At 32.1% G+C, this 135,193-nt stretch overlaps 5 protein-coding genes across 7 annotated transcripts; 2 read left to right on the top strand and 3 right to left on the bottom strand.

The window, feature by feature from the left end:
• Nucleotides 1-43,588: 43,588 nt before the first annotated feature.
• LOC127704640 (uncharacterized) lies at nucleotides 43,589-45,152 on the bottom strand. The gene has a single exon (XM_052208778.1). It carries the CDS (start codon nucleotides 44,518-44,520, stop codon nucleotides 43,708-43,710), a length of 813 nt encoding a protein of 270 aa, XP_052064738.1. The 5' UTR covers nucleotides 44,521-45,152; the 3' UTR covers nucleotides 43,589-43,707.
• Nucleotides 45,153-66,716: 21,564 nt separating this feature from the next.
• LOC127704634 (uncharacterized) lies at nucleotides 66,717-77,186 on the top strand. Of its 3 annotated transcripts, none has more exons than XR_007983426.1 (2): nucleotides 66,717-66,871; nucleotides 67,469-68,320. XR_007983426.1 is itself a non-coding variant. In XM_052208763.1 (2 exons), the coding sequence occupies exon 2, from the start codon at nucleotides 74,941-74,943 to the stop codon at nucleotides 77,089-77,091; it is 2,151 nt and encodes a 716-aa protein (XP_052064723.1). In that variant the 5' UTR covers nucleotides 66,717-66,871; nucleotides 74,939-74,940; the 3' UTR covers nucleotides 77,092-77,186. The 3 variants fall into 3 exon arrangements, 2 of the variants coding, with proteins under 2 accessions (XP_052064723.1, XP_052064722.1); XM_052208763.1 differs by lacking the exon at nucleotides 67,469-68,320 and adding an exon at nucleotides 74,939-77,186; XM_052208762.1 differs by lacking the exons at nucleotides 66,717-66,871; nucleotides 67,469-68,320 and adding exons at nucleotides 73,194-73,332; nucleotides 74,939-77,186.
• Nucleotides 77,187-87,708: 10,522 nt separating this feature from the next.
• LOC127706722 (uncharacterized) lies at nucleotides 87,709-106,335 on the bottom strand. Its single transcript, XM_052211380.1, has 6 exons — nucleotides 106,204-106,335; nucleotides 102,163-102,273; nucleotides 89,869-89,947; nucleotides 88,935-89,102; nucleotides 88,376-88,461; nucleotides 87,709-87,805 (listed from the first exon to the last, which is right to left on the bottom strand). Exons 1-6 carry the CDS (start codon nucleotides 106,333-106,335, stop codon nucleotides 87,797-87,799), a joined length of 585 nt encoding a protein of 194 aa, XP_052067340.1. The 3' UTR covers nucleotides 87,709-87,796.
• LOC127704642 (uncharacterized) lies at nucleotides 95,987-97,807 on the bottom strand. Its single transcript, XM_052208779.1, has 2 exons — nucleotides 97,762-97,807; nucleotides 95,987-96,399 (listed from the first exon to the last, which is right to left on the bottom strand). The coding sequence occupies exons 1-2, from the start codon at nucleotides 97,805-97,807 to the stop codon at nucleotides 95,987-95,989; spliced, it is 459 nt and encodes a 152-aa protein (XP_052064739.1).
• Nucleotides 106,336-113,029: 6,694 nt separating the features above from the next.
• Nucleotides 113,030-133,636, top strand: LOC127704636 (uncharacterized). The gene is made up of 9 exons (XM_052208768.1): nucleotides 113,030-113,541; nucleotides 118,310-118,502; nucleotides 119,431-119,628; nucleotides 123,054-123,161; nucleotides 124,102-124,302; nucleotides 126,909-127,050; nucleotides 129,133-129,296; nucleotides 129,855-129,980; nucleotides 131,267-133,636. Exons 1-8 carry the CDS (start codon nucleotides 113,257-113,259, stop codon nucleotides 129,959-129,961), a joined length of 1,398 nt encoding a protein of 465 aa, XP_052064728.1. The 5' UTR covers nucleotides 113,030-113,256; the 3' UTR covers nucleotides 129,962-129,980; nucleotides 131,267-133,636.
• The last annotated feature ends 1,557 nt before the right edge of the window (nucleotides 133,637-135,193 follow it).

Genomic DNA, 135,193 nt, shown 5'->3' with positions numbered 1-135,193 from the left:
ATGAGTTGCTGTTCTCTTCACCAGATGGTCTAAATTATGTAAGATGCATCGTTGCTATTACGAAGGCACAAACAACTCCCAAAATAAAAGATGCAACAATCAAACCAATAGCCGTATGATTATAGGGGTAAATTCAGTAAAAAATCTCCCATTGACTGTAATGCTAATCTATGTCTTGAATTAAATTTATACCTGATTTACCTTTAGAAATTAGAAAATTTCATATATCATTCATGAAAGTACAAATGTAGCCCTATCATTTGCAACAATAAAAACATAGGGTCATGCGGCATTTTTGGGCATTCACATGGCCTTGTTTACAAACACTGTAGATTCGCACTTAATTCCTTCACTGACCCCCATTACTTTTCAACTCTGTAGTAAAAAAATTTAGTACATTCAGCATTTATTTTTTATTTTTTTTCAACTCTAGTTTTTATCCATCTATCAAAAAATATTTATTACAAACATTATCTACCAATCAGAAGAGCACATGACTTCAGTTTTATACAGAAAGCTCTCCCCCAAATGGGCGGTCCCTGATGACGTATATTTATTTACTGAATTTACCCCTATAAGGGACTTTTTAGTAGCTTTTCTCTCTTTTTTTGTAATAATCATGTAATGTATCCAATTTTCAAGTTCCAGTTTCAATACAACATTCATAAATGCTGAACTTGTAAAGATAGAGGAAAATTTATACTACAGCCCATACTGCGGCCAATGTATATTTGGTATATAAAGTTGCATATTGACTGTTTGTAAAAGAATGGTGTAAAATACTATGCTTAATAAATATGAATTGTTTTCTGTGTTTGCTTTGACCAGTATTGCAAGTACATCTAGAAACTAAAGTCTTGATGTACTCTTAGTTAAATTTTGCCTTATATGGAAGTTTTTGATTAAATACCCTGAAAAGACCACAAAAACACTTTTCAAAGGCTTTTTAAAGCAGTTTCATACAAAAAAAACCCAACAATTATGTTTCATTTAACTAAATTTGTGTTTTAATTACTTGTAAAGTTCACAAAATGTCATTGACAATCACTCTGCAGAAATTCATGTTACCCCAACATCAGGATGGTTTCTTCGCCAAAACTAGACAGACAAAACTGAAGTAGAAAAAAGTGCCAAATATGAACAAATAAGACTGGGTATGACCAAACTTTGCATTTGGAAGATTAAAGTAACAATTTAAAATATTTAAAAGCAATTATTTAACATAGTAATCCAATTACAAACATTTCAACACTAGTTTCATAGATGAAGGGCATGTAATCATAAAAAGTTATCTACAATTTTTTTTAAATAAAGAAACGCAATGCGTTATGTAAAAATAAATGAATATCTTCATGCGGTCAGATTATTCAAGTGTTAAAATACTTGAAAAGTGCTTATTTACAACTTGTTCTACAACTTAACATGGTGAAACACAGCTAAAAAAAATACACTGTCAAAGGGAGGTAATTCTGATTTTCCATAAGATTTTACACATAATGAGGAGAAATATGTGCAAAATGTGTTGTAAAATGGGGGGAATATTTATGCCTTTCATTGATATCATAACTCTCAAGTGTAATTTCTATTGTTTCTTTCAATCTGGACACAAAAACTGATTTTTACCATATACCCCATGCTTCCTCTCACAGTACACTCAGTGCATCTTGGATAGCCGAGTTAAACATAGAAATTTGTGTAAAAAACAACTTCAAATGGTTCCAAAATGCTTCCATTACATTAATATACACAGGAAATAAGTTTTGTGATTATTGTGTGGCCTTGGACAAGTACAGTGACAGAATGCATATTTTCCTATAGGGGTAAATTCAGTAAAAAATCTCCCATTGACTGTAATGCTAATCTATGTCTTGAATTAAATTTATACCTGATTTACCTTTAGAAATTAGAAAATTTCATATATCATTCATGAAAGTACAAATGTAGCCCTATCATTTGCAACAATAAAAACATAGGGTCATGCGGCATTTTTGGGCATTCACATGGCCTTGTTTACAAACACTGTAGATTCGCACTTAATTCCTTCACTGACCCCCATTACTTTTCAACTCTGTAGTAAAAAAATTTAGTACATTCAGCATTTATTTTTTATTTTTTTTCAACTCTAGTTTTTATCCATCTATCAAAAAATATTTATTACAAACATTATCTACCAATCAGAAGAGCACATGACTTCAGTTTTATACAGAAAGCTCTCCCCCAAATGGGCGGTCCCTGATGACGTATATTTATTTACTGAATTTACCCCTATTCTCCCTAGCGTCTTCATAATTTCCTCTTTTTCTGGCAATGTTTGCCTGTAAATAATTGTTTACTTCAATTAAAATTTCATATTATTATCATATCACCTTTACCTTTACCTTGTTCTACCTTTACCCTTTGCATACAGGGACTTTTTCATCTGTTGTTGGTTTATGAATGAAGTAATAGGACTTCTCATGACAAAAAACAAAAGAAGCTAGCCTTATTATTAAAATGTTTGTTTCGTAATGTAAATCCTGTGATCTCAAAATTAAGTGACATTGGTGATAAAAACCATTACAATGAACTGGAAATATATAGTTATGTATACTTTATATTTATATTTTCATTAAAGAAATCATATTGAGGGTTGGTAACTTTACTTTACGACTCTAGAAATGACTACATTTTTCATATTGTGAATTTTCCATTTTAAAGCAGCAATATTCCTGTATCACCTGCATATGCAGTATTTATGACATTATTGACACGATATTCCAAAATTTGTGTTTTCTAACATGAAGTATATGATAGAAGATTACTGTCGACATGGTTACCAGTTATGGAAAACATGTGTCATATCTGACCACATAATATGTTTTGCTGTCGTAACAATGATCTTTTGACGATGGTTTGGTATGTCTATATTATGGTTTTTGCTCTAAAACGTGCAGGCATATTAGGAAAAGGGGAGGGGGATATGTTTAGAAAATGGAAGTTATATAACAAAATGGGACAAATGAATATATCATTAATTCGAAAGTCAACTTGGCTGAAGGGTTTTGTAACAATAGATTTTGTAGGTTAAGATAATATTTAACTTGGAATGTTGCACATAGTCCTAACGGAAAACAACAGAACATTGCAGCAAACGCAAGACATATGTAATCAGTTTGCTCTTGTTCCTATTGAATCATCTGGAAAGAAAATCATTTTTGAATATTAAATATAATCATAAGGAGATTTTGGTAAAACATTTAGTCATTATTACTTAACCACCTTTCTGATACAGAAGTACAAAGCAACTATACTCGTTTTGATTCAGGACTATATGGACTATTACATAGACCCTTCATTAAAGATCAGGAGTGAAAGTAATTACATAAGTCTTTAGCAACCATTTATTTATAGTAATAATGTGCCTATGAACCATTTATTGATTTCGGAAAAGTACATAGCAACCATGTATTTATATTGATTTTTTTAAGACACAGGTCATTTGAATCTAAAAGCACAAGACGAAACGAAAGGGTAATAACTCGTTTAAGGAGTCGACGGACTGATTTTGATCATGATTGTCAAGTTACATATCTTTAGTACTAATATAGCTGATTGACTTGGACTGTATTTATGTCCATTCAGACGTTCTTAATCTATATATCATACGAATGATAAGTTTTGGTTCCAATTTTCCCAAATTTTTATCTTGAATAGTTTTCAAGTAAAATAACTGCAAAATTTGCTAAAAAGCTGACATTTAATGTTGTCTAATTTTTCTTAAAATCTTAAGATAGATCAACACCTAATGACCACAATATGCCGGTTTTGCTCTAACTTCTTTATTTTTTTGTAAATTAAGCCAAGAGCTATTGTTTTAATTTCAGTGTTTTATTTTTACCTGTGCCAGCAATAATTTTTATCAGGGTAGTAACAGAATAAGGGCAGTTTACAGAATATTTGCTATGCTTTATTACTGCTAAGTTTAATAACATTTGATAATGCAGTTTCAAAGGGAAATATTTATACGGACAATGTAAAAAATGATGACAAGTGTTTGTATTACCTGACAAAGCTTTAAAGAACCTATTGAGTTAAAGGGAAAATTATTTGAATCATGACCAAAACTATTTGTCGTACATTTTGTCCTCGGCATTACAAAAACTAATGGTTGCTATCCATTTTCCACAACATGAGAATGCCAGCTAAAGACTTTTGTGACGATATTGACCACTTATCCCCTGGTAGTAAGTCTATTTACATGTCTGGGAAAAACAGCCACATTCTGTATGTGCCTGTCCCAAGTCAGGATCCTGTATTTCAGTGGTTGTCGTTTGTTGCTGTATATCATATTTGTTTTTCGTTCCTGATTTTGTACATAGATCAGGCCGTGAGTTTTCTCGTTTGAATTGTTTTAGTAATACATGTGTCATTTCGGGGCCTTTTATAGCTGACTATGCGGTATGGGTTTTTTTACTCATTGTTGAAGGCTGTACGGTGACATAACGTTGTTAATTTCTGTGTCATTTGGTTTCTTGTGGAGAGTTGTCTCATTTGCAACCATGCCACATCTTCTTATTTTTATATTTAGTATTTCGAATCATTTAAAATTTTATGAACTCTTAACACACACAAAAATATTTATGATGTTTCAAGTCAGAACAGGAGACAACATTAACTGAAATACGCAGGAGTAAAATCATGTCAGTGAATTATTTCCGTCAAGAAACACAATTGATGTTTTTCAAAGGAATTTGAAATTCTAATTGAAAAAAAAATTACATTTTCATTTTCAAAATTACGATTTTTTCCCCAAGGGACCAAAACATTGACAGTTGCTAGCCATTTTTCAACTATATGAGAGTGGCTACTAAATTCATTAGTGACGATATTGACCCCTTACCTTTCAATAAGGATCTATATAATAGTTCATTTTAGTCTGAACCAAAATATGCATGGTTGTTAGGTACTTTTATTTCAAGTAAGGGTCGTTGCATAGAACTTTTGATATGAACTTGACCTCTGGTATTTTACTTTGTTACCAAATAAAAGCAATAACCGTTCTGAAAATTCTTTCTATTTAATTTATGTGTCTGTTTGCTACCATTTCTGACAAAATCTAATAAATAAACTCAAGGTCAAAGTTCAAGGTCATCAATTACCTTTGACCTTTGTGACAAACTAAAAGTCATTGAATGCACAACATTTTTCAATTGATGTTCATCTTTTTATCTGTCACAGCTTATGAGATATTTTAATATCAAGGTCAAAATTCTTTTACAAAATAACAAAAATTACACTATTAGATTTCCATAGCAACCACCATAGCAACCTGAATCGCAAACCTTTAGTTATAATTCATTACTATGTAACAATAATAGTTTACATTAATGAACTCAATATAAGTGGGTGTGGATGCAAAAGTGTGTAATATGTTAATGCAAAATGTCAGTAATTTGCCTTTAATATAATGAAAACTCCCTTATGTTAATCAGTGTTTCAACCTTCTTCTATTTTTTTTAGAATACATTTTTTATCTTTGATCTTACTTATGAAATGTTATATTTTAATGAACAAATGTTATTCAGTATTCATCAAAATTGAAATGTGTGCATAATAAATGCTTGAAGTTGATCCTTTCTCTATGTCAAAATACGCAATTTTGAGACCAAATCCAAGGGGTCCCGTTACCATGGTAACAGGGACATCAACACAGTTTTCGTCAACATATTTCTGATATGTTTATCAATAGCTTCCAACATAAAAATTCTAAACAATCTGAGACTATGCGTGCCGCAACTTGGTTGGTGGGTAAAGAGAATTGCAATTAACCCTTCACATTCCTATCGGTACTCTCAGACCGATGGGCTAAGTTTTCAGGCAACTAGTTTGCGTAAGGTCTTGAATCTTTGACATTTTTTTACGTACAGCAGTGGTTGAGGGCTCAAATCAATACTCTATAAAACTTTTATCAAGTATCAAGTACTGTTTGATATCAAATTGCCTCTTATCGACAAAATTTTTTTTTAATGATTTTAACACATTATTTCGTAATAGTAAATATAAAAATAAGAAGATGTAGTATGATTGCCAATGAGACAACTCTCCACACGAGACCAAATGACACAGAAATTAACAACTATAGGTTACCGTACGGCCTTCAGCAATGAGCAAAGCCCATACCGCATAGTCAGCTATAAAATGCCCCGAAATGACAAATGTTAAACAATTAAACGAGAAAGCTAACTACCTAATTTATGTACAACATAATGAACGAAAAGTGTACCAATAATTCCGGGGGTAATATGACCTTTTTTATTAACTGTGCCGGTTATCCTGGAAGAATACTATTTAAATTATGATTTAAACTTATACACAAGTTAAATAAGTGATTCAAAGTGCACCAACGCAATCATAAACGCAATCATAAACTTGAAATGCACTCCAATTTTGTGGTCATTTCTTACAAAATTAATTGAAAAAGAGACAGAACCCCCAAAATATCATGATTATTTTAGCAAAGTTGAATAATAAAGGCAACAGTAGTATACCGCTGTTCGAAACTCATAAATCGATAGAGATAAAAAAAAATCCGGGTTACAAACTAAAACTGAGGGAAACGCATCAAATATAAGAGGAGAACAACGACATAACAAAAACACAACATTAAAATGTAACACACACAGAAACGAACTATAATATAACAATGGCCATTTTACTGACTTGGTACAGGACATTTTAAGAAACAAATGGTGGGTTGAACCTGTTTTTGTGGCATGGCAAACCTCCCGCTTTTATGGCAACGTCAAACACAACACTAAAATGACAACATCACATGACAGGACCACAATACAAATAAATTGGAGAACATATAGGACAAAGAAACACACGAATAATAGCTAGCAGAAGGTACTAGGCTTAAAATTCAATACGCCAGACGTGCGTCTCGTCCACACAAGACTAACCAGTGACGCTAAGATAAAAAATGTTTGAAAGCCAAAACAAGTACAAAGCTGAAGAGCACCGAGGACCAAAACTTCCAAAAATAGATGCAAAAACATTGTTTCTTAAGTGCTTGCTTATGGTAATGTCGAACACACATTTGTTTAAATAAACGAACAGGCACTCCTATTATTGTTTGAAATGGTGGAATTGGCAACAATTATATATTATCTCAACAATTAATTTCTAAACGAAAACAGTTCGAATTTTTTTCTCTCACTTCGTAAAGGGTAGAGTTAACTGCTAAACATTTTTTCAAGTATTCATGTGGTGCAGTGAAAAGCAAGATATCTTAACTTAGCTTTACTTTCAATTTCAAAAAGAGTCCTCAATAAGTGCAAAAGTCAAATTAAGAACGATTTATTTTTGTTTTAAAAAGAATTTGTGTGCCTAAATGCAACACCCTCATTTTCCATTTCTATTATCCAATATAGGCCACAACACCAAGTTATTATTGGTTATTCATTGAATCTTTCCTTGTAAAATCTAAATTTTGTTTGCTGCTTGAATGAACATGTTTTAGCCAGAACCCTGTGTCAGGGATTACATTTGGACGAAAAAAAACTTATCAAGTCCGTTATTTTCTATGTTACGGTCATCAACATGTCGAGGCATATAGCACGTATTTCGACTGTCTATACCATTATTGCAACTTTTCTGTTTCTATCAGATTTGGGTCAATGCTTTGACACCACAACTATACCCTATTGTCGCATAAAAATGTCTCTACACGACTTTTCCTGCAAGAATTTTGAATTTTTTACATTTTTCCCGCAAGTCACGTGACTTTTGGAAAGATACCACGTGATCTAAAAAGACACATTTTCTTCAAATTAAATTTTCTGAAATATTCAATCAAGTAAATTATCCTTCATATGGATCCAAGATGACCTTTGTATGAGCTTTGGTGCGAATGCTATATAACTTGGATAGTGTCTTTTCCATAATTTTAGGTCCAACTTGGTGGAACATGAAAGAGTTAGTGAAAGAAAAATACCGGTCTAATACAGTACATTTCCAGGCCTTATGTTCAGGAAATTAAAAAAGTTTGGCAGTAAGTGCTAAACTTTATTAATTAACTATCTGTAAATGTCAGTCTTTAGGCTCAATCTGCAGAGAAATTATGATAATTACAGACGGGAAAAGTTTAGTGTGAAACACAATCACTAAATGGTGTTGATTCAAAGATGCCACATTTCTTGAGTTATTGGAGAGACATACTGTTTTACGTGTTTTTGCAAGCTTCAATAAAAATTGTCCTTACCCTCCATGTTTTGAATTCTTTAGCAAAGCATCCATTGCTACCGGAAGTGATCCAGTGCTGCCGTTGTAGTTTATCTAATTCTACTAAAATTTCATTGCCGGTATAAATAAAGGCAACAGTAGTATACCGCTATTCGAAATTTATAAATCGATTGAGAAAAAAACAAATCCGGGTTACAAATTAAAACTGAGGGAACACATTAAATATAAAAGGAGAACAACGACACAACAGAAACACAACACTAAAATGCAACACACACAGAAACGAACTTTAATATAACACTAGCCATTTTCCTGACTTGGCACAGGACATTTTAAAAAAAAATGGTGGGTTGAACCTGGTTTTGTGGCTAGCCATACCTCCCGCTTTTATGGCAATGTTAAATATAACATTAAAATGACAATATTAATCTGGATATATCTGGAAAGGCTATAACACGTAAAAACATCATACAGCAATACATCGTCTATGAACTCCATTTCTATTTAAATGCCACATGAGAGAACCGCAATTTTTATATGATGATACTAGATCTTCGCCTTGGTCTATTATATACAACTAAGTCAGAGACAGAGACGGTTTAATTTTCCAATACACCAAAGTTTTCCGTCTTTTCTTTGAGTGTAACTTGTTTGTTTTTCTACTTTTTTCATTTAATGCTTGTATCAAACTTTATACCATTAATGTTCATCTATTTGTTGGTTTACTGTTGTCTCGTGGACATTTATCCGATATCTAACTACTAGTAGTTAAATCAAAGCTGTTTGTGAGGGGTGTGTGTGTGTTAATTGTCCCCCTCCCCATGGAATTGACATTGGATTCCACATGTTCGCTCGTGTTTACATCTTCTGTTAATGCTAAATGCACAACCGATTGGTCTACTATCAATTATTAGTTGATTAAAACAAATTAACGACGTGTAAAAGAATGATCCCAAATCAGTTGCGTATCAAGCATTAACGGAAGATATCACTAGTTGAAAAACATACCATGAAAATCATCTGTGGAATACTAATGCAACGACCATTAACTTTCAAGGGGTATAGTATTTGCTCCGTTTTACATTTGTTTCCTGCAACCACAAGAGTCAAATTACTTTTTTTTTCACATTTGGTATACTACTGTTGCCTTTATTTAACCTTAACATTGATAGAAAAAAACTTCATCGCAAAATCATTTTTTTCTCCTCCGATTTATTTCACATTACTTTTTCAAAACATTGCAGCATCCTTGTCTTGCAAATCTCGATGATCTACGTTGACAATTGGGTGATAGCATACTCATTAAAAAAAAATTGTGAATCTTGTCGTTAAATTTAGAGTATCATACTCAGTAATTTCATTGACATGTTAATGGTGAAACGCATGCTTAAACAATTCCCGCGCAAATGTGTGTAATCGTGGTAAACATAAGTAAAGTATCGGACGTTAGTGTATTTGAATCTATTTTTCTTTATTTTCAGATATTAAAAGCGTGTTTTATTTGCGATACGCTTAAATTTTTAAAGATACGTTTGATTCAGAAAAGAAAGCCGTTTTACCGGATAAAACAAAGACTCAAACTGTTATCGTGGAAATGTAATATGTGCTCCCTTTACGTTCGTTCGTACCTTTCGTCAATATGTAAGAAAGCTCTAATAGGTGTAATACTACCAAATTATAGTATGTCACATCCGGTTGCATACGAAAATTGGTCGATGAAAAAATATTCTCTTGAATTTGACAGTTGTAGGAAATAATCCTACATTTCATTGCAGTAAAAAAAATTCTGAGTCAAAAACATATATCTTGGGTGTTTCAAATCACCATTCTTTTTTTATTTGGTGTTTCTATAGAATATTTTGGCAACTTGAGGTTACATGGTTACTAAAGCTTGTTCATTGGAAAAAAAAGGGTGAAAATTTGATTGGTTAACTTCTAGTGATGGTTATTTTCTTATATGCAATGAAATGTTATGTGAAATTTTGTCTGTAGTACTTGACAGGATAAAACTTTACTAAAGCCAAGTATTTCTTTATTTGAAACAAAGATAAATTCTGCACAAGTTTTTGAAAAGTGCAAATTTAACAAAGACAAATAGGGGAAAACAATGGTGGTATTACACCTATTATGGGAAGCTGCACATGCACCTTTGACCTTGTAGGTACTCTTATTTGTTAAAATTTCATGCTATTTAAGTGAAATATTACAAAAATGAAATATTCTGAGTGGATTGAGACTCAAAAACACATTTTAAGAGAAAATATACTTGAAATAGGACTCTACCATGAATATTAGTAGACAGAGCAAGCCCTACTTAGTGTTTTGGGAGCTTTTTCCGACTTTTTCTCCTTATTTCTTATATTCTGTTATTAAAGAAAACGTTTTGTTAAGTAATACTTTAATAACTATACAGTTATAAGTAAATGAAATAATTTTTGAAGCAGTAACAACAAATTATTCACTTAACGGGAAGCTTTTTCCGTCCCTCTCTGATGCGCGGCGTAAACTTAAGTTTTACGGAAGGACTTATTGAAACCTCCATGGAGTCACTAAGTTTGTATATGGATAGCTAATTAAGCTTGAATACTTCAATTACTCATTCATTATCACATTTCTTGCATAAATGTGTGAAAGTTACCCCAAAACTTTGATTTATTGGCCTTAAAAGTTGAAATTTTGAGGAAATTAGCGGTATAAATGGACAAAAGGGACCTTATAATGAAGACAAAGAGGTCCATTAGTGGTATTTATCACAATAAGGTCACCTTTTGTGTCATATTCAACTGTTTGTAGGCAGATGAGATAAATATTTGATTATTTATCGGTCCACACTACAGTACAACCTGTGACTTCCTCTTAGTCATGTCCACCCTCTTGTATGGTCACCATTGAATGGTGGCCATTTATTGGGGTATTCAATCTTGAGATGTTGGCCATTTATTGGGGTCATAAAACATAGGATGATGTTTTATCTAATTATGTTTGAAATCAATCAGGGTTGAAGTTTTCAGCTTGTATGTTTCATTAAAATTTACCTGTACAGGTAACTCCGGTTTCCTCTCAAATTTACATTTCACCATTTCTTGAAAATGTAGAATAGAATGTTTGTTTTAGTCTTTGTTAATTCATATCATTTGTTGATTTTTCTGTCTTTAAATTTACATATTTTCCTTTTTTCTTATGTTTTTTTTTTTAAGTTATTATAATTTTATTTGCTTCTTATTCTTAATTTTTCTTGGAAAGAATCTTAAGTAGAAATGACAAAAATTTAGATATAAGTTATTGACTAGCATTTGAAAACAAAAAAGAGAATCCTTTAAATATATCATTTTTTTGGTGTAAAAAAACGTTATTGTACTATGGCATGGTATTGGTTGCAAACATTTGATATTTTTTATTTAAATGCAATATTTCTTATTTAATTGGTATATTTCTTCATTTAAATGCAATATTTTTTTATTTGAATGGTATATTTTTTTATTTAAATGCAATATTTTTTATTCAGATGGTATAATTTTTCATTCAAATGGTATAATTTTTCATTCAAATGGTATAATTTTCATGGTATAAAATGTCATTTGAATGCAATATTTTTTATTCAATTGGTATAGTAGTTTTTTATTTATATGCAATAATTGCATTATAGGAAATTCTTTGACGTCATAAGGTCAAATTTACAACAACATTTGTGATTGGTCGGACATTGTTTGGATTTCTCCCCTTTCTTTCTAAACATGGATGACCAAGAATTAAAAAAAGCGTCAGAATATCGCCCGTTCGTCTAACGTTCGTGCGAGTCCTGCACTGGCTGTTAAAATATTGTGGTCATAACTAGTATTTCTATTGCAAAATTTCGATGGTCAAAACGTTCGGTCCACTTTTCAAAAACCGTTTCATTGTATATGGATTCATATGCAAGTATATCGTTTTTTTTTTTAAATAGATTAGACACCGTTGGTGTTCCCATTTGATTGGTTTTACACTACTAAATTTTTGGGGCCCTTTATAGCTTGCTGTTCGGTTTGAGCCAAGGCTCCGTGTTGAAGACCGTACGTTGATCTTTAATGGTTTACATTTACAAATTATGACTTGGATGGAGAGTTGTCTCATCGACACTCATACCACATCTTCTTATATCTATATACAACGTTAACCAGACGTTTCTCAGACTGTTTTCTTTTTTAAATAAATCCTTTGCCGCGCGTTGTGTACTGATTGATAACTCAGTCTGGGAGAACAAGATTCATTTCAGTACCAGTTGTAATTATAGGTTTTAGCAAACTTCTAATAATTGCAAATACTCTTATGTCGGTGCTTTGTGTCTATTGTCTTAATGTTAGTTTGTTTGTGTGTCTCGTACCGATCGTTTGAGTTAATTTGCTGATTTGTGCAGGTTGTTATTTTTATTGTACTGTTACACCACTGTCCCAGCTTCGGGATTGGTTGCTCACAAACATGTTGTTGTACTGTTACACCGCTGTCCCAGATTAGGGGGAGGATTGCGATACCGCTAACATGTTTAACCCAGCCACATTCTGTATGTATGTGCTTGTCCAAAGTCAGGAGCCTGTAATTCAGTGGTTGCCGTTTGTTGCTTTGTTATACATATTTGTGTTTCGTTTCTTTTTTTTGTACATTAATTCGGCCGTTAGTTTCCTCGATTGAATTGTTTTACATTTTTGATTTCGGGGCCTTTTATATAGCTGACTATGCGGTGTAGGCTTTGCTTATTGTCGAAGGCCGTACGCTGACTTATAGCTGTTGATTTATGTGTCATTTGATCTCTTGTGGAGAGTTGTCTCATTTGCAATCATACCACATCTTTGTTTTTATATCCAGGGGGTCAGTGAAAAAAACTATATGAATTAAGTTTTTTTTATCCTACATTGAACTTTTGATGTCGTCCCTAATGTGCAAAAAAATAGATAAGGAGCGGGACCAAACCTATAGATAACATAATAAAGAAATGATGAAATATAAAGAATACGTTGATTGACTTTTGGTTGCCTTATGTCTAGTGGCAAATATGTCACGCATGTTTAGGACAAATATAATAGAGATCAAATGATAAAAAACAGAGTGAGATGGAAAAAACTAAAAGATATAGAATTATAGAAACGATCTTTGATCTGAAACCCCTACCCTTACACACACACCATAACCATTACTGCCAATACTCGGATATATATATCTCTATACAAATATCTAAATTTGAACCTTCTCCCCCCACCCCCTCTAGACACCGAGGTTTTGGATCCGCCCCTGTTAAATGTGTCTAATTATATACATTTTGTACAGGTCTAGATAATAGATAAACATACAATCGTATAATATGTTGGATACCTAATTATATTATATAATGTGTCACAAAATAAACTTGTATACCCCCCTTCCCAAAGCAGTATTGAAAAGTAAATCATTTAAAAAACCTGAAGATAAAATATGTTTTGAAATATGCCCTGCATACTTATTTATGCATAGACATATAGTAATTATTGAACTACTGTGGGGCTTGAAAAAATCTATTTAAGGGATTCGGAGACGAGAACAGTAAAAAAAAGCTCAGCAACGAATCCTAAATGTAAAATGATTTGCAGCATAAGACATGAGAGCACATATTATAGATAGTATTAAATATGAAGTTCACGCCTCATATAGTGAAGTCCTATGTCATAGGACTATTGTTGTAACATGGGTTAGTAACTGGTTCCAATATCTCCTGAATTGTCTTTATTAAAGAATTAGTTCCGGAGTATAACAGCTTATGTCTCTAATTGTGGGTTTCTGGTTCTGCTGTCGTAATTAGGTGATTGTTTTTTCTACATGTAGTAAAAAAGAGGGGGCTTAGTCCAAATAATTGTAACGTCCTGGATGCTTTTTATTCTTTTTTCATGTGTGCCTTCCTGCAATGTCTCTGAGGATCAAGAAAAGTAAAAAATGATATAGCACTAAAGAACGTCATGATTACATGTATCTGGACTTAGAAGGGGGAGGGGCTAGCGATGTATTTTTTTTTATTTCAATGTGTAGACTGTAGGACAGTTTCTTTAGAAAAGGTTTTCATTGGAGGTGTTTTTGCCATGCACGCAGGCATCTGTTTCTATCCATGAACAAGTTGTGTGTCAAATTAATTATTATTACTTGTCACTCGCATTTTTTGCTCGTCGGCCTGGCCATTATTGGCATTAACAGCCAGTGCACGAAATCGCACGAACGCCAAATTTAGTTAGAGGGGCAATATTCTGACGCGTTTTTTAATTCTTGGTCACTCAAGTTTAGAAAGAAAGGGGAGAAATCCAAACAATTACCGACCAATCACAAACGTTGTTGCAAATTTGACCTTATGACGTCAAAGATTTCCCATAATGCAATTATTGCATATAAATAAAAAACTACTATACCAATTGTATAAAAAAATATTGCATTCAAATGACATTTTATACCAATTGAATAAAATATTGCATTTGAACGAAAATTATACCATTTGAATGAAAAATTATACCATTTGAATGAAAATTTAAACCATTTGAATGAAAAATTATACCACCTGAATAAAATATATTGCATTTAAATGAAAAAATATACCATTCAAATAAAAAAAATATTGCATTTAAATAAAGAAATATACCAATTAAATAAGAAATATTGCATTTAAATAAAAAATATCAAATTTTTGCAACCAATACCATGCCATATTGTACATGATGTACATGGTATTCTATTGTTCGTTTGCATTATTAAATGAATTATTATCAATTATAACTTGTAATCATGCAAATGATATGTTTAAAGGAACCATAAAGCAAGTAATTTAACAAGCCAGTTTATTCGCAAATTTAGATTATCAATATCTTGAATATCAATCCTTTTATAATAAATTTTTTTAACAAAGTTGTACAATCTATTATCCTGATTATTATTCAGGAAAACTACAAATATCATTATATGGTATAGGAATAAACTATTTTTGTTTATCAAAGAAATTATTTAAAGAATAAATTGTCTTGCCTTTTTGAAACAATTGTAAACTTATCAGTTTGGCTAATTTTGTCAGTTAACAGGCAAATTTTGTCTCCAGAAAAAATAAAGTACACTTCTATATAGATTGTGACATTTTTATGGTCTATTAATTGAATCACTTTTTGTTCTGTGTATTATATTGTCGAAATTGCAGGACTGGCATATGCATGATACATATTCTTGGTATACATTTGCAAAGAATATTTCACTCAACTCAGGCCTTTTAGATAAAGTTAATAATTGCAGGGACTTGAATGCATTAGATTCTTTAAAGCCCTTGATTAAAAATGAATTTTAAGAAAAAAATAAGAATATTTTTGAAAATAGAATAAAAACTTATGATGAAACCAGTAAACTCAAATGCTTCACTAATTAAAGAATTAGTGGTCATAATTTAGAAATAGAAAATGGTGAATAAAAATTCCTATAAAGGATAGAATTGTTTGTAAAATTAACATAACAACTTAGAGATATTCTATTTGAAAATTGTTTACCTTCTCATGATAATGTCTCTGACCAGTTTAAGAATAAAATCTTAAATCTTATGAATAAAATCTTAACAAAGAACAAAAAGTAAAAGAAATGCTAAACCTCTATAACCTGGAACATGTTTAAAATATTGGCTCCTTTATAAAAGAAAGTCATTAGAACTGAGGGCAGAAACCTAATAACTTTTTTCATGTGTTTTGATTTCTTATAGAATTGTTATTTCTTTGCATTATAATGTTTGTTTTGGGGTTTTTCTTGTCAGAAACTCGATTAAATTGTAATATGTTTATATGACAATAAAAGAATTATCAAATTTTTCTTTAATGAATATTTTGAATATACATGTATTTATTCAATAGAGAAATAATGAATTGCCTAAATTTTGTTTAGAATAAGTCCTAAAGATAATCTTAAACATTTGTTAAACAATGTTAAATGCAGTAAGTATAAACAATTTTGATTTAAGAAAATTAATTTGGGAAACACCTTTTCAATGGAAAAAGGCAGGCGTTGTGAAAGTTTGCATTATATTAGAAGATGATATTCATTTATTATTCACTTGCCAAAAATACATGTAAAAATAACTTAAATTGATAGAATTATTTAAAAGTTATATCATCAAAACAAACATTTGCAAACAGTCATGAGAAAATTTTTACAAAAAAAAGTTAGGAAGCTCTATGTTCAACTAGTTTTATTATTTCATTTTATTTTAGAATTTTCTTGTCATAACCACAGCTATAAAATTTGACAAACACAAAAAGTAATATATTTTCCCTGAGACACTTTACCTGTAAGTTATGTAATTTTAACACTTCAATGCAGTCATGATTTCTCTTTATCCTTGACTAGTTTTTGATACCTTGTGTATTAATTAAGCAGCAGGGGGTATAATGATAGACATTAAGGGCCATGATGGTGACCATATTTTTTATGGTCACCATTTATAAGATAATGTCACAGGTAGTACTGTATTTTCTATCATAATGCGACTTGATTTGGATTTTTCGAAGAAATTTTGCTCGAATCGCTGTAGATGTCGTCCTACATTATACTGGATTTACCTCAAACTATTGAACTGATTATAGCAAAACTTGATAGTAATGCTTCAAATAACCAGTATTACAAAGGGAAAAAAAATTCATTAAGTTTATTCAACAAAAAATTCTTCTTTAGGTGTAATACCACCAAATCATAGTACGTCACATCCGGTTGCATACGAAAAAGGGTCGAGAAAAATATTCCCTTGAATTTGACAGTTGTAGGAAATTAATCCTACATTTCATTGCAGTAAAATATTTCTGAGTCATAAACATATATCTTTCCTTTCTTTTTTTATTTAGTATTTCAATAGAATAATTGGGAAACTTGAGGTTACATGGTTACCAAAGCTTGTACACAGGAAAAAAGGGGAGAAAAAATTTGATTGGTTAACTTCCACTGATGGCTATTTTCTTACATGCAATGAAATGCTATATGAAATCTTGTCTGTAGGACTGGACAGGATAAAACTTTACTCATGCCAAGTATTTCTTTATTTGAAACAAAGATAAATTCTGCACAATTTTTTGAAAAGTGCAAATTAAAGACTAATGGGGGAAAAACAATAGTGGTATTACGCCTATTAAACAACAACAACAACAACACAGTTACAAGTAAATCAATAAGGCATATTATGATAAGCAATCAAATATTTCCCACATAACGTGTTATTCTATGATTTTGTACCTTGCAAATATAGCTTCAAATTGTCAACGTTATCAGTGACAAAAATGTGCTTTAAACAGTTTTCAAGCTTTGCCACATATTTCTCAATTGTGACATTACATGTACCGAATGCGACTTATCCGCGTATTTTTATTAACAATAAGTAAAAGTACGGGCGCAACTTGTTGGACAGGAACTCTTCCGAAGCACCTGCATTCACCCCCTTCTTTTTGGTGAGGGTCCTTTTACTCAATCATTAGTTTTCTGTGACGTGCTTTGTTTTTGTTTCTTTTATCTTTTTCGTCTTTTATCTTTATGACCTTAGTGTTGTCTGTAAAATAATCTCAACGTGTTGATTGACAAATGCTTGGACTTGTCCTGAACGTTTTGGACTTTTGCACTTAAAATGCACTGATCTGCTGCTTTAAACAAACTCACGAATTCTCTAATATTTTCTTCTGACAGTGAGATCCAGCCATGAACCGTTTCGTTTCTGAAAGTGCTACCGATAGTTCCATTTCATTCAGTTAATAGCTAAGGGAAGTCATGATTTATGAAAACATCACAACGTGACTTACGGCCGTCTACAGGATTTCTCTTCCATAAGATTACCATCATTTGTAGGCAGAAGTTTGAAAACAAATCCATACAACTGCTTGATGTCAAGATGACGAACGGATAAAAGGAGGGACATGGGTAACACTTAATACACCGGTCTAGAAAAAAAATACAAAAAACAAAAAAGCCGAATGATGATGTACGAGAGATATTTATATGTTTAATTGGTATAAAAGTTTCAACCATATATGACTTTATTTTGAAAGAATTAGACATTTGTACTTTATCAAAATTAATTTAGAAATGGATTGATATTTTTTTACCTTTTGAACTTTATGACAATTTCTTATCTGATGATTTACATTTTATGTTACTAGTTCTCTTTCATTTTTCTGTTCTGCATTATTTGCTTTTATATACTTGTAGTAAATGTTCAATCATTATTCTACAACATCATTTGTGTAAACATGATATGTGAAGCATCCTTCAACAATTTATCGCGTGATATTCACGTGTTTTATATCTCGTTAGTTCTACCAAAGCGATATTAGTCATACTGTCAACACGTTTTGTTCTTTTAGATCTCACAAATAACAAACTATATTAATTTGATCAGCCTTTTAGTTATATTTTATTGGAGATATTCTTTACACAATATATTATGTATTCCAGTAAACAAATAGCTAAATGTCATATCTAAAAAGCTACCTTTAGGTAATTTGAACTCTACTTTGTATAATTAAGCATTTAATTATACTATGCATTTAGTGATACCCACTTTGTATTAAATATATATTGCCAACATGAATAAAGAACATGAAATTTGTTTAGGTAGTCCCGCTGTAAAACAAACAAAAAATTGAGAGTAAAATTAACCGGCGATATAGGACCTCAAAATGTACTGAAACAAGATTATACGACAGGGTAAGCATCTCTTGGTGATCATGCATCGGCTATCATACGATACCAAAGTTACATCAGGTAACAAATCTAATGTAAAGATACACGATTAAACAAAATATGCTTAGCCTTTCGACGCACCCGGTGCTGCCCTTTTGGAGTTCACACGGTGCACACGGGATGTTTTTAGTTGATTTGTATATGAATTTAGACAATAGTAGTTAACCGATGTTCAAATCTTATAAATTGATTAGAAGATAAATCAAGGCTACAAACAAAAGGTGAGGGAATCGCATTGATTCTGATAAAAAGTAAAATAACAAAGATAACGAACTCCAAGGACAATTCAAAACGGAAAGTCCATTAACAAATGGCAAAGTCAGAAGCTGAAACACATGGAAAACAACTGTCACATTCCTGACTTGGTACAGGTATTTCCATATGTAGAAAATGGTGGATTAAACTTGGTTTTATAGCTAGCTAACCCTTTCACTTGTAGAGACCGGGTGCGTCTCCTGCTAATCTGCTGAATTGAAAAAATCATTCAGGAGATTTGAACGTCGGTATACTACTTTTACCTCTTATTAGAATTTAACTAACGGACATATGGATAAAAGGGTCACTGCTGATTGGGAAAACGTAGACAGTAAACGATCAAACAATCCATAATGACGACCTGACAAATGTGAGATGATTTTAAGTATTTTCCCGCTAATCACATAATAAAATAAGCATTTAGATGTATCTTTAGACCTTACGAAAACCACAGGTCAAAGTGAAGAAATAAAGAAACCCAATTAATCCATAGTATAGTGACCATTTAATCTTGATACCTCATTACAGGCCTATTCTTAAGATTTATTAGAAGTGGCAATTAATGACAACAGCAGTTACAGTAACTTGGAAAAATTATAGTTGCGAACATCCTTAACTTATCATTTATCATAAATAGATTCTAGTATTGGCGTTTATCGAATATGTAAATGCAGTTGATCTTAACACATAAAACAATAAAACTGAACATGCTACTATGATTAAATAACCCTCTTGATATTTAAAAATTACAATACAAAAGATAGACCTTGTGCAGATAATTAGAAAGTATTGAACATTTCTTATGTGTTTGCTTCCATAGCAAGGTAATTGTAACCATATGTGAGAAGGATAAAAAGTAATCAGTACATTCATTCTATTAATGAACATTAAGACACATTTGAGAAATTAATGCTCTTAAAGTATTTCAAAATTGACAAACATTTGGTTAAATGTATTACATCACTGTTTTCATGGAATAATTTAATTCATTTTGTTGTTGATAATTGCTTGAAATTGAAAAAAATTATGAGGTAAAAATCAATTTAACAGAAATCCTAAGACACACCAGAAAAGCCATCTTGTTTAGACATGGAGCGATTGAGCGCTAAACATACTGTCACTTGTTGATTGCCGAAGATCGTTCGTTGATCTCTAGATATCGTTTTTGGTTCTTGTCGTTTGGTTGCTGTACCTTGAGGTATATCCTTTTATATTGCCGTTTGGTTGCTGTACCTTTAGGTATATCCTTTTATATTGTCGTTTGGTTGCTGTACCTTGAGGTAAATCCTTTTATATTGTCGTTTGGTTGCTGTAACTTGAGGTATATCCTTTTATACTGTCGTTTGGTTGCTGTACCTTGAGGTTTATCCTTTTATATTGTCGTTTGGTTGCTGTACCTTGAAGTTTATCCTTTTATTCGCATCTAGGAAATAAAATAGTCATCAACAATAGACACATGTCTATATTGTCGGTGATTATTTTGTCCTTAATTTTTATCAAAATTGTTTTTGTACAATGAAAACTCATCACAGAAAGGTACGATAAGGGTCTCATTTATTGCAGTATGTAAGTTAGGACAAAATATTATAATAACTTTATTTTACTTTGTCAATATGTAGTTTGTTTAATGGTATTTTCAAAAATATAATAAATAGTATGTGTAACCTTGGTTGTTATCAAACATGATTATGCGACAACAATAATCATAAGATGTTCTGATAATTATACACAGGAAACCCCTTTTATGGAACTATAAATACAACTAAATGATAGACATTTGCAATACGATACGTTCTTGTTACATTTTGACATTTTAAGGAAACTAAGGTATCAACTCCCAACGGCAAAGACGACCTTATGAGGATTTGACTATTGCTTTGATGGCCCTTTTCGTCGCATACCTTCTCCAGTGTTTAAGTATTTAAACATCCTTGGCTTTAAAATTGTTTTCGTTTTGAGTGTTTTTTGAGGGCATATCCAAAATGTGCTTGAAACGCACCGAATATATATGTGGTGTTACTTTCATTTTTAGTACTGGGTCGATACCACTGCTGGCAGACTACTAGTCTCCGAGGATATCATCAGCTCAGCAGTCAGTACTTCATTACTGACATGATTTACAACTTAAAAAAAGAGGCGAAAGATACCAAAAGGACATTCAATCTCATAAGTCGAAAATAAACTGACAACGCCATGGCTAAAAACGAAAAAGACAAACAGACAAACAATAGTACACAAAACACAACATAATTTTTTTTTAATTATCCGTTCTTGTCTAACACTGTTTACTATAGAAATTATAAGGAAACAAAAGTTCCTACTCCCTAAGTCAAAGTTAATCTAATGTGAATAAGCATTTTTGGTCCCTTGCTTTCAAATGTTTAGGGTTCGAGCTATCCTGGTGCAGGTTAATCCAAAAAAGCCCGTCATACGCACCAAATTGGTAAATTATTATTTTAATTAATATATGAAACGAAAGCTCTGATGAAATGCATTCCGAAAATTAAAAAAATGAAGTCTCCTATATATGAGCTTTAACGCTCACCCGGCAAAACATTCCTTTCCGTGATTATTATTTCCTTAGAAACAAGGTTTATTCATTTCAAATATAAAGCTTTTCTTATCGTTGCAGGTGAAATCAAGGGCAGTTATGTATTTTTTCAGTGCCGTGATTACTTTGTCTCTTTCTGAAAAAAATTGGATATGAAATTTTAAAACCCCTCCTCCCAGAATCAAATGACTCTCTCCGAAAAAGAGTCATAATATTATAAACCAACGAATAATTTGTAAATCACCAATTTGAATTTTTATCAGTTTTACTGTCTCCGTTTTTCTCTATCCATTATTTGTTTTCACGATAAAATTAAAAGAACTCCAAAGTTTAAGAAACATCAGCACTTACGGGCAAAATTGAATTTAAATGATAGTGAATTGACATTTTCAGTCTGATATTGTTTGCTCATGTTTGCTGTTACTGTGTGAAGACCCGATATATTTTCAAGATGATGAGTTAAAACCTCTAAAATTGATCAGAAATCATCACTTAAAAGCATTAACTCTTTTAAGAATTCAAATAATGGTTTCAGTTTGCTTTGTCAACTAATTCACATAAAATCAAACGTATTGTAGATAGTATGTTGATATTTACTCAAACGACCTAAAGTTATTATATGAGTTAATGATGTAAGACATTAACGATTTGTTTCTTTCTAACTAGTTTTTCATACGTGCTTTTAAAGTTAATTTGTATTTGTATTGTGTCTATTAAGCACATTATCTCATAATATTTATGTATTTAATATCTCATCAAGAATGACATATTGGTATTGATTGAACTGTCAGCATATCTGTTGGTCATAATATGTTGTCTAGAAGAAGAGGGAAGATATTGATATGCATATTACAATATAGTGTTGTGTTAACTACAGCGAACCTTTATAATGGAAACGACTAATTCGAATATTTATAAAGATCCCCTTACTGACAGTGTAATTATCATCATCATCAAACTCATAGACATCGTTTACCAACGCGTCAAAACATTTTAAGAACATTAAAATTAATGCATCACTGCTTGAATGCATTAATGTATTGTTGCTATGCTATTCTATTATTCTCAAATCATACGATATTCAAGAGCTAGCATCTGCTACTCATACTTTGTAAAACGTCATTAGTGTCTGATCAAAGTATTAATGATCCAGGGTTTTTTAAAGAACGTCTCGTCATTTTTCTCAAAAAGTTCGTCGGAAAGTACCAGCACCTAAAAGATAAATGTTCGGTGTCTACTTCACAAATAATACTGAATGGTCTTGGGTTATATATTCTAGGTGCTGAGGTTGTGCATCTTTTTATTTACTTTACAGTTTTCCCTATTTGTCTTCGTCCTATTATGTTTCCTTTGGTCGTATGACTTTTGGTGTGACTCGTATTTATACATCCCGCTATTTGGTATCAAACTTTGGGCGTTTCTGGTTCAGGTATGTGCTGATGTGCGAAACGGACGCAAGAGGTTTTTAGTGTTGTTTCAATTTTGTTTACCTTTGTATTTATATTTTACATAATTTGTAATTAATCGAGAAAGTGTATACTGTATACGGTATGTACTTTAAAATTCAAAAACGTTTTTGGTGGCGTCTTTGTCAAATTTAAATTTACTATCGACTACAACATCTTTTTATTGTTGGCGTCTTTGTTACATTTATTTGTATGTATGTTTGAATTTTTTAGTCAGTTGTGTTGCATATCTGTGATGCATATTTTACAAAACTGTTGGCTTATGGGTTCCAATTATTGTCACATTAGCCTATTTGTCTGTTTGGGGAACATATCTTTGCTGCCATTTGCTGGCATTCCATACCGTCTACCTTTTACCTTTCTCCAGTGATAACATACATCACATATAAGTGATGGTGTAATGAACATCATTATGTCTACCTTTTATCTTTCTCCAGTGAGAACTAGAATCACATATACGTGATGATGTAATGAACATCATAATGTGTACTTTTTATCTGTCTCCAGTGAGAACTTGCACCACATATGAGTGATGGTGTAATGAACACCATTATATGTACCTTTTATCTTTCTCCAGTGAGAACTTGAATCACATATGAGTGATGGTGTAATGAACATCATTATGTCTACCTTGTATCTTTCTCTAGTGAGAACTTGCATCACTTAAAAGTGATGGTGTAATAAACATCATTTTGTCCACCATTTATCTTTCTCCAGTGAGAACTTGAATCACATATGAGTGATGGCTGAATGAACATCATAATGTCATAATGTCTACCTTTTATCTTTCTCTAGTGAGAACTTGCATCGCTTATGAGTGATTGTGTAATAAACATCAATATGTCTACCTTTTATCTTTCTCCAGTGAGAACTTGCATAACATATGAGGGATGGTGTAATGAACATCATAATGTACACCTTTTATCTTTATTCAGCGTGAAATTGCATCACACATGAGAGATGTTGCATGAACAACATATTATCTACTTTTTATTTTAAATTATTTTTAAAATTGCAGTACATATGCGGGATAGTGCAAGAACAGCATACTGTCTACCTTTCATCTTACTTCAGAGAGAACTTGCATGGCATATGAGAGATGGTGAATGAACAGCAATCTGTCTTATTCTATTTTGAATATTAAGATTCAATTCAGATTGTGTGTATTTCCATATTTTTCTATGTTAGTGTTTGGCACAGACTACAGCGTCAATATCTGCCTTATTAAAAAAGGATAAAAAACTGTACACACGGAATGACCTCAGTTGTTCTACATGCAACTTCCAATTCAAGATATAGTAACATGTGATTTGCCTAAACTTATGGGTTTTGCATATATCAGATGATATGAAATGTTAAAACATCAGACTTTTGTTCACAATATAGGGACATAACTAGGAGAGATATATTCAATAACTTAAAAAGAACTCTATCATATTATAATGAATATTACTTGCATTATTACTTCATGAATTCCTTGGTGTCAACTTCACGAATTAGTGGATCGTTACAGTGTCGTATTTCCTAATTTTACTAAAGATCTAATTATCGCAACTGTCCACTGTCATCCAGCTACAATATGTTCGGATTTTTTATCATCTTCATGGCTTTTGACCGAAATAAATGTGACTTTTGATGTATTACATAATTGGATATGTTACTTCTGTCGTCGCACCTAATCTCATACTTACTAGTATCTATTGTCAGCTATTTCCAATTTCAAGTTATGGTAAAGAATTTCGAATCTTGAAAATCTTCCTTTCGATTAAGAATTTAGCATTCCGAACTTTCCTTTCAAGTTTTAGTTCCAAAACCTGTATCAACTCAATGCATTTAATCGCCTTATTCAAATCCTTTTTCTCATTTGTAAATATTTTCAAACACTAGAAGAAGTCCATGTAATCGCGGGCGAGATGAGAGTTTAACGTTATTTTTAAAAAAATGTTCATGGTCAGCTAATTCATTGAACATGTGGTAATAACTGTAGGCTAAAACAAGTATATATTTTATAACTCTATCATGTTTTGTAATTTAAATTGTGTGTCTAGTAAAGACTCATCAGTTTAAAAAGACCTAAACCGCTTGATAAAAAACAGTGTAAACAGATTCACATGGCATAAAAAGAAATGGATTACATTGAATAACCAGATCCTTAATTTGTTCACAACAGTTTCCTGAAATCAAACTGTCAGGAAAATCTCCAAGGAGAGCATAAAATTACAGAAAAAGCCATGTGTCTGACAGCTGGGCAATTAAATAGGCAGTTGATATAATTCATCTGGTAAAACAGATCATTTCATGTCATCAGAACATCTTTTCTTTCGTAAGAACCTAAATTTGTTTTTGATAGAAACTAATGTGTTTGATTTCAATGTAAAGCATTCTCTTTTTTTTATTCATCTAACAACCGGTTCTTGTATATCAGAATAGTATATCAATGATTAATTCGGTGGCTATAGTAGACCTCATTTAATGTTTGTTTATGTTTTTTTTTACAGAGTTTACTAAGTACGTGTACGTTTATCAGATACAGTTAAGACGATGGACACATCAAACCAATCAAAGCCGTTAATTCTGACAGAACATCGTTGGCTCAATTCATTAGTCAGTCTGCGTATGTAACAGTTATAGGATAAGTCAGCAGGAAACCTTTCGTTGTTATCAGTCTAATATATATATTTAGCTGCCTCTTTCAAAAACAGAATCCGTCCTCAACTTTAGAGACAATATCAGTTACAGTAATTATAAGACATAGTGATAATGAGATGTATCTGCCCCCAACAAATGACCGATGGCCTAAACCATGGGTACTTATTTGCCTTTTTTTAAAGGACTATGTTCATTTAATACAAAAGTAAAAATATAAAATTTCATTTTGACATGGGTGGGTTATCACATTATGAAAATCTGTTGGCAGAGTTCTGTAATTAGTAAGTAGAAAGTAGTTGAATTGTTTTAATGACATTTCAAAATTATGTTTATTATTTATAAACAGAAAGAGTATTAAAAATGCCTGGGTCAAGTCGATGTTTGTTAACATTTGTAATATTAAAGAAGAAAAACACTGACAGGATAGGCTTTTGCGCAGTCGTAATGTTAAACTAAATGTCTTTTTGACTAAATAATAATAGAACACAGATCCACCTTGAATAACATTTAGTAAATTAAGGCGACAGTTGTTTACCGATGTTCAGACTATAGAAGTATTGTTTAATGAACACAAAAGAGCCAAAAATGTATCTTGTATATGCTTTCATATACCATATATACCTTCAGGTTCATACCATCGTTGGAGGTATACAGTTTACAGAAGCAGGAAGCATTGTTCTTCGTTTACAAAAAGAAATAAGTGTCCTAGTATCAATAACGTTTTGAAATCATGAGGACGACAGATAACATTTTAAAATTAAAGCATTGATCGGAGATGAAAATGTATGAGATTGTATTGACTATAAAATGTCAGCTGTCTTTTCCTTTGTTATGTAAACCGTCCTGTTATTTGAATCTATAAGGTTTTTTATATACATTTCACAGAAATCATTCGGGGTTTTAATGCATTTTCATCAACAATAATAAAAAACAAGAATGTATTGGTACTTCCTATTTGTTTGTCAAAAAATATCTGTACAGATTCTCAAACATTTCATCTGTAGTAAGTTCAATAAGAGATTCGTAATTTACAGCGACCCAAGATTAAACAAAACAAAAAAGAAAACCAAAGGTCAACATAATTCAACAATAAACAAGCTTCCAGATCATATATATCTGCCTCTATATCACCACAGATATGTTCTATTTATCTGAGTAAAATATTAAAATAATGATACATTTGGCCTATGCAGCAATACTGTGGAAAGAAGAGGTTATTGGAAAGTTGTTGTGATGCTATTTACCAACTTTAATGGTACAAAATCATTCAATTTATATAATAGAATTGTCTCTGTAGTTAGTTCAATACGGAAGAATTGATTTTCTTTTATGTCATTTAGACGTCTCAAGAATAGCACAACACAGTGAATGTAACCATTTAATCGATGCTTAGACGTATTAGTAACAATTGTGTAAGGGTTCTTGGTGATAAAATGATGTTATCCTCCCTCAGATGTATACAGGTCTTTCAATATAACAGTAGATCTGCTATCAAGTGGCTTATGGCTTGAATCTAGGTAAATAATATTGCATTATTTCAGAGTTCAAATTTCTCAGTAATCTGACCCTATTCAGATGCAATACACATTTCAAACAATAACAATAATAAAAATATATCAGTAATTTACTGAATCAACATGACCATCATATTCTTTTCGAATGTTATGTCCTTTAATGACCTGATCTGAACATCTTCTACTACTGCATGTTAATAAATTAAATCTTTCAAGCTTTGGTTTCATCTTGGGAAAAAATCAAAAACATTTTTATTAATTGATGAATTAATCCACCCTGTTGTACCTTTCCGCTTTGCATACTTTCGTGTATAAATCAGAGAAGATACTGGATGTTAAATTGAGTTACCAAAGAATTAAAAGAACATTCAGGAATTTATGTGGTAGATTTTTGTATCTGTCAGATTCTACTTACGGCTTATTTGAAGCACTGAACTACATTGTCAGTCCTCATGAGAATCATATCCTTATACAATTGCATATACGCTAGTTAAATTTTGACGGATAATTAAAATAATTCTTTGAAAACTATGGTTAATACTCCTTTGACATAGACTACACCATTCATTTCCTTATAACCTTGGATAGCGTTTTTTTTTTTTTCGCTAACCTTAATTGTTAAAATTTGGTCATGTAAAGATACAGCATCTGTTAAGCATATGAATTGGGTTTTTTCCTCAGAATTTGAAATTATTTTCGTACCAGTTAATAAAAAAGAGAGATAAAACGATCAGTATCATTAAAATAAGTTCATATTGTTTACCCTCAGTGTTTACGATTTAGTCTTTGTTTATTACATGTACCTTGATTTATCTATTCTTAAATTATTTACAAGATTTGAACATCAGTAAACTATGTTCGCCTTAATTAACAATTGATGTGAAAACATCACATATTTCTTGAATAAGCTTCATTAGGAACCTTTTCAATGTTTCATTAGCACAAAAGGGATAGAAATTCTAACATGGTTCCGTTCATAAATTAAGAAATTATTATGAAACTAAGGTTCAAACTTCCTCAAGCAAAGTTGAACTTGGATTAATTTTGCAATTTTTATTGGTCATATAGCTCTTCAACTGTTTCAGTTTTATACATCCCTGGCTTTCAAATCTTCGGATTTGGGCTTTCTTGATGAAGATTAATCCAGAAAAGCTCCCTGGAGACATAAAATTTATAAAATGTTGTTTTCATGTTTTAGATAAATATTCTTTGTGTCTGATATCGATTTTTTTTAAATCAAAAATCGTATTCAAGGGTGTGAGTATTTATAAAGTGTATTACTTAAATATATTTTCCATCACGAAGGTTGTTTGATCTAAAGGATATGCTTCTCATGCATAGATTTTCAAGGATTTCATTGATTTTAGAAATCTTCTTCAGAATAAAGAAATGTTTCACCAGCATGTTTAAACCCACCAGATTCTATATGTTTTTGTACCCAGTTCGGAGCCTGTAAGTCAGTTGTCGTTGATAGGGTGCTGTCTGTCATATTTGATTTTGGTTGTTTGGTTTTTGCCAAATGCAGGCCGTTTGTTATCTCTTTTAAATTGTTTTAAATTTTGTTATGCCGGGTCCTTTTGAAGCTTACTATACGGTATGGGCTTTTTTGGTCTCTGATGAATAGTCGTCTCATTGGCAATTATAACACATCTCCTCATTTTTATATGTAGCAGGTAAATAATTTAGCAGAAAAAGCGAAGGCAATGTAGAATTTTCCAGGGAATTTAACAGTATTTAAGAACCTGTAACATGTGTAATGACAACAAAAAGCTACCAATAGAAAAACGGAATTCATTATCCATCACGATGATATCGACATGATTATAGTAGGGTAATAAGGCACTAGGGACTGATACAATTATATATAAATCTATCACAAAAAGTTAACAATTGGATCTTATATATCAGGACGTGCCTCAGAATCGTTAAAGTAAAATCATTGTTATCTTTATCTTCTTATGTGTATTAAAGATAGATTTATTAAATTACAGAAAAGAATAATCTACGTTAAATGAGAGTTTTCTGCCTACCCACAGAATATAAATTGAAGCTAAAATATCTTTAAAACATATTTTGAAACAAAACGTGTTGAGCAATTGGCCCAATTTTGTTTATATATGCAGTCAAATCCAAAAGTTGATGAAACTTATTTGGATGTATCTTTTTAGGGTCTAAATAATAACTTCTTTATACTGATTTGGATGTACCAATAAACTGGAAATATTATCCAATGCTATATAATGCCAATGAAGACAGTTTCTAAACAATATTTTACATGTTTTTGAAAGCTTGTATTGGCGAACATCAAAGCTCCAAAGTAAATTGATAACTAGAATAAAAAATATATCTTAACTTCCGATAGAATTTGTTTTTTGTCTTTTGGAATAAACGTCATTCTTATCTATTTTCAAACTTTTTTAGATAGATTTTATTTGTTTTCAAAATTTCGCTCTCAAGAGTACCTGATGAACTCTTTAAATCAATACATGAATGAATTTAATTGTGTTCTGGTTTCCAACAATATTTATTTCTTTCTATTTCTGTTAATAAAGATAACAAATTAGCTTTATGATAAAATGGGTTATAGTTGAACAAATGTTGTGGTCTATTTTGGAAGAACTATATTTTACTTAGATAATAGCATATAAATCAGTTTGGCATTTCGAATATGGATATGCCATGTCTCGTCCAACGACTGACACGATTAAATCTAAATAATAATTATTTTGTTCTTTATTTAGTCTCAACAGGGGTCATGTCTTTTTTTTCAAAACTGGATGAGTGCTAATGCAAACATATCACCAAGGGAAAAACATAAGATAACTCGTGTTCGACATGTTTTACATTTCGACAAAATAATTCAAGTAACATGTAAAAGTTATAGACGCTTGGTGATTCTCAACACCCTCATTACATGTACCAAACAGGACAGTCAATCAGCAGTGTAGCGTGCAGAACAAGTGGTTTCTGTTAATTTGTTAGACTAACTAAATTAGTTGCATAATTCTAATAGTTTTTCTTACGTTAATTAATAATTTCGAGTCTACAGATAATTCGATATGGAATCGCTGGTTAACCAAAAGTATTTCAAGAAATTAGAAAAATAAAAGTGTGTTATTGGTATATTGAACACACACATAATACATGAGAGGAAACAACATGTTAATTGTCAATTTCCAAACGTTATCCATTACAACGACTCTAAGACGTATTCACATTCTATTTTTTTGTTATGACAAGTCTGAAGACAATAGGCCGCTAAACAATGAACAATGTAATCACTGTAGAAGGTGCCAACCAATCGTACTGTAATTGATACTCATTTCTTGCTCGGAAATAGTTAAAGCAACAAATTTGGGGAGCCAATAATATTTAAATACATGAAAATTGCCATTTTAAAAACAATGCCGATTAAAACTTTTACGTTGTTCTTACTTTCAACTTTATATCATGTTGTACAATCCAACGCAATTGTTTGTCTTAATTTGAAATGAGCCTTCCAGAGCAACAAAGAATGTTAAACTTTGAAGGGATTATTCCTCAGTTTAGTTAACACTTATGTTTAACCCCGCTACATTCGTTATGTGCCTGTCCCAAGTCAGAAAATTAACAACTATATGTCATCGTACGTACGGCCTTCAACAATGAGCAAACCCCATAACGCATAGTCAGCTATAATAGGCCCCGAACAAACGACAACATCTGAATAGAAGGCTCCTGACTTGGGACAGGCACATACAGAATGTGGCGGGGTTAAACATGTGAGGGGGCGCCCAACCCTCCCCATCACCTCGGACAGTGGTGTAACAGAACAACATAAGAACAAACTATAAAAATCAGTTGAAAAAGGATACAAACAAAAATACATATAACAGAGTGGACGTTGCAGGGTACATGTACTTATCCATCCCCACAACAAAAAGACGGTAAGTACATATCTGAGAGTACTCGCAGTTACTGACAGCTAGTTCAAAGCCAATTACAACTTATAAAAAAATCATGCATCTAAGACTAAAATATCAATCAGTACACATCCAACATCCAATGGATTTAGTGTAAAGACGTCATTAACAGTCAGAGAAAAACATGATCTTCTGCAATGCTAAGATACAGGTATCGACAGATTGTAGAGCCATGAATGTGCAAATATATATATATATATATAAATAAATATTTAGTGTGATTTTAATTTACTGATTACAAAATAAATATTAATACCAATGAAAACAATATTCAAAGATCTAATTACAGTGTTGAATTGGTAACCTTTTAGAAAAAGTTTATTTGAAGGATCGATAAGTTTACCCGGATCTTATCTAAATTTCCGGGCTCGGTAAACAACATCTCCGTAAAAATTAGGATGTGCTATCCCGTTTGAAATGTTTTCTACAGGTACAACCAAACTTCAAAACCAAATTTTTATATCTATGGAAGAATTCAGTAAAGTTTTGAAGTAATTTGTGGTAACGAAATCCTTGAGTTAATAATTTACCAGTAATACATAGATTACATTCATTGAAATTCAAAACGTCACAACTGACACGGGCATAGCGAACGAGTTGTGATACATAATCATCGTAAGATGGTGCCATGTCTGTCATATTTGTTTTTCGTTAATTGTTTTGTTATAAATTAGGCTGTTAGTTTTCTCCATTGAATTGTTTCATATCTTTTATGTCGGGGCCTTTTATAGTCGACTATACGGTATGGATTTTTTTCTCAATGTTTAAGGCCGTACGGTTGCCTATAATTGCTTACATCCACTTTATTTGAACTTTGTTGGATAGTTGTCTTATTGGCAATCATACCTCATCTCCTTATTTTTATACTTAATGGATTGCTCCTAAAATGTCCTCAAAGAGATGAGTAGAACTTATCGATTAGTATTAAAGAAAACCTAGCAAGTCAGGTTGAACGGTAAATGCCATACTAATATTGCTGAAATGTCTCAGATATTTATTACATAATAATAAACTTTCTATGAAATGTCACGATAAAGACTACACCCGCGACCGCCTATGAACATTTCAGGTAGCAGGCAGAACAAATTTTTCCCTGCTTCATCACGAATCAACGCTTAGGACTGTTTTAATACTGTTGTAGGTTCTAAACTTTTGAATTCATCATAATAGACTTTCTATAAACTGCCACGACAAAGAATACCTCACAAGTCAACGTTAAGGGTCGTCTAAATCAATCATGCTGTAAGGTCTTAACTGTTGAATTCATTCCAATAGCCTTTTTATATTAAATGGCACGATAACGAATACATCACAAGTCGACGCAAATGACTGTTTTTATATTGCTGTAAGGTCTGATCTGTTAAACTGTCAATGAACTACCAAAATAAACGATATTTCGCAAGTCAACGTTAAGGATTATCTTAATCTTGATATAAGGTCTGAACTGTTTAATTCGTTATACTCGTGATGAACTTTCTATGAACTGCCACGATAAACAATATATCGCAAGTTAACGATAAAGACTTTCTTAATATTGCTGAAAGGCCTGAACGGTTAAATTCATAACTGTTTATGATTGTTTCAAAACGTAACAAATATGTTGTCTATCAAGAAATCAAGCATCTTGATAATGTCACTTTCAGAGTGTTTTTTGTTTGAATCAGATTGTTTTTTACAAAGTATGATTTGTCCCTCCCCTAAAACAAAGTATGATTTGTCCCTCTCCTAACACAAAGTATGATTTGTCCCTCCCCTTACACAAGGTATTTGTATCTGCATTAACTATTAGTTTTTACGAAACAAAATAAGACCAATTGTTTCAATTTTTCTTTCGGTTTGGAAAAGGGAATACTTGTGTAAAGGATAGGGAGGTCATATCTGTTTTATACAATTGCAAAAGGAAAGAAACTTAGATTCTGTGTGTTTCGTATTTTCAAATATTTACATCTGATTCATACCGCCTCTAGAGTAGTTAGATTCACCATAACTCTGAAGCCCGGATTTGATTGTTGATAATATCAATTTAAAAAGTTAAGAAAAAAGTTTCGTGGAAAGACCAAACAATGTAGCGTTGGTAGTAATAACACTTCTGTAATTAAAGTTTCGAATAAAGTGAATAAAGATCCAGTTTTTCGTCTGTGTTGAAATTCCAAAGGAACATAAAACAGTCCTATGATTATTCGGGATTTCCTCTTTGGTTAGTGTCGTGGGGGTATATATTGAGTTTCAAAGTGAATTGTTAATACTTAATTCCTTTATCAAGCAGTTGACGTAATGCGATTTACAACAAAAAAACTATGTTGTTTGTGCCTCATTTGTCGTAATATTGCTAAATGGTCTAAACTGTTAATTTCATAACAATAGACTATCTATAAGCTCCAACGGTAATGAAAACCTCGCAAGTCAACGCTAAAGGTCATATTAATCTTGCTGCAAGGTCCGAACAGTTAATTTCCACATGTAAACCACATAATAACAACGAACACCTTTTTTTAAAATTCATAATGATAAACGTTCTATGAACAATGACAAGTAAGTCAACGCTAACATTGGTCTTAATATTACTGTACGGTATGAGCTGGCATATTCATCATAACATCATTTCTAGGAACTTCCATAATAAAAAGTACCATAAAACCTACTTCTTTAATGTTGTTTTCTAACATTTCATGAGAATGTTGTCTCCTATGCGTTCAGCTAATATCCATCCTTTCTCTCCTAGTTAACAAGTTTTTCGTTTGTTTTTTTTGTTGTTGCTATAATAATGTAGCAAATATATCCTATATTTTTGATTTTTGCAATTATGGATTCACAGTGCTTGTTTATATGTTTCTTTCTGAAGGCTATTTTACCATTATACTGCATCAAGCCATGTGTTTAATTATCCATTGTTTAAGTTAATTTCACCAATGTCTTTGTGATACTATTTAATGTTCTGTCTATTTGAAGCTGTTTTAATTACAAAATATTTGCAGATAACGAAAGATGTAATTTCTTCAAAGGCTTCACTAGTTGTTATGCCATTTATTGGTTGCAGCTGATGCATACAGTATATTTCATTTCAAAGATATCATTGAGTATCAAGGAATACGATTCAAGTTTATGCTAGAAGCTGTCTTTATCTACCAACAAAAACAGTGACAAAATCACATTGATATACTGGTTGTTTAAAAGCACTTCCTAGAATTATTGACTCAGTTCTATGTGTAATGCATCCATTATTTTTCCTTTTCTGTCTCGTGTGAGAAAAAAAATCAAACGTGTCTGTCTTTTTGAATTTTAAAGACTTATGATCAACAATCACCGTTTAGAGTGAAATAATGTTTATTGTAAAAATATTATTTTACTCAATTTCACATTTATCCCCAGCCCAGTAGTCAACACTTCGGTGTTGACATGAATATCAATTATATGGTCATTTTTATAAATTTCCTGTTACAAAAATTTGAATTTCTCGAAAAACTAAGAATTTTCTTATCCCAGGAATAGATTACCTTAGCCGTATTTGGCACAACTTTTTGGAATTTTGGGTCCTCAATGCTCTTCAACTTTGTACTTGTTTGGCTTTATAACTATTTTGATCTGAGCGTCACTGATGAGTCTTATGTAGACGAAACGCGCGTCTGGCGTAAAAAAATATAATCTTGGTACCTGTGATAACTATTATGTATTAAACTAACTGGTCGGTAGTTATAGCGACGTGAACAATAGATTTCTGTATTCTGGGGTACGATATTTCTCAATACTAAATTTTGCTAGTTTAAATGAAGGGAATTGTCTACTGAAGGAATTTGTAAGATATTGATCTCCAGTAATGTAACGTCTGATGCTCACACAACATTGTTCATGGGTGTGCCTTGTGTCAACAAGCACGGTCTCCTTTTGGTTATTTTTGTTGTTTTGTTGTTGACTCATTGTCGTAGACTCCACGTCTCAATATACGTATTTAATCAAAATCTCCCAAATGAAGGTAAATAACAAAACATTTTAAAAGCGATGAGTATTTGTCAATGAGATTAACCAAACGACAAAAATAACTAAATAGCATTCAAAAGTCACCATAGTTTTTAACAACATACATTTCTTTAAAAATCCCCGAATCTCAAAAGAGTTAAACACATTAAACATGGACTACCAAAGATCGATCATGAACACCAAGTTTTAAAATCTCCGAATAACAAAAAATAGTAACATTAACATTAAGATATGACATGTCTGTCCTGTTGTAAGTTTCTTTCTATTGTGTTATACAATATATACATATGCCACGCTTATACATTTAGAATAAACATTTTTGTACTAGAAATTTTGATGATGATTTTTATTTTGTTATATAATTAAAGGGACAAACATTGTTTTGTATTCACCTTTATTTGAAAATCTATCAAGAATGGATTATTATTTGACTTTGGAAAACGATTTTATGTCATAAGATTCGAATAAAAAAAAAATTAAGTGTATTTCCATAAACGGCAGACTTTATTTGGTTTTAAATCTTCCCAGCTAAGTCTATATGGGATGATTAATCTCAAAAGGAAATGGAATGAACACATTTTCACCAACTAACTATTAACACGTGATAAAACGATAAGCAGACTAGATTTAAAACACATTAAAACGTTCCAGATGACATTTCTAGCGGCAGAAAATTACGTAAATGTATTGCATTTATTATACGTCAAACACAATTCTGGAATACTATAAAATGAAGAAAAGATAGTAATGTACAATTTACATTGTCCAAAATAAATTTAGCATGTTTTTATTTTTGTACACATAGGCGCATAGATAGCCTTAGTCAGATTTGGCACACATTTTGGAATTTTGGTTTTAAGTGCTCTTCAACTTCCTAATTGTTTTGGCCTTATAGATGTTTGATTCCATTGGCACTGATAAGTCTTGTGTAGATAAAACACTTATCTGGCGTACATATATATAAGCCTGGTATCTTAAATGAGTTTTACAACTACTTGTTCGATGCCCCAATTTGTGAAGTATCAACGTCCTTGTTATCAGCACTCATTTGCTGACATGAAATATCATTGATACGCCATTTTTGTAAATAACTGTTCATGAAACTTTAAAATTATTCGAAATATTTATCAAACCAGTTGTTGGACAACACATTTATTCATAGTATTTCAAACTTGATATCAAATTCTAAGTATATGCTTTCAACGGAATATATATATATATATATATATATATATATATATATATAGAAAATTAACAGAAGTGATAAAAAACCATAACAAACAAAATAAAGCCAGAAAAAATATTCAATAGTTGAACATAGGGTTGCACCTCTTTCAAAAAAAAAATTTTCGATTGACTCTCACGTCTAGGTACACCCTGGATGAAGAACATACAACAAAAACATTCCATCGAACGCTATAAAGCAGGACGTCATTAATAACAAACACTGATTTAACATGTTTTATATTATACACATGAGATGTAAAAAGTACTGTTGGTGTTTTAACTAAAGTGCCTTCAATTATAATCGTTCAATTAGCTGACGAATTAATATCCCACGTTATCTCATAAAACATATAGATACGTCTTCACTTTTTTAAGAGCCACAACGTGACAACAGAATTGATTTTAACCATAGGAAATCTGAGCTAATAAAGAGCTGTAATAAAGACTATTATTTCTATGAATATTTTACAGTATTCTTGGTAGCTGTGGTGATGGTAAAATGTAGTTGAAAACAAGAAAGAATCCATAGTTATTCAAGCTTAAACAGACTCGTAATACATGTTTGATGAAAACTATGAAATCTTCACAATAAAACAAGGTATCAGTTTTTAACCCGTATCATACATTATTGTAATATCAAATCAATAATTATGCAATCTCAAACAAGACTTTAGAAATTGTTTTGAGGGCTACCACTATCATAAAAAAACATTAAATGTAAAATATCTTAAACCAAAAGGCAAACATTATAATCCCTAACATTTTTCAGTCGTAAGCTTGTTTATTGTGCCATGTTAGCACTTTCAACATTTGTAGTGCAAAATCTGTTTTCAAAATTTCAAAGTGTGTTTGAATTTTCTAAATTAAGAGACAGTGAAATTTCTATTAAAATTAATGAGAGAGAGAGAGAGAGTGTGTATATCTTAAAATTTTTTTTTGGTTATCTGTGTGTCCTTCGTGAAAATGATTACATATTTCCGAAAACGTATTCTGTAAACTTAAAACTAAAAACTTATAAAAAAAATGTGGTAAAATTACCAAGTCACCGTACAGCCTTTATAAATGAGCAAATCCCATACCGCATAGCAAGCAATAAGATGCCTCAAATGACAAATGTAAAACAATTCAAACGAGAAAAATAACGACCTGATTTAAGTACAAAACAATCAAGGAACAACAAATATGATATACAGCAACAAACGATAAACACTTAATTACACTCTCGAATTGGGACATGCACGTATATAATGTGGCGAGGTTAAAAAGACACAAAGTAATGATCTGAGGGTACTTGCAGTTACTGACAGCTATGTCAAAGCCTATTACAACTAACACAAGAAATCGTGTATATCAAGACTAAAATAGCAATCAGTACACATCCAACAACCAATGGACTTAGTGTAAAGACTTCAGTAACAGTCAGAGAAAAAACATGACCTTTTGCAATGCCAAACGATAGGTATCGAAATAATGTAGGACCGTGAATGTTGTATAACAATAAAAATATCAAGTTGGGTATGTAATCATACGAATTATGATTTATGTCTAAAATACCAAGATATAATAGAGTAGTTTTGGTCGAAACCCAAAAGAATTGTAGTCTGCATTTTTTTTTTTTTTTTTATTAAATGGGATTGGGAGTCAGAGATTTGTGAGACAACGGACTGTATTTCTCAATTCGGATTTGTCAATGCTATATTCCAGATATTAAAGAAAAACAGCATTTTCAGAAAATGTACATATAAGACAATGTTTGTTGTTAAGCTACACATTTCTGTCTTTTATGTAATTTTGTTTTCTGACTGTACATAGTTTAATATTTAAGCTGCTTTCTTTTAAACTGCGCTATATTACTTACTTAAACTCCACCAGTAGTCACTACCGGATGCAAGTCCGGATAGAATAACCGGGCCGGAGTTCTTGTTGTAATTATATAAGAATTAACGTAGTCGTATACTTAATGCTATGGCCCTAATGATATAATATTTTTGAAAAAAATAGTGGGAAAAGATATCAATTGCACAAAACAGTTGTTATGCAAAAAGACACATATTTGGTGTAAACGAAAATCGCCCGATATTACATTATGAGGATATGCACATTGAAAACTAATTTCAGATTTTTTAAATATTGGCTGAATTCCAAATATTATGGCAACGTTCCAAAACTGCATAATTGTTTTATATTTTGCTAATCAACAAATGATTGTTAGTTGGGTTTCTTTCAAAATGTTGACATTATTTATTCATTATCTTATGTAATATGACGTCATAAATGCTCTTTTGTCCTCAAAATGATAAATTTCGGAGGGTGCATTTTTGAATACTCTACGAACAACAACAAAATGATTAAGATCCAATGTACAGTATATGGAATTACAAATGAAACCAGATACATTATCGGTTTATTACTTATCTAAAATTATGTATAGGATTCACAATATACCAGTGAGGGAAAGAAACCATTTCTGATTCAGCTTACAAAATCAATAGCTTCTCGAATAGCGTAACGAATTAAATCTGTGATCAAACCTTCAAAACAAAGAATGAATAATGTCAAATAATTAAATTACTATCTGGAATCTTGATGGGCTATAATGACTATAAATGTCCAATAAAATATATCAGACATTCATATATAACTGAATCTACGTCAAAACTACAAACGTTAAGCTATTTGTTTATGATGTATCATGTCTAAATTTATGTTTTTATTCTTCAAAATTAATTCTTGTCCGTTCCATATGAAAAAATGAAATTAAAAGAAATACGTCAATACAGATGAATACGTATGGTTGTATAATGATGACCAATTATGGTTCTACGCATTCAAATTCTATGAAAGAGGATGTGGATGGAGCTTTACAGAGTAGAGAATAACGGGCAAAAAATATAAAGAATAGAGAAAAATGGACCAAAAACATAAAGAATAGAAAATAATTGGGTGCTAAAATATAAAGAATAGAGAATAATGGGTAAAAAGTATAAAGAGTAGAGAAAATTGGCCTAAAAAGTTAAAGAATACATGAATGAAGGACCCCCCTTCCCCAATCCAAACCCTCATGACAATATCGATAAATAGGATATAAAAAGTCAGCTTTCTGCACTTCTTTGATCTGACACAGACTGAAGCTTCCGTTTTGCTATGCTAAATGTATTGATACAAAATCACGCTAGGTCTAATTGAGGACATAAACATTCAATATAACTGTATCATAAATTATGGTATGTGATATTAAAGAAAATTTGAGTCAACGCCTATAAGAGATAAAGATTCCTAGATTGGAAATTTACACGTATATTTGATTTTTTCATAATATATTATTGTATTGAAACCCTTGCTGTCTGTATGGGTGTGTTGAATGTATAAATATGCAGCCACGTCCGGTAAACCCGCTACCCTATGTTGGGTGAGTGTACTCTATCTACACGTTAAACAACCCCTCCAACATTTTTATATTTATGAATGCAAAATATATCATTAAACATTGTAACATGTGTTATTGTACTGTTTTATCACATTAATGAGTTAGGGAAAGGATTGAGGGCTTTAACTTAAACATGTTTAACCCCGCCACTATCTTTACATGACTGTCCAAAGCTATGAAACTGAAATCAAGTGGTTGTCGTTAGTTGCTTTCTGTCATAATTTTTTCATTTATCGTTTCAGTTTATATCAGACCGTTGGTTTTTTTCTCTTTTTAACCTCCAGGGTTTACTGGATTATAGAAATATTGTCATTTCTGGTCTTCTCCCGTCCGTCATTGAAACCTTGCAATCTGTTTGGCTGTTTCGGATGTATAAATACGCAATCACGTATTTTGTGTTAGGTGAGTACCACTCTATATACACATTAAAGAACCCTTGCAACAATTATCTGAGGGATCCGTAGGCCTATTACAAGGCAAAATTTCTTCCCTATCCAAAATACCCTTATTTTCAAGTTGCAGTCCAAATTTCCCGCCATTCATTCCGACAGATCTTTTAGAACCTACCTATTGTATTAACTCGTAAGTTGTTGTCGTCCTGAATAAGGATGAAATATTAACCACTGCGTATTAAGCAGCAATAATTATAAATTATGTTTTGAATTGTGTCACATTTCTTCCTTCTTGTTGATAAAGTCCAACGTTTGGTTTTGTTAGGTTTTATAGACTTCCTCTTTTTGAATTTACCTTCGGAATTGTTTTTATTACATTTTTTATTTCTACGTTATATTTTTTGTTATTCATTGATAATTAATTTAATCAGTTTCGTCCTAAACTCTTGTGTTTCAGATAATCTTGGAATATTCATTGTTTTGTATAAACTAAATGTTTATAGAGCATACTGATAGGAAACCGGTAAACTGTACTTTTTGACTAGATGCAACAGGAATACACCAGCCATAATAGCGATGGATACTGCTATTTCATCCACTAAAACTAATAAAGAATCAGATCTGGTTACACTTCAGATGCATTTTAGGCTAGATTAATTAAAATTCTATAAATTATATTAATGTATTCATAAAACTTTCTTGGTATTTCTTTATAAAAATTTTTAAAAATAACAAGTTTGACTCAAACTTGATTCGTCTAGTGTTTTTAGAGAAGTTAAAAGAGGACGTAGACAGATGATGGCAATATTGTAACTTAAAGACAACTGTTTCAAATTTAAACAAATGATTAAAATTTGTATTCATTGTCACAGCTTTGTATCTTCAGCATTTAAGTTTTTGCTAAATGGCAAAGATTCCAGTACAATATGAAAGTAAATAAATCAATCATTAATCATAATGTTCATTTGTTTGTCCTTGACAATAAGACTTAGTGACCAATTACATGTACCACAGTAACGTATTCAACACAAGTTTATACATTTATGCCGGTAGGAACAAGTTCAACTATATCAAAGTTTTGTGTGGTTTCGGAGACTATCCTTATCAATGCTCCCCCTGTTAAATAAATGACAGTATTTTAAAATTTAATCCCTGATCATAACATTTGATTTGAATTGTATACTCTATTCGAGATTTCAATCATAAGGATTTCAGGATATATGAAGTTGCAACATTACCTGATACAGTATATATATATATATATGATAGTGGTGAAATGCACAAACGATTCGATAACTTTTTAAGGCAAAACAGTGCATAAAACAATGAATTTCACATCAAACTATATTGAATCATATTGCCTTCCCAAAAAATATTTATTCTGATTTGACTAAAACATCAAGATGTCTTGCATCTTCACGTCAGCCGAAACATAAATTGCTTTGACCTCAAAATCTCAACAGGGATTACCACTCGATAATCTTTCACGTTCTGAAACGATGCTGAATATTTGATCTACAATGCGACTTTTTATACCTTCGGCATGAAAACTGGCAATCTTAGTCAATTAAGATTGGAGTCCAACACACCTGCCACATGCGGAACTCGAACTCACAACCTCATTGTTGACAGGCTAGTGATACAGTAGTTAAACTATTTAGATCATTTGGCAACATATTCCTCTTAGTCCTATCAACGTTTCTTAATTATTGTTTAAAAACTAATAAACATATACATGAACAAAAGACAGATATATATAGATGTATGTATGGCACCCAAAACTAACATCGACTTGACAATCTTGCATGCCATAAGGTCTTGCTTATCTCAGACTGGTCATTGCGTCTTTGCTCTGTAAATAAGATAGGGTTTCCCTCATGGTAATATATATTTTCTGCCTGTTAGCTCATAGTACCCTGCAAATGATCTCTAGTTATCTACAGGAAATCCTTTATTACATTTTGTTATATTATATATAAACAATACTTGCTAGCAAATTTTATATCCTACATTTCCTCGAGTATTAATTTCCCATCGCAATCGCTCAATGTTTTTAAAGATATAGATTTGTATCTTTAATGGACATTGACGTCTGGACTTTTATTAAACACTTACATAAAAATCTTTTTTCACAAAAGAAGATCTCAAAATATTATTTTCTGTCAGAAGAAATTCCTGTTCACACGTACGTCAAGCAGAGAATTTTGCATATTAGCCAAATCAATCATTTCTCATTCATTATCCAATAAAGAATGTCAATATATTCAATGAATAAAAATCTAACATGTAAGAGGTTTTATTAGTATTCGTTTCAACCAAAAGGTCAAACTCCAGAGGTGAAGAAACATAGTGAAGTCCTTCATAGACATTAAATGTATGTTACTCTCCCCTCAGCTAGGATAAATGACATGGCAAAAATACATGTAAACTTTTTTTCTAAATTTATTTATCAAATAGTCGAATATTGAAAATTCAGTTTATCAATATTTGATTTACTAATAATGATGAGATAAGACCAAATGACTATGGACAGATGTTGCTTACTTCGATAAATGAGTTATTGGTCTTTTGAGGGTCTCGATGAAGACCCAGTAATATAAAACGACATTTCCCTGGAAAATGATCAGATTACATCGAAATGTGCTTTTTATTCAAATATAAAAGATTATATTTGTATCAAGGAATATACACGAAGTTGGCATTATAAATTGTAAATTTGATAATCGTACCGTTGGCCAGATTTCAGAGTAGAATTCATGCAGCAACCTCAGAATAGTATGAGAGGACATGATATTTTATTTTCTGTAAATTGAGGGACATGCGATGTTTTTTTTTCTAGAAATGCCTATGTATGGCGAATGACAACATTTCAGTCCATCTAACTACATTTTTTTTTAAATTATAGGACAAATATTATCGGTATTTCGTTGCTGGTATTTAAAATATCTTAAATGTGTTTTTAGTGATTACAAAATACTACTGTGACTTATATTCCAGGTTTAAATCAATAAATGTATTTTTGAAGTTCAGTTTTAAAGAATTTTCTCAATGAATATCCATCAAATGTAATATTATTGATTTTATGTATTGATTTTGAAAAATTAAACAAAACTTAAGTAGCATGCCTCATCTACAAAGGTATTCTGCACTAAGAGCTTAGCTAAAACGATGTGATCGAATAGATTTTTTTCGCAAAATAAAGAAGAAAAGCTATAAAAATCAACGTTTAATTATTATAGCATCTCAAACAAATCAATTATATTGATTGCTATACCATGGAAAACTGAAGCCACCGGAAGGATCACATGATTGCCTTGTCAACCATTTGTGTTCTACTCTTGGTTTCCTATTGAAGTTAGCCATTGTCTTATCCTACCTTCTTTTACATGTATATCATCGGTAATCATAGTTACCAGATGAGAATTATTGTCTGAATCATTTTCATATCTCTGGCGCCTTAATTCACTCGCTTCATTCGGTATACTGTCCGAACCGGAAGTAGGAACAGGGTCTGCCATGCTATCGTCACTTATAGATTCCTCAAAATGTTCTGTTTTGTTGTGAAGATTGTTAACTGATTGTGTGCTTCTTTGAACTGTGTTTTCCTTGTCTTCTGCAGGTTTTTCGGGATTTGATAAATATCGACGTAAAAGACTTTGTTTTTGTTTTATTTGTTCAATTTTGTCGGTGAACTGTGTACTGTCAGACGATGAATCATTTGAAATCAGTCCAATACTTCTAGAAGTATATTCACTTGTTAAAGAAAGGGCGCTCCCTAACCTACTTCCTACACCAAGAGCATTTTGTGAATTTGACGGATCGGTAGTTTCTAACCACGAAAAGTCCTCGTCTTGGTACCCGTTGTTTATATTGAAAGTTTTCCGGTGCATTCGTGGTGAGCAATATATATCAATTTGATTTCTTGATTCCATACTGAGACCACTGCTTGATTGGTATTGTCGGGATAAACCACTTTCTGGTGGAAAATCAAGGCACATAGCTAGCTCTCCTGCTGATCGTGAATGTGGCATTTGAGAGCCAATTCCATCAGTTTCAGAACCATCAAGAATTATTTTCGGCACAGTTTTTATGAATAAAGATTTTACTCCACGTCTGTCAATTGAAGTTTTCCTCGGAATACTCATGATTTTATTATGAGCCACTTTATTCAAAATTAGAACATTTGTTGTGGATATTTTAAATCTCCAATTTTTCACCTTGGATATAGATAACAACGTTTATTTCAATCTCCGATCTAATTCACCCTTTACATTGATCAGTTGATGAAACAAATTCCAAGTGCTGTTCAGTGTAGATATTGGTTGACATTTAAAACGTGTTGCTAATTATGAACAAGTGTAAACAAAGCACATTTAACTATTTCACATTTATTGAAGGAAGAGAAGTGAATCAATATTTCTCATTTTCCTATAATTCAATTATTTGATCGTTTTCTTAACCCATTGATCTACGTATTTCCCATGTTAATTACTTACTATCTATAATTTCCGAAATCTACTTTCCAATGTCGTCAAAATCCATTTGAATAAGTAAAAATTTCCAGAGTGTATTATACGATTTTGATAACTTTTATTGTTACTCCGAACGATTTACAGTAAATGCATTTCTTTTTCTGTCAGACGATTGATAATCCTGGTAAATCTGTGTAAAAGAGTTCTATAGTTTCCTCTGGGAAGAAGTTCCGCCGTTGTATTGATTGACTGTTCTGTTTTCACGCGAAATAGATATGACCGACTATTGATCTTAGGCAAAGGATATTATTTTTTGTTCTTGTGTGATTGAATTCAAAGTAAAATGTTTTATATCGGCTTTCATATATGACAAATTTAATCTTTAATGAATTCTACACGTAGGCGAGAGATTATATATACAGATCCGTCTACTAAATATTACATATCTTTTATCAGGCTTAATGAGAGAGATAGACATAATTGACATATTTAATAATGCCTTTCTTAGTAAGGAAACCTATTCTTTAATTTTTCATGATCTTTTTTGTTTTGTTTATTTTTTTACGTAACAAGTAGAGGTAAACTTATACAAAATTACAAGCTTCGAGATTAATTTGCAAGATATGTGCATTTTTATTAAATAAATATACATGTATCTATGTATCTGTTTAGTGGCGCTTAAAATAAAAACATTAGAAAGTGCAAAAGCATCGAGTAGACCTAAAATTACACAAAAGACGCCACCAAATCCGTCTACCTTGAAGATTCTGAATATAAACTTAGGCTAAGCATACTTCCTTTTTAGTGCTTTTTTGTTTATCAAAAGCTAAATATTACATATCTTTCTCTTCTCTCTTATAATCATAATGTTTAGTTATCGTGACATAATAGGATATGGTAAATGTTTCATTAGAAAGTGTTTGCAATTCCATATTTAGTAAGTGAAAACATCTCTATGTAAATTGATAAGGTGCGTGATTAGGAATGAAATCCTCACCTGTTACTGTAACAGAAACCTCTAAAGGCAGCATTAATTATTTTCATTTTCGATTTAACCTCACATCTAATTTGGTTGTCTTAAATACGCCAATATTGTAACATTTTTTCAGCCAGATTCATTTAAAAAATAGATAACATAATATTACTGGACAGGTGCAAAACAATATTTGCCTCCAATATCATTGATTATTTAACAAAGTAGATTATTCTCAATGTTATATACAATATATAAACATTTTTAAGAACGTTTACTTAGTTTAGCCTTACATTTAGTATACACAATACACTTCCGGGTTCATATCACGTTTAACAGGAAACAATACTAAGTGACAGGAAAACATGTATCCCGTCGCTTACCAGAGAGGGAAAGGAAAGTTTTCTAATGATTAGCTTGTTTATAAATGTACATCTAATATCGAGATATCTCAGACTTCCTTGTTTGTCTGTGGTGTATATTTAGTATCGCTTTTGTTACATAACTTTAATGATATCTATTCATGATTAATCAAGGCACGTCACTTCTACATATACGACAAACCATGGTACAGAAATTAAAGTATGTATCACATCTTCAATTCCCAATTTGTGGAAAAAAATGTCTCTCAAAAGGCTACGTACATTGCAAACGCATATTAATGAAATTTGTGATAAATGTCGTTGTAATAATAATGGTATTCATTTTGCTTTTATTAAATTGCCAGCTTCACAAACTGGTCACGAGCATCATTGATAAAATACATATTTTCTTGATTGTTTTATAAATTGAAACGAAATTCAAACTAAAAACAACTAGAAAAATTGTTATAACCAGGTTTCCATTTTCTACTGAAACTGGTCATCAAAGTTTTGTCTCGAGCTAGATTTTAACCAACACAGATAAAAGTCAGCTTGCAGCTTACATGAACCCCCCCAAAAAAATCATATTTCAATACGTTTTCGAAAAATACAAATTTGAAACGTAAAGAAATATTTTCATCCGTTTTTCTTTTGTGTTTTTTTTTTTGTAAAGTGTTCTTCGCTTAATATGCCTTTATTATTAAAGTAAGTTACAAAGTTGAAAGTTATTAAACGTTTCAAAATAAAAATAAGGAAATGTGGTATGATTGCTAATGAGACAAATATCCACCTTAGTTCAAATGAAGTGGATGTAAGCAATTATAGGCAACCGTACGGCCTTCAACAATGAGAAAACCCCATACCGTATGGTCGGCTATACAAGGCCTTGATACGAGAATAACGGAGAGACCAATCAGTGTGAAATAGGCGAAGGAAGGTACTATAAAATAATGATTTCATGTCATTATATTTAGGTCTATACCGATTTGTGAAAATATTTGCAACAAATAGAGCAATGTGTGGTCGACATGGGATGATTATTCCGATGTCACACGTTTGGAGATAGCAACGGTCTCTGCATATGAAGACCATTGGTGATATCTCTTTAAGTTACATTTAGCAAACGGCATTTCTAAAACATCTCGTCTTCATCCAATTGTCCCACTTTGCAGAACCTACCAAATGGATTTGTGGAGTTTGTTATAGGCGTGAATGTGCATGAAATATTTGCTATTAAACGTTAAACAAAAAATAATCAATCTTTGTGAAATGCACATTTGATCCATGTATTTTATTAAACAGTATGAAGCTCTTTAAAGTCTTACAAAATAAGATTAAAATACAAGTATTTGTTTTCACACCAGAAACGTGTAAATCATTGCGTATTGACACAACATGACATTGACGCAAAAAAAATGGCATATATGGGAAATTTTGCCATGTTGTTTTCAACAGTTTTGTAGGTGGTTAAATAAAATTCGAGGTTGTTGCCCCAGGAAAGAATAAGTCATAATGAGGAATAAATTTTAGCCTCATGTCATTTATAAATTCACCATTAATCTCAATTTATACAATAGTCAATTATTTATTGACATCAAGAGTAGTCGTTGACCAGCAGATGATGTTTTTTGTCTAACTCATTGTCTGAAGATATAAATAGGATTTGTTCATTAATAAATTAAAATATAATAATACATAGATATTGGTATACGCATCTACCTCATTGAACTTGAAATAAAGGATACTATACATACAGTCTGCTTCATATCTTGAAATAAGACATTAACAGTGAGTGACTGAATTCTTAGATAGCTACATTCCTGCAAACACCTGCCTCTTAACGTATACATCTGCCATTAACACAGTTGCCACAGGGCTTGAGTTTCATAACAGAACTTACTTGATAGACAAGGAAGCTATTGAACCAATGGTGTATTAAAGGTTTAGTTGTAGTCATATTTCTTCGCAAAATAATTTTGGACTCTATCTTGATTTGGCCATCCTTTTCTCGTGTATGACATCGACGAATCTGTACATGACATTAGCAGCACGATGAATGCCATTGAAGGGCAGTCACGGAAATGTGTACCATTCCGTACTTGAGTTAATCCCCTATTTGTTGAGGAATTAGTATTGCTCAGCTTTTTTGTTTTGTGTGAAGTGTTTTCTGGACTGTTGGTCGTCTTTTCGTCATTAGTTTTTGGCTAAGGTGTTGTTTGTTAAGTTTTTGATGTATGATTTCAGATTGTTCCCTTGGTATGTTTTTACTTTTCTTTTTTTTATAAATAAAAAAAATCCGTTCAAGCTGCACGACTGTATTTTGATTTCTATAAAAATAAATGGAAAATGTGTCCATGGGACACAAATGATGGCCCGCTTGCATATAACGCTATAAAGGATATATAACTCAAGAACATTAAAAGTGACGCCAATCAAATTCGAAATGGATCTGAATTTTGTGGTAATAAACATTGTGTATAAGTTTCATAACATTTGGTTGAGGCAAACTTAAGTTAGAGAACGGAAGTAAACGAAAAAATCAGCATTTTTTTCCATTTGTAATGTGACGCCACCCAAATTCGAAATTGATCTGGGTTTTGTTGTAATAAGCATTGTGTATACGTTTCATAACATTTGGTTGAGGCAAACTAAAGATAGAGAACGGAAACCAATTTCGAGACTTACGTATGGACGGACGTACAGACGTATTAGGTAACACTTAATGTCCTCTCCGCTGCGGAGGGGGCATAAAAATTACCTGTGGTTGTTGCCTCGTGTAAAGACATATCATATCATTTCTTTTCCAAAACATCTATACATGATGATACCAAATATCGTCGTAATTTTGAATAGAGAGTTAACGTCTTTGTGACAGCAACCCATCATATTACAATGAAATATAAAGAACTAAAGTTTCTGATTTGGTAGAGCTCACTTTTTTTATCATAACTGAGATTTCTTGACTAAGAAGTTTTTTAGAAACGCATCTCTAAATGCCTATGTAAGGAAGAAACACAGGACAATAATTGGTTTATCAAATACTGAAAATACAATACTTCAAAGCAAACTTGAAAATAGCAATAATAACATTTGCAAGAATAAGTCAATTTGGGAGAAGAAAGCATTGTATTGTATGTATGTTTTTTAATCAATTCAACTTTCTACAAGGCTATTCTGTTTTAATTTGCATAATCCAGTTAGCGATCATGTCGTATTATAACATTAGAGAGATCATAATGTATAGACTGTCTGTTACTATTCATGAGAAATGCTTAATTAAAGTCACATAGGGCAAAACAGATAAAGAAACCAAATTAACTTACACCTACAACGTTATACTCTCAAAGTTAGAATTAAGGATTGTCTAATTCTTATAGTATATAAAATGGGTGTATTAAAAAAAGTCACGGTTATACCTCTAATACGTTATCCTATTCTATTTAAAAAAAAATAAATAAAATGCTGACAATACTGTAAAGGTCCGTGTTTACATGTATTCTTGTCAAAAAAAAAAAGAAATTATGTTTTCATCTAAGATCTGTTCTCTCCCAATTATAGCGGAGATGAAATACATATTGGTTTACCACGTTGACTTAGGGTTTTGTTCAGCAAAAAATTATATTCTAATATGACGTTCTTTATTTTTCTCAATTGAATTGATTCATAATTTTCATGTCGAGGCCTTTTATAGCCGACTATACGGTATGGGTTTTTCTCATTGTTGAGGACCGTACGGTTGCCTGTAATTGCTTACATCCACTTTAGTTAAACTTTGGTGAATATTTGTCTCATTGCAATATAGCATCAATGTTTTTGTTTACTGTCTACCTAAATTTGACCCAATTGATCAGAGACAATGTTTTTGTTTACTGTCTACCTAAATTTGACCCAATTGATCAGAGACAATGTTTTTGTTTATTGCATACTAATGTAATTTTCCATTTCTTTCGGTAAGTCTTATCGATGTAATAGTTGAAACATATATAAATGGTCAATTTACAGGCTGACGTAGATCATGTGATGGTCGTCAACGATTAGTTTACATTTACTTTGAAGTTACATATTTATACGTTAATTACATTAGCAAATTTCATCTGAGACGGCTCATCAATGCACATTTATGAATATTCCTCTTCTACTGCGTTATTAGATGTCATGAAATCTAAAATATACAACAGTACTTTATTGGATGGTTTTTTAAATAGTTAACTAAAATTCTATAAATAGAGGAACTGTGACAACATCAAAAAACCACAGTACATGGTACGCATGATTTTTATTGAGCCGAAATAACGTTTTGCTTGTTGAAACTAGTCAGTTGTTTCGAAACTTCCATCAATAGAACTTCTTTTGTCTAAACCTATGGTGATGAATTCCAAAACAAACAAAAAGTAGTAGCGACGTTTCATATATTCCGTTCCCTTTTAGTGATAGGTACACCTTTTATGATTCATAATTGATCAATAAAAAGGTAATTATCCATTTCAGAAGTGCAATGTGAATATTACAATAAGTATAGTTTACTGCAAAGCATGCCTTTAGAGTTATATGCGCGTATTGATCTAGGGAAAATCTACTTTTGTAATGGATTTGAAAAACTAATTAGCGGAAAAGAGAATTTGGGGATGCTGTTCATTTTTACTTTCAAAGCAATTGATAAATTTAGAAATCTGTATGTACAATTTTAATTTCGTGTTCTATTCGGTATATATTCAAATCTGTAAACAAAGTTGTTACTTTTTAAAAAATGAGAATGACACATTTAACCAAAAAATTATAATTATGCAACTTTGTTAATTCAAAAACTATAACAAGAATTTCCTCGGGTTAAGTTAACCATGGACAGTTTTGGCTGTCATGTTTAGCCTATTTTGGTTCGAAGTGAATCAATATTATATGTTTTCAAAATTTTTGGCCTTGCTCATATTTGATGAAGATTTTTTTTCACGTGTCGTGTGTACTGAGGTTATACGTATAATGAAAATAACACTTTAAAAATTTCTTGCTCTAAGCTCTTTTCTGAATTACCTTCACCAGGAACGCTCAAATCCATTGACAACCATAGATTTATAAACGCGTAGAAATGTTAGGAGCTGTATGACCAAAAGGGACATAACAAGAATAGACAAATTCGCCAAAGGTTAACTTTGCATGAGGGTGTTGGAAACTTATAAACATTGCATAAGAAAAACTTATTGTTTTCATCCCTTGCTTCGTGCAATGTACCCATTATATCAACTCAACTTGTACAGTATCATTACTGGAGCTTCGTACCTTTAAATATTTAACTTTCACTTATAACAGTGAATAACTAAGCTTACGGCCAGTATCATTACTGGAGCTTCGTACCTTTAAATATTTAACATTCACTTATAACAGTGAATAACTAAGCTTAAGGATATCTTATTAAAATTTCTTTAAACTCGGGCGATTAAGAGCTTGGAATGTTACGTAAAACCTATTCTAATGATGACTTCTATGATTTTTGTCGTTGGGTTGCTGTTTCTCTAACGAAAACTGCACGTCCTCTTTTTGTTTATATACATTGAAAATATATATGAAAAAAGATGCAGGGTACACGACAATGAGAAAAAAATGCGAATAAATTTTACAGATATTACAAAATTTCTAAAGTCAGCTGATTACTTAAATGTAAAGAAAGCTTGACATAAAACCCTTCGTCTGATAAATATAAACTTAGTAAAACTTACACAACTTGAAGGAATTGAAAAAAAAAAATGCTAGATTCTGAATACCTGGTTTTACACCAAAATATTACTATCAACATTTCTTCACCTACAAAAAATGCAACATTTAACGTACAGAGTCGAGAATTACGGAATAATTATACAGAATATACTGAGGTGATGAAAATATACCAACATTTCGAACATGTGTATGCATGTGTTCTTTATTCCCTTATAACCTAATATTATATTTGTCACACAAAACACACTATGCAATTTGAGATCAATTTTATACCAGAATTATCAATTATGGTATCATTATCATCAAGGAAATGTCATTATGAAATATTAAATGCCAATAACTTTTTAACATTTACTAAAGTAGTTTTTGGTATTTAGATTCGAGTGACACTCTCACAAGAAGAACTATTTGTTCTCAACAGAGATAATAAATGTCTCTGTTCTCACCGACATCTGTGTGGCAAAATATCTTTTGAGCTATGCTGTAAGTAATTAGAAATTTTAAAAGATTAAAAGTAATACGATTTTTGTCAATTGTCATTTTTGTTCGTTCAATACGAGAAGTAAATGGCCTTATCATAGATGTATATTCTTCTCATACATTGTATGTGTTTCCTTATACTAACACCTTTAACATAAGAAAACGTTGGTTCAAATTTAACTTTTTTTTATTTTTTGGGACTCTGTGTATGTTAAATTGATGTCAAAATGGTTTTAAAAAAGATCAAATGGTTTATTTAGTTACTTCACAGACAGACAGTTATTTCAACGATGACTAATAAATCTATTTGACTTGTCCGATATATATAAATACCTCCACTGACGTTCGGTCCAAAAGCTTTATAAGTTATAGGCAGACACACATCATCAGCTACAGACAGATAGACAGTTTGAAGCCCATCTGGATACGTATACAATGTAGACTTTATTTTGGATGAACCAGCACCTATATAGTATCGTCTAACCACTTTGGCGTCACCTTAAACACCCAAGCAAGTTTGAAGTAGTTGACAATATATATAAGAAGTTGTGGTATGAGTGCCAATGAGACAACTCTCCATCCAAGTCAAAATTTATAAAAGTAAACCATTATAGGTCAAAGTACGGTCTTCAACACGGAGCCTTGGCTCACACCGAACAGCAAGCTATAAAGGGCCCGAAAAAATTACTAGTGTAAAACCATTCAAACGGGAAAACCAACGGTCTAATCTATATAAAAAACGAGAAACGAGAAAAACTTATGAACCACATCAACAAACGACAACTACTGAACATCAGATTCATGACTTCGGACAGGTGCAAACAATTGCAGCGGGTTTTAACGTTTTAATGGCACCAAACCTTTACCCTTTTTCTGAAACACAACATAGAAAGACACACTATAAAATATCAACTGAAATGGCTTAACTCAATCAAAGGACATATTAACACCAGTGAACATATACTGAACAAATAAATTTGATCTATGATACAATGTAAATACAAAATAAATAAGCTAAGGGAAGAATAATAAAAGTAACATGTTGTACCGCTATGAAATGTTAAACAATCTAAGAAAAACAATATGCTCGAACAAAAATATCAGCCATTTGCAATTACTTTAAACACAGGTAAATGAAAATAATTTTATTGTTAGGACAAGCACGTTTTTTACGAAACAACATTAAAAGATGTTTACCCTTTTGGAGCACCTGAGACAATCGGATTTTCTTATAGCGGTGTTCATGTTTGAGACAATCAGATTTTCTTATAGCGGTGTTCATGTTTGAGACAATCGGATTTTCTTACGGCGGTGTTCGTAATTGAGACAATCGGATTTTTTTTTACGGCGGTGTTCGTATTTGAGACAATCGGATTTTTTTTACGGTTGTGTTCGTGTTTTAGACAATCGGATTTTCTTACGGCGGTGTTCGTGTTTGAGACAATCGGATTTTCTTACGGTGGTGTTCGTATTGTTCAATTTAGTTTATGTGTAGTATTTTATGGACTCTTGTTTTGTCTTTTTCTTTTACCCCTAATGTTGTGGTTGTTCTTGAACTTTTGTATTGTTTTCTTGTATTGTCTCTTTTAATTATATTTATATATATATATACAAGTAACGTAGATTGCCGCAGTGACTACCTACTGAATCATGTAAGGCCGAGCAATACAACAATTGGGTTATCTTTCTTTTAACGAAATTCTCCCGTATTATTAGGCATTGGGTAATTGGGTGTTGTTATTCACTGTGTAGCATCACCACTGGATATAGGTACACCCGAAGCGGTGGGAATAAAAATGTGAAGTCAGGTAAGATCAAATTCTTCTTATTTTCATTATATTCTACGTTTTGCTGACAAGGTAAGTTTTGTGATACTGATTCCTAATAATGTAGCTACTATTGAGGCTGATTATGATCCTTACTTGACTTTCTCTCTCTTCAAATCGTATGAATCCCCACTGAACAACACTGTATTTCGAAGTTAACTATTGTTTACACAGAGAAATTCATGTTAACAAAGCGGATAAATTGTACGGCGAATAGCGGCGAAAAATTGTTTACTGTACGGGGATTAGAATAGATACTTTTTGCTTTCATTGTTTCTTTGCTTCGGGAGTGCCTTTATCCGGTGGTGATGCTACACAGTGTTATTATTATTGAAGTATCAAACACAGCTATCGAGTCGGTAATCTTGAAACCTCCATTAGGACGACTCCATAAATGGACGTGAGTATAGAAATATGGTCAACCCCGGACTTTTCTATCCGGCAGTAAAACTCATGCTAAAGTAGGGCGTCCGTTTGGATATGTGTGATGAATAAATACGCACCCACGTTCATGCCAGGTCGGAATGTTAACTTCTTCTTTTTTTAAATCAAATGCATGTTATAGAAAGAGTGACTCGATCCTTACGTACGTAATAGAACTATGTCATCAACTCTTTGAGGGGTCCGTAGATATCCTGTTGTAAGGCAATATATCTGATCTTATTAAAAATACTCTGTCAAGTAGCAGTCAAAATTTCCAACTCTTTATCACGGTCGATCAATTGTTCACAACATACTAACTGGATATATTGCTAATACGTTCTTATCGTGAATACGCATGAAATATTTTCAACTTGACTTTAAACAAACAACAATCAATCGTTGAGGGCGTATTAGTCAACTGTAATTTAGTTCATTAAAAAGTTATATGTCTATCAATAAAAAATGCCTGTAAGAGGTTATAATTAACATTGAGATCAGTTAGAAGAAAAACGATACGTCAACTTTGATTTGTTTGATTGTTATTTAGAAAATACAATATATATTTAGTGGAAGTTGAAAGCAAAAAATTTGGACCATCGTTTTTCTCTTTTCTGTAACAACCTTTTGATTAAATTTTGTTCATACAGAACGAAATATGTAGGAAGCGGTGCACAATTTGTACCTATATTGAGATGCAAGCTTTCGATTGAGTTCAAAGACATGGTTGCCGAATTCTTCAAATGTTTTTTTTTTTTTTTATATATATATACTAGGAAACTTCACTTTACTAACAATGTCTGTGTCAGTACCTTTTTCCATAATGTTTCATGCTGTTTCTACTAAAATATAAACGTTCCTTATACAAAAAAAGAAACAATGCACCCCTTTCACGTATTCACACGTTCGACAGTCAGTACAATTTATTATGAAGTGATGTCATACGTTAACAGTTCATATAGCTGTTTGTCCATAATTGTTATTATTTTCCCCGCGAATTAAAAATATTTTTATATTAAAACAAACAAACACAAGCTCACACATAGAAAATAATTAGATACACAGATCTGCACATACTTACTTTGCAGACACCAAGGAGGAGAGTCCGTCAGGTTTTGTATCTCACATCTTCCGTTCAACACGAAATACCTTTATTCCAAAAATCAGAATAACAAAAACTGTAATTGGTCCCAATTTGTTTTTTTTTTTTTTGGTAATATAACAACTAATTTATTCTTTAGATAGGAATTATGAGAGTAAATTTACAAATACAAAAGTTCAGATTTATAATTAATATGTAAATGTAACATATAGTTTTAACCAAATATAGAAAATAATTCTCGAGATTCTGCATGCACTCGCACACGAAAGTTAATTATGGCGTATTTTGAAATGGAAAGATTATACCATTTGACTTTTTGTGTTGTTATACTACTGTCCGGGTAGTGTAGATATTAGATTGTGTCCAATGAACAACGGTCTCTTTCATCGGGCTTGTATATATTCCTTTTAATTCTTTGTTATAATACTTTTTACTGTTGCTTTGATATTCTTCTACTTATTTACTACATTTTTTTCGAAATAAAAAAAAATATTGCGAAAGAGAGTCTTACCTTATTGTAATCCTGAAGTATAACTTGCAATAGATCTATACCACAACTACTTATTTACTTGGGACGATTAGGTATTAGTCTGGATAGATAGGTATGCCTACATATATAACAAACTTACCTCATAGTGATGTATTGTGCCATCAACGTCTTTTGAGCTGTAAGAAATAAATGACGACGCTTCCTATTGTTTCGGTGAGCAGCAAGCGGATATAAAAGACGGTAACACAGCAATTAGGAGAGCACGACACATAATCAGATATACATATGTGTGTGTGGTCACCAAACAAAAATTAAGATCGTTTTATAACTGCGATTTGTTGATGTTAAAGAAATTCATTTCCGAAGATTTCCAAATAAACAAAAAAAATAAAGTAGGATTCGACTTAAACATTTCCCAGTTAATTTACATTGATGCTTAATTAAAAAGAAAATGCATTTATGCATATGTGTATTTATCAAAATCAATATTATCAAGCCATCGACTATGCTTGATCCATCTTCCGCAATCTTTCATAACATTCGAAAGATTTCGTGAAAAAAAGAAATCCCAGTAATCTATGTTGAATATCAAAGGTATAAACGATACATTTATATTACAACTGACAAAGGAGGGGGTCATTTTGGTCTGTCGCCTGACGCCATATTAATTGATTGTTAAATACCTCCTTCGTGCATAGTTCTTCATGCCTGATAAATCATGTACTGTGTTACAACTCTAGATTCTACTGACGAGGAAAGGTAACACTAGACCACCGAAAGCGGAATTTTTAGTTCAGTCTAGGTGGCCGAGTGGTCTAGAGCGCTGGACACAGTGCAGGCGGTGTTGTCTCGATATCCCAATAGCATGAGTTCGAATCTCGGCGAGGGAAGAACAAAAATTTGCTTCCGCAAATTTGCAGATTTAACATTGCTGTGCTGATATTTAGAATAATTATGTATATATATATATGTGTGTGTGTTTTCAGCCGTGTATCATCTTCACTAGTGATCTAATGGATTGATCTGTCGTAAAGTTGTCACTTTTTTAGACGTACTCATCATATAATTATTTCTGTGACTGCATCTTACGATCCTTTACGATAGATGATTTAGCTAATCTGCAATCAATTCCATCTTCATGCCTAATATATCATGTACTGTGTTACAACTCTAAATTCTAATGACGAGAAAAGGTAACACTAGGCCACCGAAAGCTGAATTTTTAGTTCAGTCTAGGTGGCCGAGTTGTCTAGAGCGCTGGACACAGTACAGGCGGTGTTGTCTCGATATCCCAATAGCATGAGTTCGAATCCCGGCGAGGGAAGAACAAAAATTTGCTTCCGCAAATTTGCAGATTTAACATTGTTGTGCTGATATTTAGAGTAATTATGTATATATATATATATAGAGAGAGAGAGAGAGAGAGAGAGAGAGAGAGAGAGAGAGAGAAAGAGAAAGAGAGAGAGAGAGAGAGAGAGAGATTGGCCTGGTCAAGAAGAAAGAAACACTTCTCCTTGTTAAACCGTGCACGGATTAATGCAAATCACATGAACATGATACGTAAATCGTCGGTGAATATTAGGAGTTATCTACCCTTAACAATTTAATTTATAGTGCATATGGTGTTGCCATAATGTCACAGAGGCATCAGTTTACATCCCACTGAGAGAAGAACCACAATTTGCTTTTGTAAATTTGCAGATCTCATAATGTTGGGCTTATTTCAAGACAGAGTTATTACTTTTTCGTATCTTAGTTTTCTGTTCAGTGTTTACTTTTGTTTGTCTTTTCGTCGTTTTTCAAAGGCGTGTTTCGTTTATTTTTTTTTTAAATTGGTATCATTCTTCTCCCTCAAAGCTAAATATAATTCAATACTGGCATCAACTATGTCTGGAGTGAGTCTCTTCGTAAGTCTTGGATAAGGCAAGTTCGTTTAAACGTTATTTTGTCTCCTTCGTTGATAGTTATGATTCCTCTTCTTTGTATACTACAACATAATCGGTCTATTAGTTATCAAAAGAACACCCATACACTTATTAGACACGAGATGACTAAAGAAGAAGACCAAACTGATTAGTATTTTGTAGATTTTTATATAAGTTCGTTTCAAACTGAATAAAGTATTGGTATGCTGAAGGAAACAAACTGTATCTCTATCATTTGAACATTGAACTTCTTTCAAAGTTTTCCGAACCTCCACCACCTCTATTTGACCGCCGTTACCGATAACCTAGAAGTCTGTTCAGTTTCTAGAATCGGGACCATCACTCTTGCTTTTGTATGGAGTAGACCAAACCAAAATCCGCCTGGGTCAAATGGAGTCACGATCCGAGTTAACACTTCTTTTAACTTCGTCCCGAGTTAACGTATAGTTAAAATTGTGAGACATTAACGTGTTCGGAAATCTTAGAAAAATAGTCCTTAGACTGATTCTGCTTATCAAAAGGGAAATCACACAATTGTTTCTACACATCGCTCTTCGCTATAGTGTCGTAACCGTATTATGACATCGTAAGAGTCGCTTATTTCTAAAATGACTTCCCGCTTAAAGTGACGTTTCATATTAATATTATTTATTTCACATTTGACGAATGAAATGTTCCAAGTGTCTTCCACTTCTCCTCACATGTAACACCACCGATTGAAATTTATCAACAAACATGACTGTACCCGTACATGAACAATACGACGGTACGTGCTACATGTACATGTAGAGCAGAAGATTCTGCTTACTCTTCCAGAGAACCTGAGATCATCCCGGTTTTTGGTGGGGTTCGTGTTGCTCACTTTGTTGTTTTTAATATTGTGATTTATTATTTTTCATTTCGTCGTTCTGCTGTTTTTCTTTCACGGCTTTGTCAGTTTCTTCGACTTATGGGTGTAAATGTCCCTTTGGTACCATCCGCCTCTCTTTTTTGGGACATGCACACGACTAATTCGCAGGGTAATACTATATGTTGTAATATAAAAACCCTACAGTCCTGTCAATGGAAATCCAATAACAAAAGGTATTTGAAAAGAACACCCGATAAAATCACTCAAGTTGCTATTGAAATCAAAGAAACTGTCATTCAGCACCGTCATATATAGTACATTTTACTCGACCTTTCTTTAATGCCTAGTACAGGCTTACTTAATTTATATAATTAGGCACAGAAAAAAAAAACTCTTTTTTATCATATTTTGTAGTATTCCTTCAAACTGAATAGTGAACTTAAAAAAAAAAATACCATAGCAATTTAATAATCCTGAAGTCGTGTAAGTAAAACCTTAATGAATAATACTTCAGAAAAGCTATATCAGAGACAATTTCTAGATATACCATACATATGGCAGATGCGAGATATCAAAACAATTAGTCCGAGATTGCTCTGACGTCTGACGGCCTTTTTTTTTAAAACTCATTGGGGCCGTGGGACCAGCAAATTCTAAAAAAATAAGACCATCATCTTAAACTTTAAAAGTCTGCAATAAGTCGAATATTTAACACATATATTTGTGTAGAATAACATGTCTTCCGGAATACTACTACAATGTAACCAAACATTAAAAGTCCGTCTTGTGAAAGAGTATTCAAATCACAGGAAACTGTTTTCGTGCTGATATTCATGTTATATTTGCCATTGGAAGTTTAGCAAAAAAAAATCAACGAGAAAACAAAATAAAAAGCTTAGATGTAGGTACACCCACTGTGATCACTTGTCCGTCAACAATGAAATTGCGATCTTAAATTTTAACTCGAACTCGAATTTTAACTCTAACTCGAACTCTAACTCGATGATTAGCCTCCCTCTCGTATGTCAGCTGATAAAAAAAAAGGATAGATGAAAAGACTTTTTAATATGGCGATGTACCTTATTACACACACATGTATACATGTTTATCAGATGCATTACATTCCTAATGATATACCAAAATTGATCGATTGATCGAGCGGTATTAACATTTAAGTAACAAATAAAGGTTTTATATTCAGGCCATGAACATGAAACATATTATGTCCAATGATCATGAAAAGATGTATGCAAAATGGGTTTTGGATAACAACAAATGTGGTTGCAACTGTTCGTATAAATTATGGAGCGTTGTGTAAGTACGGAGACTTTAACCAATTTTAAGGTTCATTTGAAAATAGTTGCTGCAAGGGTTTTTTTACAAGTGGTGAGAGTGTGGCATTTTCTAACACGGAGTTTAATGTTTTACCTTTCTCTCGCAAAGGGACGTTGCTGGTGAAATTATTTTGCCTGCAGTCAAAAAGGAAAGTGCTACGTACTTTTCAGCCTGGATACACTCGGACTTCCGAGTAGAGGGCTCTTAATCTGCAAGCCGTGAATTATTTCTATAATAAATCGGCATGTGATCAACGTTTGTAATTCCGATACAATCAATGCAACTTCTAAAAAAAATTGCCGTCTTTATGATGAATTCGTCAATGACACTTGCTTTAATGAGTCATACTGTGTGCAGCTTAATTTCTTTGCAAGACCAATCCCAGCCCGGTATGCTGAAGTCACCAGCTGAGATGTTAAAAGTATTTCTTATTTTACTAGCTCTTTCAATGCTGATTCCATATTCAGTATATCCCTTGTCATTTGATGTTTTAGGTTTGTAATAACGGAAGAGATAGACCGTTTTATGTCCATCAATCTCTATCTTGCACCAAACAATTTCACAGTCGGTTTGCAGTTCTGGTACTGATGATGTAATGTATGCGCTTTTGAAGGCTTTGAGTACTCCCCCTCATCTTTAGTTCCAGTCATTTCTGTATATATTATATCCGTCTAGAAAGTATTGTCTTTTATTGATGAATCTAACCAGGTTTCAGTTCCTTAAATTATGTCTGGCTTTGTGCAGCCTTCAACAATGAACAAATCCACTACCGTATAGTGATCTATAAAATGGCCCCGACATTACAACATGTTTAACAATTCAAACGAGACACATAACGTTCCATAAAAAGCGGTATCTTTCAAGCCAAAACTCTGTCACGTAGTCGGTAAATATTGTTGTACCGGTGTACTTTATCAGCTTCATCGATACCTTCCTGAGTTGTAAGCCAAACATCTCACAGCTTAGACAAACTACTAAAAAAACTGACTTTAAAAAAATAGCTCTCGTAATTATTGATTGAAACAAGAGAATGTAACTTGGATGCAAATTATTGTTTACATTATATCAATTGTAATGCTTTGCTACTTAACAGTTGTATTTATCTATTAGAATTTATTGGTTTACTATATATCAAAATTTCAAAAAAAAGTGTTAACAAAAATTAAACAATAAATAAGGTGAATAGATAATAAAATTGTACTTATTATATTCATAAGTTTCACCATTATATTTTTTACATATTTTAGAATTTTACTAACAATTTATTATTAATCAAAATTGTTGATGTTTTGTCAAAACGATAAACCTTCCTATATATTTTTTTCAAATAATTCTCAAATTCAATGCATTTTGTCTGATAAATTTATAAGATATTTCCACAAGATTGCACATATTTTTTTTACAAGTATTTTTGCAATTTCCCTTAATCTAATAGTAAAACTCAGTATCCTTTCCCGTGAAAATTTAACAGGTAAAATAAAGGTAAAAAATATGACTATACAATTTGGAAATAAACTATGATTGTTAAAATAACAAAACGCGTGTTTTTTTTTATAAACCTGAATTAAATGTAGGCAAACCAGGATATAAAAAAATGAAAACAACACTTTATAAATTTCATGCGTCTGAAGCACTTTTCTGGATTTACCTTCATCAGGAATGCTCAAAACCGAATATTTGAATGCCAATTATGCAGTTAGAGAGAGATATATGACCAAAAAGGACCTAAAATGATAGACATCAACTTAATTTACCTGAGGGAGTTTAAACCTATATTTCTTAAAAAATTATGAATTTATAAACATACCGTTTCAGAAAGGTTCGTTATACATCATTTCAGTACCGAAGTACTGACTACTGAGCTGGTGATATAATCAGGGGCTAATAGTTCACCAGCAGCGGTATCAACCCAGTTCTGTAAAAAATGAAAACAACACTTTATACATTTCGTTTGTCTGAAGCGCTTTTCTTGATTTACCTTCATCACGAAAGCGCATAGCCGAATATTTGTATGTCAATTGTGTATAAGAACCGAAAGAATTGGGGAGCTATATGACCTAAAAAGGACCTAGAATAAATTATAGCCGAATCCATCTAAGGCAAACTTGGCCTGAGGGAGTTGAAATCTTAGTTTTTTTATTTATAAATTGATGAATGGAGAATTTTAGAAAGTTTTGTTATATGTTATGGCAGTACTGAAGTACTGATTATTGTGCGAATGATACTCTCGCGGACAGATAGTCAGCCGTCAGCGATATCGACCCAGTGCTTTAAAATATTAAAACAACACTTTATAAACTTCGTGCGTCCGAAGCGCTTTCCTGGATTCGTGTCATATAAAAATTGATAAAGTACTTAATACAGGCATTTCCTTATGTAGAAAATGATGGATTAAAACTAGTTTTATAGCTAGCTAAACCTCTCACTTGTATGACAGTCGCATAAAATTCCATTATATTGACAACAATGTGTGAACAATACAAACATCCATTTTATTTGAACTTTGTTGGATAGTTGTCTCATTGGCAATCATACTTCAACTCCTTATTTTTATAATACAATGTAATAGGTAAAAATGTCAAAAATTAGGGTACAGCAGTCAACATTGTGTTATAATCTCAATCACTACAAAAACAAACAACTATGTCAACAAAGAAAAATAAAATGGTATATAGACACTCTATAGACAAAGCACATAAGCAAAAATGAAAGACAAGAATACAAAAAATGACCATTGCACAATAACACAATGGCGGGATGTATAAATACCGACGTACGCCAAAAGGATATTACCAAAAATGGACTAAAGGTTAATAATATAGAGACGTCGCAAGATAACTAGTTAGTGGCGTCACTTACCGTAACACTCTTACGCCGTTTTATGTTTAAGGATGAATTCTTCTGATGTTTCAGTCTCGTTGAAATCTCTTTCGGGAATTATTTCGAAAACATGTGATACAAGTAGACGATATTAACGTTTATAGATGCAAGTCAATGCAGAAGGTTCCGTCGTGTTTCTGGCGGTCGACGACACAAAAATAACGTTTTATTTTTAGTAAACATTATTTATTTTCATTGTAATTTAGCATAGATACCGAGTGCCTAGAACTTTGATGCAAAACATTATTTGACTTTAATTGCTTCGTTGTCTTCCTCCCCTTCTTCTTATTCTATTTACTTTTTACTTTTTCTATTTCTATTGATAAAAAGTAAAATAACAAAAATACCGAACTTCAAGGGAAATTCAAAACGAAAAGTCCTTTATAAAAATGGCAAAATAAAAAGTTCAAACACATCTGACGAATGGAAAACAACTGTCATATTCCTGACTTGGTACAGGCATTTCCTTATGTAGAAAATGGTGGATTAAACCTGGTTTTATAGCTAGCTAAACCTCTCACTTGTATGGCAGTCGCATTTGGACGATTGATTTGTGCGCATAAGTAAGCATTTGTACGAATGATCTATATATGCTATTATGCAGACCGAGATGTTTTGTTTGTTTGTTTTTTGCTTGCAATACATTTCTTTTTTTTTATGCATGGCTGTTTCCGATGAAATTATATTTTAAAAGTAGAAATCCAAATTATAGAAATTCGGGATAATTTGTGAACATACGGAGAATTGTACTACTATTACTGGCAATTTTGTTAAACGTCATTCGTTTTAGAAATATCGCCAAAACGCTGCTAGCAAAATAGGATAAAAATTTCTTTGGAAAAGAATTCAGCAATAACAAAAAAACGCTCCGTATAAGCCAACGTGGAAACTCGGACAGAAAATGATTTGTTGGCATTGAACGTTCAAGAAGAAAGATGGTATTTGGCCGAACTTAACAAAGCCATGAAAATATGGCATGTCAACACTAAATGTGCACTCAGTTAGGACGAAATAAAATTAAATCAGTGGAATGTAATATTGAATTAGTAGGAAATTTACAAAACACTACAGAGGAAACACTATTCAGATCTCGTTACATTTTTTTTTGTCAATTTCATTCTGAAATAAATTATTTTCATTAACCTATATTATACAATCGACAAAAGAAACTGACCTTCTTACGTTTCAGTCTCGTTGAAATCTCATTCTGGAATTATTTCCAAAACATGTGATACAAGTGGAAAATATCAATGCATTTAAAAAACATTATAATCAAAATTAACTCTGTGAAAAAATTGTGTATTTACAATAGGTAGTATTTGAGTAATAAAATTTTCACATTTTATAACCAATCAAGTCAGTCTCTTTAGCCAAAATGTTGAGAAAATGGGTGAAGAGTATAAGAAATAATTTTACCAGAAATATGTACATCCCATATCAATTTTTTCTTCTCAAATTTCTTAGATATGTATTTTTTCAATCATTTATAACAAAGAAGTTGAAATAATATGCTGTCTGTTCTAAAAAAAATTTAGAAAAATCCCAAATTTACAAAATTGACAGCATAGCAAATTTGACACGAAAAAGCAACAAAATTTTATAAAACTTTCTTATATTAACACCTACCTATAGTTTTTTTTTAAGTAAAATTTATTCAGATTGGTCCACTTCATCTTTAGTGAAAGTATGAAAAAAGTTTAATTGTGAAATTGTGATTTTTTTCATAATATTAGCCTCAAAATGGGTAAAAATTGATGAAAAATGGGAAAATCTTCAAAATTGGGTACTTTCAAATGGCCGTAGCAAAAAAAGAAGTGCACCATCATATGATTTTTTCTTCACCAATTATTTTTTTACAGTCATATAAACCCAAAAATCAGGTTAAGAAAAAGAGTTTAATTCTAGAAATTGTTGGCTCCTCAGAGGTGTACATCCTTAACATGTTTATTTTAGATTCATGTTAATTTACGTTTGGGTCTTCAGGGATGGATTTGTTTTTGATGTGTTGAGTTGGACATAATGTACAAGTAAAGATGACTAAAAACGCACCATTTTACAAAGTGGGGAACAAAACGACTCACAGACGATTGAAAAAGGTGCCTGTATAAGCAACGAAAAAGGCCCAAGGGCATTCGCAGTCTTATAAGGAGTTTTATTTAACAAGTATACAAGTAATGTTAAAAAAAAATAAAGCGTTCAACTTGGTAAATTCCTTTTTTGGAATAAAGGGAGATGTGGGATATATACAATAAGCCAGCAACTGATCAAATAACGACACACAAAATCAAAGACATTTAGATAACACATGATTAATGCAAGATGGACAAGTATGTATTTATTGCTCATTTGTAGTTTTAGTAAATATTCATTGGCCCCTTGAATTGGAAAGTTAATAAGTATATGACTACAGTTTTCAAGATACAACTTTTAAATTATGTACCTGGTGTTAATACATGTACTAATGGTTTGCATTTTGTCAAAATTTTGGTTTGAATTTTAAAAAATGACAGGTTGCTGCATGAGCTTTGGCATTTTGGTAATTAAGGCAATTGAGGTCTGGAGCTGGAATGTCAGTAACTGCTAGTAGCCATTTGTTAATTTATTTTTGTCATTGTCATTTTGCTTAGTTTCTTTAATTACCCATATATTCTAACATCGGACTCGGACTACTTTTGAACTGTGTTTTACTACATGCGTGTGTATGTTTATTTCACATTGGCTTAAGTTATAGCAAGACAGTTGAAATCCGGTTTTTGTTTTTATTTTTTTCTCCTGTGATCGTTTAAGTGTCACCAAATATGTATATGTATGTGTGCTCGTAGAAATACTTTGTAAAATGCAACTTATACAGAATATAAATGTATGATATTTTTGCTAAGAGTTGAGATCTCACAAAACATGTTTAACCCCGTCACATGTTTGCACCTGTCCCAAGACAGGAACCTCTGACCTTTGTTAGTCTTGTATATTTTTTTTCAATTTTGGATCATGTATATGTCTCGGAGTTTAGCGTGACTTCCATTTTCGCTGAACTAGTATTCATTATTGCTTAAGGGCCAGCTAAAGCCCGCCTCCGGGTGCGGAATTTTCTCGCTGTGTTAAAGACCCATTTGGTGGCCTTGTGCTGTTTTCTGCTCTTTTGGTCGGGTTGTTGTCTCATTGACACATTCCCCGTTTCCATTCTCAATTATATGATAATATAAGGCATGCAGAGTAGTCCAGCTTACTCCTACATTTATGTAAAGTTTTTAAGCTTAAACTTTTATATTGCACTGAGCGTTTTTACATATAAAGAGGGTGCATATTCTCAGTTTTGTTTTGTGTATAGTTTGTTTTCCACGAATAACAAAGTTTTCAGTTTGAATCGGCCAGAAATTGAATCCGTGACCTCCTGCACGATACAACGAGACCACCGAAGCGGTTACATAGTTCTTTTATTTTTAAGGAAGAATTAACTAAAAAACACTAATTTTTAGACAACTTCCTTGTAAATGAAATAATTTCTTTTACAATATAACTAATATGAATATCTATAAAGTAAAACAATGAAAAAACAAATTTTGGGAACGTTATGAACAACACGGAAGGTGCATGAGTATATAAAAACAGAATCGTTCATGTTCTACAGTCAACATATTACCATATAAAAGTTGCGTGCATATCATTATTGAAGTAAGTTACCGTTTCATTTTAAATATTTTTTTTGATCTATTTTGTGCATAGAATTTCATTTTCCTCATTACTGTAACCATGTTATATTTTATGTTAAAACCAAAAAAATATATAGATAGTAAGCAGCAAGGACAGACAATAAGAAAATGAACATCTAGAGACAAATATTCGTTAATTAATTCAATATACGTTGTATGCAATATCTTATCCACCTAGCTTTACAGATTTATGTTGGTGTCTTCTATCTAAAACACAACAACAAAATTTTTCAAAATATATTTAAAAATAATTGATTTTAGGCCGAATTGATACCATGGACCTACCTCCACACTATACTGAACTTGTCACTGAACTGAAAGCAGTTTCTTTTCGATAATATATTGTTTAAAATGTTTAAACAAACAACTATTTTGATTGTAGCACATGCTTGCCATTTCGAAGCATGAATTATATGGTTTCTATCATTCTTTATGATTTTTAAAACTGAGAACATAATTGAAAGGTCTTAACTTTTTGTTTTCAATTTCAAGGCTTGACCTAAACATATTTTACGTTTTTCATTATTCAGTGATCATGCTATAACTCTTTTAATTGTAGCTATGGAATTTCCAGCCGCGATGCTAGAGTCAAATTTCTCACTTGAACTTTTTGATTTTCTTTGCAAAATTGTTGGCTCTGAAAAAGACGTCCGAGCACGAAGGATATTCTTTAAAGTGCTAGATCATGCTTTACAGTACAGTCCTAATTGGCGAGTAGTGACCAGTGGAAGTAAATCAGAAGGCTTAGACTTACCAGGGAGTGACTTAGATATTATGTATATCAACCAGGTGGACACAGTATACAATACAAAATCTGAAATACCAAGTGACTTGCAATATGGACTTTTTTTAGATTTCGAAAATACACCACCGGGATATGTTCATATTGAGCTACATATGAAAAAAAGAAATGGGATACAACCGAACCATGTGTACTCTGGAAACCACATTATATTATCAAATGAACACTACAAATAGTTAATACAAAACATAAATATGCCAAATGCTACAGGCACATTTTTGGAGAATTTTTCAGAGATACATGGTCCTTGTTCTTCTACCATTTGTGGATCGTATGATTTCTTGTCTACTTACAAATGTCATTCGTGGCCAACAATAGCTGCAGAGTGGATAACAAGACCTCGCAATTATGAATGGCCCCCAACAGAACTGATTGAAGATATAATACGAGATAATGTCTTACTGGCACCTATTGGAAGTAAATTTAACAACAAGAAGGAAAATCCTTACGAATGGAGAATGTCTTTCTCAATTGCGGAAAAAATGCTTGTTCATTCGTTTAATCATACACAAATTGTGTGTTATGCGTTACTAAAATATACATTAAAAGAAGAACTAGTAGTTCACCAAAAAATAAAAGATACCATGTGTTCATACTTTATGAAAACAGTATTATTCAGTATTGTAAACCTGCATTAAATGTAGGCAAACCAGGATATAAAAAAATGAAAACAACACTTTATAAATTTCATGCGTCTGAAGCACTTTTCTGGATTTACCTTCATCAGGAATGCTCAAAACCGAATATTTGAATGCCAATTATGCAGTTAGAGAGAGATATATGACCAAAAAGGACCTAAAATGATAGACATCAACTTAATTTACCTGAGGGAGTTTAAACCTATATTTCTTAAAAAATTATGAATTTATAAACATACCGTTTCAGAAAGGTTCGTTATACATCATTTCAGTACCGAAGTACTGACTACTGAGCTGGTGATATAATCAGGGGCTAATAGTTCACCAGCAGCGGTATCAACCCAGTTCTGTAAAAAATGAAAACAACACTTTATACATTTCGTTTGTCTGAAGCGCTTTTCTTGATTTACCTTCATCACGAAAGCGCATAGCCGAATATTTGTATGTCAATTGTGTATAAGAACCGAAAGAATTGGGGAGCTATATGACCTAAAAAGGACCTAGAATAAATTATAGCCGAATCCATCTAACGCAAACTTGGCCTGAGGGAGTTGAAATCTTAGTTTTTTTATTTATAAATTGATGAATGGAGAATTTTAGAAAGATTTGTTATATGTTATGGCAGTACTGAAGTACTGATTATTGTGCGAATGATACTCTCGCGGACAGATAGTCAGCCGTCAGCGATATCGACCCAGTGCTTTAAAATATTAAAACAACACTTTATAAACTTCGTGCGTCCGAAGCGCTTTCCTGGATTCGTGTCATATAAAAATTGATAAAGTACTTAATACAGGCATTTCCTTATGTAGAAAATGATGGATTAAAACTAGTTTTATAGCTAGCTAAACCTCTCACTTGTATGACAGTCGCATAAAATTCCATTATATTGACAACAATGTGTGAACAATACAAACATCCACTTTATTTGAACTTTGTTGGATAGTTGTCTCATTGGCAATCATACTTCAACTCCTTATTTTTATAATACAATGTAATAGGTAAAAATGTCAAAAATTAGGGTACAGCAGTCAACATTGTGTTATTATCTCAATCACTACAAAAACAAACAACTATGTCAACAAAGAAAAATAAAATGGTATATAGACACTCTATAGACAAAGCACATTAGCAAAAATGAAAGACAAGAATACAAAAAATGACCATTGCACAATAACACAATGGCGGGATGTATAAATACCGACGTACGCCAAAAGGATATTACCAAAAATGGACTAAAGGTTAATAATATAGAGACGTCGCAAGATAACTAGTTAGTGGCGTCACTTACCGTAACACTCTTACGCCGTTTTATGTTTAAGGATGAATTCTTCTGATGTTTCAGTCTCGTTGAAATCTCTTTCGGGAATTATTTCGAAAACATGTGATACAAGTAGACGATATTAACGTTTATAGATGCAAGTCAATGCAGAAGGTTCCGTCGTGTTTCTGGCGGTCGACGACACAAAAATAACGTTTTATTTTTAGTAAACATGATTTATTTTCATTGTAATTTAGCATAGATACCGAGTGCCTAGAACTTTGATGCAAAACATTATTTGACTTTAATTGCTTCGTTGTCTTCCTCCCCTTCTTCTTATTCTATTTACTTTTTACTTTTTCTATTTCTATTGATAAAAAGTAAAATAACAAAAATACCGAACTTCAAGGGAAATTCAAAACGAAAAGTCCTTTATAAAAATGGCAAAATAAAAAGTTCAAACACATCTGACGAATGGAAAACAACTGTCATATTCCTGACTTGGTACAGGCATTTCCTTATGTAGAAAATGGTGGATTAAACCTGGTTTTATAGCTAGCTAAACCTCTCACTTGTATGGCAGTCGCATTTGGACGATTGATTTGTGCGCATAAGTAAGCATTTGTACGAATGATCTATATATGCTATTATGCAGACCGAGATGTTTTGTTTGTTTGTTTTTTGCTTGCAATAAATTCTTTTTTTTTCATGCATGGCTGTTTCCGATGAAATTATATTTTAAAAGTAGAAATCCAAATTATAGAAATTCGGGATAATTTGTGAACATACGGAGAATTGTACTACTATTACTGGCAATTTTGTTAAACGTCATTCGTTTTAGAAATATCGCCAAAACGCTGCTAGCAAAATAGGATAAAAATTTCTTTGGAAAAGAATTCAGCAATAACAAAAAAACGCTCCGTATAAGCCAACGTGGAAACTCGGACAGAAAATGATTTGTTGGCATTGAACGTTCAAGAAGAAAGATGGTATTTGGCCGAACTTAACAAAGCCATGAAAATATGGCATGTCAACACTAAATGTGCACTCAGTTAGGACGAAATAAAATTAAATCAGTGGAATGTAATATTGAATTAGTAGGAAATTTACAAAACACTACAGAGGAAACACTATTCAGATCTCGTTACATTTTTTTTGTCAATTTCATTCTGAAATAAATTATTTTCATTAACCTATATTATACAATCGACAAAAGAAACTGACCTTCTTACGTTTCAGTCTCGTTGAAATCTCATTCTGGAATTATTTCCAAAACATGTGATACAAGTGGAAAATATCAATGCATTTAAAAAACATTATAATCAAAATTAACTCTGTGAAAAAATTGTGTATTTACAATAGGTAGTATTTGAGTAATAAAATTTTCACATTTTATAACCAATCAAGTCAGTCTCTTTAGCCAAAATGTTGAGAAAATGGGTGAAGGGTATAAGAAATAATTTTACCAGAAATATGTACATCCCATATCAATTTTTTTCTTTTCAGATTCTTAGATATGTATTTTTTCAATCATTTATAACAAAGAAGTTGAAATAATATGCTGTCTGTTCTAAAAAAAATTAGAAAAATCCCAAATTTACAAAATTGACAGCATAGCAAATTTGACACGAAAAAGCAACAAAATTTTATAAAACTTTCTTATATTAACACCTACCTATAGTTTTTTTTTAAGTAAAATTTATTCAGATTGGTCCACTTCATCTTTAGTGAAAGTATGAAAAAAGTTTAATTGTGAAATTGTGATTTTTTTCATAATATTAGCCTCAAAATGGGTAAAAGTTGATGAAAAATGGGAAAATCTTCAAAATTGTGTACTTTCAAATGGCCGTAGCAAAAAAAGAAGTGCACCATCATATGATTTTTTCTTCACCAATTATTTTTTTACAGTCATATAAACCCAAAAATCAGGTTAAGAAAAAGAGTTTAATTCTAGAAATTGTTGGCTCCTCAGAGGTGTACATCCTTAACATGTTTATTTTAGATTCATGTTAATTTACGTTTGGGTCTTCAGGGATGGATTTGTTTTTGATGTGTTGAGTTGGACATACTGTACAAGTAAAGATGACTAAAAACGCACCATTTTACAAAGTGGGGAACAAAACGACTCACAGACGATTGAAAAAGGTGCCTGTATAAGCAACGAAAAAGGCCCAAGGGCATTCGCAGTCTTATAAGGAGTTTTATTTAACAAGTATACAAGTAATGTTAAAAAAAAATAAAGCGTTCAACTTGGTAAATTCCTTTTTTGGAATAAAGGGAGATGTGGGATATATACAATAAGCCAGCAACTGATCAAATAACGACACACAAAATCAAAGACATTTAGATAACACATGATTAATGCAAGATGGACAAGTATGTATTTATTGCTCATTTGTAGTTTTAGTAAATATTCATTGGCCCCTTGAATTGGAAAGTTAATAAGTATATGACTACAGTTTTCAAGATACAACTTTTAAATTATGTACCTGGTGTTAATACATGTACTAATGGTTTGCATTTTGTCAAAATTTTGGTTTGAATTTTAAAAAATGACAGGTTGCTGCATGAGCTTTGGCATTTTGGTAATTAAGGCAATTGAGGTCTGGAGCTGGAATGTCAGTAACTGCTAGTAGCCATTTGTTAATTTATTTTTGTCATTGTCATTTTGCTGAGTTTCTTTAATTACCCATATATTCTAACATCGGACTCGGACTACTTTTGAACTGTGTTTTACTACATGCGTGTGTTTGTTTATTCCACATTGGCTAAAGTTATAGCAAGACAGTTGAAATCCGGTTTTTGTTTTTATTTTTTTTCTCCTGTGATCGTTTAAGTGTCACCAAATATGTATATGTATGTGTGCTCGTAGAAATACTTTGTAAAATGCAACTTATACAGAATATAAATGTATGATATTTTTGCTAAGAGTTGAGATCTCACAAAACATGTTTAACCCCGTCACATTTTTGCACCTGTCCCAAGACAGGAACCTCTGACCTTTGTTAGTCTTGTATATTTTTTTTCAATTTTGGATCATGTATATGTCTCGGAGTTTAGCGTGACTTCCATTTTCGCTGAACTAGTATTCATTATTGCTTAAGGGCCAGCTAAAGCCCGCCTCCGGGTGCGGAATTTTCTCGCTGTGTTAAAGACCCATTTGGTGGCCTTGTGCTGTTTTCTGCTCTTTTGGTCGGGTTGTTGTCTCATTGACACATTCCCCGTTTCCATTCTCAATTATATGATAATATAAGGCATGCAGAGTAGTCCGGCTTACTCCTACATTTATGTAAAGTTTTTAAACTTGAACTTTTATATTGCACTGAGCGTTTTTACATATAAAGAGGGTGCATATTCTCAGTTTTGTTTTGTGTATAGTTTGTTTTCCACGAATAACAAAGTTTTCAGTTTGTATCGGCCAGAAATTGAATCCGTGACCTCCCGCACGATACCACGAGACCAACGAAGCGGTTACATAGTTCTTTTATTTTTAAGGAAGAATTAACTAAAAAACACTAATTTTTAGACAACTTCCTTGTAAATGAAATAATTTCTTTTACAATATAACTAATATGAATATCTATAAAGTAAAACAATGAAAAAACAAATTTTGGGAACGTTATGAACAACACGGAAGGTGCATGAGTATATAAAAACAGAATCGTTCATGTTCTACAGTCAACATATTACCATATAAAAGTTGCGTGCATATCATTATTGAAGTAAGTTACCGTTTCATTTTAAATTTTTTTTTTGATCTATTTTGTGCATAGAATTTCATTTTCCTCATTACTGTAACCATGTTATATTTTATGTTAAAACCAAAAAAAAATATAGATAGTAAGCAGCAAGGACAGACAATAAGAAAATGAACATCTAGAGACAAATATTAGTTAATTAATTCAATATACGTTGTATGCAATTTCAGTGATCGGGAAGGACGTGCGCCTTGCGCCAATTGCGCTTATCGACCAGAAATGGCGGATAGAGTGACAAATGTAAGCGCCCGCGTGGCGCATGATATTTTTCACTTCGTTTTGAAACGTTGAGATATCGTCAAATGGATTTCCGATTGTATTTCGTGCCGCCATGTGTGAGTACACAACTGTGTAGTGTTTACTCCAATTATAGGAGCACCTATATATTTTTGGGACGTCTCGGGTGTTTTCCTATGGTAATAATAGCAACATGCGATATGACTGATTACCCAAAAAACGTAATTAACCATCATTCATGATATATTTTTTTATAAACAACTTTAAATTTGTGAAAATTGGCTAGTACAGGCGAGAATTCTTCTCTAATTATAATCTTTTAAGTAAGCTTGCTATTATTTCGATTGAAAAACCCAAAAGCCTTTTTATGAATAGCATAGTATTTGTCTCAATAAACGGGCTTAACTGTCCTTGTCTATTTGTTTGGTCTTTGGCTCGTTTTGACATTTTATAAACATGCCTTCAGTGAATTGTTGTTGTGTCTTATTAATTAACGTTGCTCTCTACTGTTATTCTTGTTATCGTGATGAAGTAATAATAATACAAGTGCAGAGGAAATGCCATAAACGTCCTCTAATAAGTATGGTATCGACGAAGACACAAATTTAATTTACAAAAACCATGAACATGAACAAGGGAACAGTACCAGTTTTAACATTGTAAATAAAGGTTATCGTGAATATTGCCCGGTTTGGAAGAAGTTATTGTATATTCATTGAAATTGAAATTACAAAACCACAGGAACAATATCCATGATATTAATTAGAATCATACTTGTAAGTAAAGTGAAATATACACTTTTTTTATTTTTTTATTGTAAACGAATGGCCCACTCATTTGACAACATGGCCCATTAATTCTAAAAATGGCCCATTGAATTTATTTTTGGGGGGTCCTGGGCCCATAGAGAAAAAATCCTTCCAGATCACTGTGCAATATCTTATCCACCTAGCTTTACAGATTTATGTTGGTGTCTTCTATCTAAAACACAACAACAAAATTTTTCAAAATATATTTAAAAATAATTGATTTTAGGCCGAATTGATACCATGGACCTACCTCCACACTATACTGAACTTGTCACTGAATTGAAAGCAGTTTCTTTTAGATAATATATTGTTTAAAATGTTTAAACAAACAACTATTTTGATTCTAGCACATGCTTGCCATTCCGAAGCATGAATTATATGGTTTCTATCATTCTTTATGATTTTTAAAACTGAGAACATAATTGAAAGGTCTTAACTTTTTGTTTTCAATTTCAAGGCTTGACCTAAACATATTTTACGTTTTTCATTATTCAGTGATCATGCTATAACTCTTTTAATTGTAGCTATGGAATTTCCAGCCGCGATGCTAGAGTCAAATTTCTCACTTGAACTTTTTGATTTTCTTTGCAAAATTGTTGGCTCTGAAAAAGACGTCCGAGCACGAAGGATATTCTTTAAAGTGCTAGATCATGCTTTACAGTACAGTCCTAATTGGCGAGTAGTGACCAGTGGAAGTAAATCAGAAGGCTTAGACTTACCAGGGAGTGACTTAGATATTATGTATATCAACCAGGTGGACACAGTATACAATACAAAATCTGAAATACCAAGTGACTTGCAATATGGACTTTTTTTAGATTTCGAAAATACACCACCGGGATATGTTCATATTGAGCTACATATGAAAAAAAGAAATGGGATACAACCGAACCATGTGTACTCTGGAAACCACATTATATTATCAAATGAACACTACAAACAGTTAATACAAAACATAAATATGCCAAATGCTACAAGCACATTTTTGGAGAATTTTTCAGAGATACATGGTCCTTGTTCTTCTACCATTTGTGGATCGTATGATTTCTTGTCTACTTACAAATGTCATTCGTGGCCAACAATAGCTGCAGAGTGGATAACAAGACCTCGCAATTATGAATGGCCCCCAACAGAACTGATTGAAGATATAATACGAGATAATGTCTTACTGGCACCTATTGGAAGTAAATTTAACAACAAGAAGGAAAATCCTTACGAATGGAGAATGTCTTTCTCAATTGCGGAAAAAATGCTTGTTCATTCGTTTAATCATACACAAATTGTGTGTTATGCGTTACTAAAATATACATTAAAAGAATTACTAGTAGTTCACCAAAAAATAAAAGATACCATGTGTTCATACTTTATGAAAACAGTATTATTCTGGATGATTGAAGAATCTCAGATTTCTGAATGGCAACCTTGCAAATTGTTTGAATGCTTTCAAGCATGCATAAAAAGACTAGTATTTTTTATACAGTACAATATCCTTCCAAACTACTTTCTACCAAAGAACAATTTGATAAAAGGAAAAATTGATGTACCTAAAAAGAAGTTATTACTATCACTTTTGCGTAATTTTTTCACTAGTGAAAATAATTCCTTAAAACAAATACAAACTCTTTCATATTTGTTTGACCATATTAAAACACCTTTAACTTCTGAATTGTTCAGAAAAAACTATTCTAACATAGACTCAATCATCTATCCGCTTTTACATTATATGCATGGGATAGGATATGGCGGTAGTAATGCCATATATCAGCCTATTTATTGTATTATGTCTCATAGAAAATGTAAGCTTTTAAAACACGTATGCTTCATTTGGTTTTCAAAACTGTGCGGATCTTTGGCGAAGCATTATCCATTTATGATATCACATGATGGATATACAAATTTACAAAATCGAAAATGTAATAAAACATTCTATCCAGACTACAAGAAATGCATTTGGTATACCATACTAGGTACGTTTTCTGATTCATATACCGGTTGGCTTCTACTGGCCGAATTCTTTTTTCAACGCAAACAACTAGGGAAAACTTTAGAGATAATTCAACTATGTCAATTTAAAAGTTCGACCGATCATCAGATGATAACTCCTGGTTTGAAGCCTCACCCCAGTAGTAAAATGTTAGAAAATATTGGATTACATTTTGTGCAGCGATATAAGCATTCGTGTTCTGATTTATTTTACCTTACTCCAAAAGCAAAGCCACATATAATGTTTTATCAAGAAGAATTTCAAACTGCAAATTTGGAGAAGGACATGCTTATTGTTCATCCGCAGATACGAATGTATTATTTACTGTTTCTATGCCATCATTATCTAGGAAACAATATTGAAAAATGGAAGGCTCTTCGTTTACTAAAAGACTTTAATCTACAAAGTACAACTTCGGCGGAATACCTGAATTCGATCATCCATTTAGGTCTAGCACTTCGAGAAGCTGAGACAATACCTGATTTTATATTAACGGATTTTTATCTTTTCTACTGCAGACTTCCTCTTATATACAAAGATTTGTTTGTCAAACATTTTAATCCTGGTAAACGTATTGCAAAAAATATTGCCATTGAGATTCTGCAGCCTTTGGTTGAGCGTGATTCGGTGCCGCCTGTTTTGAAAAAAGGTTTAAGCTTAGTATCTGATTTCTTAGATATTGAATTAAAATAACGTTTACTAATATTTCTAACGTTACATTTCTAATGTCATGTTTTCTACGAACCTTTTTATATCCAAGCAAAATGTATGTAAAATCTTGCTCAGAAAAAAAAATACATGTTAACTTAGATTTTAAGTAATGTGAATTTTATATATTTTTGGCGACTACTTCTAACTTTTCCACAATACACATTTTATAATATAATGGCTTCGGTGTAATTGTATATGCACATATTTTACAATATGTATGTAATGGATCGGGTTCTGCTTACCCTTCCAGAGCACCTGCGATCACCCTTAGTTTTTGGTGGAGTTTGTGTTGCTCAGTCATTATTTTTCTATGTGTGGACTTATGTGTGTTTTCTTTGTCTTTCGTTTTTTTGCCATAAAGTTATCAGTTTATCTCGACTTATGAGCTTTAAATGTCCCCATGATATCTTCCACTTCTTTTTACAATAATCTCATGGACAATTAGATAAATTTCATCATCTTTTTTCTAACAGTTTTAATACATTTTGCTATAATTCTTGGGTTTCTAGACAGGACAAATTGTCACATTATTTAAATTGGATTGAGGGGTGATGTAACGTTTGATAAAAAAATAACAAGAGTGCATAGGCTGATATGTCTCGCGTGCTTTCCTTATCATGATTGAATTTTAAGCTGGAAGTCTTTAAGATCACGGTAATACTTCCGTATTGGCATGTGTACATGGTGTACCTAACCATATTCCATACGCTAAATATAGTTTAGGATCTGAGAAAGACCAAATCATGAAACCACAAAATGACAAATGATCCCAAACGGACGTGCACACTTTACAGTCATGCCATTCACTAAAAAAGGCTGATCTTTTGCATATAGTATCTGAGAAATAGACATTAAACAAAAACATGAAAAACCTATGAACGATGAAAATAAGCTAAAAGTGGAACGAACCTGACATGTACACCTTACAATAATCATTAGGGCAACTATAGTATAGTTAAATTACAACTACAAGGGCAGCTGAACGCTGGCAGACGAACATATACAACTCAAAAGCATTCCATACAAATATAGTTGAACTATTACGTTTAATATCTAAGAAACGGATTTGACCACGAAACTTAACGTTCATCCTTATGAACACTGTCTGACGGATCCTTTATCTTAAATATAGTTACCATCTTGCTTATACAAAGTAAAAAAATACGTGATAAAAATTATAGTTTTTAAGCAGTCACTTCTGAAATATAATGCTTTATATACATAGTTTACGCTGCCACCGCCGGATAAACAGCCCTATGTCTTGCCTTTTTTCGTGATATATAATAATTAATGTTCGTAGCTAAATCAAATGGACAAATTAGTCTTAGAAAAACCCGTTACAAACCCCCAATTCTTATCATTAAACTTTTCAGCTATCATCTCGAATATTGCCTATACCTGTGGATTTGAAGAAGATTGCACATACAAACGCTCCTTTTCGACAATAAAGTTCTTGCTGAAGCTATTAACTTAGGCTATATCCTATATCAGATAATAAATATTAACATACCTCCCTTCTTTCAAGATAATTTGTTCAAATCATCACTTGTATCTACTCCAAGCCTATTTCAACTAAAATGTTCGACTTCAACACGAGTTGTAGGATCGTATGTCGACAAATGCAACTTTTCAACGTCCTGATTGGACCTCTACAAGTTTCTAATTTACACATCATCCGACTGACCACGTTATAACCTGTGATTTTAACATTGTCAACCACAATTCTCTATCAAATGTGATAGCCTAAAACTTTCAAATACTGATAGATTGTTTCGTTGATTGTGCCAAACAATGGGCAAAATCTGCAAAAAAAGATATTTCAAACTCTAACTGGACGACCTAAAGGTGTGAGGTCGTTGATACAAAAAGAAAACTGAAAGAGCCTTTGAGACTTCGTGTTTTGAATCTATATTCAAAGGCAAAAATAGTGCTTAACATCTGTTGCAACTAAAATAAATATATATAATGTGATCCTAAGTGATATCGTTTGTGTAGGCAAATTACATTATTTTACAGTTCACTTTGATATCAAATGTCTTCTTTAACGACGGACCCAACATTTGTCAGTATGAAACCTACTATAGAGGAAATCCTGATCAATAATTTACCTGTTGTATTTTTCTTTCTAAAATCAGCCAAATACGATCCTTTACCCTGTTAGATACACAAATTACGTAGGTGTTCTTACAAACGTTTTATTGCTTGGTCTGCTAAATGCCTCAAGAAACCGCGTTCATATAACTAACATCTAATTTATTATCATTAAAAACCGGGGTTCAGAATTTATTTTAATGAATTAATCTTCTCTTGGAGCGATCTGGATTGGATATGGATAAAATAAAATAAAAAAATATGCAGGAGTACTTTCTATCTTAGTCCCTCTCCCCTAGATATAATATAAAATATTTGACTTATTTACTTTGTGTACAATTTATCGTTATTCTAAACTAAAAGACAGATTGCAAAACTGCATGCCTTATTTTGTGTCATAAAAAGGACCAACTAGACATAAATAGGTTGTTTTTGGAAGGAACAAGTCTTGCACTGGAAATTTTTCTAACTCTATCGACAAATCATAAATAGATTTATCATTTTTGAGAGGGGGATTTACGACAAATATCAGTCAAGAGACCGTAACATTTGCTGAGCCGTCAGGCAAAGGAAATTTCTACTCAGGACTGTTATAGAAACAATTATATCATTTGAAATTAAATTCATTTATTCTTTCGCTTTAAGACGTTAGCAAAGACAACCACATTTAAAAAGTGCACAAATGATCAAAAGACTCCGTGAAGGGTAAAACATGCATATACTACTGACAAGAGTAACTAAGGCATACACTTGTGCATATTTATCCCGGCGATAGGCATGCATGAACAAATCTCATTAACGAAGATACATGACAAATACAATAGCTATCAACCAATCAAAATATTTTATATAAGGTGTAATTGTACGATATACACGGTTACTTTTAATTGGTATTATATTCTTTACTTTTGGTGTACGTATTTTTCAACAGAAAGTGGTCATTTATGCGGGAACCATCTGTACCCCTCTTCTTGCCGACTTTTTGTTTATTCATATGAGGCAGACTTCGTATGGGAGCTTCTCAAAAACAATTATAAGAAGCTAGTATTATCTTTTATCTTCACGTTCTTATTGGTAAAATTTGATGCCTATGTCATGTATGTTGATCTAATACATTCCAATTGAACTCCAAAAAAATAAAAAAATAACGAAATCCACACGTGCTTCATATCTAGACTTAAATCTTGAAATTAGCAGTGTGAGTTGGTTTAGATCCAAACTATACGATACATAAAATCATTTCAATTTATAATTGAGATCTTTCCATTTATATTTAGTGCAATTAAAGTAGTTACTACCTGTGGAGGGTGTATACTTTCAAGTTAATATGATAGTTAAGGAATTGCGTTTCCTATCGTGATTTCCTTGGACAGAGGGTTACTGATTGCAAAGAAGTTTTACATCGGGTGGAAAAAGGTAAAGGTAAAGTAAACATTTATCGGACGCCAGGATTCTATTCTTGACCTTGATGAAATATATGGGTCACAAATGACCATGGATATATTCCACATGTTGCTGCCACAGTCTCGTCCTTTTCTAATTGACATCACTGAATGCGACTTACACCGAATCTTTAACTTCCCATGACATGCACGGTGGATATGTGAAACTAGTAGAGCAGCATGTGTTAACTCTTCCGGGACACCTATTTAATTTATTTTGGAAAAAGGGTGAAGGATAGTGTTGGATAATTAATGTGTAGTATTTTGTTGACTATCGTTTGTTGTTCTCTTTTTATTTTCGTTATACAGCTGTCTATTATCAACTTATAGCTTTTTTCCTTTTACAAAGTGGTGATAGGAAGTAAAATAATCAGTGTAATACCTCTCTACAAACCTTTTCGGTTACGTTATCTGATTGCATGTAGATGTAAAATTATATAAGGAACATAAGTCTACCATTGTTTGGACCAAATGCAACAATCGGGTTAAATATCTACTGTACTGCGCTTCTCTTTGTTCGAATCAGGTCGGATTTTCTTTACAAAGCGTGGTTTTACCTCCCACAAACAAGATATATTAATCTGTGTTGGTCATTCTGTTTAAGAGGCAAAAGCGGACACAATTTCAGCCAAAATGTTCAATATCTGATTACTACTATGACAACAAGGAAGCATTACAAACTATTATATTCGACGAAAAATTATCTTAACGAGGTGAAAGTACAACCATTAGAGCAAAAAAATCATGTTAGACAATGGGATGGGGTGTATATCTCAATCGTTTGTGTTTTTAAACATTTGACACTTAATACTTTTTCCTTTAAATTTTAATCTTCCGTATTCTCGGTAAAATGAACGAAATTGATACAATGTAACACGATTGGAAAGAAATATTCTTATAGTATATAGTTTTGGTTGTGAAAGATTATTTTCTGAAAGACATGATGAAAACGTTATGATATTCCCTTGCCATTACAAAAGAACATATAACGCTATAATATTTTGCTGGTAACTTGTTCGAAGTAAGTAGTAAATATGAGATATCCAACAAAAAGAAAGAAGACAACAAGGGGTCAATCAAAAATGATAAGTCCCATCAAAACAGACATCATGAAGGTCAAAAGAAGAACGATGAAAACAACAATGACAAAACATTACACAGAAAACCAAAGACTAGCAACACGAACCCAAAGAACTGGAGTGAGCTCATGTGTACCGGGAGGGAAAGAAGTTCCTGATCAACACGTAGAACCACCGTGTTGCTCGTGCAAATACATTTCATTCGGTAATGTCACAATCAAAAACGAGGAGGGAAATAAACTCATCATAGATACCAGGACTGGTACTATAGTATAGGACGTTTGAATTGGTGGTAGATATTTACCAGCAAAATTTGCAACTGTTAACGTATCTAGCCTCCGTCTGGGGGGAAACCTATATAAAGAAATCTTAGTTGAACTGGCCCGACTTTAGGAAATCTATTTTCTTGACTGTAGTTCTATCCCTTTAAGTAAAAGAGAGGCGGAAGATACCAGAGGAACATTCAAACTCATTAGTCAAAAATAAACTGACAACGCCATGGCTAAAAACAAAAGACCAGCCGACAAACAATAGTACAAAAAACACAACATAAAAAACCAAAGGCTGAGCAATACGAACCCCACCAAAAACTGGGGGTGATCTCAGGTGCTCCGGAAGGGTAAGCAGATCCTGCTTCACATGTGGCACCCGTCGTGTTGCTCATGTTAGTACAGACCCGGTATTAAGTCTAATTGGGTAGGTCACATTCGGGACGGGATTGTAGTTACGACATTAGTAACATGTGCGCTATCATCTGTGAAACGGATATTCCATAACGGTCAACCAGCTCGTGATGGCGTCCATAAAACTTGCGAAGGTATGATTTCAACTTCACCACTTGGAACTCTTGGTTTAATAGCTTCCTTGTAAGCAGCAACCCTCCATCAAGGTAATCATGATAGGAAATACTAGCCCTGGAGGGAGATATATACTCCGTATGTAGGCGTTGCTGGAATGTTGCTACATAGAATTGGAAAGTTCACAATTGGGAAGCTGAAATCATATCTTTTGTAGTAAAGTTTTTTTTTTTAACCGACCCTCATTGTCAATTTCTAGATGTAAGTCAAGATATGAGGCAGACTTAACTGTATCTGTTGTATCCTTTATCTCAAGTTCGATGGGATAGATTCGTTCAACATAGTCACCAAATTTTGAATTATTTCGGGAGAGAACATCATCTACATAGCGGAAAGTAAAGTTAAAGGATACTGCTAACTTCTTTTTTTTTTTCTTCCTAGGAAGTTCCTGTATGAAATCAGCCTCATATGAATAAAGGAACAAGTCGGCAAGAAGAGGGCACAGTTTGTTCCATGGGAATGCCTTTTAAACAATTGTATATACATCTATATACATGTAAAAAAATATAAACTTCGCGATAAACAAGAACCATGCGATATTATGTTTAAACACTATAATTTTTGCTGAGTACTTTAAAACCGTCATTAATACAGTTTCTATTTTATATACACAATTTTTGTGAATACGACAAGTTGTACATATCCTTGGTAATCTGTGACACAGATATTCCATAACATTTTAAACCCTTGGTGTAATAGCTTCCTTTTAAGCAGTAACTCTCAAATAGAAAAAGCAAGCCATTAATACCGTACCAATTGGGATGTGTATACTCCAAATGCAAGCGCTAATGGGATGTTGCTACACGGAAATAGAAAATTACATTAGGAATACTGAAATCATTTCTTTTGTCGTAAACTTTAGTTCTCAGCCGACCTGCTTTGTCAATTTCTAGATGTGAGTCAAGATATTAGGCAGACTTAATTGTATCCTTAGTTTACTTTATCTCTTATTCATGTTCAGCTTGGGTCAACATAGTCACCAAACTTTGTATTATCTATAATCATTGAAAGGACATTATCTATATAACGAAAAGTAAAGTTAAAGGACAAAACCAATTTCATTTCATTTTTCCTGAGAAGCTACTGTATGAAAGCTGAATCATTAAAATAAAGAAACACAGGACACACAGTTGAAATGCAGATTGTCTGTTAAAAAAAAGTCTAATGACACAGTACATTATGGATGCAACTCACATTACTTGGTAGAGTAACTACATTTAGAATTTTTCAAAATTGAAGCATGGCAATTTAGTCGCAAATTGTTGTAACAACAATCCCGTCCTCTTTTCCTCTAACATCACCGAATTAGACTTTTACCTAATCAGTACTAACCTTGAGCAACATAGTGGGTGCCAATAGTGGAACAGGATATGCTTACTATTCTGGGGCATCTAAGCTCAACCTCAAATTTTGGTGGTGTTTGTGTTGCTCAATCTTTAGTTTTTTATGTTGTGTTTTAGCCATGGTTTTTCAGTTTCTATTCGACTTATCAGTTTTGATTGTCCCCTTGGTATTTTTCTACCTTATATATTAGTTTCACTATTGCCGAGAAGGCTTGTCCGTAAGGTGCATGGAAAGGGGGGTTTCTTCCATCTTGGATTTTAAAACAGCAGAACATAATCCGTCTAGACATTTATTAAAATATGCAAATATTGCGACAGGAATGAAATTATTTGAAAGATTTTCATCTTAATAAAGACAAATTTTAAAGTACCTGGCCAGATTTTGTGAGATATACCAATCCGGCCTTATAATGAAAAAAAATGACTTTTTATGTTAAAATAAGCAGATTGGTATTATTTTGACTGTATTAATTCACTGCTTTTGTTTGGGTTATATTGAAATGATTACATCTAAATAAGACTGAAAAATAATTCTATATTCTGCGAAGACATACAAGCTTTTTACCTTGCGATGATATATATTTCAATATTTATCTTAAAAAAAATCACCTTTTCAAAGAATGAAAACGGATGATCTGTAATGTTTCACAAATTTCTGAAGAATTAGCTATTTTGATATTGTAAAAATTCTCTTCATTAAGAGAATTTTGAAAAAAAAGTAAGAGCTGGCAAATCGAACCTTTCATATCTTTTATTTCATTCCTCAAAATAACACGTACTTGCGCAGTGTCCACTTTAATGGTCAACTGAATTCCAGTACATGTGTGAGTAAGTTTGGTCATGAAAACAAAACAGGACACTTTTGTAAAATGAAAGATAACCCAAAATGCTGCATTACTCGTTCTTATGTGTTAATGCAATATATGTATAGTTTCTTGCAGGATATTATTTCAACGAAAAGGAGCAGTATTTTATTAGTTGATGATGCATAAACATTGTATATAAAAGTAGAAAACTGTATTAATGACGGTTTAAATTCTGGAAAACATCTCCTTTAGACTTCAATGCAAACCTATTTTAAATATTAAATTTATACCTGGTTTACCTTTTAATTTAAAAGAAATCAGAAGCTTTTATACATCATTCATTAAAGTACAAATGTAGCTTTATCTTTTCAACAATAAAGACAGTTAGGGTCATGCGGCATTTTGGGCCATTTTACACTGCTTTGTTTACAAACACTAGATTCCATTTAATTACTACACTGATCCCCATTACTTTCAATCGTGTAGTAGTATAAAAATTAAGTCCAATCAGCATCCATTTTTCATTATTCTTAACCCTAGTTTTGATCCATCTATAAAAAGGATTTGTTTCAAACATTATATATCAATTAGAGGAGCACAGGACTTCAGTGGTACCCAGAAAGCTCTCCCCATAATGAGCGGTCCTTAATGACGTACATATTTAGTGAATTTAACCTTTTACAACTTTGTGATTGTGACTGCGAAATCTATAAGAATATTACGAAGGTGTATAGTCATTGGTTTTACTCCTTATGGTATTTATATAGCCGAATAATGAAAAATATATTAAATAAACCATGTCAAGAGAAAAAATGAAAACTTGAAAGATGATTCCTACTATAACTTCTAATCAATCATATCAGGCATTACAAAAGAATCAAACAGCAATATCAACATCAATTATCATGATACTAGCCATATAAGCATATTTTTGATTATTATAAGTTCCATTTTGATATTGTTTTCCTCACATGAACTTTTGGATAATTATACTGTTGATTGTCAAATAATGACTTTTTCTAACTTTCTGATTTTTTGGGTTATGATTTTGATTTTTATCTTACAACAGGCAACTATCACCCACCTTAGTATGTTCCAACTTTTTAACTGCCTAGGTACATTTTTACCGAGCTGTCGTGTATTGTATATGTATTTAGAATCAAATAAATGTTCGACAATAATTAATATCCGAAGCACGGGTGTTGGCTCTCCGAACTTTCCAGAAGTTCTGTGTAGACACCAAATTTCCGAGCTTCGTTCTAGGTTTGGTAGTTGCGACAATAATATATATCATATGTTTAATTTAAAGGTAATTTCAATTTGCTGTATTTGACAAAACCTTTCGCAATTTTGTGTCTTCAATACTCTTCAACTTTTTACTTTATTTGGCCTTTTAACCTTATTTATTCGAGCGTCACTGATGAGTCTTTTATAGACGAAAAGCGCGTCTGGCCTACGAAATTTTAATCCTGGTATCTTTGATGAGTTTATTTTGTAGTGTTATAATGTTTAAAAGATTGAATCCCGTCCTCTTTTCTCGATTTTGTCATTACGAAATAGTGAAAAGCGTACCCGGATTTTTGCTTGCTTCAGTAACATAACGGGTACCACATGTGGAACAGGAACTTCTTGCCCTTCCGGAGCACACGAGCCTACCCCCGGTTTTTTGGTGGGGTTTGTGTTGCTAAGTCTTTGGTTTTCTGTCCTTTTTGGTTTTATCTGGTTTTCAACGTCTGTTTTATTTTTTTGGATTTTAATACATTTTGGCTTCGAGCATCACTGAAGAGACATTAATTGTCGAAATACGTATTTGTGCAGTAAAATGTTATTAAAATTAATTTGATTGGGCAATAAAAGGTTGTTGATGCAGAGAATTCCATTAGTCAGTAATGGGGGTGACATTTTTTCGAATTATATACTTTCCCTAGAGGAACGCAAACCACGTTATCGTTTAAGTTGAAACGCGTTGCTCTAGCGTACGCGAATACAGTGTATCGTTTTGCTCTAGAGTAGTAGGACTAAATATTTACGCGCTACTTTTATGATACGCAAACAAACTGTTTGGCGTTGGTCTTGCGTATGCAAACAGCTGATTTTGCCCTAGCAAACGTACACGTGCGTAATCCAAAAGTACTTTCACCTTTCTACATGTAAATATGTGTTTTAAATTCGGAATTTTTGTCAGTTTTTATCTCCAGCTTTTAATATCTAAGTACGTTTGTTCTTTCAAGAATTTGTTGTTGCCAAATCATTGGTAGTCTCTGCCAAAATGTATCCACGACTAGCCTAATTTCCAGACGATTTAGCCGAATGGCTTGACATATTCATGATATTTAATAGAAACTTGTCTATTGTTGAACGCTGTATATATATTCACTTCTATATGTCATTTCTAGTCTTTTGTGCCTTTTGGGTTGCTGTTGTTTCCAATAGATGTATTCCCAATATTTTTTCAGACATACTCAAACAAAAGAATACAAGACAAAGAAAAAAAAGACAAGGTTAAAAACTATTATCAAAAATACTTAATTCGAAATAGAAATAGCTCCAACACTGACAGGTACAATACGATTTCATTAAGAAATATCACAGTGAAATATTTGGAAGGCCATATACACATATTTTCAGGAACATCACAAACAAGGTTAACTGGACATAACAATCAAACCCGTATAAGGACACCTTAGCTACGCTTTTCAATAGTCAGAACTATATATTTGCAGTAGAGGCATAAAATTATTCATGTCAAGTACCGACATACGGTTAGATTTTAAATATATGGAAAGAATTGCTTTCAAGTAATTTATAATGGTCAGTGACATGTATTCCTAAACGAAATACCCAAGTTCTTACTTATTTAGCCAAAATATAACTTAACATTCTGTAGACGTCTTTTGATTTTGTGTCGATTGGATGCTGTCTAACTTGTGTATACCCTGCATCGCCTTTTCCGTATGATAAGGTGTGTTCAAAAGTTTACATGATATTTTGCTGTCTTTTAATTGTAAGGTTTTACATTAATCTTTTTTCTTCCAAAATTCGATCCTATACAGGATCAACTCTTGTCTTTCATTTCATCTGAAATGAAAAAAAAATGCAACTCGTCGAATAGAATATTTAATTTAAAGGATATCGTATGAAACATTCGAAAGTAACATATACAAAATCGTCTTTGGAATTCGACATCATGACTGACGCACAAATTCAATACTCTCGGAAAGTATTTCGTGTTTGCACAAGCTGACAAGTACCCAACAGTGTTATTTCCTACATTTAGATATTCGCAAATGAGTAGGACCAGGAAGACCTATAATATTTTGCCCTTAAACTTGAATTTTGTCATATCCATCTAAAAGCCAATCTGTACAATTTAAAGTAAACTAACATTTTTTTCTGTGTGGTGCTTGCATTAGACAACGTATAATATATAAATTCAGGTGTCGGACAGATTAGGCTGTTTAAACAAAAACTACTAAAATGTATACAAAAACTGTGCTGGTCAGCATCAAGATACATATTAATAACGAGAACAATATAAATCAATTCTGATGAAATGCGCAAAAACATATTGATTTCGATTTTTTTTGTTGTTCTTCATCTTATCAACATTATAGATATTAACATGTTTAACACAACTCAAATGCTTACACAAATTGCTGGTACGTTGAATACGGAAGGGTTCTGGATTCCTTTGCTGATTCCCATGTAAGTTACTGTTGTTTTCTTACTTCCCTCTGTAAAATAACAGGATACAATGTCAAACAAATCTGTGTGACAGTTTTAAAACGATCAATTTTCAGATTCAGGTTTTCGTTCGATTTTTAATATAAAACTTTTATCACACCCTATTACCGTCTATCTCTACGGCAGGTAACATATGATCTGTGTTTCCAACTGCTTATTAAAACAGTTGTTGTGGCTATCGTGTACAGCTGAGTCTTGTCTGATTGTCATTGCAATACAATGGATTTTGCAATTGCGTACAGCATATTTTGATCTGTATTACCTATTGCATTTGATGTAACGATTTCCGGATTTTTCTTTAATGTTGATCAACATCTACAGTTAACTTGTTGAAAATGTTATGGAAATATTACTCTGCAAATAATCTTGATACACATACTAGTATTACAAACTAAACATTTACTCGATTACTAAATTTATTTCGAAAAGTGAAAAGAATCTTTTTTAAATGTAATTCCTCTACCTCCGAGCCAGTTTGGACTTGCTGTATCTGTCATTAAAGGAATACAGCCATCGTCAACAACTTCAAAGTAAAACCTTGTTCCTGTTATATCCATATACTTGTAAAGTGTTGCATTAAGTTTTGTCATTCCAGCGCCAACATATGACCTTGACAGTATCTTAGATCCCACTGAAATTAAATTGAGGAAGGCCAAAATAAATTTGAACTTATAATAATAATGGTTTGAACAGTTCTGTTTATATCCTTTTGGTTTTGTGCTCTTCATCTTTTTTATTTAAGGAGGCCAACGTTTGGTCTGGCGCGAACATTAGAGTTATTTCAGTAACAGGTGCACACGGAAATCATACCATACGGCTTTTTGTTTATTATTTTGTATTACTATTCTCGCTTTTTATGATTACTGAATATTTACTTCAGGAAGGATTGAGACAGACAAAAACAATAAGACATCTAGAAGCCAACATACGGTCTTCAAAAATAGTCAATTATTTATACAATATGACAAGCTCTGAATAGCCACGGGTCTAGGAAAGTTAAGTGAATAAATTTAACAGAAACAATCAAATACCTACCAGCAACAACAGTAATTTCACCATACACATTTTCGTATTTTAAATCATTTGAGTGAATGAGCTTAAACGGACAGTATTTGATTTTTTAATGAATGTATCCTGGTTTATAAAACCCTATGATGATGAATAGAGAATATTACTACTACGAAAGGAAAACTGCAGGGATGTAATGAACTATCGAATCTACTCTGAAAGAGAACGGCCTATTGGAAAGAGAATATGTTACTATACTCATTCTGATAAACACTTTGGGGGAAATGGAAAGCATCGTATAGTTTTGTGTTCAAAATATCTGTTGTCAACTGAATGCGAATAATCTTTATTGCGTCAACGATATATTTAATTTCTAGTAATCTACTTACTTGGTATACAGGCTAATTCAACAGATGTTGTGTAGTTCAGTGTCGTGCATTTATTATTTTGTATAACATACTCTTTATTCTACAAAATAAAATACCTTTATTGTAAACACAAATAAAGTGTTTTGCTTATTAATGTTCAAACGGGCAATACTTTTGTTCAGTAACGAATTCTTGTTGGAAAATTTATAAAAATCTGTAATAGAAATTAAGACATTAATAATAACAGTGTGCATTTGAGTAAACAAAACATTCGTCAGATTATATTACAATTTAACAAATTCGGAGGTATCGCTGTAGTGCTTGTCTGGTGTGCATGAGATCGTGAGTTCGATCATAAGTCAGATTAAACCAATGACTTTTAAACGTCTTCGCTGCATTGTAAGCATGTGGCATTAAGGAGTAAAAGCAAAGACTGATCGCCTCGGAGTCAAAAGTATGTACTGTGCCCTGGTACGGTAATTTTATTCCGGTCCAAAACAACACTCCTACCAGGTTTCGTAAAGTTTCATCATAAGATTAAATTGAAATCGGCAGTATCATTAAAAGGCCAGGAAGTGATTAAAATTGTCAGATCATCAGAACAAAGAACATTTTGTTATATGAATTATTGAGTATATCACGTCTGTAGGAAGATGTTAGAAATTCTGTGCTTGAATATATATCATTTCCAGTGTTTTGTTCTATTAACAAAATTCCAATGAAAGACGCAATGAAAAAATAAATTTATAATATATTTTTTACGAGAAACATTATATTTACAGAAAAGATTCTGATAACCACTGTAAACAACATAGAAACTAAAGCGGTAAATTGTTGAGGAGCAAGCAGAGCGTTAAACATGCAAATATCAAAATGATACCTTAAATCAAATATAGAGTCTGTAAGAATCTACGTAAGAAATACTATAAAAATGAACTTGAACAATGATATAAAGAAGTATATGAAAATAAAGTATCTTCACTTGATAAAAATACTAGCAGTAAACTTCTATTATTTATACAGTCATATAAAACTGAATCTAAACAAAATTAAAGTATTATTTGACATACCGAAATCTTGATATAAGAAAACTTGTATGCAAATTTAGAATGAGTGATCAATCTCCTCGCTTTTGAAACTTGAAGATATAAGAATATGCCATGCCACCAAAGACTTTGTAATAGGTGCAAAGTTCTGGATGATGAATCCCATTTCTTTTCATTTTGTAAAATAATATTGATTTAAGACTTGTCGTTTATAATGATTTAAACAACCAATATTTTTTTCCTGACAACAAACTGAAATACATTCTAAATCCAAATTATAGCAAGTAAAATTATTCATTTTTAGACTGCTTTATGAAACAGTCTATAAAACTGAGGACATGGGACACATGTTGTCATTTTTTGCGTTGTGTGTTGTGTGTTTAATGTTTTTATTTTATTTCAGGTTCTAGAAAATGTCATGATGATGGTATTGTTTAAATTGTAACTTAGAAACTATGCTTTTGACCCCCTTATTGGGGTAATTTGAGCTTAATAAAGTATTATTATTATTATTTGAATTTTCAGCTTTAAAATATCTTTTAAATCATTAATTATTCATTGGTTGTTAAATACGATCAATGACTGTTCGTTTTTTCCCAAAAATTAATAAATTGGCCAACAAAATGATTTAGGATTTTACTAATTTTACTAAACGATTCATATTTTCTTTGAAAGTTTGTATTGCATTTAATTGTCACACACTTTTTGTGAATAGAGATAATTCCGATTACATCGAAAATAGTTAATCCTTTCCAAAGAGGTGTAATACCACAAACATTTTAAATCCGGTTCCAAGATAAAAAAGGGTAAAACAAATTTTCTCTTCAATTTGACTGTTGTAGAAAACTAACCCTGTTTTTCACTAGAGAACATTTTTTTAACCTTAAAATATATCACTGGTGTTTTAAAGCAGCAATTATTTTTTTATTTGGTGTTCCTGTTAAATATTTTGGAAACTTGAGGTGACATGGTTACTTAAGCTTGTATGATGCGGCGTGATTTGGATTTTTCGATGATATTTTGCTCAATTCGCTATATGTATCGTATACTTTATAATGATAATCTCTAAAACTATTGAACTGATGATGACAAAACTTGACGGTAATACTTGAAATTACCAGTATTTCACGGGTAAAAATCACATTCAGCTTATTCAACAATATGGTCTTCTTTAGGTGTAATACCACCATACCAATGAACGTCAAATACGGTCTTGTCCTCAAAAGGGCAAACAAAAATATACCGTTCAATTCGAAAATTGTAGGAAATGAACCCTGCATTTCATTTCAGAATTTTTTTTCTGTGTCATGATGATGAACATGTATCTTTGGAGTTTCAAAGCACCATTCTTTTTAAATTTGGTGTTGCCATAAAATATTTTGGAAACTTGGTGACATGGTAACTAAAGCTTGCAAACAGTAAAAGAGGATGAAACATAACTTTGTTTTCTTTCGGTGGTGGTTATTTTCTTATATGCAATGAAATGTTATGTGACATTTCATTGTAGAAAAGAACAGTATAAAACTTTACTCATGCCAAGTATTTCTTTATTTGAAACAAAGATAAATTATACACACTTTTTTGGAAAAATGTCTATTTAGCAAAGACTAACAGGGGAAACCAATGATCGTATTACCCCTAGATTGACTTTACCAAGGCAACATGTTTGTTCTTCGTGTGAATTGCCTCATTTTATAATCGCAGTCTATTTATTACCGCAACGAAAAGAACGGATACATTCACATGTTATGTGTTACAGTTATTTTTTCAAGAAACTAAATGCTATTAACATGATATTTAAGTATGTAAAACTGCGGGCAAATTTGTATTTAGTTGAACCTACAAGTATTATTTCCTTTATATAGTAAGAAAGACAATTTGATCCAAATATCCAACATTTCAAGCTGAAGGTCCATTCTGACTTAAACCATCAACTCACTCCTTATTATTGTTATATCCATTAAATTACAAATTTGAAGGGTAAACGCCAAAATTCATAACACAAAACAATAAAAGCTAAAAGACAGAAGAGGGCGACCCCATATTTCGACCTAAAAGGTCACTGTTAGAGTTGTTGAAAACAAATACATCAGATCACATATTTTGATTTTAATGTATTTACCTTTTATATAAAAAGAGTTTGTACCGTCTTTGTCTATGTATTTCATTCTTGGGACGACTTTGCAACATTTATTTTATCATTTAAATGAAAAGAGGCTTGAATAGAATTTCAAATTTTGTTACGCCTTCTTTTCTGATCATCAAATTTTAAATGACATATTATATTTGGCCGACTATTTTATGAGTTAATTTATACATATGCTGCAAAAAGTAAAATCACAAAAATACTGAACTCCGAGGAAAATTCAAAAGCTTAAACAATCAAACAAATGGATAACAACTGTCATATTCCTGATTTGGTACAGGCATTTTCTTATGTAGAAAATGGTGGCTGTATTTCGTGTGCCTCTGTATTCTGACAATTTATTTCCTCAATTTGTCGTTTCAATTCAATGGTTTTCATTTTCCCCACCCCACAGAGATGTGCCCAAAGATAAAAACTCCTCCAGCAGGCTAATGAAGAAGTGGTTGAAAATACATGCCTAGCAGGAGAGTGAGGCTTCTTACGTACCATGATAATGCATCTGGTTTCGTTTTACTTGGAGTCCATGGTTTTTTGTTTTCACTCTTGATTAGTATATTCAAAATTAATGAACGACTTATATATGAACATCTTTAAGTTATCATGAGAAAATCTACAGATTGTCTTTTGAATTACAAGAATAATTTACGTCTTCAACCTATCCGATAAAAATTCCCATGTCATCATTTTAAATAATATTTGTTGTTCAATCAACTCATTTTGTTTCCTTTATCAACGATACATCGTTCTTTTATCCACCAATTTTGTTCAACTTATTACCGACACATCGTTCCTTTATCCACACATTGTGTTCCCCTTATTACCAACACATCGTTCCTTTATCCACCCATTTTGTTCACCTTATTACCGAAACATTGTTCCTTTATCCACCCGTTTTGTTCATCTTACTAACGACACATCGTTCCTCTGTCCACCCATTTCGTTCACCTTATTTCCGACACATAGTTCCTTTATCCACCTATTTTATTCCCCTTATTAACGATACATCGTTCCTTTATCCACCTATTTTGTTCACATTATTAACGATACATCGTTCCTTTGTTCATCCTTTTCGTTCCCCTTATAAACCATACATCTTTCCTTTATCCACCCATTTTGGTCCCCTTATTACCGACACATCGTTCCTTTATCCATCCACTTTGTTCCCCTTATTACCGACAGGTCGTTCCTTTATCCACCCATTTCGTTCACCTTATTACCGACACATCGTTTCTTTATCCGCCTATTGTGTACCCCTTATCAACTTCACATCGTTCCTTTATCCACCCATTTTGTTCGCACTATCAACGATTCATCATTCTTTTACCCTTTTCGTTCCCCTTATTAACAACACATCGTTCCCTTAAACAACTCATCATAACAGTTGTATTAATTTATGGACATATTTACCACTGGACGTTAAACAAACATTAATCAATCAATCACCAATGTATCAGCATAAAATAAAAACTATATTTTCAAAAAAAACCAATAAAACTGTTATATGTTGAGTTGTTCAAAGGAACGATGCATCTAGTTTATTATCATTCCGTTAAAGAATATTTAAACCAAAAAGGAATCAAAATACATGTACAAGATAAACAAACATGCAAACATGAGTTATGTCCTTTAAATAAGTTGGTTTTGCCATCTTAATATTTTTCTCTGTTGTCTTGAAAACTATAATAAATGCATCAAAATGATCAGCAATACAAGATCTAAAAAATGCCATTCTGATAAAATAAAAAACATCAATTTACTCCTGATATGAGTTATTACCCTTAAATTACAAACAACTCATTTAATTAAGATTGTAGATAATATGTCAGAAACAACTAAAATCAACTTCTTAAAATACAGTAGCCCAGAATTATAAACATTTCAAGTTTTAAAAATATTATACACAGAATCTTGTGGCCAGGTTAACAACGAATCAACTAAACATACATTCACCTCAAGTTATCAAAACTAATCAAAACAAATCAAAATGTTCTGCCTCTTACAAAAAACACTTGACCTGAGCAACAAGAAGCCCACCTAATTTCAACATTAAACCCAAATACTCCATAAACTGATAATTTCTCATCTGAAACTACTATCTTCTTAACAGAGATTCGTTCTATTACACCATACTGAGACAACATTTACTTCCAATACAACTTTGGTGTCCTGAACTTTGGCAGAATTAATTTTTTTGCCTATCGTACCGATTGAAATACTTTTCCTGATATACTTTAATGGTTTTAATGTATATAAAAATATACGTTAGTTGGTATTCTTGCCAATTAGACGACCACGACGACTCTTCATCGGAGATCTACTGGATGCTTGTTTGTTCATGATTTCAAGAAACATGGATTGATTGATTCATATATTGTCGGTGTTAAACGCCACTTTTGGGACACTTGACTATATAATGGTTGTTAGCTTTTTTTGGTGGAAGAAACCGGAATACATTGAGTGAACTGAATGATAACAGTAATGTATTATTTTAGAAATAATTATAATAATTATAATGAAAATCATATGAATTTTATATATAAATATTATAAATATTATGTACATCAATTTTCCACAGAGAGGTCGTCAATCATTTTTATAGGACGATCATGCATACATGAACATTTGTATGGGTGGGGTGAAGTGGGTAGGGTTTAAACCAAACCAAAAATTGTGGAATATGCATCTAAGTGTTTGAACAATTCTTTATAAAAGGATCGAATTTTAGCTTTAAAAAACGCTGAACCTATATATTTTAATTCGAAAAAATACCTTGAATGCCTTAATATCAACTGTCGAAAAAAAAACAGTTCTGGGCAAGCCATTGTTTTTTGGGGAAGAATACTTTGTAACAATCATAACAAGTATTGATAGAATACATTTATTTAAATCAAACTGTTTAGTTCAGTAGCCATCAAGAAAATGTTGTTCTACCATATGCATTTGTGTACTAGTATATATTACCCATTCCTTTGTATGTAGAGTGAGTACGAACGTATGCAGTATCGCCCTTCGACACATTTGCAACAACAGCACTACTGACAGTGCTGTCCGCTTTTTTGGCGTTAAGAAAGGTGATTCCATATACAGAATTATTAATCATTAACTGAATTGAATGTAATGCAGAGTACAATCTAACAACCAACACAAAAACGTACGTTCCTGTCTTTGGACTGGTAAAAACACCAGTATGGCTGTTATATCCACTATCCTGTTTTGTCGTTAGTACATCAAATATCAGTCGTCGACCACTGGACGGGTTTGTTATCGGTTTTGACATAAAGGCGTAAAATGCAATTATTGTCGATTTAGGAGTTTCTTGACCATTTTTACCACGGAAATTTACAGTGACATCATACTGACCTCAAATTGTTTCAAAAGTCTTTTATTTTATTATTTTATTAATTCAAATGAAATGAATACTGCAAACATGATAATTTTTCTTCAATAGTTAATGTATCACGTTCGCCACTCAAGACTTTCATATAAAAATAAATGCAGATATTAATAGTAAGTTTACTAAAGCCTAACATTGTATTTTTTCATTCTCAACTGTCATCTACTCAAGTGACGGAACCATTGAAGTTGATACGCAATTGACCCCGGTAAAAGTAGAATGATTTATCGGTGTTCCAACTGTCTGTATCACTCTCCTCATCTCTTCATAAAATTGCATATCACGGTTTTGTGACATCAACTAACTTTGACCCGGACATATCGTCGACGTCATAATGAACGAACCGACGTTAATAAGTCTGACTCGAACTTATCAAGTCATTTTCCGGTTTGCTGGTGAAACAAAGAAAACAATTGTTTCTATCCTGCAATATACACAAATACTATCCGATATATCGATTATCAGATTTTCATCATATTTACATTGTAAAATATCAGCTGCTCGACACAATATGAAGCCTTTTTGAACTCGTTTGCAGCGTTCACTCGAAAAAAGCTTCATATTGTGACTTGCAACTAATGTTTACAATATCAATATGCAGACAACCTGGTAACCGGTACGAAGCGGAGCGAACGAGTTCAAAAAGTCTTTAAAGTATTTTGTCGAGCAGCTGATATTTCACAGTATCAATATGATGAAAATAAATAATCGATCGTATTGATTGAATTTGATTGTGTTTTTTCATGATAGAAACATTTTTTCACCAGCAAATTGGAAGCGAAGTTGATAATTTTAGGTCAAACTTATTAAAGTGGGTTAAAGTTATCAATACCAGATCAACGTATTTGACGTCCCAAGGCCTAGAAATGCAGAGCGATAGAGGAAGAGGGAACATAAATAAATTGGATTATCGTGTAGTTTCTTGTGAGATAAACTCTTGGCTCGCAATTTGTCGGTATAACAACAATAATCAATGATCATTATTATCTAGATAATTTTCAATCTTACATTATTATACAAAGTTGAAGGTCACGCTCCTGTTCATTTATGTTGTTTTGATTTCATCTTAAATAAACTAAACATGGATACCAGAAATAAAATTTTGTACGCGTAAATTTGATTTCACTACCAGGAAGCTTAAGAGTGGTGTTACATATGAAGAGAGCCATACTAGTTCAGAAGCACGTGATATGATTTTATTAGATGGCGGGTTGTAAAACTTTAGATAACCAATTTATTTCGCTGCTTTTCTTACCTGATTCCTACTGGTATCTGCTTGGAATTATTATTTGTGGTAATAATCTAGACTTAAAAGTTTACCTACTTACCGTCTTCTGTTTGGCACGAACTTGTCGCGCCTGCAAAGGTTACCATATAAAAGGCCGCAATCTAAGAAATCAACATGCCTGTTAGAGACAGAACGACTGAAATATTCTATCGTGATCTATAATGGAACAGCTTTTTATATGTATTATATTCAAAAAATTCATGTCACTTTTGCGTGTTTATGCTATAAAATTTGATACAGAGAAGAAAAGAAGAAAATATAGATTTCCGACTTGGTTTAATACAAGCAGCCTATTGTATATTTCATTTGCATGTTGTCCCCCTGACTATTCTTGAAATATTTGCCACTTGAATTGAAACTGTCATCAACTTATTAAATTCAAAGGGCCAAAAGTGGACTTATTATCTGTTCATCATTAGTAAAAAAACATTAAGGTCATGAGGTATGATTGTCAATGAGACAATCATCTACCAAAGACCAAATAGCAAATTATCCAATTAAAATATAAAGCCTCAGCGTTCCCTAAAAGCTAAATTCGATCCTGTTTAAAGATTGTTTCAATCATGCATGCATAACTTTTTCACCCCCTCCATGCAAACACATATGCTAATGCGTGATCGTCTTATAAAAACGACCAACGACGTCTCTATGGAAAATTGATGACCCCTAGATCATGATCTCGTCAATAAATCAGGACATTCATCTCTTGTAAACTAATCACAAATCAATAATTATGATATATATTCATATTATGTTTATCATATTCATTATGATTATTATAATTATTTCTAAAACCATTATAAAAATAATATTTGCAATTATTTCTGGAAGTCCAGATAATATGATTATCGATTATTGTTAGCATTCAGAAGCAAGTCTTGCTGAAGGTCGGTAAATCTCTCCGGGTATTACGGCTTCCTCCACCAATAAAGAATAACCGCCGTGATATATGCAAGTGTACTGAAAGTGGTGTTTAACACCAACAATCAATCACTAAATCAATCAAACAATCAATCAATGCATGTTTCTTTACATCATGAACAAACAAACAAACATGATGAACCAGGGTTATGTCAAAGAACGTCTCGTCTTTTTCTAAAAGAATTCATCGGAAGATACCAAGACCTTGTTGATACATATTCCGTATCAACTTCACAAATAATATATGATGGTCTTGAAGTATACATTCTAGGTACTGACGTTGTTTATCATCTTAATTTCGTGTAATAGTACTGTTCTTTTTATTTGTTTTTGTATATTTTTAACCTTTACTGTTTAGTCCATTGTTGGTAATATACTTTTGGCGTGGCTCGGTATTTATACCTCCCGCCATTGTGTTATTGTGCTATGGTCTTTTTGTATTCTTGTCTTTCATTTTTGCTTATGTACTTTGTCTAAAGAGTGTCTATATGCCATTTTGTTTTTCTTTGTTGAAATAGTAATCTGTTGTTACATTGATTAAGATTATAACACAAAGTTGACTGCTGTGCCCCAATTTTTGACATGTTTACCTGTTATGTCTATTAATTTTGCTCACAAATTATTGTCAATATGATAGAATTCTATGCGACTGTCATACAAGTGAGAGGTTTAGCTAGCTATTATCAACCATTTTCTACATAAAGAAATACATGTACCAAGTCCAGAATATGACAGTTGATTTCCATTCGTTTGATGTGTTTGAGCTTTTGATTTTGCCATTTGATAAGGGACTTACCGATTTGAAATTTCCTTGGAGTTGGGAATTTTTGTTATTTTACTTTTTATAAACAATTAAGTTTATCAGGAAAAGTGGTTCAATCGATAAGAAAGGCGAAAAAGTATAGTTTAATAAAAATTCAGAACACCAAAGCTGTATTAGAAGTAAATGTTGTTTCATTACAGTATAAGAATTGTCTATTAGTTTCAGATAAAAAAATAACCAGTTATGGAGTATGTGAGATTAATGTTGGAGTAATGTGGGCCTTTTGTTGCTCTGGTCAAGAGTTTGCTGTAAGAGGCAGAAACATTTTATTTGTTTTAAGAACTTGAGGTGAATTGGATGAATTTGATGTTAAAATGGCTACAATATTTGGTGTATAATATTTGTAAAACGCAGGAACTGCATATACTTCTTGGTCACCTGTTTTTTTCATAAGTCGATTGTTAGATGTTTTTATTCTGTATCTAATCTGCAATCTTCGATTAATTTATTTTTTGTAATTGAAGAACAATAACTCATAAAAGGAGTAAATTTGTGGTTTTAGTCAGAATTACATCGTTTAGGTCTTTTATTGCTGATCATTTAATCTATTATAGTTTATAAGACAATAGGGAAAATGTAAAGATGGCAAAACCACTTCATTTAAGGGTAATAACTCCTATAAGGGAAAGATTAGAAGAAACTGCATGTTTTCATTTTTAATCTCTTGTATTTCGAATAACTTTTATGTCTAAAGTTTCTGTAACGGATTATAATAAACTAGATACATCGCTTCTTTAAACGACTCACTATAACAGTTTTATTCGTTTATATTGAGAATAAAGTTTTGATTTTATGCTGATACATTGATGAATGATTGATTAATGTATGTTTAACGTACAGTGGTATATATGTACATAAACCAATAAAACTGTTATGGTAATTGTTTAAAGGAACGATGTGTCGTTGATAATGTGAACAAAACGGATGGATTGAACAACAAATATTTATTAAAATGATGACATATAAATTTTTATAGGAGCGGTTGAAGAGGGAAATGATTCTTTTAAAGACGATCTGTGGATTTTAATGTCAAATGAGAAACGTTTATAAGTCCTTCATCAATTTTGAATATGCTAATCAAGAGGGAAAGTCCATGAGAGAATGACATGATCTCCAAGTAAAACGAAACCGAATTCATCTTCATTGTACGTAAGAAGAGTCTCTCTCCTGCTATGCATGTATTTCCAACTAATTTTTCATTAGCCTGCTGGAGGAGATATAGTGTTTGAGCACATCTATGTGAGGTGGGGAAATAAATAAGCATTACATTCAAACGTAAAATAGAGGAAATAAATTGCCATAATACAGAGGCACACACAAATGGGTAATAAATTTCTTTGAAGCAAATATGAATAAGTTAAAACCTAAAATAGTACGTCAAATAAAATATGCCATTTAGGAATTGATAATCACAAAAAGTAGACGTAAACAATTTAACATTCTATTGAACCCTTTTTCATTAAGGTAGATAGGGTGTCTTCCTCCATCTTGGATTTTGAATACCTGAAAACAATCGGTCTAGATCTTTAATAGAATGTGCAAATTTTGAGAGTAGTAGGTAATTCATGTGTAAGAATTTTCATTTCAATATAGAAAATGACATGTTTTATCATATTTATGGTTGTATTTTACAAAAAACAGAAAACTTTTGTTTGATTCAATTTTTTCCAACTTTGCTACATAAGGGGAGGCAACTCAAATGTAAGGGAAGATAATTCAGATGAAGGTACTTTTACAATAGAATGTGTTAGAAATTTACCTATGTTATTATGTAGCAAGAAAACGGGTCCGGTGACCCCATTTTTTCTTTTTCTTATCTGAAAGCATACTATTAAATCTATCTTCTCATATTTTATATCAAAATTCTATGGTGTAGTTTTCGTTTTGTGGCAGAAAATTGGGTTTTCCATGCATAATCTATACAAAATCTGTTAATTTTGAACAACCTGTAGCGTGAAAATAAGCCCCGTGACCCATTCTTTTTATCATTTTTTTTTAAAAAGCTTGATATAAACTACATTTTGGCAAATTATTAAAAAATTCTATGGATTATAATTTAGACACCCCATCTACCTTAAGAGGACAAAATAAATGTTGCGAAGTCGTCCCAAGAATGATATACAAGTGAAAGGTAAAGCTAGCTATAAAACCTGGTATAATTTACCATTTTCTTCATAAGTTAATGCCTGTACCAAGTCAGGAATATGACAGTTGTTTTCCATTCGATTGATGTGTTTGAGCCTTTGATTTTGCCATTTGATAAAGGACTTTCCGATTTGAATTTTCCTTGGAGTTCGGAATTTTTGTTATATTTTACTTTTTATAAACAATTAAGTTTATCAGGAAAAGTGGTTCAATCGATAAGAAAGGCGAAAAAGTATAATTTAATAAACATTCAGGACACTAAAACTGTATTAGAAGTAAATGTTGTTTCATTACAGTTTAAGTATTGTCTATTAGTTTCAGATAAAAAAAATGTTGGAATAATGTGGTCCTCATGTTGCTCTGGTCAAGTGATGAAGAAGGTACAGGCGATTTCAATAAATAGATAAATACATCATAAACAGAAATTAAAATATGTGAATCAAAGGATTTGTCTGAGTTAAAGCTGAATTAAATGACATATGTCGTATAATTCTAAAGAAACTTCTTGAAACCTTACTTAGCACAGTATAATGATTTACAAGGATAATATACCTTATTGAAGTCTTGAAGGATGATCTGTTTGGTCTGTCCACTGTTGGTATCTGTAGTCTGGTTGTAATATGCAAAACCTTTGTTATAATCAACAGATAATGAGCTAGATTCCTGCCGAAGAAGAAAAGAGATATCCTACTATCTTATTTCATCAATCTAAGTTATATTTTTTTCTGCAGAAATAAATCATGAATAGTCCAACAAATATCCTTGCAAATGATTTAATAAGTGGCTCCTAGAAGCCCGAAACTCCGGCCTGGTAAAAATGTATAACAATGATATAAAAATAAGAAGAACGATGTGGTATAATTTCAAATGAGACAGCTATCCATCAGAGAACAAATGACACAGATGTCAGCAACTAAAGGGTACCGTACGGCCTTTAAGCATGTGCAACACCAAAACCGTACAGTAAGCTATAAAAGGCTCCGAACTGAAAAAATGTAAAACAATTCAAACGAAAAAAAGAAGCAATGGCCTGTCTGTTTCCTATGTTAGGTCTAAAAAAACAATAAACGAAAAACAATTATGATAGACAGCGACCAACGACAACCACTGAATTGCATGATCCTTACTTGAGGAAAAAGCAAAATAACAAAAATACCGAACTCCAAATGTAGAAAATGGTGGATTAAACCTGGTTTTATAGCTAGCTAAACCTCTCACTTGTATGACAGTCCCATAGAATTCCATCATATTGACAACAATGGGTGAACAAAACACACATAATAGGTAAAAATGTCAAAAATTGGGGTGTTATAATCTTAATAACTATATAAAACAAATAACTATTTCAACAACAAAAAAAATGGCAGATAGACACTATATAGACAAAGTACATAAGCAAAAATGAAAGACAAGAATACAAAAATGACCATAGCACAATAACACAATGGTGGGATGTATAGATACCGAGCCACGCCAAAAGTATATTACAAAAATGGACTAAACAGTTAAAGTTAACGATATACAAAGACAAATAAAAAGAAAACTATAACACGTAATTAAGATGATAAACAACGTTTGCAAAATCAGTTGCAGAGACAGACACACACATAATATATCGGTGTTAAACATGTTAGCGAGCACTCAATCATTCCCCTTACCTTGGACAGTCGTGTTACAGCACATCAAGCAAAACAAAACAAGAACAAACTCTAAACTGCTAAAAATCAGTAGAAAAAGGTTTGACTCGTCAGATCGACATAAAAGCACAAAAACAACTGACAAAAAGAATAAAGGCACAAAGTACTGATCTAAGAGTACTTGCAGATATTGAATTAAAATCAAAATAAGGATATGTGGTATGATTGCTAATCAATCAACTCTCCACCAGAGTTTAAATGACGAAGATAAAAGCAATTATCGGTCACCGCACGGCCTTCAACAACGAGAAAACCCAAATATAGTCGACTATAAAAGGCCCATACATGAAAAATGTAAAAAAATTCAAACGAGAAAACTAACGGCCTTATTTATACAATTCAATTTATGGAAAAAAAATACGACAGACATGGACCAACGACAACTATTCAACTACATGCTCCTAATTTGGAACAGGCACATAAATAATGTGGCTTGGTTAACATGTTTATAAGAGCTCAGCCCTCCCACTAACCTGGGACTGTGGAGTACATGACAAATAAACACAAACTGTAAAAATCAGTTGCAAATGGCTTATATCAATAAATCGACACAAAGCACAAATAAACCAATTAACGTAAACACAACAGACACAAAGCACCGATATAAGTGTACCCGCAGTTATTGAAAGCTAGTACAAAGCCAATTACAACTAAAAAATAAATCATGTTTTCCCAGACTAAAGTATCAATCAGTACACATCCTACTGATTTAGTGTACAGACATCATAAACAGTCTGCGAAACGCATGGCCTTGTTCCATGCCAACATATAAGTTAATAATATCGACAGGATGTAGGATCATGATTACCGATAACTGTACATATATAGCAATATATATTTAGTTCTGTTTTAATCTATCAAAAACAAAATCTATGTTAGTAACGATAAAAACTACATTTAAAGGTTTCAGTACGGTGTTAAATTGATAACCTTTAAGAATAAGTTTATTTCAAGGATCAATGAGTTTATATGGATCGTATCTAAATTGACCGGCTTTATAAACAATATCACTGTAAAATTTTGAATGTGATATCCCGTTTTCAATCAGAATTCTAATGGTACAGCCAAACTTCCTAGCTAAATCTATGTTTCTATGGAAGAATTTAGTAAAGTTTTAATTAACTTGTGGTAACGAAATCCCTAAGTTAATAATTCAACAGTTAAACATAAATTACGTTCATTGAAATCTAAAACGCGACTACAGACACGGACATAGCGAACAAGTTGTGAAATATATTCACTGTAAGAAGGGTTCAAAGGAACATCATCGTCCAAAAAGGGAAAATTAACAATAGGGAACGAACAATCGTCTCGTTTGTCGTAAATTCTTGTAAATAGAAAATTCATTATTAATTAAAGCAAAAATTTCATCAAGTTAACAGTAAGTGAAAGCCTGTTTAAATAAAATCATTAGCAACAGTGGAGATCATCTTTCACAATCTAATATAAGAATAAGAAGCTATGATAACTATAATTTTCAATGAGATTATTACCCACCAAAGATCAAAAGTAAAAGAATTTGAACAGCTACAGGTCACCGTAAGTAAGATTGTGACCAGTGTTGATCTACATCCACTTACAAAATATTTTAAAAAAAATGGTCAAGTCAATTAAGGTCAAAAAAAAAATAAAGTCAATGAACGATCCACACTTTTTTTCTTGTGAAAACAGTTGCTCTCCATCTATAATTATAGGTTTCAGAATAACTGCAAAAAGGCAAAAATTGATAAAAATTGTCATGTAAGGCCAATAACTCATATAAGAGTCGACTGACGATTCCGGCGATCGGCGATGTTTGACTAATTTGAAGATGTTTCCATGCTTGTTACTTTTGCTGTTTAAAGTTTTTTTTTTTTATATAGATTATAGCTTTCATGATATTAGACGAAACGAAAAAATAGGGGGAAATTGGCATTTAAGAACAATACCTCTGATAAGAAGTCGACTGACGATTTCAGTCATGTTGACTTAACTTTTAGATCTTCTCAGTTTGATGTGTTTCTTTCTTTATAGTATAGGATTTAAAAAACAGCTAAAATCACAAAAATGGGTAAAACACGTCATTAAAGGTCGATAAGTCTTTTATGGGGTCGAGTTCTCATATTGCTGACATTTTCTTTCTACTTACGGTTTGCTTTGTCTATGAAGAGTCGACTGATAATTTTGTCAAAATAAACAGTTACTGTAGTCAAATATTTTGAAAATATTGTTGTTTAAAATTTAAATGATCATAAGATAATAGCCAAGACACATGAAATAAGTATAAATCGTCATTGAAAGGTAATAACTCCCCAAAGGAGTAGACGGACTATTTTGGGAAAGTTTACTTTTCCGTAGATTTTATTCTGCTGGTATTTTTTACTCTTTTAAAGTTTTTCATGATATATCTAAATCAGTTTTCAAGATAATATCCATTCAGAGGCAATAACTCAAAAATGGGTGGTCCGATTTTTCTGAACTTTTCAATGTGACTTTTTGATCAACTTTTCATTGCCAGTTTTTCTCTAACTGCTTCATTTTTTTAACATATTAGCCAACACTACAGTTTAAGCCCTATGTTTTATTTTTAGCAACGGCGGCATTGTTTATTGATGAGCCAAATCTCGAGATAAAATTTACAAACTAGATCCCTTATGAACATTCAGCTAAAGTTTGGTTTATACTTTTGGGGACAGTAGTTGAGATATTTTTTGTATTAAAGTTTATGACGACGAATGACGCCAAGTGATAATAATAGTTATGAATTAAAATCGAATGACTGAACAGATTAAAATATGGTAGCAATAAACTAAGGCACAGGTAAAGAGTAGACGGATTATTCATTAGATGTTCACTTTAACTATATATATTTCGACCTGTGACTCTAATAGAATAAACAATAAATACGTATACTAACCTCTTCATAAATAACAGATCCATTGTTCAGTGTGTGAGAAGATGTTTGGTAAGTCCATCCTTCCCATTGCTTTGGGAAACAACAGCACAAAACAGAACCCAAAAATGAAAGGAAAATCAAGTATCCAAACATTTGTACAAAAGTACACTATATTGTCTGTATAGAAATGAAAAACACCTGCAATAATTTAAAAGCTATCATATCAGCAGAAATGTTCGATATTCCTTGTTATAAATGAAGATTAGATATAATGGTGGTATACCACATGATGTGATAGGCCGTACTAGGTAAAAAAAACACAAACCTTTGCACTAGAAATCGATCTGTCATTTGTCAATAATTGATATGTAGATTAAAGTAATATTTCAAAACTATTTTTTGACGATTTGAATTAAGATATGACCACCATAGTGGAACATAATAAAGCCATGCAATAAAATACATCTTCTTGAATGATGGTGCCTATCCGCAAACAAAGGTTACTACAGTGGAATATTAGATAAACATACAATCATACTGGAAATCCGTACAAATAGCTACTCTCTAAACCTTAGAACATAACCAAAGTTATATTGAATAAATGAGACTATCAGGGTTCGACAGTAAAAGCTCCTCTGATTTGTAGAGATAATTGAAAGTCATCATTGGGCAAATAAAAGCTGCAGTGTTATGAGCAAGTAAACATTAAAAGTAAATATAGTGGAAATACAGTTTAGTTTAATTTAGTTTCAACATATTTTATTCGCTCAAAGCAAAAAAGTAAAACGTGCTTATGAAGTGTTCTCCACATTACAATATATATATAACAATACAAATTGAATGTGAGCATGCAGTATATAATATAAACAACATAAATATTACTAAACTGTACTAAAAAAAGAAAGGGGTAAAGAAAGAACGACAGAGATTACAGAGATAAGGATGATAATGATAATGATGATAATGTGCGTTTTGCCTATGTTGATATTATTCCACGAGGAATCTTTTTGATATATTTATAAAATTTAAGACTTGTAGCCTACGAGAAGCCAGCTGAGAGCGTTAAACAGAATAGCCCTTTCATTTAAAAAGAAAGGATAATCAAAGTAAAAATGTCGCATGTCCTCAATATCCAATCCACATTAACACTGCTACATGTTGGATCAGATATAATGTTAGCTCTAAATAAGTCACAATTCAAGAAAGACGCCGAGCATCTAAATTGGGTGAAGATTATATTCAATTTTCTAGAATCTAGTCTATGTGGTTAATAATTTAGCCCTCAGAATATCTACAAATTTATGATTTTTAGTATTTTCACTTTCTAACATAGTTTATTAAAGAAAACTCAGCCGCAGAAGACTGCGTAACAGGAGCATATCATACACAATATTAATTACAACATAGTTCATAATACAAACAGTATACATTGTTGAATTATACATCTTCAGAAATAAGTCTTTGTTAATTACAGTTTTAAATTAGACAAGCATCTTTTCTACCTTTTGAATAAAAATTGACAGCTTAGACAGCACATTACTATTACAATATTTAAGCATGCCTAGTACTTTTTTTACATTTGGATATTTTAAATAATATGGAGGTATGAACTTCCCCCTTAAATCCTTAACTTCACAATTGGTACATTTACATATATAGTGGTATACATCCCCAAGACCAGCTTTACAAAGTGGACAAATTCTCTCATTTCGCGGTACATTTCTCCATCTTCCTGTTTCGATGGGAAACTTTGTATTGCATACCCTTAATTTACATATATTTACTCTATGACCCCGCCTTAATTTTAACAGATATGGTTCTACGCAAAACTCTTCCTTAAAGTGTAAATAACCCCCCCCCCCCCCCCCCTTGATGAGTTGTTTATATCAGAGAACCATTTTTGAATAAAAAGGTCTTGGAGACGCCGCCTTACATTACTTTTAATATAATTATAATCAACTTGCCCCGGAATATTATATAATTCACAAAAGCCACAATCATTAAACACAGATTTTACATAGTTAAACCACTTGAAATTATAACCTTCATGCTCATGCATGTACCAAAGTAACTTATACAGTTTACCCGATAGTTTTTTTATCATTTGTTGCTATCTTGTGCCAAAAACATACCATTTTTAACTTGATCTGCAGTTCAAGTGGACATTTTCCAAGTTCCCCATATACCATAAAATTTGGCGTAGATGATCGCACCCCCAAAATGCGCTTACAAAACTGTAGATGTAATTTTTCAGTATTATTTTTATTTTCAAACCCCCATATTTCCGAGGAAAAGGTCAAAATAGGAACCACCAATGCATCAAATAATTTTAACTGTAAATCAATCGGAAGTGAGATATTTTGTATCTTCTTGTAAAGAGAATAAAGTGCTTTTTGAGCTTGGTCTACCAATTTTTTCCGAGCTTGAAAGAAATTTCCGTTGAAATTAAACAGCAGACCAAGATAAACATATGAATCTTTAATTTCAATAATTTCATTACATAGTTTAAAAGTAACATTCTTATTAAACTTTCTCTTCGAAAAAATCACAATCTTTGTTTTTGATACATTTTAATAACAGTGAGTTTCCACTCAAAACAATATTGCTCAAACACATCCAGAGCCTTTTGTAACCCTTCTGCCGACTCCGCAAAAATAATTGTGTCATCGGCGTACAGAAGAATAAATAACTTGATATACAAATCAAGATTCTCTGTAATTTTTTCATTTATAAATTTTAGACCATCCACAGAGTTTTCATCCAGATATTCCTCCAAGTCATTCAGGTATAAGGCAAAGAGAAAGTGTGACATCTTTTCTCCCTGTCTTACACCTACCTCACACGGGAAAAAATCTGTTTTTTAGTTCTCCATTTTTAACACAAGACTTAATATCTGTATACATGGTCAAGATAATTTTAAGCATTTTCCCACCAATGTTATATTTTAATAGTTTTTGCCATAGTCCCACTCTCCACACTGTGTCAAAAGCTTTTCTATATTCTACAAAAGCGCAAAATAATTTCTTTCTCGAACTCAAGTATAGTGAAATTAAAGCATGCATGACAAACATACTATCTTGCAGTTGGACAGAATACCCCTTTCGAAAACCACCCTGGGCATCAGTTATAATCCCGATCTCGTCTGACAGAGCATTAAGTCTTGAATTAAGTATAGAGGTGAACACTTTTCCTAAATTCGATGTAAGACAAATAGCTCGGTAATTATCCAAATTATTTGGATCCCCCTTGTTTTTAAATAACGGCTTACTGATACCAATAAGCCATGAATTTGGAACGATTCCAGATTCAAACACTAAACTGAATAACTTAGTGTAAATAGGCAAAAATTGATTCACCGTGCTTTTTATATATTCGTTGACAATCTCAACTTCCCCTGGGGCTTTACCATTACTTAATTTTTTAACAGCTGACAGTATTTCGTCCTCTGTAATTTCCTGATCTATAATTTCAATAACACCCTGACTTTTTATGCTATTAGCTAATTTCTCATAATCAATATCATCATCTGGAACATCGCTCTTATTTAATGACTTAAAATACTCATATACAACTATATACAGTTTTCAAATATTGGCCAATCAGAGTATGATTCTGTTGTTGACGCACTATTTGATAAACCAATCAGATTAGACTTAGATATTTTAGAGAAATTATCCGAGACACATCAATATAAATTCAAGATCACCTTTATACATGTATCATTGATTTTCAAAAACCATAACAAAAGTGAAATAAAGGAAGATTGAGAAATAAATAAATACATGTATATAAGTTTAGACCTATAAATGTGAATGAGCTTTCTCAAATTTCAGCACAACTTTATTTAAGGGAAGGGTTTCTGAGGGTAAATTTATACCAGAGTCCCATCTGTAATGATCCCAGATTAAGCACAGGAGCCTTGCAAAACAGTTTTATTTCCAGTGTTGTGTTTTCATTGGATAGATGGATGACATTATGTTCAAAAATAACATTCCGGAGCCACTATAATATAAGATGACACGGCTGCTGACTCTTGGGAAATTTTTCAGAAGAATACCAAAAAAAAACTGAAAATGAATTTTACAAGATGTTATGTTCTTGAATATGACACTAAAGAAATTTCAGAAGCAAATACAAAGTTTAGACAAGTGTTTGTCTCTTTAGGACAAGTAATATGCCATATGTTTAAAAAGTTAATGTTGAACCCTGTAGTCGGGATTCCACTTCGTCAAAATCATCTTCCCATTTCGTCACCTAATGTTTTCAATTGCGAAAATGGAAGCCATTGCAGGGATGACACGCTGTCAATTTAGCTCTTGAAAACCAATAAATGTATTGGCATAGCATCATTACTATCCTTACATTATAGTTGTATTTTAAAAGACAAGTACACCTTCTATCTGTTAACATCATTTAATGTACTTTTTGGCCTTTTGTCAACTAAAAACTATTGTCTGATCGGTTGGCAGGGGGATATTCGAAAATTAGAAAAAAAACTCGAAATAAATTGTAATTAAATATTTCGTGGAAGGGTACACTAATTTTTTTCAGAGGTTGAAGACTAGTAACCCGCGATAACACACTCAAAAATTGATTTTTTTTAAGAAATGCACAAATAAGATCCACAGGTAAAGTTTGTCGTCAAGTGCTTTTAGTAAAAATTTGCTATTGAAAAACACCTACTCTGTTTTTATGACTCATTAGAAAGGTATTTCACTTGACCCATATATTTCTTTTTTTTTGTACTTTGAATTATTAATGTTATTATATAAACATATAGCCTAAATATTTAAAAGTGATGGAATCTGAAGCGATATGATGTATCAAATAGTTTTGCTTTATATTTTTTCAAGACAACATAGTCAAGTCAAACACGCCTGCACATGAATAAATGTACCCGACCTTTTCTTTTCGATGAGATTATTGCCCATGTTTAGGATTTTTTTACCAAAAAAACTGTAGCTGGTGGGCAGAGGTGCAAATTAATGCTTTAAAAATATCAATCTTTTATCTTTCTATGGAATTTTTTCGGTTGAATTTATGCTTAATCACAAAAAACGATCAATATGTATTTGCACTTACTATATAAAAGTTTACAAATATCTCGAAGCTCCGTTCGAGGTATAACCACGTATATAAGATACAAAAATTCCGAAATTATGCACTTCATTAAACTTTTAAATCCCATAGAAACAGATGTAAACAATTCAAATATACAAACTTTTCCAATTTTTACCTTCTTTGATAAAGAGTTCCATTTCTTTTGTTTAATTTCAACTGGATATCAGCCTGCCTGCGCTTTCCTAATTTTGAGCTTTTGCTACTTGTCTAAAAATCCAAGATGGCTGTCACTGTGGAACACAGTTTGGTATAGGGCTTTACGGGGGGAAACATAGAAATAAATCAGAAAACATCTTGTAGGGCACAACCAATGCATAAACTCAGTGGAAAAAACACTGTCAAACATATTAACACTAATAAACCAATTACTTTCAACAATGATCTGTGACAACAATTGCACTCTTATATATTTTTAGTTTTATAGCTAACTGTGTAACCCTCTTTAATTAAAGAATTATTATTATTATGTTCCGGACCATATGAGTATTTGGACCATACGCATATGCATGACCATATGCGTTTATACTCATATATATATATCAGCTATTTACCAGTGCGCTTGTTAAGGTGGGATCTTGTTTAGAATCATATCTTTATTATGTGGATACTGTTACAGTCGTCCCCGAGTTATGTTGTGGTCGGCCGACGAACCTATGTGATAAACAGGCCATGAAGCGTGAAACAACAAGCCGTTATTTTGGACACAAATTAAACAGGTTTCTTGCAAAGTTTTGCATTGTTTGAAATGTTTTGGCATTTCTGCTTTATTTCACGTTTGCTCTGTCATATTAAAATGTTATGTTAGATTTTTTATTTTTTTCTCGGGTGGAAAAGATATCTATGTACAATACATAGCTCAGTTTAACGTCATATAGTATGTATAAGTATTTTAGATAATTAAAATTATAGCTATGATTATGTAATTCTCATATTTCTCCTAAATTGACCAGTTTGGAATCGGCACAAGTATGATTGTATCATCCTTTGGTAAATTTGCTGACGGTTTTGGTTATTCCTTTAAGTATAAACATGTTATATAGTCCTGCCACTGTATCTGCTGATTGATAAGTTATGTGCGGATATCAGCTGTCCATGGCCAGTATTGGCAGTGCTTCTGTATTGGCATAATTGAAATTATACTGAACGTGTATTTTCAGTTCATACGTAATGCAACTATACTTAATCTTAAACTTACGTTCACATTTTGTCTCTAGCTTACCTAAAGAAATTTATACCAGAAAAAAACCTTTGAGGCTGGTCATGAAATCATTAGAAATTCGGAAAAATTTGTATAATGAAATATATTTTTATAGTCCCAAAAATTCAATAAATTATTTGTTTCATTGTATGTCTATTTCATTTTATTTCATTTTCAATTTTTTAGACTCTGACCGGCTGAAATATAGATAAAATAAAACAAAAATCCACTGTGACCTGGATGTAATATATTGTACCTTGTTTCTTGTTTAATTAAAAAAAAATCATATAGATTGTGAAAATTTTAATGTCACCGTTTTTTTTTTTTTGCTATTAAATGTTGTCTTTGATTAATTAAATGGTATGGAAATCAATATGTTTTTTTTAAATATGTTTTCAAAGTACAGACGAATATTAAATCATCAAACCATGTACTGTCTTTTGTGTCACAAGTTATAAAATCGATGGTCGCCACTTTCATTACGGATCACATCCATATCATTTCCGATGGTACTTTCCGTTTATAATTTTTACAAAAGGTCAATTTTGAGAACAAAGAAATCAACAAAAATGCACTTGTGGAAGTTCAATGTTGCACATGTCAAATAGTAGAACATTTAGCAGATAAGCAGAATCACTTTTTCATAATAGTAGTTATTTTATTGATGACGTTTACCGGTTATTGGATTTGGAACATTTCTACAGTTGTTTTCCGTATACCAGACATTCTGTAAACGAAAATTTTAAGTCTCTGGAATGGGTTTATTAATTAGATTCGTAAATCGAACTGCTTACCTCAGATATGGTAATTTAAACTATTTTAAAAGAACTCTCGGAAATTTTAGAAGTATTGGAAGTTCAGTTAAAGATGATACTGCCAAAGAATCATCCCCAGCTCCAAAGCCTGATTTACCTGATTACAACACGCCTATTGATGTAGAATCTCACAAGTTGACAAGACCAAAGTCAAGACCACGAACAGTTGCTCCCTCTGTCTCTGGAAAATGGATTGGTCTTGATGCTCTGGCAGAAAGGACAAAAGTGAGTCTGAAGATATGCTTATGTTATGTTGCAAGTTAATCTATAGGTCAACATACAGCATGTACTGTCCAACAATAATAGTGTGCATACAGTAATGTGTTTTGGTAAGGTGACATATATTCCTGTAAACTGCTACCTTGTGAACGTAGTACATGAGAAATCCTGCTTAGCATATCAGTTTAATACAAGGCAGTGTTCATATATATATTCCCACCTTAACCATGTTCCTGTCTCAGTGATATGCGTGAATGGTTTTACACTAGTAATTTTTGGGGCCCTTTATAGCTTATTGTTCGGTGTGAGCCAAGGCTCAGTGTTGAAGACCGTACTGTGACCTATAATGGTTAACTTTTATAAATTTTAACTTGGATGGAGAGTTGTCTCATTGGCACTCATACCACATCTTCTTATATCTATGTAATATTTGCCATTGGATGTTTAATACCAATCCCTCATCATCAACTTGTTTTTTAGCAACAAAAACAATCTCACTTTTTATCTCAATTAGTTGAAAAACAAAAGTTACATATATCATGTACAGTAGTGTACATCAATGTACAAAATGTACATGTAGCTATAGAAAGAAACATACAACAGTGGTGAAATTGAAATGTACTTATACACACTCAAACATAAAAGACAACCAAAGATTAGTGCAGGAAAAATAAAATATGATTCAATACTTTTTTTACTGAAATCATGCTTGGTGTACATGGGTGTAGTACTTTTAAAACCTTTTTGTACCCCGTGCAACGCGTTGTGGGGGACATAGAAATACCGTCCGTCTGTCCATCCGTCCAGTCTTGTTAGCGCTCTCATGTGTACAATTCTTGCCAAATTTTTATGAAACTTATATTATAGGTTTATATCAGCAATGTCTTTGACGAGATCTAAAAACAGTGCCGATCAATGATTTTTAAAAGAGTTAGGCCCCTTGGAAACATTAATTATATGGAAAATTGCATCATTAGCGCTCTCATTTGTTCAATTCTTGCCAGATTTTTGTGAAACTTATATCATAGGTTTATATTAGCAATGTCTTGGACGAGTTCGAAAATCAGTGCCAAACAGTTATTTTTAAAAGAGTAATGTCACTTGGAAACATTGATTATATGGAAAATTGCATCAAGCGCTCTCATGTGTTCAATTCTTGCCAGATTTTTATGAAACTTATATCATAGCTTTATATCAGCAATGTCTTGGAGAAGTTCAAACATCAGAGCCGATAAATTATTTTTAAAAGAGTTATGCCCCTTGGAAACATTAATTATATGGAAAATTGCATTGTTAGTGCTCTCATGTGTACAATTCTTGCCATAATTTTATTCTCATATGTTCAATTCTTGCCAGAATTTTATTCTCATATGTTCAATTCTTGCCAGAATTTTATGAAACTTATATCATAGGTTTATATCATCAATGTCTTTGACACTTTCAAATATAAATTCTGATCGAATATTTTTAACGAGTTGTGCCCCTTGGAAATATTAATTATAATGGAAATCACATTGCATTTGCTTTGAAGCCTTCATTTCTCTAAGATATTAATAAAAAAATGCATTTTTGAGTTATTGCCCTTGTACCTTGGGTAGATAAAATATGTGCAACGCGGGGTACATTAGAAAAAATGTAGAATAACAAAAATACCGAACTCCAAGGAAAATTCAAATCGGAAAGTCCCACATCAAATGGTAAAATCAAAAGCTCAAAGATATCAAACTAATGGAAAACAACTGTCATATTCTTCTGTTCTTGTATTATATGCTGTTGGGCTGTCAACCCTATACAGAGGCGGATTTAGAGGGTTTTTCAAGGGGCCCTGGCCCCCCTTTTGAGGGAAAAATTTGGTTGATTATTTAGGGAATCACTGAAGCATGACTGGAGCGGGCCCCCTCTTACGCAGTCAGTGGTCCCCCCTTATGAAAATTTCTGAATCTGCCACTGCTATAATCTAATATCAACATCTTTACTTTGATAATGATTTTATACAGCAACATCATGAACAGTGCATAAAAACACAATCTTGTACAATGTCTAAAGTGTGCAGAATTTCAATACAAAAAAAAACTATTCTATTCTTGTTTCTGGGTTATATCCTTTTTCAGAGTTATTCACTCATAAATAAGCAAATTAATATTAGTCCCCAAAAATACTAGATGCATGATTCAATTAAACAGAATACATATAATTTTTATTATCAAATATTAAACCAAGAGGATTGAAATATTTTCTTTATGTCCTAAAATGTAATAAAAAAAATTATACAAAGACTTGATAAACAAGCTACACTTTACATCTGATTTTTGGTATTCAGCATTTTTAACATGTGCTGTATACATTTAGATGATTTGTAAACATTCTCTTTTTTGAATTAGCAAACATACTTTTGTTACACATATAGGCATTTTGTTGTAAGGATATATATGACATAATATACATGACTGGTAAAATACAACCCATTTTGTATTTTACAGGAGTTTTAGGTGCACACAAACTTCCCAATTGCCTACATTTGTATCTAGATCATATGTTCGAAAAGTAAAGGAACTTTTCTGCATTAACCTTCATTAGAATGCTCAAAACTAAAAATTTGAAAGCCAGGGATGTATAAATACTTGAGAAGTAAACAGTATACGATCAAAAGTGATCTAAAAAAATAATACACATTTAAAAAAAACCTGCCCATTCCAGTTACTAACAGAATGATAGTTAAAATTGAACAAGGAAATAAAAGATGGTACATGATTTGAGAGCATGGTCAACATATGCTTTCTACTACAGAAGGCTACAAATATTTAAAACAATATGTCATTGACTACTGACTGACATGTTTGCAATGTCTACTATCTTTTAGTTAGCACTTGAAGTCTTCACAATTTACTAGAAAATTATGTACATGAATAAAATGTATAATACATATAAACATTATCCGTCTTTAGAAGTTCTGACAATTTTAGATACTAACTGACCTCTAACAAATACTGATTTTTAAATGTTACGAGGTCATGAAGGATTTAGCAGGGATATAAAGGTGTAACCCATCCCCTTTAATCTGAAAAAAAATCCTTTTATAACATGAAATCGTTAACAATATTTAGCCTCGCTAGGCTCAACGATTTTTTTTTTACCATTTTGGACAATTACACTATCCATTACCTCGAACCCTGGATCAGCCTTATGAAACCTGTTAGGAGTGTTGTTTTGAATTTTTTTTCTGATTTGTTTTGTTTCTTGGGTAACAGCAGTATTCAAGCAATAGCTGTGGCTACTTTAGATTTATGAACTCTGTTTCAATTCCTCATTATACTATCCTAAATTAAAAAAAACAACGGTCATGTTAAATCATTTGAAATCCAAAACCGTTCTTTCACCTTTCATTGAATCAGGAATACTGTTCCCAGGTTGAATTCAACAATTTCCAATAATGTTCTATACGGGTTTTGCCAATCAAATGGGCTGCCTTTTGGAAACATTATATAAGGAAGCTTTTACATTTCTAAAAAAAATCCAAATTTATTTAGTTTTGCATTTTGTAACCACTCGTATAATAAAGGAGGAGCCTGATATTTTGTTTATCTTCATGTACTTTTTGTGTCTCGCATGTGACGAGTATAACAAAATCAGAGAGCTATATTTTAATTAGATTGGCGACGAAATTCGTAGTTTGCGAGACATAGGGATTATTGTCTGATGGCGTAAACTATTTGGATAAAGCTTTATTTATATATCAGAAGTTAGAAGACCTGGATGCTTTTTCCTTTTTAGCAGATACCTTATAGTACGAAGTTTCCGCCTTGTCACATATCCATTGTCCTTGACCTCATTTTCATGGTTCAGCGATTGCTTGAAGAAAATTACACTTATTTTGTCATGTGAATTTCTCACTTAAAATGAGTAATAGGATAACTATATTTGGTATATCGGTGTCCTGTCCTCATTTCATGGATCAGTGAGCATTGTTAATTATAAAGCTACGCGATTAGGTCAGTATCTCAGGTATTTAAGCATTAGGTTAAGTTTTTGTGTTTTGGTCGTTTTTTTTAGTACTTATAAGACATAGGTCAACTTTGTTTCATGTATAGAATGATTGTAAGGTGTACATGTTAGTCTAGTCGGTATCTTCTGACCTTGACCTCATTTTCATGGTTCATTGGTCAATATTAAGTTTTTGTGGTTTTGGTCTGTTTTTCAAATGGTAATAGCAATAGCTCCGCTTTATTTGGTGTATGGAATAATTGTAAGGTGTACATTTTTGTACATGTCTGTCTGGTAGGTAGCATCTGACCTTGTGGTTTGGTCTGTTTTTTCAATTATCATAAGCAATAGGTGAACTATATTTGGTGTATGGAATAATTGTCAGATGTAGATGTTCATGTTTGTCTGACAGGATTTATCTAACCTTGCCCTCATTGGCATGGATCCTTAAACATGTTAAGTTTATGTGATACTTGTAGTAAAACCTTTATCTTTAAGACTTTCAGCATCAAATCAATTGTCAGTAAAGCAGGCGAGACATTTCAGCGTGTGCATTCTTGTTTTAATTTGTACTACAATTTAGATTATTGATGTACATAAAAGTTTTAATAAAATTATTTTAAGTTAGACAAAAGAAATATTTTCCTCAAAACATGTAGTCCAAATAACGTTTAACAAATTAGATACATGTATCATCGCATAATAGATCAAACTTTTGGTAGACGGACAATACATGTTTAACTTTATGTTTATTGGTCCCCATTCAGTTGAAATATATTTACAATTACTATAGGGGTCATTGATTCCGGACACGTTAAAAGAAATGGAAAATGACCCTGACTTCAAACTTACAGCTGAGAAACTGAAAAAAATAGGCCAAAAACAAATGACAAAAGATGAGAGAAAGAAAAGACAAAGAGCTCTTGATGACCTTGGTGTTCCAAACTTTGTTCAGTTCTGGAAACAAAAGGCCGAAGAAAAGACAGGTATGAACATTGAATTCTGAAACTAGTGTTAATGGAAGGTACATTTTGTATATACGTTGTCTGAAATACAGTGACTGCTTACCCATAATATGATTGAACAAGCTACGGTTTGAATGGTTTAAAATAGTTGGTATTCCTTGACCTATTTAGTATGAACATAATATAAAGATTCCAATTACGAAAGGAAACTGCTTATCTTCAAATCATTTATAGACGTTTTCTTGGTGAAAAAAGTTATGACGATCATTCCCGAATAAAATTGATTAATTTGTACAATTATCCGTATTATAATAAAAGTATAGAGTTTCACAAAACAAGCTCGCTTCACATAGGAAAACTTGTGTTTTTAATTGATCTTTTAATTTTAGATTTATTCTGAATTTAACTAATCGTTTAAGAGAGGCAAAAGATATCAAAGGGATATTCAAACTCATAAGTCGAAAACAAAACTGACAATGCCATGGCAAAAAATGATAAACACAACAAGGAAAACTAAAGACTGAGCAACACGAACCACACCAAAAACAGTGGAGGTATCAGATGCTCCGGAAGGGTAAGCATATCCTGCTCCACATGTGACACCCGTCGTGTTGCTCATGTAAGTACAAACCCGGCGATAAGTCTAATTCGGTTGGTCGAATCCGAGGAAAAGAGGACAGGATTGTGGTTACGGCAATCGGATAATACAATTCATCATCTGTGAAACAGATATTCCATAACGGTCAACCAACTCGTGAAATTATTATTGATGAAAATTATGAAAATATTATGATAAAGTGTAATATCTGGTTAAAGGTGTTTTGGAAAGATTATCATATAGAGTCACATGAACGTAGTGTGTTCCTACACATGTGTGTCTTGCTAGCAGGAAATATTATTTGTACTAACAAATTTTAAGTATTTAAACATTGCATATTTTATAATTCAGGAGTTCGACCGTCGACCCTAACAAGAAAGCATTGTGAACAAATGCAAATCAACATAGGCCTATATTGTAACCAGGCTTGCAATCACTGCCATGTTGAATCATCACCAAAACGGAAAGAAATGATGGACCATAAAACTGCTGTCAAATGTATGGAGATCTTGGAAAACAGTCCGTCTGTAACAATACTGGATTTAACAGGTAAAACCTCTTAAACGATGTGGTGATATCTTGGAAAACAGCCTGTCTGTGACAATACTGGATTTAACAGGTAAAACCTCTTAAACGATGTGGTGAGATCTTGGGAAACAGCCCGTCTGTAACAATACTGGATTTAACAGGTAAAACCTCTTAAACGATGTGGTGAGATCTTGGAAAACAGCCCGTCTGTAACAATACTGGATTTTACAGGTAAAACCTCTTAAACGATGTGGCGAGATCTTGGAAAATAGTCCGTCTGTAACAATACTGGATTTAACAGGTAAAACCTCTTAAACGATGTGGTGAGATCTTGGAAAACAGCCCGTCTGTAACAATACTGGATTTAACAGGTAAAACCTCTTAAACGATGTGGTGAGATCTTGGAAAACAGCCTGTCTGTGACAATACTGGATTTAACAGGTAAAACCTCTTAAACGATGTGGTGAGATCTTGGAAAACAGCCCGTCTGTAACAATACTGGATTTAACAGGTAAAACCTCTTAAACGATGTGGCGAGATCTTGGAAAATAGTCCGTCTGTAACAATACTGGATTTAACAGGTAAAACCTCTTAAACGAAGTTGTGAAATAATGATAACTCCCTAATATAATAGAAAAAGCTACGGTTGAATGGTTGAATATTTGGATATACTTAACCCCTAGAGGTTGGACATAGTATAAGATTCAATTTACGACGGTTGACGATACGTTTCAAATAATTTCAAATAAGACATATCAATGCAGGGATCAAACATAGGATATACAGTTTCGATCAGTTCTAATCTCTCTTTAAAACTGTCAGAATAATCTGTCGTAGAAGTGTTCGAAATATTAAATAAAGCTGTCCAAAACTGTTCTAAAGATATAACTGTCTGGATCTGTTCTAGGGAAGGACTGTCTGTAAACTGTTCTAGGGTAGAACTGTCAGAATCTATTCTAGGTTAGAACTGTCCATAACTTATTTCTTTACAGGTACGTTTGGTAGTGTAGTCGACAGGTAAAATTATTTTTGAAGTGCTATAGCATGTATTGCAGTCATCTTTCCTGTTAATGTGAATTATATTTCCCAACTCCTGACGCTTCTTTGACTGTTGGAGATTGTTATTTCTGGAATACAATCTAAATCGAAATTGAAATCATTTCCAAAAAGTTATGAAACTGTTTATAACACCACTGAAGTTTTGATTCTGGACAGAAAATAACTTTACAGATCTGAATACTTATGTTACCAACCCACGCAACTTCAAGCCAGATATCTTTAAATACAATATTTCGATGTGCCTGTTTTGCACTCACCGCTTTCATCTTAAAATAAGAATATAGTTTATTTTTATTTTTGCTTTCAGTATTTTCAGAAGAATAGGTAAAATATATGCTTAATATATATTGTGATATAAAACGCATCTCTTTTTATAACTGTTAAAAACTACATAGATGAACATTGAACATTGAACATTGATAGTGATGTTTATATAGTAGTCGAGGACATGTCTGATTATACAGATACATTGTAATGAAGCTTTTCATTGTAACAGTATACATATTATTCTAATAGTGTGATATTTTTTTTTTACCTTAATCTGATTTGAATACTGTCAATGCTATCCCCATAGTATAAAACGCTTTTATCGTAGAACATTTAATTAATGTTAAACATACTTCCGTTAAACCAGTTAAATACAATTGTAGCTTTAAGTTATTATGAACACAAACATGCTCAAAAGAAATTATCACAAATTGGTGTAAGTATAAGTTGGTATCAGGTGCTGATATCAATGGAAAACCATCGAACATTTTTCGGTTGCTTCCAACGAACTTGAGAAATGTAAAAAATAACAAACATAAAAACCAGACGAGTTTAGTTGGAAAACATGATTATTTGAAGACATTGCACAGTGATATATAGTCATTGTATATAAATACTACATCTACATGTGATCATTTGAAGACATTGCACAGTGATATATAATCATTGTTTATTAATACTACATCTACATGTTGTCATTTGCCTTAAAATTTCCAAGCAAAGAATCCAAAGAAATTGGTATTCTAAAAGGTAACTCAAATCTGGAATTGAAAGAAAGAGTCCATTCAAATCGAAATCCAAAAAAAAGCAACATACTTTTAAGAATCATTGCTTGACTGCAAGACACACTTCCCAGTCCTCTAATGGAGTTGATAAAACTACAATTCTAGCAATTACCATACAAAGTGGTCTGAAATCAGTTTGCAAATGTTCTGTGCTTGATGTGAATTTTTAGCGTCTCTCGGTCTAAACGGTTCTTGTAACACCGCTGTCTTTGTGTGAAATAACATCTATCAGTGTTTGATTTGAACATATTTTTACATAACTGCTTGCAATGTTTTAACTCTACTGATAGAGACCACATGGATATAATTGCACAATGTAAAATGGAATAAAAAAAGTGATATATCAAAGATTTTTATTTTAACCACGTGTACACTTTATCACAAGAATATGTATATGCGTGGGAAATATTCTGCAAAAGAGGGGCGAAAGATACTTAAGGGTCATTCAAACTCATAAGTCGAAAATAAACTGACAACGCCATGGCTAAAAAGGAAAAAAAAACCAAATGACAAACAACAGACAAACAACAGTACACAAAACACAACATAGAAAACTACAGACTGAGCAACACGAACCCCACCATAAACTGGGGGTGCAAAGGTATTCAATTATCCAAATATTTTGGATAAATGTATCATTTAGTTTCTCTTTTAGAATAAAGGGTGGTTAGATTTTTATCGCAGTGCCATTTGGGTGTTTGGGGAGTAAACTCCGACTATTCCAGGATCTGGTCACAGAACTTATATCCATTTATGTCATTTTCTGGTACTTTAGGTCATTTCAAATATATTTGCAAAATAGATACATCGTTTTTTAATTTCCCTTTTCTTGTATACATTGTATATATATTATTTTTCGGCTAATACTTATGCTTATTCAATTTTTATGGATCATCTAATACTTAAAATAGAATAATATACACATGGTTTATGTTATCATCAGTATTCATCACAACTGAAAATAAAATCAATAATGAAAATTACAGAAGTCTGGAAAATGATTTGATCTGTGCCTTGTCCCATACATCTGTGGTCTCGTATGCATATATTCAGATTTGCTCAGTGATTGTCGCTTTACTTACTGTATACAACTTAGTTAAAATTTCAAATATTTTACTAAAGTTTCATTTTCTAGGCTTATTTTATTACAATAATAATTTTTGACAAAGTTTATAGCGTTAAGAAGTAATAAATTGCTACAGATTTCATTTTACCATATATATGCCACCGGACGTAACGCAAAAACAATCAATATATCGTTACACAATAAACAATTAATTTTTTTGCAATCCATACATCGTCATATCATGCCAAATGATAATTTTCATGTAACAGGTGGCGCCCCGGAGCTAAATGCAGAATTCAGATATCTTGCAGCGAGAGGAAAAGAACTCGGTCGAGACGTAATTGTGAGAAGTAATTTAACCTCTTTGTTAGAACCAGGTAAAATAGAGTTATTCCACTTTCACTAGTAGTAATACATCTGACCAAATAGACCTATGTAGGATTTAGAATCCTAATTAGGAGTAATGATTATAATGGTGATATTAATAATATGAAAGAATTTTATTAGGGTAAAGATTGCATATTCTTCAATCAAAACTCATATGTAACTGGCTTAATATCTTTATTTTCGAAGCCTAATCTCTACCTTTTATAGTTCAAAGAACAGTGCAGTTTAGTGAACATTCTTAACATCATATTCGTTACTATGTCAAGCAACAGATTACTAATAATACACTCAAGTTTCAAAATATCGATGTGTATGATTCTTGTCAAGAAAACTGTTTTATTAAAATATAAACACTATACACCATGTCTGTTTTCAATAAATATTGTCTACAATTTGAGACAAAGGATGTTTACCCAGATTCAAAATATTCCTGAATGTGATCCTGTACAATTAGGAAAGCATTATTTTCTCTTTAGTGCCCAAGGGCACTTTGATTATTATGTATTGTAGATTTTTCATAGTTGTGGCAACTGTTTCACTGTTTTATTTAATCTGTTCATTGTCATAATTACTTAAAGACAAATTAAGAGGAGCAGGAAAAGTTTTAAAAAAAACCATTAGATCTGAAAAAGACAAAGTTCTGAATCTGAAAACTTCAGTCAAGGAGTAAAACACACATTCTTTAATCATAACACCAGAAAAACTACAAACTACTTGACTATACTTGTAAAAAATATCATTTTTAAATGAGAGAAAATTTAAGTTAAATTGTCACTTATTTTTATGTTTAGTATTTTAAATGAGATGCGTCTATTTCCAGTGGTAAGCATGTACAAAGTCATATTAGTAATTATTTTACAATATAGAATCACACCAGTAAGTAATTCTAGTTTGCTCTTCTTTATTTCCGAATAATGTTTGTTGTTTTAGGTCAAGAAGATACTGCACAGTTCTTTGCAGACAATAAACTACATGTTGCAGCATCACTGCCTTGTTACAGTGCTAAAAATGTCAACATGCAACGTGGTAAAGGAGTATTTGACAAGAGCATTCATGCTTTACTGGTCCTCAATTCTTTGGGTTATGGTAGAGAGGAGGATTTACAGCTAGATCTGGTTTACAATCCATTGGGTAAGTTCAAATTTTATCATATTTTAAAGGGCCATTAGCTGCCAAATTCATTACCACCAAAGTGAAAAACTAATTGATTTTATTTAAAACATACATAACTATTTACCAGATTTCCAAAATTCAAAAAAAATCTATAAACAATGCATGCAATCATAATAAAGTTTAAACATTTTGTACATATTTGAAGACACATGTGGAGCAGGATCTGCTTACCATTCCGGAGCACCTGAGATCACCCCCAGTTTTTGGTGGGGTTCGTGTTGCTCAGTCTTTAGTTTTCTATGTTGTGATTTGTGTACTAGTATCTGTCTGTTTGTCTTTTTCCTTTTTAGTCATGGCGTTGTTAGTTTATTTTCAACTTGTGAGTTTGAATGTCCCTTTGATATTTCCTGCCTCTCTTTTAAGGGTTTCATGAATACGGATCCGTATTAGGTCAAACTATTAAAATAATAGCGATGTGTTTATGCCCCCACCTGCGATAGTAGTAGGGACATTATGTTTTCTGGTCTGTGTGTCTGTTCGTTCGTCCGTCCATCCGTCTGTCCCGCTTCATGTTAAAGTTTTTGGTCAAGGTATTTGTGATGAAGTTGAAGTCCAATCAACTTGAATCTTAGTACACATGTTCCCTATGATATGATCTTTCTAATTCTAATGCCAAATTAGAGTTTTGACCCCAATTTCACGGTCCGATGAACATAGAAAATGATAATGCGAGTGGGTCATCAGTGTACTATGGACACATTCTTGTTTTTAGCTTATTTTAACAAACTGGCAGCGAATAGCGAATTGTTATTTCAATGTTCTTTTAGTAATATTTGAAACAAAATAAAATCATAATTTCTTTGGTTTCATTTTATCTTAATCGTACCTAATGCTAAGAACTATCATTTTATTGCTAATAATTGCACAGATTGCAATCGTATCCCTATAGCAACAGTATGGTTAGCTGTGTGTTTTCAGCCTTCATCCCTGTCTGTGTTTGTAAACACAACGTAGCGCAGTGACGTTAACAATTTTATAGATCCTATTCACGTCAATGTTAAGCAATTAATTAATAATCATCACTCAGATATTCTATTTAAAATCCCAAAGGGCGAACTAGGGTACTGACAATGGTCTACCATCCGGCAGTTTATCCTTTATTAAATGGTGCGTCAGTTTGGCTGTGCTGGATTTACATTTCATGCAGCCACGTCATGTTAAAATGGGACGTTAAATCCAAAGTCTCGTGTAGAGAAAGTGTGACGCTCTCTGCACGTTAAGGGACTCATGCAACTAATCTTTGAGCACAAGTAGCTCGTTAAAGTAATGAATGCCGTATGATTCGTTATGATCTACCAATAACTATATGTAAATGGAGATAACTCAATTAAAAAATTCGCCTTTGAACTCGCATGAAGCACAATTCATACGACTAAAAGAAAAAAAGATATCACACAAAATTCTTTAATTTCATTTTCAGATATATTGGTGATGTCCTGTCACTCAATAACCAACATTTCAGTGACTGCTGGCATCTCATATTTTCCAGTTAACCCCGAGATTAAAGATACTACCGAAACGAATAATTCTGCTTCATATCTTGATCTTTTCCTTGATATTGACACAATTGGACGACTTCAAACTAGAATACATGAAAAAAGAGATGAATTCAATTTTCCAATTGTCAACTTCTCATTTCTCCCTGTCCCATCGTTTGGCGTTAACATATCTCAGTTTATACGTTACGCTCGTTCATATTCAGATTGTATTGACCTCATTGACAGGGGTATGCTCCTGACACAAAAACTGCTAAAACAGATCTATTAGATAAATGGCTGAAATTGAAAATACATAAGTTGTACGGTCACCATTATGAATTGGTTGGTAAATACGATGCTTCTTTTATGTCTCAACTCACTATCGACATGATTTCTAGATACAAAAATCTGATCTGTTAATTTACTGATTGCATCTTTTTCCCGATTGGGACATTTGGTCTAACTGTGGATTCTCATGCCGGGTAATGCAATGATTCGTGGCAGGACACAGTCTATGTGATTCCCTCGATTTTTGTTGTAATGCAACGTTTAATTTTAAGTTCACAATGCTAAATGAAAGTAATATGTACCCCCTCATTGCCTACATAGACTTCTATTAAATGATAGAAGGGATTAAATTATCATCATGTTTTATCATGATAGGTGCAGCTGTGCAAGATAAGAGGGCGACTATACATAATAATGACAAAAACACTACAATTTTATTTATTAGCATTATTTTACTTTTTTATTTCATTTATAAATCAATTACAAGTATGAAAAAATTGACAAGTTTTGGGGTCTTGACATTTGATGCTATACACTATGACTAATCGTGGCTGACTTCTCAGAACTAAATTGAATCAAATTCTCAACTCTGTAATCAAATACAATGTAGTGGACATATTTTGGAATGTAACCACTTCATTACGCTTTTAATATTCAATTATTAGCAGAAATAGGAATTCAATTCGATTTAAGCCTGCTTATTTAATGAAAGACAAGTCTACAAGAAAATATATTTTATACGAAAAAATGTTAATGAATCTATACAACAAAAATATTCCCAACATATCTATTTTTAAGGTGGCTTTTTACCACCGCCACAGGTCCCGTTAGCAGAGAAATACAAAGAAGAACTGTTGGAACATTTTGGTATAGAATTCAATCAGCTTTACACCATGACAAATATGCCAATAAAACGTTTTGTTGATTTTCTTTACCGAAGGTACGATATTTTAAGAAATATTTATTAGTTTAATGATAATGTTGATAAAAGTTTATATAATGTTTAGCCATATTCATGCATAGTTCTCTAGTTGGAATGTTCAGTGACTTTAAAATCAGCATAAGTTAGCAAAATGATAGTCTACAAAAATGCAAGGAACTTAAGGGCTGAGCTGGTTTGATCTTACTTCATACATTGGCTCAGAATGATACGGTATCATAACTTACAAACGGTTTTTTTTTTGTGAATTTAGATTTGCTTTGTTTTTCTTTTTTTCCTTTAGTTGCACACTTTGAAGTATATTTCACATCTCTTTTCATTCATATTTGCTTCATTTCTTCGTCAGAAAAACAATACTTTCGGTTTTTGTGTCGTTGAGTTGCTGTTTCATTCCCTTGTACATATATCTCTTTTTAATTATATTTGTAGAAACTAGCACTTCATTTCAAAACTGGAGACGCGGGTAGTTTGGTATCCGTCAATCCAAAACACTTTGTGAACGCAACTCCTCTGAGACCGTTTGCTATTATGTGTTGACCATAATGTACCGCCATTTTAATTCGACAATTTTAGAAGGAGTTATATGACTTTGACCATTTTGTTTAAGTTTTGTTACATTGACGCCTAGTGAACGCAACTTCTTTGAGACCGTTTGACACAAAGCACTCCTACTTGGTAGGATTGTTTTCCATCGTGTGAAGATGACCATATTATATCGTCATTTTGATTTGACCATTTTTTGGAGTGTAACATTTGTAATAGACTTTTATCATTTTGTTCACTATTGTACCACGATGTCACCTTATGAACGCAAAACCCTCATATTTAGCAGAATTGTTTTCAACCATATATAGTTGTCCATATTATACCGTCATATTGATTTGACCATTTTTACGGTAGTAATGGGACTTTTTGTTAACTTCTGTATCATAATGTCGAAACTTCTCTGATGAAATTTGACAGAATCTCTCATACTTAACATGATTGGTTTGCCATCACATGTAGTTGACCATATTATACTGAAATTTTTAGTTGACATTTTACGCAGTTGTTTTTTAACTTTGACCATATTTTGACTATCGTACCCCAAAGACACCTTGTGACCCATAATTTAGTATTTTGTTTATTATTCACACAGCGGGGGAACATTTCGCTACGGCTTTTTATAAATGCAAACAAGATGTCCTGAGATCCATGAGCTTTTTAAACTAAGCATGGCTTTCATCATCTTACATATGTTTATTTACACAATGATTCACATTTCAAATTGATAAAGGTTTTTTGGGTCTTAATATATAGCTCAATATAAATTTGTTCACTTTAATTTTGAAAAAGTATTTCCTCTTTCAACTTGAAAAAGAAATAATGACGGTATGTTACAATTGACTGCTAATAAATGCTGTAAGTTGTGTCTGAACATCTTACATACAACAAAACTAAGTATGCTTAATGATGTTAAATGATCATTAATGTCAGTATGGTTTGGGCTTATAGGAGGATTACAGAATCACTTCAAATTGTTTGTTTGTATCCACAATGTTCTTTAAAAAGACGACTTTACTAATTGAATAGTCCTATTTAAATACTAATTTATCCTCATTTTGGTTCATTTTTAAATTATTACTTGTTATTTCCCTTTATATATAAATTTTGATTTCACAAATTTAAACAAATGTTTGAATTTTCACAATATACATATATACATGACGTATATTCTCAAGATTTTAGAACCAAAGCTAAGGCAGAAATAAAAAAGTATGCTCTATCTATGTTAATCTTGCAAGTGAATAATTCATCATCGATGTTTCTTAGCTTATTTTGACAAAATTGAACTAAACTGTCTGCTAAAAGCGAATTATTATTTCACCATTTCATTTTCATTAATGATTGAACCAAAAAAAATTATATTCTATTTTTTTTTTATATCTTGTAGCTAATGCCCCTTTAAACATATTTTATTTTTCATAAAATATACAAACGGATTAGACTTAGTAATGTCTTCTACTCAATATATATGAAGATTATTGCTTTCCACGAATATTTTCAAAAATGAAACAAATTATTTTCTATTGCGTGTAAAAGGAACGAGCTGAAAGACTATATGGAGTTACTTGTACGAAATTATAATCTGGACACAATAGATGGTTTAATGTGTAGAAATCTGATGAATATCAACTGGAATGGTCAGATCTACGATTGCGACTTCAATCAACAACTTGACTTACAGTGTCGAGGAGAATCACAAAGTAAGTTCCCCATTTGGAATATGTCATTGTATATAATTACCATCTTAGTCCTATTCCCATTTCTGATATGTTGCCTCAATGTGAATTCGCATGACGTGTATTGTATGCATATCAGGAGACGCTTACCCTGTTGACGCAGCCGGTCTCGCTCCTTGTGGAGTTGATGCCATTCCCAGTAAACTAAGTGTGTCTCTTTAATCGATTTGAACATCGGTTAACTACTATCGCCTTAATTTGACACTTGAATTATGACAATGATATGTCATAAAATTGAGAATGGAACTATATATGACAATTGACTTTCAGTTTTAAAAAATCATAGGAATGAAGTACAAAAATTAATATAAAATCTTTTAAAACAGGAAGATGACTGTTGGGATAGTCTTTCAAATTAAAGTTTTTTATCAATGCTTAAAATGTGAAAGAATTTTGAACTATTCTCTATTGCTCATAGTACTTTGAGTTAGTTTAAAAATTTACTCAAATTTATCGAGATAGAAAAAAAAATGTAAACGATCGTTACGGAATGTTTTAACAAATGATAATTATCGTTTTTAGAAAGACTGACTGTTTGGGACATCAGTTCATTAGATGAAATGGCAGATGTAAAGATTCGTACAGATAACCACTGTTTTGGATGTACAGCGGGAATGGGGTCCAGTTGACAAGGGGTAACTGTCTAAGGTAATTGTTTGCTTAAATGAGAATATTTTATCCACTTATATAATTAGCATCCACAGAAGTGTCTCACAATTATTACTTTTGACACTTACTGGTTTGCATACGCAATTGCTGTACATATTTTAAAGTGTGCTACCTGTGAGAATTTATTCATAACTTTATGCCTCCAGTATGTGCATAAAATATTAATCAAATCAAATTTGTCAACTTATATTTGTAAACACCATTTAAACAATTTATGTCCGACTTGTATTAAAGCATTTTTAATTCACACATTTTCGTAAATGGTGAATTTTATTGTAAGGCTAGCATTTTCTAATTTAAAATGATGACAAAATAGTATGAAATTTAAAAGGAACATATATATGTCATTGCATAATAAAGTCTTGATAAGAATTAGTTCTAAATTGCAGTTTAAAAAAGCATGTTACATGTGTATGAATAAAAAGGTAGGTGGGAAATACCGGTACATCAATGAAGGAGCAGCACAAAATAAAATGAAACAAGAAAAGATATCTTGAAGACTGTTAGCTATACCATATTTTAGCTCTACATTGTCTAGGCTAGTTGTGAAACAGAGAACAGCAATGGCTTATATCAACACCAAATGCTTTTAAACACACAAACACCTTATAGGTGTAAGAAAATGAAATACACTTTATAAATTTCGTGCATCCATGACACTACAGATGACCTTTTTAACCTGGGACAAACACTTTGGCTTCATTTTTGTAGTTGCATCATATGTCTTAAATCTACGAATTTGAAAATTTGCTCTATTATTAATCTTCTTTAAATTCTTCATAAAATATGTTTCAGTACTGCTCTTATATTGGGAAGCTTTTTCAATAAATCAAGCTACAAAGGTTGAAAGAAATATGCTATAAGAAGGCTGAGGGCTTGAAAAAATCTTTGCAATGTGGTTTTGTATATTAATACTCCTTGCTCTGTTCCTTATTACTTTCGATAAGAGAGTGTCTTTATTTTATTTCAGTTACTTCAACTTCGTACTTATTTTGGCTTTTTAACTTTATTGATTTGAGTCACTGATAAGTCTTTTGTAGACGTACAAAATTATAAGCCTGATTTCTTTGATTGTTTTTATGCTAACCTAAGGTATACATCTAGATGTCTGTGTTGTTGATGAGTTATAGATCTCATCTGTAGAAGTGCATGTAACTATTTTCTCAGTCTTTGTTGCCTTTAACAGCTTGATGATAATTTGAAATATTAGTTATCTTTTCTTAAAATATTTATATTTTATTTTGAAATATTTTTGTCTTTTTCAGACCAGAACCGTTGATGGATCTGTTGACTTAGGCAGTTGATTGATTTTCATTGAGTTTATTCATCTTAATGACACGAAATTGATATTTTAAGCCATTAATGAGGTTTTATTCCAATTTGTTGGTTGGACAGTCACAACAACTGCTATATCATTCAGTATTTGTAACTGTTATAATCAATTAAGTATACCAAATCATCGATTATGAGTAAGAAAATTCAACCAAATAATCACACTGTTGTAAGTGTGATGCCATAAGGACATTATTTGGCCTACTTTTTTAAGTCCGATCAAAACCACAAAACCAACTTTTGGAAGCTTGAGCACATTAAAACATTGAAACAGTCCAACTGCTGCATGACATTTCAAATAAATTTGAACAAATTGCATGATACTATTATTGATCTTTGAATAACTTATTTTTTGTTTAGCAATATCAAGAATAGACTATGGACTAAATGGGACGAAAAGGATGATAAGAAACACATTGACTTCATTTAAAGGTGAAAATTAAAAAATGTATTCCAATTTGTAAATTTATCAGGCCAAGTAAGGTCCTTCAGGCATCCACTCCGTAATAGACTATGTCATAAATAAAAAAACAAGATGCAAAGATATAAAATTGTGAATTTGGCAAACTTAGAAAATAATATCTGATAGATTAATGTCATTAACCTCTGATTTATGATCATAAAGTGTAATGTAATGAATATGTGTATCTATTTATGAAGTTGCCTAGTTTAAACCATATTTGGTAACTAGATAACGGAAGCTTAAAAGATACATGTACTATTCATTATAACAGAAGTGCTTTGTTTTATAAAGTGCTTTATTATGTATGGTGCTTTTTGTGAAAGGTTCTTTATTGTGTATTCTGCTTTATTTATGACCTGTATAATAGTGTCGAATCATATGATCACTATATGTCGTCCTATGTCAACATTGAACTATTTTTATTTTTTACCTCCTAAACTTCCTAACAGAAAACATTCATTTGTACAAGGAGTGATTATTTGACCTCTTATATTTGGGGTAACATCGATAATTTCTGGAGGTTTAGAAATCCAAACAAGTTTTTCAGTTTGGTTCAGACGAGGCACATATTCACTAACATAGAATTTCTCTCCTTCACTACTGAATAGAAATAATCAAAAACTTAAAATTAAACCTTTATAATCTGTTAAAGTGCACCCCTTGTTTCTTTTTTCAAATTTTTTTTTTCAGTATTTCCTTAGATCTAATTTGAGAGTTTTGAAGTGCTTCGAGTTTGGTGATCTTGTCACATTTTCTATTCTATAATTCCTGCTTTACCACAAAACAGAAATAAAACAAACAATCTACAACACGAAATAAAGTTGTGCTTGAAGTTCTCTTGTTCCGTCTAAATCAAATATGATTTCTAATGTATCCAATAGTCAAAGGGAGTTCCAACATGGTTGACTTTGGTACAAACATCTTTGTTCCAAAATAACTACACTACTGAACAAGAATGATCATAAATTCCCCAACGGATTGAATCATTTATTTCCCTTAAAAAAATATGTTATTATGGAAAACGACAACAAGTCTTCCATGGAATACTTTATTGTCTTACTTTTTATTTGCAGCTAGTAATATTTATAATCAAATTACATATATAACTGTTTATTAGTAATTAAATACACATTTGATAGGCTTTCTCATAATCATTGTGTTTTGAAAATAGTGTTAGTTACTTATATTAATTTCTAGTCAAGTCATGGTAATCTTATAAAAAAATTATAGTTCATGTATTGGTATCATAATTTCCATTTCCTAATATTTGTGTGTCTGTACTTTATAAAGACTTTCTTTATTGGATTACAAAGTTATGAGTTATGATATGTCTGCTTTTGCGATAATTATCCACATCTTGTAGATTGATTATATTATTACATTGGTTGCAATGAATTACATTGATTTCCCAGTGAAATAAAAACCGATAATTTCACATGTGAAATAAACGTGGTTATTTCACTCCTCTGACGTCATACAACAATAGGCGTTGTCAAGACGTCGATAACGTCGGATCAAAACAAATTGTGAATGCGTAGAAAAAGATATAGTTCCTTACGTTTTCTACTTTAATTTCATAAAAAAGCCATTTGCCCAATGTAATAAAAAGAATAACTAATCAAAGAATTCAAATATCGAAAAAATATTCAACTCGTGACCGAACAACACTGATAATTAACTCATGCGCTACGCGCATTCGTTAATTAATGTGTTGTTCGGTCACTCGTTGAATATTTTTCTCTATTTGAATTCTTCGATTAGTTATTCTATAAGTAATGTTTTCAATGTGTATATTCACGTCCCTGATAAATTCACAGCAATAAAGCTTAATCTTAATGTTTATAGTGTTTTATTTCATTCATGTAGGGTTACTGAACATTCAATAGTTTTTTTGTACAAAAAGAAAGTCAAAGGAGTACAGATAACACCAAGGCGAAAACAAAAGAGACGAGAAGACAAACAACAGTCAAAAAGAGTTATGGAGACACCTAAATATTGAGCGTTGGTGCTATGGGAGGGTAAATTGGTGATGCCCCACTAGTATACAAAATATAAAAAAAGATTTTGAAGTCCAACCACTATTCTACGTATTTTGTGCTAATACAAAATATACAACTGTAGTTTTTGTAGTCCCTCCCATTTTTACGAAGTTTTTATGAAAATAAAGATATCACCGTGTAATTTATGGGGCGTTTGGAGCGCTTTTATTGGTTTAACTTCATCAGGAATGATCAGAAACATTTTTTTAAAGCCAGGGATGTATAAATACGCGAAGAATTATATGACCAAAAGGGACCTAAAAGAATATATACTAAACCATCTCGGGTCGACTTCGCCTGATGGGGTTGAAACCTTACTTTCTTATATTTCCAATTTATCAATAATGTAGTTTGCTTATCATCGTGATTTTAAAACACACATGGAGAAGGGTTTAATGATTATAGTGTTTGGACACACATGGAGAAGGGGTTAATGATTATAGTGTTTGGACACACATGGAGAAGGGGTTAATGATTATAGTGTTTGGACACACATGGAGAAGGGGTTAATGATTATAGTGTTTGGACACACACGGAGAAGGGGTTAATGATTATAGTGTTTGGACACACACGGAGAAGGGGTTAATGATTACAGTGTTTGGACACACACGGAGAAGGGGTTAATGATTATAGTGTTTGGACACACATGGAGAAGGGGTTAATGATTATAGTGTTTGGACACACACGGAGAAGGGGTTAATGATTATAGTGTTTGGACACACACGGAGAAGGGGTTAATGATTATAGTGTTTGGACACACACGGAGAAGGGGTTAATGATTATAGTGTTTGGACACACATGGAGAAGGGGTTAATGATTATAGTGTTTAGACACACATGGAGAAGGGGTTAATGATTATAGTGTTTAGACACACATGGAGAAGGGGTTAATGATTATAGTGTTTGGACACACATGGAGAAGGGGTTAATGATTATAGTGTTTGGACACACATGGAGAAGGGGTTAATGATTATAGTGTTTGGACACACATGGAGAAGGGGTTAATGATTATAGTGTTTGGACACACATGGAGAAGGGTTTAATGATTATAGTGTTTGGACACACACGGAGAAGGGGTTAATGATTATAGTGTTTGGACACACACGGAGAAGGGGTTAATGATTATAGTGTTTGGACACACATGGGGAAGGGTTTAATCATTATAGTGTTTGGACACACATGGGGAAGGGGTTAATGATTATAGTGTTTGGACACACATGGAGAAGGGGTTAATGATTATAGTGTTTGGACACACATGGAGAAGGGGTTAATGATTATAGTGTTTGGACACACATGGGGAAGGGTTTAATGATTATAGTGTTTGGACACACACGGAGAAGGGGTTAATGATTGGACACA

This window comes from Mytilus californianus, unplaced genomic scaffold (genome assembly GCF_021869535.1).
Source record: "Mytilus californianus isolate M0D057914Y unplaced genomic scaffold, xbMytCali1.0.p SCAF_6, whole genome shotgun sequence".
NCBI lineage: Eukaryota > Metazoa > Mollusca > Bivalvia > Mytilida > Mytilidae > Mytilus > Mytilus californianus.
Note: the sequence above shows the minus strand (reverse complement) of the source record. Positions and strands in the feature narration are given on the sequence as shown.

Bases quoted from the DNA above. Each gene is read 5' to 3' on its own strand.
- LOC127704642 (XM_052208779.1), bottom strand. From the start codon at position 97,807: ATGGTAACCTTTGCAGGCGCGACAAGTTCGTGCCAAACAGAAGACG. The intron at 96,400-97,761 runs GTAAGTAGGTAA...AAACAATTTGAG, and splicing joins TTCGTGCCAAACAGAAGACG to GTCAGTATGATGTCACTGTA.
- LOC127704636 (XM_052208768.1), top strand. From the start codon at position 113,257: ATGGGTTTATTAATTAGATTCGTAAATCGAACTGCTTACCTCAGATAT. The intron at 123,162-124,101 runs GTAAAATAGAGT...TTGTTGTTTTAG, and splicing joins AACCTCTTTGTTAGAACCAG to GTCAAGAAGATACTGCACAG. The intron at 127,051-129,132 runs GTACGATATTTT...TGCGTGTAAAAG, and splicing joins GTTGATTTTCTTTACCGAAG to GAACGAGCTGAAAGACTATA.
- LOC127704640 (XM_052208778.1), bottom strand. From the start codon at position 44,520: ATGAGTATTCCGAGGAAAACTTCAATTGACAGACGTGGAGTAAAATCT.
- LOC127706722 (XM_052211380.1), bottom strand. From the start codon at position 106,335: ATGTTTGGATACTTGATTTTCCTTTCATTTTTGGGTTCTGTTTTGTGC. The intron at 89,948-102,162 runs GTATATTATCCT...TTTATTTTGTAG, and splicing joins TCCTTCAAGACTTCAATAAG to AATAAAGAGTATGTTATACA. The intron at 89,103-89,868 runs GTAAGTAGATTA...ATTTAATTTCAG, and splicing joins TGAATTAGCCTGTATACCAA to TGGGATCTAAGATACTGTCA.
- LOC127704634 (XM_052208763.1), top strand. From the start codon at position 74,941: ATGGAATTTCCAGCCGCGATGCTAGAGTCAAATTTCTCACTTGAACTT.